This window comes from Mastacembelus armatus, chromosome 10, assembly GCF_900324485.2.
Source record: "Mastacembelus armatus chromosome 10, fMasArm1.2, whole genome shotgun sequence".
Classification (NCBI taxonomy): Eukaryota; Metazoa; Chordata; class Actinopteri; order Synbranchiformes; family Mastacembelidae; genus Mastacembelus; species Mastacembelus armatus.
In genome coordinates this window covers 13,295,214-13,439,392 of record NC_046642.1, presented here as the reverse complement: position 1 = coordinate 13,439,392, position 144,179 = coordinate 13,295,214, and the positions used below count along the sequence as shown (strand labels likewise).

The following is a 144,179-nucleotide window of genomic DNA, read 5'->3' as shown; positions in this document are numbered from 1 at the left end:
TCGCGCTTTCCTTTTTCTCCATTCTGTATGTGTTGTCAGGAGGTGACTCGTTGCAAACGTTAAAAAAAAAAAAGCTTGTCATCTGATCTGAACTTTCCAATCCTCTCTCTTGCAGCTGTTTGCCTTGTGAGCTGCTCAACATCGGAGCAGATGCTTGCAACACATATTGCAAGACATTTCGTGCATAAGTTAAAAAAAAAAAATCACAATTTACAACAGAATTATTATTACCCCATTTTGCATCATGATATATTTACTTCTTCTCTAGTCACTTCTTGCCTGTCTGATCTAATTAGCTCAGTCATTTATTATGAAAGTGTTGCTTTACTGTGTGTGTGTCGTTCACTGGCTGCCATACACTTTGCTGGTGTTGGCTGTAATTCACTGTGCAGCAATCAGGGTTTATTTGATGTACAGAGTACTTAAAGCCCCTTTAACAGGTTTCTCGGTCCGTAGTCAGACTCACTGAAAACGATGCTTGCCGATTTTGGCTGCAATGACACACAGGTACACACGTGTATGCAGATGCGTGCCTGGGGAAGTTGTGTGCTGAGAGCGTCACAGTGGTGCCGCATGGCAGAGAGAAATGAGGAGGATGAGGGTGAAGCCTGAGAGAGGAAGCTCCACGGAGAAGCAGTGGGTGGGAGATGAAAAAGGACCACATGTGGGAGATACTACACACACATACACACACGCCCGAGATGAAAGATAGAGACATCTCCTCCTCATTAAGAGGTGAGACAAGCTGTACAACGAACAGGTAGGAGGATGTGTTTCCAGCCAGGGCAGAAATGTAAACAGACAATGCAGAATGAAAGAGGAGGAGTGGGGACATGCAGAGAAGCCAACTGGACGACGGTGTCGCCAGATGCAGCTGAACATGCACACAGACACACATGTACACATACTCGTACAGCGCACGCTCCAGAATAACCATGGACACGAACACACAAATATGGCAAACACAACTGGCATTTATCACAGTGGGCTCTTTGTGTTTATGAGTCCATTATCCGGCCTGTCTCCTCTGCTTAATTGTGTGCTCACACACACTTTGGGTCGATAATGCTCCCCGCCTGTGGCCAGGAAGGAAAGTATGATGGGATGTGTGTGTGTGTGTGTGTGTGTGTGTGTGTTGTGTGTATGTGTCCAGTACACTTTATTCAGGGACATTTGAGGAGTGTGTCACCAAAGCAGCATGAGTGGCCTTGCCGCGAATACTACAAATGGTTCTTTTATGACTTCTGCACCCTCTCTGGAGGATCCAAACACTATAAAACAGCATGCAACTCTTAATAGCAAATAGCCTGTGGCCAGTCTGGCTCACTAATGATTTAACACCAGTGATTTAGACCTTCAGTGGATGCTGCTGCACTCCTGTAGATTGCAACAGTGACTCTGAGCAATGCAAAGCCTCTGATTTGATGCCTGAAGTGACAGATGTGTTTGCACGAGAGGGTTGGAAGCACAATCACACCATGAAGAGCTGTTACCTTTCTCTGGATCCCAGGAAGCAGAGGGAGGAACGAGGGCAGAGCAGAAAAAAATGTGGTTGGTGGAGTGATTAAAGAAAAAGCAAGGAAAGAATAATTGAGGTTGAAAAAAAAAGGAAAAAAAAGGATGTGAAATTAAGAGGCAGGGAAAAAAAAAACAGAAGAACAAGAAAATTGAAAGATGAAAAGAGAAAAGGAAACAGGAGCAGAAGGTGGAGGGGGGGAAAAAAGCCAAGAAAAAGTTAATACACACAACCTACTGAGTCAGAATCAGACACTATGCTCTTTCACCCCAATCACTGACTTGCAATGAGAAGTGTGTGTGTGTGTGTGTGTGTGCGTGCGCACTGAAGCTCAGCTCTGTGTACTTATCATTTCAGTGGTTTAGCGTTCCACTACATTATGGAACAGCACACCTTTCCTGTTAGATGGGCCAACATACTCCCCTCTACTTTTTCCTCCTCCCAGTCTTTCATCCCCGTTTTTTTATTTTTTTTTTGCTCTTTAATCTTCCTTTCACTTCACACTTCTCTCGTTCTCTCACTCTTCTACTCACACACTCTCTCTGATGAGAAATTCCCTAAAATAGAAAAAAATAAGCAAACCAGAATAATTTATCTCACCAGTTCAAGTCATCTCAGCCGCACTTTTCCCACATAGTGTGTGATGCTGTGTTATCAGGAACATTACAAAGGAGTAGCGGGCTGGAAAAACAACAGAAGACTATTGACTGCCTTTGATTCTTTGATGATCCACTTAGCAAGAAGCAGGGCAGGTATGTGTGCGGTACCAGCTGGCAGCTTATTTCAAACAGGCAATCTTCAGAGTCACAACATCAGAACCGCTGCTCCGACGAGCTCTGCAAACAGCCGGTGGTCGCCCACATGCACACATATTAACACACACTTACATAGACATATGGGGATTAAATCAACACATGAATAAACTGCCTAAAAGCTCTTTCTCACCACATGTAAATCCGTCTGCACATGCCGTATTAAAATGTATATCGTTCTGTTTCTCCATGTTTGAATTTCAATTCTTTTTCTTCTTTTTTTGCACTGAGCCCATTTACTCGCCATTCTACTTCTTTCTGCTCCATTTCAAATTCATTGAGGCCCTTTTCATTGTCAGTCAATTTGATGGAATTGGATTTTGGTGCCAAAATCCTGAATGGCCCAAAAGCCACCCTCCATTTACCTTAACACGGCACCGCATTCTTCTCTCTCTACTACGCATTTCCATGTCAGACTGAAAGTGTTGCAAGCTCTTTTTTTTACCAATGGAAGAACCACATTACACCTGACTCAAACCTGGAACAGACTCCTACCTCAAAAAAGAAAAACAAAAACCACCCCCTGGGAAGAGGCAGGGTGGAAAAGGATAGTTGCCTTACTTTGGCACTGAGGAACAGCCATTCTTGACCTCAGTTAATGGAGGAGATGACATATGGCAGAGAGAGACAGGCAGCGAATCAAGCAAACAGCTGAGGATGAATGACACACACCTCAGAGGTATAGGATGGATTTTTGGCAGGAAAGTGAGAAGAGAGGATAGGCAGATAAAGTGTCGAGCAATGGGAGTTACAAAGGCAGGAGGACAGAGCGCCAAACTGAAAAGGTGGGAGTGTGTAAGAGAGGAATGCGAACGAAGTCTTGAGACCCACTGGGGGATGGATGGTGGAGGAAGAGGTGGAAAGAAAAAAAGAGAGGTAAAAAGAAGTATGAGATGAAAGGTATGAAAGCACCAAAGCAGAGAGATGAGTCTCTCCCACCACTCGTGTGTTCTCTCTCTCTCTCTCTCTTTTTTTCCTCTCTTGTGCTCCACATATTTCCAGAGCTGAATAAAGGATGACTGACTCACTACTACCAATCTGGCTTTGATCCTGACGGCTGTGAGGCAGGCTCAGCTGGAGTGGATGTATGCAACTCACAGATTAAATGAGGTCACGACTGTAGATGTATGGTGAACTGGTTTTGAGAAAGGCACATAGAACCAGTCAGTGTCTGCAGCTCTGAGATCAGTCACCCGTCATCATTAGCACTATCTGTGAGTAGTAGTAACGTTAGCACATGTAAAGTTAAAGGAAAATCCCATCCTTGTATATTTAAACGTGGTTTCAGTTTACGACATTAAATTCTTGATCTATTCCCGCTTTTGAACTTTGGTTATATAATTAAAACCCCATCTAGATCTGCAATAATTTCCACATTTATTAGATTAAAAATAAAAATAAGTATCCTATGTGGCTGACAAATACTGATGCCAAATGTGAAGACAAAGCCCATAACACATAGGCCTCTGACGCTGAGGCTGCTCATGTCTTTGCCTCCTTTATGCTGGTTTTCTGCATGAAATATGGGCATTGACTGTTAGAATAATATAAGTAAGCTGCAACCACAATGACTTATATTTGAGATATGGTTCCTAAGACTTGATGCAGAAACAGTAAACAAGTGTGGCCCGTTGTTTGATTTTGATTTGGGTTTCATTTGGTCTCAGTCTCACCCTTTTTTTCAAAGGTGGGACTCAGATACAAATCATGCTTTATTATATGAAATATGATTTGAGGAGTATAAATGGCTGTAGAAAACAGGCTAAACAGAAAATGAGGCAATTACTCCTGCTGAAAATTCAAAAACAAAGGCATAATTTTTGTGAAATGACCTGTCACAGCAGCTATGTTGATATTAACTTCACCTCTCCTCCAAATAATCCTGCCCTGTTTATATTTGATCAGTTATCCACACAAATAAGAAAATTATGGTAAACCACTAAATTGGCCCAAGAATGGAGTTACATCAGCAATAAAAAAAAAAGTGGTTTTCCCTGTTCATTTTTTGCCATAAGCATAATAATTTGCAAACCTAACACTCAATATTTTAGATGAAATCTCTGCTTTCACTGATTATATAAAATCAAGCTGTTTATAGCTGAGAAAATATAACTATTCATCTTAAGATGCTCAAATTGTGCAATAAAACTAAAGTGTCCTGCAAAATCCTGCAGCAAAAGAGGCTTTTAAAGAGGCAGTGAAAACAACACAAATGTAACCGGTCCCCAGGACGCTCTGCTGTACGTTCTTCTGCACTGTAGCTTCCAGTATCACTCAACAGAGATTCACGTTGCCTCCAAACCATCTGTCACACACACACACACACACACACACACACACACACACACACATACACAAACATACAGCACACCGTAGGGCCACACATACTTCACACAGACTTCAATTATCAAACAGTTTTACAGAGTAGTGCCGGCTGCTACGCTAATGAATGTGCATATGCTAATTACACAGCCAAATGCTGATTAGAGATGTCTTGAGGAGGAAGTTCTTATGAGGCTCCTGTCAGCAGAAAGGAGATGAGGAGGCAGTGAGGTCCAGCTGTATGTACAGTGTGTGTGTGTGTGTGTATGTGTGTGTGTGTGTGTGTGTGTGTGCGTGCGTGTGTGTGCGTGCGCTGCGAAAGATGTTAGGCTTATTGATTGCAAGTGAACTGGTGACTCTACCACAGCTGACGGTGTCGTGACTTTGGCTTCAGTCCAAAGTGGATGTGGATCTGCTCCAGTTTCCTACTGCGAATCAATGCTGAACTGTGACAGGTGAGAGCAACACCAGGGTGGAGACAGCAGCTGGATGAGGGTTTAAAGGAAAGCCCTTTCAACCACACTGTAAAGAGAATAGCAAAACAGCTGGCAGATATTGTTATATTTAGCAGTTGTCATCCTCCAATTATTCAGCTTTGTTGCAGCAGCTGTGTGAGATAGGACGTCCTCAGTGAAGCAAAGCACCCTGCTGTTGCTATGACTTGAACTATAAACTAAATCTCCATGAGCCTTAACATTATTTATGGCAATTATAAGAAGCACTGATGCTAATTGTTAAAACACTGTTTGCAAGCACAGAAAATAAAGTGAGCAAACATTTCTGCTGTCACAGCTCACAAATACATTTGTATATAATTCAGATTCTTTCCATAGACTATATAATCTGCATGTACAAACCCTCTATTTCCATTAGTCCAGACTCAACAAACATACACACTGCTGCTGAAAAACTGTTTTTTTTTTTTTTATTTCAATTGGACCCCTGAGTGCTGATAATTGTGTTTGCAGCAGAAACAGAAAATGTTGCTCATGACTGAAGTTAATTGTAGTTTATTGTAATGGAATGGAGAACATGGTGATAAAAAGGTAATAAAACTCAAAGATAAAACCAGACAGAAGAGATGCAAAGTACACACTTTACAGAGCCATTAATAGCACTGTATAGAGCTGCTGACAGAAATTGACTTAGTTTTATTGCATTATTGATGCTATGTTAGTATCCATGCTCTTCCAGTTGTGTCTATAACAACTGAATGCTTAGATATCCAATATTTTAATTGTAGCTGGACCAATACTGGATTCTTCAGACCAAATACAATAAAGACAATTGAACCTCTAAAAAAAAATGTATAAACTGCTTTGTAACATAAGCATTTTTGAAGAATCCCTTACATTCAGTTATTAAACAGATATATACTAACATTTTACAACTAAACTCACCTGACTCTTCATAGACAAACTAAACTGATGCCCAGAGCTTAAACCTAAGCTACTATAACTGAAAATAGTATCAGTCTTTTCATCCAACTCTCGGTCAAAAATGAAATAAACTTGCTTCCCAAAAACCTGAACTATTCCTTTAATGTGCCACACTGACAAATAGGTATCTGAGGAGCAGGATTTTAGAGCTAATTTGTAACTAACGAAAAGCAGCATCAGTAAAACTTCTTCCATCCACAGTGGCACTGGCATACTTAAAGCCTGTGTGACAACAAAACAGGGTAAACCCCTGTGCGACCTGGTGAATTAGTCATGGCCCACAGCCATTATGCCTAATGTAGACTGTCTGTGCGTAATTACCTCTCTACACCGTAAACTTGTTTACAGCACCAAGATGAGCAGCAAAATGAGCACCTGGGGCCAGAGGGCGCAGTGAAGGAGGAGGAGGAGGCCCTCTCTGCATCATTGGTATCCCAGAAAAACGAACTGGTTGTTTGACGTTCACATGAAGACAGACAGAAACACACACACACACACACACACACCCTCACACACACACACACGATCACCGATATTGCCTGAGGCAGCAAAGAACTAGGACAAATTCAAGTCAAAAATAAAAATAATACTGTTGTCTGTAGTGCATTAATGGAGCAGACGCAGCACACAGCACTGTCTGCGTGATTTCAGCAGACAGTTGAGGTTGTTTACAGCAGCAGCGATGCTTCATGATTCATCCTAGGTTCCTCTGAATCATCTCTAAGAAAACAAACAGATTCGCAAAGCTGATGGTGAAATTGGTGTTTTACTATGAAATGGGGAAAGCACACAGTTTATCTTCATGCAGCTCTGTGACCCAATTCCAATGAAAGAAGGAGGGGCAACGAGTCGAGGAGGTGCACACAGTAGGCATGTGTCAACAGTCATCGTCTTTCATGAAACATTTAAGAGCAGAGATAGGTGGGCGGGCAAGATGGAAAGACGGAGAGTGTGTGCGAGGAACAAAGGATGAGGGAGAGAAAGGGGGATTCTGGTTGGGCGAGAGAGAAAGATGTCCTGCTGTTCGATCTGCTCTTGATCATTTATAGATCATACTGCTCTGAAGAAGGCGTGTTTGTGTGTGTGTTTTCGTACACAACCACTGATACAGTCTATGGAGAGAAAGCTTCAGTGAGATGTCACTTCAGTAAAACACCCCCAGTTGTGTGTCTCACTAATGGGCGTGTGTGTGTGTGTGTGTGTGTGTTAATGGGAGAGAGAGACAGAGAGATAAAGAGAGTGAGTGGGAGAGTGCAGGGATTTGGTCTCGAGTTAGTGTAGAGTTATTCGAAGCTCGATTCATGATGTAGTCTGGATCATACTGCATGCATGTAACCTAATTAGCTGCATGTACCATAAATCACTATGTTGCATGTACATATGGCACAGCAGTTTGGAGTCTCTCTTGCTGCTGAGTTACAGTGGATGTGCACTCATTTCCTTAAGGGTTGCTTCTCCAAATTACAGAAGCAGTATGTTGTAACTATAGGTGACATGATTGGTCAATTAATTGATTAGGGTACAACCTGTGCTACGTTCACAGCCAGCCATAGATCTCCACCTTTAGGATTTAAGCTATAAACAGTTTTTAATGGATATGTTTTGGTATCTTTTAGTTCCTAAGAACACAGAGTGGTGTATTGATTATTCAGTGTAACTAGGACAGGTTTTAATGCCACGAGCATCACAAACAACATTCAGCTGGCTGGTTAACTGGGGTTTTCAAATATATGAACAAATGAAGCTTGAGCCAAAGTTTAATAAGGGATATCTCTCCCCACACATTCTGCTTATTCCTCAGTGGGAATTTCTCTCCACTTCCAATCCTGATGCCACCATATCTGACCAGTGAGCCCTCAAACTTTTGTCTTTTAGACCTGTGATTGTGCAACCCAGCTCCTCCCACAACCTCCATGATGACCAAGGTGTCCGTCAACCACGTGCTGGCTCTTCTCCACTGCGTCAATCATCTAGACCCCGGGGTGATCTTTCTTATCTCTTTCCTATCTTCATATGGGCTTGTGTCTACTTCACTTCCCAGATTCAAAATCCCTTATTATGCTTAACTCACTGAACTTTTGTTATTTACTTCCATTTGATCTGTCCTGACTGCAATAAGTTCCTTGGGCTCCTTTGCTGGTTAGTTGCTAAAATCCTTCTAAACAAAATCACTAAACAGAGAAAAAAAGCCTTTGAATTAGAAGCTGAGATATTTTAATGGAGCAATATTTATAAAAAAAAAAAAACGCCCTGTCAACATAAATTATTCAAATAAAATGTGATTCTGAAATAAATATGAGATTAATTTACCACCTCATACATTTATTCTGTTCACATCACCCACTAAAAAACATAAACAAAAGGCTACATCAAGTGCTTCCAAACATGTTGTGTATTCAAATGTATTCAGCTTAAACAGTTGGTGGCCACTTCTGCTGTCTGTAGTCTGCAGTGATAGACGAGCTACAGGCGGACACTGACCGTGTTTGTGTCCTGTTGTGTTCAGCCCTCTATGATCAGCATCACCTCACGTCTCTGCCCGCCACAGCCAGGACCAGAGAAGGTTTTATCGGGTAAAGATTTATTGGCTGGGGAGGGGCTATATAGGCGGAACAGGAGGAGTAATCCGTCAGGAAGACAGGGATTACAGCAGGTGTGCCTAACAATGCTAATGTGAGAGAGTGGGCAGGGGAAAGAGAGAAGGTGGGAGAGTAAATGCAAAAGAGAAGGAAGTGTGTGTTTTGCAAAACGTAAGTGTCTTGGTGCCTGTTTTTGTGTGTCTGACATATGGCTCCGGGCTCGAGAGTAAGTGGGGACACTGTCATAATGTCCATTTAAAGAATGAGGGTTTCTTGCAGGCTAGGTGGACATATCCTGACAAGGTGTGTGCGTATTATGTGTGTGTGGAGTTGGGGTGGGAGTGATGTATTGTGGGTAGGTGGAAGGAGATGACGTGGAGAAGCGATGACTTGCAGGGACAGAGAGAGGTCGGTATGGGTCTCAAATTGGAGCAGGAGTGGGGAGGAAAGGCCATCAATCACTGTGGCGTCTATCGAGTAGGTCTAGGTGTCGAGTCCCTGTGGACTGACAAAGGTGCCTTGCATGTTAATTAAGGCTACAGGGGCCTTGACATCAGCAAATAACCTGCAGTTTAACTGGGACGCCTGAAATGACCGGAAGGCAGCCAAAAATACATATAAACTCACTTCACTGACATAAACAGAGGTGATCGCTAGAGTGTGTTCAGCATTAAAATATTAATGATGCTTTAGGCTTGCGTATTCTCTCTCTTCTCTTCTCGCCCTCCTTTTCAACATGCCACGGCCGTCCGGATAAGGTCAGCTGTAGGGGGAAATAAGTGAGACCTGGCGGGAATAAGCAAGCGGATCACCGTTGCAGCCCACTAATGAATATGAATGAAATTTGAAATGGGTGTGCATTTGTAGGAGTGTGTTATTATGTTCTTATATGTCTGTGTCTCTGTGTGTGAGCCTACGTTCGCTGATTAGCCACTGTTGAAGAAAGATAATGGTACTTTACTTCGATAGCAGGAAAGGCACACAGGCATCAGCACTATACAAAGACACTATTAGAGGTGTACATCAGCTTCTCAACAGTGTTGTCTCAATCCTAATAAGTGTCACACTCCAAGGACAAGTAAACAAGCGGAAACTGCCCTCCTGATGCCTTAAATCATTTCGCTCTGCCTTTGTGCCCTTTGCTTATTGTTTCCCAGCTCATCCCTCCTCCTCCTCTGCTTGTTATTGTAGAAACTGAAACAGACCGAGAGAAGGAAACTCCACATATGCATACAGTGAGGACATTCATCATCTACACACACACACACACACACACACACACACACAGACGCATATACGTGAAAACACACTTGCATACTTTCACTTAGGTATAACCCCTCACTGAAACAAATTCAGGAGGCAATGCAAGCAGAACTGTATATGTCAAAAATAGTAATATTTAGCCTCTGCAGAATGCACACACATGCACAAAGCACCGTACCAAACAGCTCTAAGCAGCCGTAACACACAAAAATCCCTGCAGCACATCCAGACTCTTTAATCCTCTCTTTCTTAACCCTCCTTTCCTTAATTCAGCTCTCTTTTTAATTTCATTCTTTATTTTTTGGCTCCCTGAACATCCTATTCATCTCTCAGTGACTCCAGCTACAGACCTGCTGCCCACAGCCTGTGCCCCTACACCTGATGGTTAGTCACAGAAAGAGAGAGAGAGAGAGAGAGGGAGGGAGAGGGAAAGAGACAAAGTACACAGCTTAAAGTAAAAACACACAGCAGGAGCCTGACAAGTAAATGAGTGAAAAAAAAAAACAAAACAAAGGCTAATGGATGAAAGTAGGGCTTGGAGCTGTGCATTGTGTCCTCTACAGAAACAGAGCAATTCCAAATCAACAGAGGAGGTGAAAGAGAAAGGGGTGATGTCGGGATAGAAGGACATGTAATAACGGATGGCTATAAGTGGAGGGATGAATGGATGATGAGAACTTGAATAGTGGCAGAAAAAGCGACGGGTACTCACACAGGCAGACATCCTCGCCCGGACAACTATTTCCCTGCCTTGTTAGCTCCTCTGCAACAGTGACATTGCTACAGCCCCTTCCACAGGCAGCACCCAGGGGTAAATGTCTTCCTGTCTGCCTGCTCTCTTTTCTTCTTCTTCTTCTTCTTCTTTTCGCCTTTTCCCTTTCACCTCACCTTGTATCCTTCCCCTCCCCCCCAACTTCTCCCTCTCCTCCTCTTTCCCCTCCTTACACTCTCTCCCAACCTTCCTCTACGGTCAGCTCCCTTTGCTTTGCTTGGCCGGTCTGAAGAGTCTCCTGCAATATCCTGCTGTATCCTGCTCAGAGCAAGGAAACGTTCTCCTCCTCTCTCCTCTGCTCTCCTCCCTCACTGCTTCCCCATAGCTCAGTTTATGCCCCACACTCTTTTTCAAAAATCACCATCGCTCCCTCCCCCCAACCCCCCTCACGCTCTCTATGTTTGTCTTGATTAGCTTCTCCTCTTTTTGCAGTTGCTGCTGTCTCACTGAAGCTGAAAAGAGGAGGCTTTAACACCCTGCGAAAGTGTAACGGCGGGACAAACAAAAGAGCGGCAGAAAGGAGAAGAGGCAAAGCTGTGCAGCTAGTGGCACAAGAGGGAGGCAGAAAGAGCGCTGGGGAGAAAAGAGTAGAAACAGCGCAAGAGCATTACAGACAGAAAAGAGAGGATGGGGATGTGGGGGTGGGAGGGATCACATGCACACGCATTCATTCACTCATTCAGAGTGCTCCAGATATAGATTCATTATCAATTCAAACACATGTGCATGCACACACACACACACACACACACACACACACACACACACATAAACAGACATATATACGTGCACAACCACAGGCGTGCACGTAGTCAGACTTGCTGAGTGCTCCAGATATAGCTTTATGACTTCATCGAGGAGCTAACCCCTCCTCCCCTGCTTGTCCCGCCCTCCTTAAGAGACAGGGGGACTCATTCATATTGAATCATGCTGAGAGAGAGAGAGAGAGAGAGACAGAGAGAGAGAGAGAGAGAGAGACAGAGAGAGAGAGACAGAGAGAGAGACAGAGAGAGAGAGAGACAGAGACAGAAAGATAGATGGATGGAGAATGCAAAGGGAATTTCTCTACATGGTTCTCTCTTTGCATGCATTCAGTAACATCGCTGTTGTTCACCTCAGCCTGTGAGCTTTTTTTTTCTTCCTTTCTTTCTGTGCTTCTGACTTTCTAAACATAATTAACAAAGACATCCCTCTTCTCTACCAGCTTCATTCAATTAGCCAACAACATTGCCTGCCTGACTTTAAATGCATTCACGTACACACTGTGTTCAGGCAAACATATGTCGCTCCCACATGTGACTGTTGAACATTCAATGAAAATTCATGAGTGTTATTAATGTGATGCTACAACAGCCTCACCTGCACCTTTAGGAAAGGTTTTGTTTCCAAAAGTCAAGTAAAGGCTGTTGCCAGATCAGTCAGGATCTTCCATGCCAGGATCTTTTCATATTTCATTCTGTGACATATAATGAACCTGGTAGTTGAAAGAAAGCTGAAGCCTCTCTACACATCCCCAAGTGCAGTCTGGCCAGCTCCACCACATTAACATTATCTATGCTGTACACTGAGGTCGAAAACTATTTTTTTGGTGCGCCCGGCTTAGTGCACAGGGAAAAACCTCAAACTGTTGCCACAAAGCACTAAGGTATCTTTGCATGCCGCAGATCCCTTAATGCGCTCAGAGCGAAATGTAGCCCAAAAGTACACAAAAGTGTGTGGATGCCACCACTGTCCTGTACTCAGATGTTCTACAGTATATCAGCTTCTCTAGTGACTTTGATTATAGTGCACTCTAGTGGGAGGACTAAGTTATTCCAACGCCCTGCAAAATATACCTTGATCAGATATACAGTCTTTTCTGATGTAAGATACTATAAAACAATTAGATGCATACAGTGCATGTACATTTTAGTCTCAAACAGCATTTCAATTACACACACTCCAGCCAGATTGTATTATAGTACAGTCATGAGTCAAGAAACTGCAACCAAATAGAAGAGATCAGACTGTGGACCACTGATTTTAAAGTGGTGGTGGTGGGAGGAGAGGATGAAGAGGATGGAATGTCCTGTAATGCTGTAAGGGAGAGAGAGAGAAGGAAATTGAGGGAGTGAAAAAAGGAAAAGAGGGAGAGCTATCCTGAGCCGACCCGCCTCTCTTCTTTCCACTACACGCTTTATCCATTACTGTTGAGAGAGACAGCCACTGAAAGTTTCTCAGTCCTCTGAGACAGTAGAGAGTGGAGGGACTCCCTTTCTTTCTTTCCCTCGCTTTATCTATCTCTCTCACACACACACACACACACACACACACACACACACACACACACACACACACACACACACACACACACACACACACGCACACAGCTAATGTAGTATTGCTGCTGTTGAGAGAAGGAAAAAGGGAGAAAGACAGTAGGGGGAGAGGATCACTGTGAGAAAGAGAGAGACCACAGCAGCATTTAAAAGACAAAGGAAACAAAAGATTAGAAACAGAAAAACAGGAACAGAGAGATAGGGGTACAAAAAACAAAAAAAGAGACATGGGGATAAAAACATGGGCAAGTAAAGTGAGATCAAGCCTTTTACACAGATGCTATTTTAAACTCCATTTTCACCCAATCCCATCACAGCTGATTACACATGTCAGGAGCTTCTCGGACTGCAAACCTCCAGAACCCTACTCATTTGTAGGGTCTACACTGGTGTAAGGCTGTTGTGTTGTGTTAAGTTTCTATGGGCATATGCAGACATGCAAAAAAAAGCATACATTTCATACTCATTAAAACCATGTATATACTCTAAGCAGCAGCAAATGTTTCCAAATGTGTATGTGCTTTGAGTAGATGTGTGAGTATTTGAAGTGGCAGGTCATTGAGTTAATGGAAACCCTGAGGAGCACATGTCCATGAGGGTTTAGCAGCTGCGCTAGAATCAGCACACTGTCAGCTCACTAGTGAAAGGTTAAGTCCATGGGACACTGCCAAATGACTCAGGCTCCCATATGTCCTCAGTGTAGAACAGAAACACGGAGCAATGAGCATAATTATGGTGTTTTGAATGCAGTTTTTGAATAATAATGAGGTCGAGTCTATTCTGTGATAATTAGCCAAAACTCCTGAATCAGCTTCTAACAACAAGAACGTTCCACACATGCATTTTACTGTGTGTGTTTTTTTGGATATGCTGCGTGTTTGCACATTAATGTATATGGTTCATGTATTTGTGTGTGTGTGTGTTTGCGTTTGTTGCATTGACACACAAGAAGAAATTTCTAAAAGTTTAGATAAAGCTTTAGAAAGATTCTACTCGTGTCTGCCTACCTGTCGTGGTCCCGCCCCACACCCCAGACGCGGATGCTGCTGATTGGCTGAGAGTGGAGCAGGCTACGATCATCTGGGTCAACCAGGGTCAACATGCGGCCTTGAAGCACCAGGAGCATCCCTTTACCCTGCACAACCACAAGAAAGGGTATGCTACAGTAACAGTTCACAACCTGGAAAGATGGGACCCCATAAGAGGTGGCAAGATAAAAATTCATAGAAATTCAAACTGTGACAAGGTGTTTGCAAGATACTTCACTCATGAGCCAAAGTCAGACACTACTGCAGCACAGCATATATACAATGCATTTAATGCAGCTATTGACACTCACTGACCTCTCCCCAGACACCAGCTGAGTCTCGGATGTCCCTCCTGCAGTAAGACAGCTGTCTGATACAGTGGTGGACTGCCACGCTGCTACGCCCCTCACACAGGTCCTGCTCTGCCATCTCCACCCAGCCCAGAGACCGCACGGGAAATGACTGTGAGGAACACACATGTGTTTTATGATAGCAGGGGAGATTCATTATTTTTGTTTGGCCTCATTCCTTAAACTCTATCCTTAAAAGCATAATTTCAACCTATTGTATGTCTTCTTTTAATATTCATTTTATCAGTCATAATAATGTCAAGATTTCAGAACAGCATAACCTGCATAAGATGAGGTTGTGCTGAGTCAAAAAACAAGACTGGGAAAATGATTAATCCAATATTGAGGAATTTTAGCCTACATGGAGTCTACATGGATTGTCTGAAACTACAGATAATAATTCATCACAACCATGTGACCCCAAATTTTGGACTGGTTGTCCCGGAAAACTGCATATCTACACAATTATAAATTATGAAAATTGTGGTGGATAATGACAAATAATCAGCTTGGTAATAATTTGTTTTCTTTATTCTCTTCCAAATTTTTAAATGTTATTCTTACCTTAGAAAGCAACAATGAAAAAGTATAAGACCTGACATTTTCTTACATACTGACACAAAATTTCCTCTCAAATTGTTACAGATGCAGTGCAGAATGCAGTGATAGCCAGCCATCAAAGCACTAACTGAGAGAGATTTGACTGGTGAAGACAGCATATGAAATATAAAAGACCTGTGCATGAGTGCGTGTCTATACTGTGTGTAGACCGCCTCAGGCCGGCAGCTATTACTATCTCGTCTCTCTACCACAAAGAGGAGGAAAACCTCAGGATACATTTCTCAAACTCGATAACAGTGCCAAGCTCACATGCACTTCATACTCCATCAGACATCTCTCTCCCAATGATCACACTATTCTTCGTTTCTTCCCTCATTAAACTTTCACATATGTTCAGATCATATCTGAATTCTCTCCCCTGTGTTTCTGGGTTCCTCTGAGATATCTGAATATATCAAGCTTTTCTTTTGCTTGAATTTCAATTACCCAGAGTAAAGCACTTCTACGACTCATTTTGACATGTTGTTCGTCGGAAAAGTAAAAAATACGTTCCAAACTAGGAAGCATTTATGTTGTGCTTTTGGTTTTGGAACCAAAACATGGTTCAATATTTGGCTTTTCTACTTATCTACTATTAAATTCACACATCTAAGTATGCAACATTTAACTGTTTCAATGAGTAATTAACAAAGTATATCCATTGAAAAATGTCTCAATCTTTGTCATATTTTCATGACAAATAGAACAAAAAAAGAGACTCCTTCCTTTTTCCAGAGCTAATCGATACTGTTTTCTCTTTCTGCTCCTCAGCTCGTACCTTTCTACACTCTGTGCTTTCAAATTGAGCATTTCTATATGCTGTCCTTCCACATGGGGGCAGTAAACATGATTTGACTGTAAACTCTTGGACTTTGTGTCTTTTCACAAAGTAACCACAGAGTGGCACTACAACAAACCAAGAGAGAGAGGACAGCACGCCTGTGAGCAGGTTCATTACGTCATAGTAAATAAGGCCAGTTCTCAAATGAATATTTATCTAGTAGATAGGAATTTGTGCCATCAAATGTTGCCAGACTCTTATTTCTAGGTTGTATGATCTATTACAGAGCACTAATACCATCTGAATATTATTTGAACACCACACAAATGATGTTGAAAGTCTGTAGAAGCTAAACAAAATCAGCCGATTAGTAAAGTTATAATTATTGGAATTAGAATTCATTACAATTAAATTTTTGTTATTAATATACCAATAACTTGGTCCTGAGTGGTCATCACTGCCGTATGAAGGGGCGCCTGCCTGGTTATCAATCTGCATACTGTAACGTATTTGTAGTTTTGTCCAATAAAAAAATCCCAGGTGTTATTTTTGGTCACCAAATCATTTCACATACAAAAGTTAAGTATCTCCCTGTATGTTGTTGTTATGATCTTACCATCGCCTCTGGATCAGAGAAGGTATTGTTGAGATCCACTGTCTCTAGCTGGGCAGGAGGGCTGCAGAGAAACATGAAACATAACAAAAGAGTCTCAGTCCCATTAGATTTCACACAATACTCCAGGGAAAAAAAAACCCATCATGATCAAGGCCTGGGTCTGCAAATCTACTGGAAAAAACTAAAAGTGGAATATGTATTACTTGAGCTTAAGTGAAGCATAACGAAGGGTAGCCCCTTCAAATGCCTTCAGACTGGGATCTGGGTAGACCGGATAGTCCTTCAGCTCCTGGAGCCAAACAGATAAACAAACAGACAAACATTCAGAAAGAGAGACTAATATTATGGTAGATGATAAACTGACTCTGATACTGATTTTACCATTGTACTTCTTTTATAATAACTGAAGAAGAGACTACTCATTCTAACTTAATGTGAGAGATACTCATCTTTTGCGTCAAGCTGGCCTGGACAAAGATTACTATGTGCTCATTTCCATTCAAATTCAAGTACAGCCGTGAGAGCAGGAGGGAAAATGCAGACTAAAGACTGGTGTGATGTGTGAGTCAGACACAAAAGCTTAACTAGGAAGATTTTGTAGCTACTGTGATTGTAGATATATTAATTTAAGTCCTATGTCACCCTTAGCTATGACACTATGATTATTTGTGTTTAAAATTGCAACTGGATGACCTAAGGAAACAATTGTTGGGTTTTGGTTTGTTAAAATAAAATAAAGCAATTTCCATAAAGATAAAAAATTAACAACAAAAACATTTATATAAATCTCAAAAATGTTTCTGACCTTTTAAAAGAGAATAACTAGTTTGCCAAGTAAAGATAAATAAGTATTAAATAATAAGTAAACAAGTAATAAATAATAAATGTAGCTCTGTGTGTCACCCTGGTGGTGCAGGTGGCGGTGTTGAGATTTGGTCCAGAAGAGGTGACATCATTAGAGGGGGTGGAAGAGGAGGAGGAGGAGGAGGAAGAGGAGGAGGGGGACGAGCCAGAGGGAGAGGGGACCGGCTCCACCGAGCTGTCAGATATCAGACTGCTGGGGCGCTGTGGGAGAGAAACAGGGATGAAATAGAAACAGAGAGAGATGCAGCAGAAGACAGACAGACAACTACACAGAGAGCTGCTCAATCTAGTGGTTAATTTAACATTTTAAATTAAGGTTTTTTGAAACCTAATTTTGGGAATGTTTAACAAAGCAATCTTAACTCATGGTCTGTTTACTAGCTTTTGTACAGCACTGAATCCACATCTCAACAGAGTCTGCTATGTTTATATGAAAATGGTTTAGTGATGTGGTTAAAACTTGGAAAAAAAGCTTTGCTTAAGACCGACGCTTAATTTTTTATTAATGTTTGAATGAATGAATTTTTATTAGTTTCAAATAATCCTGACATATCACTGCCATCCATTATCCGTTCATCCAAAGCGGGAGATATAAGCACCTGATTCAAAATATTTGACTAGTAATGTGTATGCTTTGCCATTTTTTGTTGCTTGCGTTAATGAAAAAAATGTCTTCTCTCTGAGGATTGAAAATGTTGACAAAAAATTTTGCTTTAATAAAAAAATACTTGGATTTACTACAAGTGGTTGATCGTATCACATAAAGTTAAATATAAATATGTGTGAATTATCCTTGGTCAGTGGGCCTTCTCACCTCATTGGGTGGCTGGAGGGAGTCCTTTGTTTCCTGCTCAGGCTCAGGCTCAGTGTCTGGCTTGTTGTTGGTGGAGTTGTGCAGGCTGTCGGAGGCAACAGGTCGGTGGTACTGTGTGGTGCCGGTGGGGATGTGCCAGAAATAGACCTCTGATGAGTCCGAGATCTCCCGCCAGCCTGGGGGCAGGTCCCCCTCACCCCACACATCTGCTGATGAATGACAGTGATATATGAAGAAAATAGTGAATTTTCTGAGCATATCACAAAAACAGTGTAAACACATACATTTGAATTAGGTGCGCTCCGGAAAAACACATGTGATCGTGACATATGCACGTACAAAAGGATGCACATACACACATACTTGCTTGTGTTTCTATAGCTGTGAGGACACTCAATGACATTTTGCGTTCCCCAGCTCCTTGCCCTAACCCGAACCATCACAACTGAATGCCACTGAAAGGCATGCGTATACACATACAGGGGTGGAGAGGGTAAATTTCATACTGTCCCTATTTAGTTTCTGTTGTCATAACAACTCCGGGGCTCATCCCACTGGGCACCAGCCTCTCTCCCTTCCTCTCTCTGTCTCTGTCTCTCTCTCTGTATTTATTTATTTCTTTTTTCTGTCTTCTTATATTTCTTTCCATACCTTAGTACAACCTGCTCGTCATACATCCTTGGCAACCATCACTTACTAAGCTCTGCCTTTTTTCCTTCCTTTCTCATACCCTGCTGTCTGCAGTACCCTATCCATCCCTCCTTATCACTCTCTGCACTATAAGGTGGCTCACAGGGGCCTTAAAGGTTCCAGCACTATTGCTGGAGTGACTTGCTTGCTTAAGAAGAGGCTTTTTGGTACATTTCCAGATCAGACAGTCTGTAGGAGGCAGAAAGAGGGAGAGAGAAAGAGAGGGAATGAAAGCAGGGTGTGAATGTGGCACGATTAAAGGTCGCCAGAAATATACTAATTTTCTTTTTGCGAAAGATCAGATGAAAAGACAAAAAAAAAACAATTATCAAACCTGTCTCTTGTGGAGTTTGAGGAGAAGGTGTCTCCTGGGACAGAGTGGTCCAGCTGGAGTCTTCATCCTCCGACGGAGTGTCGGGAGTCAGATCCATCCTTAAGCCGACTTTAGGGAGCCCAGTGTCTGGCTTAGAATCTGGCAGGGTAGGGGGTTCCTGGTTCCTGGTAGGAGTGTTTCTCTCTGAAGCACGGGCCTGTTTGGGGGAAGAAGATGGGTACTGTTGCAGAAACTGGTTCTCATTGTTGGGGTGCAGCTCCACCTTGATCACCCGGGGCTGGGAGCTGCGAGGCGGCTTTGCAGGACTGCGTGGACTAGCCTGAACCTGGACACACAGATCTTCTCTGACCTGTGCTGGAACCTGGTTCTGGAGGTGGTTGTGGCTTTCTGGGACCCACTCTGGGCTGTTGGTGGATGAAGAGGAGGTGGAGGAAAGTGGGGCTTCCACCACCACTGGTAGCAGGGGCTGTCTTGGTGTTGGTGTGGGTTCATCCTCCTCTTCCTCATCCTCCTCCACCACTGGTTCCACCTCTTCTTTCTCTTCCTGACAAGTCTGCTTGCTACTGGGCTTCTCCTCCTTCTGGCTCTCCCTCTCTTTGGCAGGGCTGGCCTGCTCTTTCTCTGGAGAAGGCTGCTGCTTCTTCTCCTCTTTCTCCTCCTTGTTTCCCCAGTTGAAGTCCAGATCGCAGCCCTTTCCATGGTACTCCAAGAAGCTCTTGGTTCTTCTACGAAACGGGTGCTGCTGAGAGTTGTCTTTCCCAAACTCTAACCAGTCAGATGCTGGGTTATTTCTGATATCGTTGTGAATTTTGCTCTCTGTGTTGGCTCTGCTCAGCTCCAGCTGCTGACTCTCAGCTCGTCTCTGCATGTTGGCCCCATTCTTGGCCAGTTTGGGATTGGTCGCATTAAACAGCGAGGACGAGGAAGACGATGAGTAGAGGGCTGAACTGGAGGAGGACTTAGTGGGGAGGCCTCTCCCTCTGGTCACAGGTTGGTTTTTAGAGGACAAAGCCAAATTGTCACTTATCCCCATGGCACTCCGCACACTGGTCATCGCGTACCTCTGACGACTCTTTGGCAAAGTGGCTGAACTTCCGGTTTCCATGGACTCCTTGATGACGTCACGTCCAAGTAGCTGGTTGTATGAGGAACGAAGGCTGAGAGAGGTGGGTGGGGCGGCTGAGGGGCCGCTGCGATTGGACAAACCAACATTTGAAGGAGAAGATCCAGAACGAGAGAGAGGAGGAGTTTGTACTGACATCATGACTGACTGAAAATACACTGATGTGATAGATCTGATGGGAGAAGAAGAGACACGCTGTCAAAAACCATGTAACAGCGCACAAGCTGATGTGTTACAGTTTATACATTAATAACACATAACATAAACTAACATTTATGATAAGCATCATTTTAATTTATTCAGAAGACTGTCCTGAGTTGCCTGGAAAATGTATTGGTGACGTTCCTCACTCTATTTTCCAAGAGTCAGAGTACAATAATACTTCTTGTGGTTGCAAGCTTCTTTTATAGTTACTTATCTCTAAGGCTGGATGATAGTTGGTCAGTGGGTAACGATATTTTTAAAAGCTTTGTTTCCCTTGAGGGGGGGTAGTGCGGTGATGCAGTGGTTAGGACTGCCGCCAAAGCAAGAAGGTTCCGGGCTTGAACCACATTCAGACAACTTTAAACCTGGTGCCTTTCTGTGTGGAGTTTGCATGTTCTCCCCGTGTTTGTATGGGGTTTCTCCAAGTACTCCCACGTACTCCCTCGACCCAAAGGGTTAGGGTAATTGACACTAAATCACCAGTAGGTGTAAATGTGTTTGTCTGACTCTATGTGTCAGACTTGTGACAGACTGGCGGTCTGTCTAGCATAGTAATTATCATGGACAGTTTGCTACATAATATAATATAATGCTGTTTGGAAATAAAACAATATCTCTCTGACTTCATCGAGTTAAGATCTTTAGTAGTGTTACTTATTTGCATTTCTCTGATGTCACAACTAAACATCAAACATCTTGCTCTTTGCTTTTTTTCTAGCTGCAGCTCAGCCAGAGGCTTTCACCCTACGGTGCAGATTCTTTCCCAGCCTCACTCCCCTTTTACACATAAGGTGTCACTGTTGAAGTGTTTCAAAAACACTGCATCAGACTCATGAAGCTGTATTGCATTTGCATGATACTGGGAGTGACTCAGACCCTGGATGTATTCATCCAAAGCTGGGGCTGAGCAGGGAGCTGGTCTGTGGGGAGGAGAAGTGGCAGCTAGCTCCTGTTATCTAGCAAGCCGTATCTCTTTTATCTCGAGATCGGCTCCGTGATGCTGAATATAGACAGATGGATGGCAACAAAGACAGTGGCAGATAATCATTATGAATTTAAGACTGCACATATAATGGGGGGTGGGCTGTGTGTGTGTGTGTGTGTGTGTGGGGGGGGGGGGGGGGGGTATGAGTCACTGTCACTTCTGTTCTGCTTTTAAATGATTTCATTAGGTTAAAAACCCCGTGGAGAGCTTGTAAACAACACATATGGTAAAAAAAACAAGCCCAGGCACGCAAGCATAATGTATAAACATACACACCTCAAACAATGCTGCAGTCATCATAGACACCTTTACATAGAAACATGGAAAATGCAAACACAGCAGATTATAAAGCACAACAAGATCTTAGGAAAATGACTGAGGCAGGATTTTGCAGAGAGCAGAATCTCCGGGCACAGCACAGTGTTCATGCGGGCCCCCTATCTGCTCTCCTGTCCCTGGCTGCTTGTCGTATTGTCCCTCTGTCACTGAGCCAAACAACCACAACAACCTGTTTGTGCCGAGTCTGTGCTCACACTCCAGGCCTGTGACTCAAAAAACAAACCAAAAAAAACAAAAAACAAACACGATGTCAACAGGTACAAACTACCTGCAACCCCGTCACGTTTACAGCATCGCTATTGTCTGGCAAAAAACCTTGTAACTCCAGTTTTTAAGATTTTCCACTTAACTGTCTATACCTTCCTCTACAGGCTCAGGTACATTTTCACTTTAAAAAGTCAAAAATGCAATAAAACTACGCTAAACACTGAGATACTGGAGATACAAGCTTTTAACAGATAGCTAACAAACTGTGTTTAGAGCCTCTGAAGCTGAAAAATCACAGCAAATATGCTGCATGAGTCAGAGGACGAATTACACATCCTGACACAACCCCAAAAGCTGTCCAGTACTAAACAAACACCATTTCGTCTCCCTATTGTCCCTTTATTCTATTTTCTCAATTATTCTGTATGAGCTGCAAACAAAGTGGATCATCCAGAGAGAGATAGCACTCTTTTCTTAACCCCCCCCAAACACACACACACACACACACACACACACACACACACACACACAACAGTGCAGTCAGACCTCCTTTAGTTTAACAAAGTGGGGCAAAGAGAGGATGTGAGGAGGGCAGGGATGGGAATGGAGAAAAAGGAGAATGACACAGCAGTTTGCAGGACAGTGGAGTACAATCAGCACACAGGCGCTGTTTAAACTGTTTGTCTTCACATCTGTTTGTGCCCTGTAACTCCAGAGTAACACCAGAGGTCATTCAGAAGATTTCAGCAGCCGCACAAAGGGCAAAGCAGCAACACTGGAAAACAATGATGTTTGATTACACTTTGTGGTTTTTGCTTTGTGTTGCTGATCTGCCCTGGATGTGTGTTTCCTTGCATCTTCCAACAAATACAGAAAACTAGAAATGGTTTTATATAGATTTAAGAATTAAACTTTGACAGGCAAAACAGTTCTCTGTCTCTATTGTTTTACAGCACGGTGTCAAAACAGGATCTATACCTGCACAGTAGTTGATTATACTGTCTATACACAGGGTTTCCAGGCAAGTGCTTTCACCTGAAGGTCACCTAAAAAGAAAAATCTAATTCTAAGAACATTTTTTTAATATATATATGTTCAGATAATTTCCAGATATTAACAGGAATCTTAACATGTCTGAGGAAATCATCAGTTATACTGGCAGGCCCCCTTTCCTCAACTCTGACCCGCACCCACTGCTTTAGGAGCGAAACGCAACAGATGAAAGCAGGAGCAGGGGGAGAAAATGAACTTGAAAAAGTCGATGATGTCATGGGTGGAGTATCCTAGACCCTCGCTTCTTGCAGTCTCCTCAGGAAACTCCCTCACTGACATGTCAGAAACAGCATCAGATCATCTTTAAATCTACCATGACGCCAAGGATGCAAAGATGGAGTTGCCCATACTGCGGAAGCAAAGCTGTCGATATGTGGATAGACGCAGTAAATCTTCAGCATCCTGTCCCTCTCTCTCTCCAGCCCCCCTCCACCAGCACTACCACTGCCGCCGCCGCCGCCGCCGCCGCACTGGGAGGGGAGCGCATCCCATCGAGGCATCTATTTACATCCACTCACCGCTTCGTTCAGCCTCCGGGCTTCTGCGCCTCCGCTCCCACGACGACACACACACGCACAAGCAGAGTAGTGAGCAGCGCCGAGGTCGAAAGCCACTTTTAAGTGCCAGTCCACCCGTAGCTGCAGCCGGCCGCCCGTATTGGATCACATCCCATCATCTGCCCTCCCAACCCAGCTCGGTGCTCGCTGGCTGGATCAGCTGCGTTTTCTCTCTGCGCCAGAGGATCCCGGGGCGGCGCGGCGCTGTGGAGCTCACAGCCATCCGGCCAATCAGAGCCGCGGACGCAGGACGCTCGGTGCAAGGAAGCGACGCAACCATAATAAATCTACCGGTGTTATTGTGCAACTCAGGTAATGAAATCACTCTCCAGCAGAGTCTTACGTCATGCCTGAAGAAATATGAATGGTCTACCATGGGACCATCACCCTGGCCCCTGAAACAAACAGGCACTTTTACTTCTCCAGGTAATTATCGAGGACTGATAAAAGCATAGGTAAAACTACTGCTGTTACCAGCTCTAAAGGTCTTTCCATACAGGGGACAAACCCAGACTATGCTTAAATTCAGTGCTACTTAAAAGTTTTATCTTAAAATGTTTGGAAATACAGATTCTTCCCCCTGAAATCATATTTGTACTCATCAGTGAATTCAGTAATTAGTTATGAAAATACTCAGACTGCTCTATAAAGTCTTTTGGTATTATGTTTTAATTATTTTATGTTACATGTGCGTTTAACAGTAGAACATCCTCTTCACATTGCATCACAGTTTGGCATGTGTAGCAGCAGGTCCACTACATCAGTAAACAACACAAATTGACCTTTTTTATCTGAAGCTGTTCCTTGATAGCTCTTTGTTTCATCAGTGTAAGGCCAGCGATGCAATTTCAAGGAGACAAAATATTGTATTGATAAAGCTTTTTATGTGTTTACTCACACAGAAGCATAGAAAGGAACCACATGATGTGCTGTATAGAAGTTTAACAGAAAAGCTCATTCTGCACATAATAAAGAAATTGTTTGTAGTCACAATCTCTTTCAGATTTACAAAAGTATTAAAAATATATTAACACGTCAGATGTTTGACAATGTAGAAAATTCATTCACTCTAATCCAGACTTCACACTATACACACACCTAAAACAACTTTACCTTTCTTCTCTGGTGAAAGTACATTCACATTATGAAATACATGACTCAGGCTGGTAACTAGCCTATTCCAACAGTCCACTGGCATGTTCCTCCCTCTGTGCTGTGGGGCTGGAGGTGGAGAGGGATGGAGGAGAGTGATGAGGGGGCACACAGGTTCCCAGTGCTCCAGGAGTGAGGCAGGAAGGGAAGGGTGTGGGTGTGACTGGTGGAGGGAGGGACACGACTGACCACAGAGGAGAGCGGCAGCTGCAGCTGACGGTCAGCTACAGGGAAACACGGAGCCGAGCGGATGGAGCGCAACACTGCATCTTCTGCTAAAGAGAGGAGGGAGACAGAAGGAAAATGAATTGCTTGTTCTCAAAGATATTATTGCTGCTGTCTCGGGTCATTGAAAGCTTATTCTACACAGTGTCTTCAGAAACAAATACACAAAACACAGTGCATGTTTTTCCCCAAATGGTACATTTGTGCTTACCCCTGTTGTCTGTGTCATTAGGAGGCGTCAGTAATCTCGTGGCCTGCTTACTGCCTGCCTGAGCCGCTTTTCTGAACAATTCAATCGCTGTTGTCAGATTCTGCTGCACCCCAAAGCCGCTCTCATAACACTGACCAAGGAACAGCAGGGCGGTGTCATCCTGAACAAAGATAAACAAAGGACTTGATGGCATTTGTGTAGAGGCAGACTGAAGCTGTACAAACTGACAACAAACACATTAACACAGATAGTAGTATGGCCAGAGAACACACTCACAATATACAGTATCTGTGACTCATCTAACAGACAGTACAAGCAGCAGATAGTATTACATCAAAACAATGGCATCAGAAAGTTGGAAAACTCCTCAGGAGAAATGTTCTACTGACAAGCTGTAAATACTCACACAAAGAAAAGGCTAGGACACCCTGCTTGCTAATGTAGACTGACTGATACACTACACCAGGAGGGAGGTGAAATCTCACAAATAAAGCCATTGATAAAACTCTAGAATCATCTAGAAGGGCACTCACTCCGCTCTCTGCTGCCATCTTGAGGTACTGGACAGACTTGTTCCCGTCCCTCACCAGCTCTTGAGAGTAAACCGAAGCCAGGCAGAGCTGAGCCTTAAGGGGGACACAAATGCAGAGTTGGTTTTATTAAATAAGAGCACACAACCAGGACATACCAGTGGATTCCATACTTACACCTATAGAAACCTAGCATCTCTAATCTCTACTTGTTCATCAGCATAATTACAATTTCATCTGAGTCGTTTCCATTTTTCTCACATTTTTAGTTCTGTTATAAATTTTCTCATGATTTCTACCTTGGTGAGCCCAGCTGCAGCAGCCTGTTCCAGCAGGTCGATGGCTGTGTTTAGCTCCTCTAAACTCTGGTGCCCCCTGCTGGTCAGGAGCAGCTTTGCATAGCGGTACTGAGCTTGTCTGTGACCTCCAGCTGCCGCCTGCCTGTAGTAATACAGAGCCTAGAGAGGAAAACACAAACAACCCTCTCAAGACTAATTTCTGAAATAGGATGAGAGTAAGTATGATGATTTTCAGATGGAATAAGCATCTCACCTTGTCTTTGTCCTTGCTGACTCCTCTGCCTCTCTCATAGCACACACCGGTGTTAAACTGAGCCTTGTTATAACCCTGCTGAGCTGCAGCTAGAAAACATGTGAAAGCTTCCACGTACTTCTCACGTTTGGCACTTTCTAGACCTGCCACAGAGAAACAAGTGAGGACATATGAAATTTGGTTTGGTTAAAATATATTTCCTTGAGCAGGGACGAATGTGTGAAAATGATTTAGTGTATAACTGTGTTAATGAATCATTACCAATGATGTTGAGAATAACAGGAACACTAGTGTTTCCCACATGACTGAGGTTCAGCGCTGCCCCGGCCAGCCTCTCATTAGTCGAATCCTGGATATACAGAAGGCGATAACACAAAAAACAGTCGAGATCAGATGACATGTCTATCAGTCCTTTGCAACGATAAAGATAAAATACTGGTTTCTTTAAAAATAAACTTTATGCAAACTAAAGGAAGTAGACTCTGACCTTGGCGGCATCTTTTGTCTCTGTTTTGGCTTGGCTGGTATCATTCTGCAGAGGGCTTGATGCTGACACAAATATTTCTTCTGTGAGTCCAGAAAGACAAATGCATTATTTTCCTAGACTAACATTTATTTTGAAAACACAGTTTTAAAATTTTCTTCAAAATATGAGAAGTGCAGAACAAACCCAGTACAGGTGAATCCTGGTTAAGATGCGCCCATGGGTGGTCAGGGCTGGAGCAGTCAGCAGTCAGATGGTCCCGCTCACTGCTGCCATCAGGACTGTCGTCACTTGTACTGTTGCTACCGCTGCTGTTACTTTGAACCGAGGACTGATCTTGGTTCTGTCTCTCAGGCACTGCCTGCAGACACAACACACTCCTTCCTCTGGGCAGGACATCACGGCTGGATACTGCAGAAACCAATAAAAAAAAAAAACGTCAGGATTCTGATCACAACATTAAAAAAGGGGTTTGGGTGAGAGTTAAATGTCTTTTTTGGCAATAGATTCTATCAGCTGAGATGAAAAACCTGGTGCATCAGTGGGTCTTATAGTTTGGCTGCCATAAGGACTCACAGGCCTCGAGGAGGATGCGGTAGCCACACTTGTGTAGTGAAGAGGGGGATGTCAGTATTCCAGATGCCGGATTTGGTTCGGTGGTAGAAGAGAACTGGGAGTGGATCCTCTTGCAGATCTGCATGAACAGAACCGCTGCTGCACCCTGTGGAGAAACGGCAGCATCACTGTCATTGTCTTCTTGTCCATAAAGATGTGTTCTACTGTATATACCACAGAGCCAACACTCCTCAGCTTTTAAGTTTACATGTGGACAAAAAGCACGTTAAATGGAGAATTCAGGTTCAGATGGGACGGTAAACGCATTAAGTCACTGGGTTATACATTAACATTTGAAGACGTAACAACAGAGGACATACCAATCCCACAGCATCAAGTGCAGTGTAACGTGGGAGTTCAGCACAGCCAAACTGAAAGGTCCTCTGTTTCTTCCTTCTTTCTCCATCCTCCTCTCTCTGAGAGCTAAGAGAAATAAAAGCACAAACAAAATTGGACAATTATATGTCTGTTTTTTACTGTTGTATTGTATTCAGGCATCACAGAAATACTGTATCAGACTGAAGGCTTTGCCCGTTCCCTTGACTAACCCTGTTCATACACACACAGCAGATGGTGCTGGATGATGCAACTAACTGAAAGTGTGGCTGTGCCGATGCCAGAAGGAGAGAAGGGGTTCAAATAAAGGGTAAAGGGATAGAGATGAGTGTTGTCTCTAGGGTGTGACCTTCATTCAAAAGTTCTGTTTTCATCAACTGATAAGATGACCAGTGGCTGGAGGTCAAAAAAGTCTGCCATGAAAGACGGATGCTTTCAGCCTCTTATTTTTTGTTGCTTTCTTTATAGGGTTTCACTGTCAGACCTCGACAAAGTGTGAAGAGTGAACAACAAAGAAGGGGGGTGTGGGAGTTACCTGCTGTCAGAGGAGTGCCGAGAGGATGAGAGGACAGCTGAGTTGCTGATGACCTCGTCCTCCACATGGTGACTCTGGGGCAGCCGCAGAGGGTTGCTGCCATGGCATCGCTGCAGAACTGAGAAGCAGCGGGAAGACAAAAGAAAAAAAACAAAAAAAAGCAGAACATGTAATATTCATGTCCACTTTTCAGATTTCTTGGAAAGACAAGAGTTTGGGCTTATTCAGAAATAACTGACTTATGCTAATACATTTTCCTGAAAAGAATAATGTAATCTGGCACTAAAACAAGACTCATCACATGAGACAAGTTATTTTAGTTTTGTTTCTTAGTCTTCATTGTCTGTTTATTTTGAATTCTATAGTTGACTGTAGACAATTTTCCCTTTTTTGCATGTGTTGCTGACCTAACTAAAAGACACTACAACTAATTAATTAACTAGAAGTTAAGCCAGTGAATCCGCTTGTAACAGGTACCTAATTCCAAAGGCCTTTTCAGGAGTTGCAGCTACTAATCAGTTAATTTCTTTAACAAAAACTATTGGAAATGTAAAGTGGTCAAGATGGAAAGAACCTAAATAATATAACAAGATTGGTTAATTTGTGTACATTGCCTGACACAAAAAGTGTCAGGATGCTGACAAAGAAATGGGTGAGGATTTGAATACAACACACAATGTAATACCTTCTTCATAATACCAGCCCCTGTATGAAAGTATGAATATATAATCTTATCATTTTTATTTGAGCTGCCAATGATCTCTGAAGATATATGAATTAATCACTGGCATTGGTTGCTTTAATTAAATGTGACCTGGACCTGAATAATGAACAGAATAGTTGGAAGGATTAAACAGATGTACATAAATTAAAATAAATGAACTGTTTTTAGTTCTGAAACATTTAAGTCACTTATTAGAGCAACTTTCCAGCAAAAGAGCCAAAACATTTGCTGCTTTCAGCCATAAAATATGAACTGTTTTTTGGCCTAAATTAAATATTGCCATGTTTTGCACTGATGGACAGACACCATAGTAAACAAAGCATAAAATGAAATTATTTTTTAACAGCTACCTTATAAGACATGTTCTGAGGAAACTGACCTGCAGATAGATATACATTTATAACTATATATGTATGTATAAAACAAGCAGGTGTTTAATGAAGGTCACGTGCATTTTCCATGACCTCACATGCAACAAAAAACAACAACAATAACAATAACAATACATTACCTCAGCCTATCAGAAGCCTTAAGCCCAACATTAGTTAAAACATTAACATCAACATGGTAAAGACTATTAATGGGACATGACACTGTAGTGCTTAAGTTACACAGCTGCCCTGTTACAACAGAATTAGCTACAGCTCAGCCTTGAACAGTCTCTGGGAACGTTTAGTTTCATCGAAAGGTCCAGAAACCGTCAGTGTCATGAGGCGGGTTCACTACCTTGAAACCAAAAGAGCCAAAAGAAGAAAAGCTGGGAGTGTCTGTTGCAATGACAGAGTTTATTTACACTTTTTTTAATGAATGGACGCTTCACTAGCTGTTAGCTAAACGCCATAGCTAGCTAACGTTACGCTACTGGGGCGTCACAACAAACAGGGTTTATTACTTTTCTTGGCAATAATTCATCTGCGTGTAGAAACACCATGCACTGCGATACAGCGTTTGTCAGGGACATTTCTCTCACCTCTGCCAACAAGACCTTGGACTCTCCACATGGTTCGTCTTTTACAGCAGCTGCAATTGGCGCGTTATGTCCGAGGAGACATGTTTCGATTTACCCGGGGGTCGTCCGGGCCCATTAATACCCTCTACAGCCGCTGTTATACAACAACTCCTATCCGGCAGGTTTGCTGCTGGTAAATAAAATCGGTCACGAGTTGTTGGGAGAGGACCGCAGTCGGAAGTGGCTCAGGTGACGCAACCGAGGAAATTGGAGGTGGTTAAACTTTTCGTAGCGCCATCGTGCGGTGGGTGGGTGAACTACAGACAGACACAGGCAGCCCAGAGTGATGTGATAATAATAACTTACATAATACTTTTCTTATATTTGATATAGGTCGTATTGACTATAATGTTATATTGTTTTCAGATGTTGCATGTACGATTTTCTGTGTCGCTGTAATCTCAGTCTGTGTGAGTGTATTATTTTATACAAAGTTCCACTGTTTGGATATCTCCTAGAATAATAAACTGTATGTAGGTTGTTCATATTTGCATCTCAACAGCATATTGTCCTCTTAGTCTGCATACATGTTGAAGTTTATGGTTTATGTGTGAATAATTCTTTCATTTCATTTATTCATCACCTAGTGGGGGCAATGTAGGCTTATGTGAGTATTGTTGGACTAGATATTTTTAATTTGGACTATTTTTAGGTTGATCAGAAAAAATAAATTGATCACCAAAAAAATGCTGTGCTTCCACATTTACATTTAAAACATATGGAACAGGATGCAGGGCTGAAAAGTGTATTTGAGAGTATAGCTAAAAACTGTTAAGTGAATATATAAAGATAAATTAAAATTAATAATTTTAGATATATTGTGTTTGGCTGGTAAACAAGAAAATAATAATTTTAAATAGGTCAAGATGGTGATGGAAAGGCTATCTTTGCAGTTTTACAAGACAAAAATAGTAAATGTAGTAACATTCCCCATGAATTTTAATTATAGGTTATGGGAGGTACAGGTTATAAAAAAGGAATCAGTATTTTTAAAAATGCCATTTCAACCTTCCTGAAATATCCTAAAAAGAATAAAAGAATATTCACTGTCTCCTATCTTTCCCCAAAGCAATTATTTGTAGAAATTCAGATCACTGAAAGATAGAAATATTTTATTTTGAAATGAAGTTTCTGCAGGGTCATGAATAAGGCATAGAGACCACTAGGTTTTATGATGGTGTCTAATTAAAAATTAACCATCTTTCTCCCGTTAATTCTGAGGCTTCTTGCATCTATAGCACTTCTTGCTCATGTACACTTTCTCTGAGGACACATAAATGTTTGTAAGAGCTAGTTAAGGTTTTCAGGTTTAGAGTGTCAGCTCAGGTTTTGGTGTAAATTTGTAATGGGCAGTGAGGTGGTGCAGTGAATAAGGAGACTTCACTTTAATGAGGAAAGCAGGTGCTGGTAAAGTGACTGTAAAATGTTTGCTTGTGATGTGATATGTGATGTCTATTTGTGTTGTTTTTTTTTTGTCTACCTACTTTTATAAAGGATTTACTCATAGGTCCAAGGGTTGATTTAGTAAACTATCCAGAGCTCATCAGTCACTCTGCAGGACATTCTGGCTTTTGTCTGCTCTGCCCGTAGGTCAAACAGTGACGCTTGCCCAGGCACTTACTGGAAACTTACCCTCTTAAAGTCAGATGGGTCTGAATGGTGCTGGAGGGAGAAGATCTGCAGTTGTGACGCCTGATTACACTTAGAGTAATTCACTTCTTGACTAGTTTCCATGGTGACACAGTCATCATGCCTTTCACTTACCATCCTCCTCGGGCAAATAAGTCTAGCCTGGAGGAGTCTGTAATGTTAGCAAGATCTCTGCGCTGCCAAATAATGTTTGCTGATTTGCCTGGGGCCAAATTTGTCTCAGCAATATGGAAAACACTGGGTTGAGCTGCGAACAGGGTCCCACTAGATTTGCCTAATTGAGCAGTTTGTTTTTACCCATTTGTTAGTCTGTACTAAACTTCTCAAGTCTGAAAATTTAAAGCAAGAAGGGGACCTAATAATTCCTAAGTAATTTCAAAAATCTCATTTGGCTTTTTTTTTTTAGGGTATTTTAAACTTCTATGTTGTTGAAGTTCATTACTTTCTGATAGTGTGGTTGTTCACACACAAGTGGGTTTCTAGTCAGGGCGGACAAACAAATCACTGTTATTGGATGTAGTGTTGGAAAGCAACAAGTTCACTGACTCAAGTACTCAGTATAGTCATTAGATAAATGCCTTACTTTCTACTCCAGTAAATTTAAGGAAAATTACTGTGCTCTTTACCCCACTATACAATTATCCGAAGGCTGTAGTTAATAGTAACTTTACAGAATAAGATTTTGCCTTCAAATATACGATAGACATAAATAAAACACATCGTTGAAGGTAAAACCAGCAGTTCTCAACATTTATTGGATTGTGGATTCCATATGAAAAGTCAATGTGTTGCTGGCATGTTTAAAAACTTTCTCCTCTAAGATTATCAGATGATTTCATTTAATTAATTGTTCCAAGTTTATCAAGAATTTCACAATTAAGCTAAGATTACAGAAGAGACTTAAAAATGAATATATTTTGGTGTTGCAGAATGTGTTTTCCCTCATACCCATAATAATATAACAAACTCCCTTAAAAGCCTGAGGAAGGGGTACGACTTCACGGTTGAAAAGCACTGCAGTAAACTACATAACCCATCTAGCTCCACTTTGATTGGATACAACAGTAAACTTTTATTTGCGCATTTATTCTTTGGTACCAAATATAATAATGCCACTTATAATAATTCAGTCACAAAGTTTTTCCTGTAGAATAATTACTTTTACTACTTTAATAAAAATACTTCTGTATTTTTACTTAGGTGAAGGATCATGGGTACTTCTTCCATCACTGTTTGAAGTGCTCCTTTTTCATCCCAAGCAATTTTGCAAGTTCCCTCTCCACATAAACACCACACACTCCATCCCTACACTCCCTTCACCCGAACCTCTGGAATCTCAAACTCTCATAGGTCTCATTCAGACAAAGGGGAGGGAGGGCAGACATGGACAGACGTGCAGTGGAACCCAACTGGAAGATTGGTTTGTTTTGTTAGCTGTGGATGGTTTGGAAGATGTGTGTGTGTGTGTGTTTCTGTGTGAGTGAGTTGTGCATTGTGTCTTATCATTTCTATACACATAATCTGTGTAAGTTGAACTGAAGATTACAGAGGATTTGTTCAGAGCAGAGTGAGCTGCAGATTTGGTTTGTGTTGGTAGGGAAGACATGACCTGTGTTGCACTAAAGAAGCGACTCTCCTTATGCATCTCTGCAATGTGAGGCCACAGCAGTAAATCCTTCAAGCCTCAAACAGCTTGGAAGGAGAGAGAATGAGTTAGATTTGTGTACTAAGTTAAGTGAAGGGGGCGGGGGGTTGAAAGAAAAGGCAAGGGGGGAGTGTTTCTTGCCCCTCTCTCCCCTTTTTTCTCTTCCAGCCGGTCTCCTTGGTCACACACATGCACACATCCTCACACGCACACAAACACTGACGAGGGCTCAGTCCTGCTATGGCCACCACCACCACCACCACCACCACTGAGGAGAACTCTCCAGTCCCGGCCACCGTAGCACCCCAGCAGCCTGACTTGGAAACTAGTGTAGAACCCGGCTCAGCGGCAAAATCTGAGCCCAGCGCGATCCAACATGACAAAGAAGAAAAAGATGGTGAAGAAGAGGAGGAAGGAGGGGGAAAGGAGAATGCAGGGCAGAGTTTGGACCCGGAGTGGGTGGAGGAGAGGTTCAGGATTGACAGGAAGAAGCTGGAGAGCATGTTGTTTGGTAAGTAAGCTGATATATTCATATATTACAGTCAATACTAAGCACCTGGGCTTTCGCCAGCAATGTTAGTAACTCTCATATTCTCCTCTATCAGCTGCTTTTTCTGAAAGTTATTTTGTTGCTGATGCCTATCACGGCCTCCCTGTGTGCTCCTCCTCACAGATCTTGTTAGCTACCTGACCCTGTGTGTCTGTCAAGGCCTCCAGCTGGCTGCGCCCTTGTTGTCCCCATCAGTATAACTGCCATCCATTAAACTCCTGTTGCTGTATCATCATGATTTATGACCTGCAGCGGGTTATGCATTCACAAGTCTTTTTTTTTTTTTTTTTTCTATTATCATTCCTGTCTGGGAAGCAGAAGTAACTGCCTCTGTTAGTTATCGCTGCTTGGCAGGTTTAAGACAAATGCCTCCCCAGTGTTACTGGAGAAACTCTTTCTGCGTGTTACTGCAGCAGGATCTTGATAGGAAAGTGCTGGAGCGAGCTCGGCTCTGATAACTATGGGTTGTTGTAATGTGTGTGCAGCTGGGACTGTGCTTTTGCATCTGTTTGAGCACCCTCAGTCAGGCAGTAAATATTGTATCTCATCCCTTAAGGTGATAATCTGTCACACAGCACTTGAGACTTTGCTCTGATAGGCTGAGGCAAAGTCTGTTTTTTTTTTTCTTCTTTTTTTAGACATTCCTCCTTGACTCTCAGTTGTTATTACATTTTTTTTGGTCATGTGGGAGGTCTTTGCGTCAGCGAGAGTCACTGATGTGATTAGGTGTCTCTAGGCTAATTTGTGGTCGCTTCCCCACCCCAACTGCCACCTTCCCTCTCCACCCCATACTGTTCCTTTCCCATTCCTCCGCCTTGGCCAGCGTAACCCATAGTGACTAGGGGGGTTGTTGGTGATGAAGGCGTTCCTGGGTCCCTTCTGTACCCTGTAAATGTTGCCGTGGAGCGATGGCCTTTTAAAATTGTTTATGTTCCCGGCAACCTCTTGTTCCAGTTGCTTGGTAAATTTCAGTCAAGTCAATATTTAAATATTGACTTTGCACCCATGTCTAATATTGAGCCATATTTTTGCTGTAAATAGGAGAATATTGTGCTGCTGGCCAACACAATGTGACCATTCACACTGCAGGAATGCTTTTTTTTTTTATTCTTATGTGTGTCTCTTCTTTCAGCTCCGAAGCATGGGGATGGGGAGACAGGCAAGGAGTTTTTTGAGAGAGTAAGTAAAACTTTACAAATGAAAGAATTTTATTCATAAAGCCAACTGTGGAATAGGGAAAATTCAGATGCTTTCCTTTATGTTTTCCCTCTATTATTATTAGTTCATTCAGCCCCCTGGTTAAATGTAGTGCACTGATGAGTGAAGACATCCCTGCTACCACTTCAACATTTAGTCCAAACCCTGCATTTAGTGATTAGTGGTTTTATGGTGGTGATAACTGTAGCCTTTGAAATGCAAATAGGGCTTTGTATTCTTAGATCGAGGAGATCTGCTGTTTCTGGATGTGTGTGTTGCTTCTTGCATGTGCTGGGATTTACGTGTGCATTGTGTTTATGGTATACAATGACAGCTCCTCCTTTGTTTCGCTCACTCTCTCTTATTGTTTGTGCTCCCACAGGTGATGAGAGAAACCGGCACTCAGGTGAAATGGCCGTCCAAGCTGAAGATTGGAGCCAAGTCAAAGAAAGGTGACAAACCTCTGATAGTGCAGTCACACCACATCACTGATCTGGTTTCTGTTCCTTCTAGTCACTGTTTTTTTCAGTGTTTCCACAGACTGATTTATCTTTCACCATTTTACTGTACTAAATCAATTGTATAGCATTAAAACTCTTTTCCAATTTCCACCTAGATCCACATGTGAAGGTGGAAGGGAAGAGAGCCAATGTTTTGGAAGCCAAAAAGAAAATATTAGAAGTGCTTGAAACCAGGGTAAGAGCTCTGGTGCATGATTTTCATAATTTGTCTGAGCAATAATATCAAGGATATACAAGTGAAGACACTATTTTACATGTTTACTATACTGCTACTGCCCAACAGAATATTTCTTTGTTCCAACAGAAAAGGAGATTGACCTTTTTATGTTGTATTTGCTCCCGTGAACATTCAAAGGCAACAAAGTACTGGAAAGTGACAAATGACATGACTTTCTATATAAAACCCAGGTGAACAAGGTAACTCTGAAGATGGACGTGGCCTATACAGAACATTCCCATGTGATCGGGAAAGGTGGTGGAAACATCAAGAAGGTGATGGAGGTCACATCTTGTCACATCCATTTCCCAGATTCCAACCGCCACAATGCTACAGGAGAGAAAAGCAATCAGGTAACAGTCTCAGACACAATGAGCCATGAACTGCTGCCTTAAAAAAAAATTGAAATAAATTTTTTTTAAAAACCTTTACCAGGTTTCCATTGCTGGGCCAGTAGAAGGGGTGGAGGAAGCCAGGAGGAGGATAAGAGTGAGTGGTCAATGGATGATCCTGAACTACCCAGGATAGATTTTTATTTGTGTAAAAACTCAATTTCTTCACTCCTGTCAGGCACAGAAATCAATAGAGTGATTAATAGAATAGCTGGCACGAAGAAGACAGGTGTATTTGTCAAACAGCCTGTCTGTTGTCTTTGTCTCCCGTCTCTTCATTTCCCCCTCCCCTCCACGAATCCTCTTCATCTCACTCACTTTCTCTTCCTGTTCTAGGATCTGCAGCCATTGTCCTTGACCTTTGATCTCCCAGTCAGTCTGGTACCCCAGGCTTTGCCAGACGCAGGCTCCCCGCTCATTCAGCAGGTAGTGCAGACTCTGGGGGTCAGTGTGAGCTTCAGGGCCGTGTCCCCCCAAACTCAGACACAGCCTCCCTTTTACGGAAGCAACTGCACCGTGTGGGGCCTGCAGGGCAACACAGCTGCTGTCAAGGTCAGCATTAAACATTTTAATTCAGCTTCCAGCCATTGTGCATTAGAATAAGGCTTAATAAGGATATATCATATATCATCATGTCATGCATATAGAGTATATTGTCACCTGACAGAAGGCGACCTGCATCCTGATGGACCTGCTGCTGGGATCAGAGGTCACAGGCGGCATAGTGAGCAGCCAGCTGGATGTCACCTCCCAGCAGCATCTTTTCCTGTTGGGTCAGAATGGAGCTCACTTCCTGAGTGTTATGCACCAGACCCAGACCCAGATCATCTTACCGGACCTCAGCGCCCCACAAAGCTCTTCTTCACTGCTCATCCAGGGCAGCCCTGATGGAGTGTGCCTAGCGCGGCAGCAGCTCATGGTACTGTGGGACATTTTGTTTTTGATGTTTGAGTGTGAATGAAAGACCATTCCTGAGAGCTAACAGGTACATGTGTTTTTTGTTTGCTTGCATATGCCAAAATATATGACATATTCATTCTTTACTCTTGTGTTTGGTATGAGCTATGTGTTTCTTTCTTGCTGCCATAACAAAATTCTCCACACATTTCTGTTGTTATTTTGCATTCTGTGTGGTATATGCGTCCTTGTGCGCACATCTAGGACTGTCTGCCTGTGTGTTTGATGTTTGACATGCGTGAAGATGGGGAGGCAGATCCTTGTAAGTTGGCTCAGATGATGCAAAACCTGGGTGTCTTCATTAGTGTCAAGCCCAAAGTAAAGCAGACCAACAAGGTACAGTTTTATCCATGTACCTTTTCTGCTTTCTCATTGTTTAAGTCACCATCTAAAAGGAAACAGTAATTTTGTTGTTTATTACCAGTCTTATTTTTTCACTTTCAGTCTATGGCTACACTTCAGAATTTGTGGTTGCTTATTCCATACACAGTGGATTAAATGAGAAATGTCTATTGAAATATTCCTTGAATGTTCACTTTGGTTTTGGATGCAAAACTACTTTCCCCTGCAGTCTCATAAGCAGTGGTGAGTTGAATACTGATGTGTAGCTCTGTATTGGTGTATATTTATCAGTCAGTGGTGGTGAAAGGTCTGGAAAGGAACATCTCCTCTCTCTATGAGGCCCGTCGGCTGCTCTTGGGGCTGGATTCCTGTGAGATTGCCAAGGTAACTGAGATGACCTCTGACCCCGTGCTGGCCAGCAGCGGGCTGACCAACTATTGGCTCAACATCTTGCTGCAGCAGCTTCGTCTCTCTGAGCAGGGTGAGGATTAATACACGTGCATGTATTTATCTAGGTGTTTTTCCATCCGAATATTATGGACATGTCCAATTCTGGGCAACAAAGATACTGCAGCAGCAACCCTGCCTCTCCTACCCCACCACCACAACCTGAGGACACTGAGATAAATGGACTGAAATCAGCACAGAGACTGCATTGGTTTGTGTTGATGAATAGTCCCACTTTTTCATCAGCAAAATCAGCATAACTTTAAAAAAAGTTTATATTCATTTTAAAATATGACACATATTAGTTTTAGGCAAAAGAAGAAAAGCAAACAACATTTGTGATGTGAGCGTTCTGAAACAGTGAGATAACAAAACCAAAATAATCTGATAAATCTGATTACATAATCAAAATATGAACAATAGCTCTTCTAAATGCAAAATCATGGCATCTTACTTCAGGTATTGATCCAGTGCCATTTTTGGATGCTGGGGGTTTCTGATGAAAGAGACATGGAAACTTGGGCTTCAGACATTCTCTGATAAAGTGTCAATAATGACAGTAATAAAGTAAAGATAAGAAGTAGAATGAGGTTGTCAACCTAATCTAGCATTCCAAAGTTTAGTTTTTGCCATTGTTTTGTGTACACTCTGTTTATCAATGTGGCTGCAATCATTCCACATTTTTGACATATTGTTTTTTTCTAATTTCTGGCATTTCTTTTCACACATTCAAATATGCTGAAAAACCAAAACATCATATTGTCACTCTGTGATTTTCTGTGTCTAGTTGTATATATTTCCATACAGACTGTGAGCTTACCTTTTTTTTAATCATCATGTACCCTCCATTTGATCAGATCTTACATCAGCTGCCAACCCAGAGGTGCTGACTGGTACTAAGCCCCGGCCCTCCCCTCCACCGGGCCTCACCCCTCCCACAGATGAGGGAAGGACTGGGATGAAGGGATCAGACAGCTGGACACTGGAGAAGGTTTGCCAGAGTTTGTATAGTCAAACAGCTAAATCCATCCTGATACATAAATCTCAACAGACGACAAAACTCAAGCACAGAACACACTCATTTTCCTCAGATCCTAGAAAATGAGGACCAGTCTGGCCAATCAGAGGATGAGAGCTCTAAGATCCTGATAATGTCATCAGTGGAGGTGTGTGACAACAGCATCAGTAGGGTAGGGCTGATGGGTCGGAGAGGGAGTCTCCAGGGTCCTGAAATCACCAAGGTCTTTGGCCAAGGAAGACGCCACTCGACAGGGCAGGCGCTAACATACAGGTGAACATTCACATACTCATACCTTTGTTTTTCTCAGTTTTGAGGGGATTGTGTTGCCTTACATTAATACCCTGAGGGTTTGCACTAGCTCCGGTATAATTTTAATGTACTTCAAAGAGCACATTACAACCTAAAAATAATTGGCTGACCTTTCTGTCCTCGAAGCTCACAATGCCTTTGAATAGATTTTCATCCCTGAACCTGATTAACAGACTTCTAAATGTACCAGATCTGCCGAGAATCTAAACATATTTCTTAAAAAGAAAGCTGAATCACACAAAGAAGCTTGTTATCCTCACTTATATTCTGTTTTCCCAGCTTTTATGGTTCTGGATAATTTAGAAAAGCATTGTAGTGCTGTGCAGTTTTAATGGAACAGCTCTCCCTTAATACAATACATAATTATATAGTATTTTGACATTGAAATTCTCCTTTAGTACTACTGCGTTTGCTCTGTGGAAAGAAAGATGTAATAGGCTCCCAAAGGTTGCAAACAGTCATTACAAATTAACCCATAATTCTCTTCCTGTGTGTGTGTGTGTGTGTATGTGTGTGTGTCAGATTGTTGAATGCAGAAACCGAGGGAGGAAGGAACGACTGGAGGAACAGCCTGAGAAGAGACGTGGCACTGGCTCAGGATGTTCACTCCAACTCATCCAAGGCTGAGGTGTGGAGATAAGTAGAGATCAGAGTAACATCTGTTCATCTTATGCCAGCTGTGAATGACAAGTTAGATTGAAAACAGCAGGAACATTTAATTGTGCTTTTATAAAACCTGCTGATTTCCACATCCCCGACCCCAGTAAAAATTTCCTTTCAAAGATAGAGTTTTGTGTTTGTTTGCCACCATAGCAGTGGGAAGTTTTGTTTCATGTGAGTGTCGTTCCTACTGTAAATTAGGTCCCCTCGTCTTTCATCAGTAACCAGAAAAAAAAAATGTATTCATTTCTTTCATGCATTATTTACCTACTCTATTTCCTGTTTACGCTTTGTAGGATTATGACTATGAAAAGAAAAAACTGCTGGCAACCAGAGGTTAGTCTTCCTAAATGCTTAATATTTCACTGCTAAGCAAACATTTCTTTTTATATTGGTCTATAATTGCTGTATATTACAGATAAGTATATTAAAACATATTTTGCTGAGATTTTAGTGCACAGTACTTATGGTGTATTGTTGTTAGTTTGTCAAACATCCACATTTTGAAGAGCACAGATTGGAACTACTTTAACTTAGATTTAACTTTATCTCCCCAAACAACATTAAAAGGAAGGGAATTTATTTGCTCGCTATAAAAGTGCACACATTTGGTTATAATATTATTAAATAATTTAATATCGTATGATTAGGGGGGATGAAGTTAGCTTCTTAGATTATTCAAGTATGTTGTTGAAGCAACACATTAATATCTTGGGCAGAGCCAGAGATTTGATAGAGGGGGCCATTTCAGTGCTGCTCACTGCCAACACAACTGATGAAGGGGACCTGTTTATGGGCTGCACTGTGCCAAAGTTATAACAGAGTAGTACTGGCACTCCCACTTAATTCACATGGCAGAAACACAATGCAGATGACACACACATATATCGAAACACGATGCTGTGTGCACCCTTATACACACATACACACAAATGCACACCCGTACACACACATAGCAAACAGTACTTCATCACGCAGAATGAGAGATACTGGGAAGCTCTACAGCCAAATGGTACTATATTCCCTCAGTGTTGCTTTATGGGATTATGAATTAGCAGTTTGAATGGGCCATCTGCCTCACAGTCATTTAGACACTCATATGCCAGTATATGAATGGGACATTTACTCACACAAACACACACACATACTCACAGAAACGACAGCCGACCAGTTATAATCCTGTCGATACTGCACTCTTTGTGGAGTGGTGTTACACTTTTTTTTTTATATCACGCATTCACACATGAATCCTGTTCTAGTGCCAAAAGAGGCCCAGGGTCACTTGTTTGTCATTTTAGTGTGTATATCTGTCTCAGTCTCAGCAATTTGAGTTTTATTAAGCGTGCCACATGCTGACAAGGAAAGGCAGTGTTTGTGATTCATTATTTAACACCTGAACCCAGCTTGTCCAATTCAGAATATCAGAGGAGACATGTAAAACTTGCACTGCATTGTCATGATGGACAGACCGGATATGAGTGTTGTCGCACGCTACTGATAGTATTACAGTGAATTTAAGTGCATATTTCTATACAGCTCTACATCTTTCTGTCTGCACATTAAAATCTTTCTCCTTAAAGCTGTTACATTCAATATTTTATGTATGTTTATGTGAAAGGCATCATTTGTGATGATGATACCACAGATGGTATCACAGCATCTGCAGTTCCATGGAGCTTTTTTAGCATTTTTAGCTTATTGTTTGGTTTTATGACATGCAACTTTACTGTTTTGGTTCACTCTTACTGCTCCCATTAGCATACAGCTCATTTTAGCAAAAGGTTCTAAAAACCCACATTGCACTAGCTGGCCAGTACCAAACAGGAGGCAGATAATGTTAGTGACTAGCTGGTGAGCATAGTGGAATATTTAGCAGCTAAAAAACAAATATTATTCCTCAGTGGTTAGTGGACAGAAAAACAGAATTAAAAAGTGAGCAGATATTGGATTTCTATCTATTGCACATGTAAACAAGCAACCCTTGGCTAACAAGTTTACCATTTTCACTATTTAAGGTTGTCCATATTTTATTTACAGCTTCCTTTCACTTTTACTGAAGTCAGTGGAATCAGGTCTAAATCTGTGTTTTTTTTTTCTGTCTGTGTGTGTGTGTCCGTGTGTTATGCCAGCCATGCAGAGGAAGCCTGTGGTCAGTGAGGTCCGGACACCCACAGACACCTGGAGTGGTCTCGGCTTCTCCAAGTCCATGCCAGCCGAGGCTGTGAAAGAGCTCCGCAACATCAGCCGCCGCAGCTACAAACCATACTTGAGCACCAGCCAGCAACAGGTACAAGTGAATGTAATGCTAATACAACAATAAAAAAAAATATCATTTGACTTATTTGGACTTATTATTTAAGCTTCAGTTGCCTGATTTAACATACATACAGTATGTTTGCCAGAAATGGCTAAATTCTTACAGCTGCTGAAGCCATTTTTTTCTCTTTTTTTTTGGATACAATGCAGTGAAGCGAGCGCCCCCATAGTGACTCAAAACCCAGGTGGTACTTATTGGTATTGCACTCTAACAGCTTGAACCATTTATCTCACTGTGTGGTAAGCACTGGCATTTTGTATGCTCAATTACCTGGGGTCTGATACCATCGCGTTGGTCAACACGGCCACTCTTCAGTAATCTGTTTACCCGAGCTCATCTCCCTGACTCCTTAAAAGGCCCCTGAACTGCTGCTGTCTTCTCGGTATCCATTGATGGAGACGCATACTCGCGTAGGTTAATAAGAAGCAAGAGGCATTTCTCAGTTCAGCTTTCTTCTGAGACCCAGGCAGCTCTGAGGAAGCATTTACAAAGCACACTGCGTTGCTAATTTCCAGTAATAGATTGATAATAGGACAACCAATGGGGTCAAATGAGCTAGTTTAGATGCATGATTAATAGCTGTTATTATTAAATCTTTGGATCTATGAATATTAAGTCCAGTGCAACCTTAAGCACATAAAAGAATTTGTAAATACGTGTAAATGCTTGTTTGGTGACCTATAGTACAGACACAGAAAGGACAAAAAAAGGGCTGTGGTGACAGGAGCAGGGGGTGTATGTCTGTCTGGTGTATGAAATGTTTGCAGATGAAAGAACGACAAGGTAACATTTAAAGCTGTCACAATTTCTCTGTCTCCTTCTAGTCCTGGGCTGCTCAGACAGGGAAGATGTGTAACGGGAGTGACTCTGAGAACTGGAGGGAGAGATGTGGATCCACACCTTCATCCTTGCCTGTCTCTTCCTCATCTTCCTCCTCCTCTTCCTCCTCCTCTCCGTCCTCACCCCCCTCTTCTTTATCCTCATCTACCTCCTCCTTCCCGGCATTTGCACCGTCAGTGAATAGAGGCAGAAATGACAAGCCCTGTAAGTTTTTCACCTGTGTGTTTTTGGTTTTCTGGCTCCAAGGTAGCCATTTTGCCCTTGCCGTCTGAACCTTTGACTTACCGCACTGAACCCTTTCTAGCTGAGAGCTTCTCGAGCAGCAGCAGCTACTTTGAAGGAGTGTGTTCCTTGAGGAGGGCATCGACCTGCAGTCAGAGGAGCCTCTCTCCCCAGAGAACAGACGACCTCCCTGAGCTGCTCAGCCAACTTGGCCTAATCAAATACATCGATGTGTTTGAACAGCAAGAGGTACGCACATGGAGAGACTTGTAAGATCTAATTTCCTGTATGAAAACCTATTTAAGTTCTTCTACGTTTTGACAGCTACATAGGAGAACATGCTGCAGAGATTAACGCACACACATAACTGTACACACAAACAAAGACACACTCTTGTCCTCTAGACAAAATGACTAATGCAATATGAATGCCCAACATGATGCAATTCTTACCTGTACTCATCTAGATTGACTACCAGACATTCCTCACTCTGTCCGATGAAGATCTGAAGGAAGTTGGTGTCTCCACCTTTGGAGCCAGGCGCAAGATGCTACTGGCAATCTCAGGTGAGAAGCTGATGTCCTAGCTTCAGATCTGTTAAGTTGGTAGATGGCTCTTTCCTCCTTTCATGGATGCGATTAACTTGGTTATCTTTCAATTCAGACCTGAACAAAAGCAAGAGGAGGCTTTCGGAAACACCGGCTGTGAAGCCTGGCTACCTGGAGGGCGGTGCTAGTGGTCGACTCCCAAGAATCATGGATCTAGATGTTGCTGCTCAGAGTAACCGGTGGTGAGAGGAGGCACCAGTCAGCTTTGGGGTCCATCTAACCTGCAAGGAGCGATCTTATGTCATAATGTATACACGTTTCCAGTCCATATGTTTTATTCACTTATTATTTACCATATATTTTGCCGGAGAGGAGCATACATTGAAATCCAGTGCCTTTTATCTACAGCCATACCCCAAAGCTCTTTATAAAAAAAAAAAGTCAAGACAAGGAGGTCTTCCCTTCCAAACCTCTGATTCTACAAGAAACAAACTATACGAGCCACAGATAAGCCAGAAGACATGTTGATTATAGTTTTCTTTTGTGGTATCTTTGACTTTTTCTGTGCTCTGACTGTTAACCACTACAATTATGCAACAAAATTCTTACTTACAAAAAACAATGACATTGTAATAGGATAATGACAAATAAAACGTTACTGTTAAGGTTTATTCATCAACACTGCATTTTTTTGGAATTTATATTTTATGATATTTGATATAAGTGAAAAGAAAATGAAATGGTGAATGATTTACAAATAATGGTCAATGACCACACAATGCAACTATACGGTCAGTGCCATAAACCACTTAGCCTCCAGGGTCTCCTCTATAAAAGAGAGCCACATGTAACCAACTGTAGTTCGAATTTACCGGTTCAAGGGTTGGATTAGACCACCAGAGGGCACTGGTGTCACACACTGTGTTTACAAATTCAAGTCACATTTTTTTTGCATGAAATATAATGCATTTCCTTCAGGAGAAAACAGTGACAGTAATATTTGCTCCTGGTGGGTATAAGTGGAATTGGCTTTGAAATATACAGTAGCAACAATCGGATAAAAAAAAAAAAAAACGAATTAGAAAAACTAAATAGGTGAATACATTTATTGGTGTGAGTGTAATGTGACACTCTTTTTTAATGTGTTTTGGTCTCATGTGACTGCTCACCTGAAAGCAATTTAATTTATCACTGTTGCCTGGAGTGAAGCCACTGGAACCGCTCATGACTTGTTTCCTGTTTAATTTATTTAGCAGAGGGTTTCACCCATCAATTTAGTGCTATCAGGGAGACCCAACTGGCAGAGTGTTAATGAGAATGGTATGATTTCTCTAAATTTGTGAATTTAGGATAGTGTTGTTGGTTACTGTGTTGAAGTGACTGCTCCAAAAAAAAAAAAAAAAAAAAGTATCCTCTGAGGGGCATGAGGGGGACTCTGATCTTTTCAGAGCTTCCACAAGCTGGTTGTTGCAGTAGCCAAGCATGGAAAAGAGTGCAAGTGCAAGTGGTGGGTTGTGACAGATTAGGGAGAGATGATCCCTACTTATTACAATGTCTCTGCCAATTACATAGGCAGGCTTTAGACCAGTGATCCTCAAATCTGGTCCTCACACCCTGGAGTGCTGCTGGATTTTTATTCTGACAGGTATTTAATTGCAACTCCCTAAGGTCACAGGTCTAAACCGCTCCCTGATCACACAGCGAGAACGAAAAGTGCCTAGAAAAACCAGCAGTGCTCTGTACCCTAAGGACTCCTGGAACCACTTGAAGATCTCGCCTGCTAAAGTGGCATATTACTCAGGTACATGGTGGAATGAGTCTAAGAGCACTATCCATTTGCAGCCTGCTCTTTTGATTAAGTGACCTAAACCTCTCAGTATAACATATTGCACATGTAGTTAAAGCTTTTCACTATAGGATGTGAACTTGAGAGAAAGCATTGATGATTTAAGGTTCAGTGTTTTGATCATGGTGTTTATGATGTTGCTTCTTGTTTGCACAGTCCATCAGTCAGCTGTGTGATTTAAAATGAATATAAATAGATATATGGAATGAACCATTATTTTTTTTAGATTTTTTTAAATACAAGATTTCCTCTTTATGGAACAATTTAACTATTTTGTGATACACGTATGTACATTCTTACCAAGAATTAAATAAGAAGGTCAACCTGTGTTTATGGTAAATATAGTAAAGCTAACTCCAGTTAGCTTAGCTTAGCACAAAGACTTGAAACAGTGAGGAGAAGCCAGGTTGGCTCTGGCCAAAATGACAAAGTATGCCTGTCAGTATCTCTAAATTTCACAAATACACGTTTATACACAAAAAAAGTAAAGGGCAAAAACTGCAGTCAAGAAACAATCTGGCACATAAACCCCTATAAAACCACAACTTCTTCATAATCTGCACAAAAACAAAAATAATGTGAAATATTAAGAGAAATCACTACCCAAAGATCAAAGTAGGTAGAAAACTAATAACTAAGACCAAAAATATCTACTGCTTTTAAAAAAACACATCACCAATCCACTTCCTTTTATCCCCCAAAAAAGTCCCCTGCTCATCTCAGTCACTGGTCTCCTTGAAACCCAGACAGGCAAACCATCTGTGGACAAGAAAAAAAGTAGCCAGTTGGTAAATAAAGCAGAGGACCGGAGGACGATGAGAATGAAACACAACCACGCGTTTCCCTTACTGAGATGAAGATGGAACTCTCTCCAGGAGACTGAGTGGGAGAATAGAGGGAAATAGAAACAATAATGAGGTTGCGTGTGTGTGTATCTGTATGTGTGGGCTAAGAGGGTTGACAGTGAGATGTGTGATCGGTCATGTGGTTAGGAGGCAAAACGAACGAGGCTACTGTTTGATGAAAAATGTGAACGCCTAGGGACTGTGATAATTTTAACATATCCACTATATTCTTCAGCCAGTGATGCTTTACATAAAGTATGAATGTGGGTTTGGTTTCTCCTTTCAATGAACTGGTGTCTGTGAGTGCTGCTGTAACAGCACGCTACAGGTGTCTTCCCTTTTCTTCAACAGGTTTGGGGGGAAATAAATAATTTAGGCACACAGCCTGAAAATTCAGCTGTATAGTATCAGAAATATAAGTGATTCCGCTGCTTCAAAGAAATTAACAACCTGCAAAGCTCAGAGGCCTATTAACACCTCCGTAACCATTATTATCAAATGTCACTATGACAGGTAGCTAATGCTAAGCTAAGGCTCATTCTTCCTTAGTGCAAGGCAGCAGCATGATGACATTATGCATTTAAAAATAAAGACAAAAAGACATTTTAAAAAGGGCTATTTGCTTTTCTGCAGAGCATTAGGTGAGTAGATACTAGTAGTATTGTATACTTTAAACGCTACTGCCAGCAGTCAGTGTACTTAGCTTAGCATAAAACAACTGGAAACACTAGGAAACAGACTGTTTAAATTAAGGATATAACATGTCTTTATTAGTGGGCCTCAGATGGTCTAATAGGTTAATTTTGGTACTGCTTCACAAAACATGGCTAGAGGTTTCCCAGCTTCCCATCTGTGTTAAGCTCACACTGGCTGCTGGAAGTGATTTCCAATTCACCACACAACGACCAGTGTTGATTCTCTCATCTAACTCTAGATAGAAAGAGAATATGTGTATTTCCCAAAATGTTGAACTCTTCCCTTAAGGTGTAATAGACTTCTGTTCTCACATCTCCTATTTCCACAAAAAAAAAAAAGAAAGAAGAAAAAAGAAAAGGGTAAACGTGTAGCATACCTCTACATTTTGCAGATTGTCATTCAGTGAAGTAAAGAACCAATAATCCACAGAAGGTTTTGTATGCTGTTAGGAAGAAAGGGGGCAGAAAATAATAATTAAAACAAAAAAAACAGCAGACACTGCATGTGAGAAAAGATGAACCAATGAAGCATTTTCTTTCCACTGTTTGTCATGTACCCTGAGAACAGTAGATGATCCCACACAGCTGCTGAATAGGCTGTTTCAAGCCAGAAGATTTGGTTGTCCTTTTAGCCTCCGATTGTTGGTACAATGTGTTTTCAAAGTGCTGAGTGGGCTGTTTCAACCCAATGGGGTCAGCTGTCCCATTAGCCAGTGATATTACAAAAACACTCATTAAGCTTTTATGTTCTGTTGGGCACTGCTCACTTTGTGATTCTCCTCCTCTCAAAGGCAAGTGATAAGAGTATTTTCTGCTGTCGGCTTCTAACAGCGTAGGCTGCTTTCTCAAGGTTGGAAAAGGTCATAATTGAAGGAGGGCTTTGATTGTTCTACTGTAGAGAAATCTGGGCTGCAGGAAAAAAAAACCTTATAAAAAGTCAACTCATATAAACATATTTATGATTTCAAAGTGATGAAGCAGATGTGTTTTTATTTTATTTGGTGAAATAATCTGAAAATAGTACGCTAGGAAAACAACAGACACATGAACACAGAGCTGTAAGGTTCAAAAGACACCCAAAGTGCCACTTTACTTAAATTTTCAAAGTTACAAATAAAAGTTCACTTAGTTGACATGGTGAAGATTTCAATTTTAAATCACTGAACATATCCGATGTTGCAAGGCAGAACAGAGCCTCTTCTCTGATTGCCTGACTTCATATGTCCTCCCAGCTCAGGAGCAGCTTCTTCCTCTAGTGTCCATGCAGTCAGCAGCCCTACTGACCAATTAATAAAAGAATAGCTGGCTGAGACACTGCAGATTTAAACTGTAGGCCTTGCAGGTTCACTTTCCTACACTTCTACCGCTCTGAAATGCAACTTCCTACCTCCTGAGATTGGGAGAAGAACCAAAAAGACACTAGACAGCATCAACATAGCAACAAAGTATAGTAGCAGCCAAATAGGCATCACTTGCTGTTTGAGATGCATAGAGCTAGACCTGGCCAGGTGAATCTCTCTTTTACAGAAACACGATGAGAAACATGCAACAACAACAACGATACATCATTAATCTCATTGCTTCCTGGGCTTTCTGGGACATTCAAGATTAACAAATAAATAATTTACAATCCTCCATGAAATAACAGAGAGAGGGGGGGGGGGGGGGGGGGGGGGTGTTAGCATCTCAGAGCCTGGGTGTGGCGGTGACTTGTGGAAACATTGCTGAACACTGGAAGGAGCCCAACAGTGGCACACAAAACATGAGAATGAACCACTGATGGAAGAACTTCGAAGGTAATCCACAATTTGGCTTTCCTGGAGGGAACATATTTACAGCCAATACATCAGCTTGTGTATCTGGGCTTACAGACTGACCAGAGGCTCTGAAATGGACATACAGGGAGAGGAGAGGGACATAATAAGTGAAAGGAGATAAAGAGGGTCCTAGAGAAAACAGAGTGTGTCCATGGTAGGAGAGATTAAAGATCGCTGGTTTGGGAAAGGTAGAAGCAAAAAGTGGAACAGCTTGAGCAGAATTCTAACACGGGCGCGAGAGTGATTGTTGAAATCTAATAGACTCTCTGTTTTCTTTCAGAGGAAAGAGTGAAACACTTGAAAAGAAAGAGGTCAGATGAAATTCACAGAAGAGAGACATTTGGATAAGGGACAAGGATTACAAGAGTAAGTTTGGAAGTTGAAAGATGGACTGCTGCCAAGGTAACTGGAGGAGTAGGAGACATTGGAATGGCTTCAGATCTGTGCTGAGTTAACGGAGTTTCCTGGTCGGCTGATGGCAAAGTAAAATGGAGCAAAGCTACCAAATGTAGCCAATCTCGTCATCCTTATCATCTTCCTCGTCCTCGTCGTCCTCGATGGCTCCTCTGGGGTGGATCCGGCCCCGTCTCTTCTTCTGCCGGCTCCGGCCGTTCTGTGATGGCTCCTCCTCCTGATCATCGAGGAGTATGACTGCGCCACCGCTGCCAAAATCCCCCGAAGTCTCCTGGTCCTCATCTGTGCAGAAACAAAAACATAGACAAGCTAGATTGTAAAACAGTGCACTTGCAAGCAAGCCAGCGAGCCTGTGCTTTTTAGCCACGGTAAAAGCTCTAGGGATGTCAGTCTCTCTGTCGGCCCATCTGTCAGTTCAACGCTTCAGTCCAGACTGAACAACCATTGGCTGGATTCAATTAAATTCCTATAACTCTGGTGATTCTCTCACTCTTGCTGTTGTGTTGCTTGCAGGCCAATCCTTTATTTCCAGTAACATGGTTAGTCTAATAGAGCTCCAACATGGCTGTAGACTCCTATTATAAGGTGCTGAGTCACAGTGGACAATGCAACACACAGTTCAGGGGTTGCTTAACCAGCAGGTTTCAGTGGTGACCTAAGTTACATCAAGTTCAATCTACAAACTTTCAGGTGTTTACCAAATGTTTTTGGCAGCTGATACTAACACTGGATCCTGTAAAGCAACAGCGCAAACAATAGTTATTATCCCTGCTGTTGCTTCAGCAATTGTGTTAAATTTTGGACCTAAAAATCCTCCTGATCTCAGGCCAAACCAACCTGTACTTAGGTTTAAGTGTACTCTGGTTACATTGTTAAAGTCTGTTTGGTGTTGTTGTGGTCATACAAGAGCTGCTGCAATGCTACCTGTTTGTCTTTGCGGGGTTGAATGTGAGATGTCCATCCTGCTCCAGCCTGAGGCCACTCAGCCAGAGTTACATGAGCTTGTTAGACCAGAGACAAAGAACTGCTGCTGTCAGTGTGTGTGTGTGTGTGTGCTTACCGCAGAGTCTTCATCAATGTTGGAAGTTGCAATTACTGGCATTGGACTACACTGGCATTCGAGTGAGCTGAAATCTGTGTCTGTGACTTGGCTGTTTGATTGATAATCAGTATGTCTGCCTGATTTTCTTTCTTGCTAATTATATTTTTTTTCTCTCAATGAAAATCCCTCAGCCATTGATTTGCTGCAAAGTGCTTCTATTGGCTTTTTGGACCATTCCCTTTGAATTTTCACTGCTGGATTGTTAACTATGACTAACATATCAAAGCACTTCATTATATACTGAACAGTATATTCATTGTCTCAATGCAGCCAGCAGTTTAAGTGCGTCTCCTCTTCCACAAGGCGTGACCTGGCCACTGCTACAATGTCATGTTTTTAACAAATCTTTTGATGTTGCACTCTGCTGACAAGAGTGACAGATTTTCCTACTTGACTTGCTGGTGTTTCATCAAAGCGACATGAGCAGAATATCAGATGCAGACTGAATCAGACAACCAGTATGACTGATGGTCAACCAGCTAGACTTGCTCCAGAGGCATGCCTAATACTATCTATTTCCTAAATTATCACTGATGCATAGAAACCAGTAAAGCTGAAGAGAGACACGGTGAGGTTATTGAGGAAAGAAAAAAAGAGAAAGTTGTGCTGCCATCCGTGTTTCAGTGGTTTGCTTTAAAGAGAAGCTCTGCGGTTTGCGTGCAGCAGATCACAAAGGGAGAGAGAAGACAGATGTACAGCAACCCACCTGGATCAAAGCACTAACTCTGAAAGACAGCTAGACAAACGGGGGCCAATAAGGGCAAACGCAACACAACCAAACCCCTTGTTTTGCTATACTGAACCTCTCAGTGTGCAGATGTGTTGGTGTGTTGTGGTCATACCACAGTTGGGGTTGCCTTGTTTCCGGGATCCAGCAATCTCATTGCCGTATTTGTCCACGCACCAACACTGTCCGCTGCCATGACACTGGGTTGGTTTGAAGTAGCCCTCTTCAGTACAGCGAGGAATATAGGAGCCTAAAGAGGGCAGGGACGGGGAAATGGAGAATTTGAGAAGACATTTGTTAATAACAAAAGAGTTTAGGGAAAGAAAATGTAAATGGTAACAAGGAAAGATGGAAAGCACTGAGAACATTAAATTGACAAAAGTAGAGAGTAGAATCTCATCTCTGCTCAGCAGCAGTTGCATGTGCGGGTCCTGTAGTTGCAACTAAAGGTCTTGCGTATACGCAGAGGGAGATCAACAATCAATTACTGCTGTGAAGGTTGCAGGACAACCACCATACATCCTGCTTAAGGTGAAGCAGTCACTTTCAATAACACACACAAACCCATATACACCCACAAACACCTGCCTATTTTCTGTTACCTTCATTTGACCCAGTACAAGCTCATTTTTCAAGTTTTTTTTTTCTCTTCTTTTTGCCGTGAGCTGCAACACTGAATGATCTGCACAGTGGGGGTAGATGACGTGCGGAAAATGTCAAGTAAGTAAGTAAACACAATATCCCTTTTGCATGATAGAAAGAAATAAAAAGGATAGATTTTGTCATTGTTATGTCTGTGTTTGTTAGCATAAAAGGTGGGCGTGGTGATTTCTAGATCAGGAGTGAATCTGCTAATCGTCTGGACTGACCTATGAGGCTCTTCCTTCGACTCTGATTCTGGATCCTGCTCTTCTCCATTTGGCAAGGCAGTCCTACAATCAGAGAACATGCACAATAGTTCGGTTGTTTTGTCTTACGACCAACACAATTAAACTGAAATAGCTACTTTTTTGCCTTGTAATCTATTTTACTTTATAGTTACCCCAACTTCATTCCATCCTTTAATATAGTATTGATTTTTTATATTAGTCACCCACTTGCGTTTCCATTCCCTCTATAAACATCCTCCCATGTTGGTTCACCTCTACAGATTTTCAGTAGTTATTTGAATCTTTTCTTTACACCCCACACTCCAAAACACAGCTTGCAAACTTAACATCACTGCCAACAATTCTGATTATTTTACAACTTACTGTGTTGACGTGATATCTAGCGTTATTGACAGTAGGTTGACTATATGAGATGAGCGGATTGATACACCAGAGCCCAATAGAACAAGGAACATCACCGGGCAGATGGCCAAGCAGGCTGTTAACAACCCCCAGGTTTACCATATTATCTATACCACTTAATTAGAGGGAAAATTGAAAATGAGCTCACCAAAAATAACTGTAATAATCCCTGATTGCCCAAGATAACTGGCTATGTTAGTTACAATAGTGCAGCAACCATAAGCCATCTGCCAAACCTATTAGGACTAGTTTTAATGGTTTCTTTTGCCTTTTCTTCCGAATAAGTATAGTAAGTATGATTGGTGGTTTGTTTCTGATCAGCCTGCTCTGTTTACTGCCTGTTTCCTGTCAGCAGTACAGTGTCATCATAGCAGAAATGAGTAATGACCCCAAACTATGAGAAGAAGGCCTATGTTATAGCAAAACTATAGTCTTTTAAGAAAGAGCCTTTTAAACCTTCATATGGAGCGGGTCTTCTTTCACAGAGGCAGCCATGTTGCACCACCATGTTTCTACAGTAGTCCAGAATGGACAAATCAAATACCGGGGGTTGAGGGAAGTGTTCAGAAGGTTGCAATCTCACCACTAGATGTTTCTAAATCTTTCACATTTTAAGGATTGCACCTTTAAGTCATTTCAATGCTCCTATTTCCACCAATCACTGTTTAACTTTCATTGCTTCCCCAGCCTCACCTTCAGGCTTCTGGAAACAATAGCACCACTCGTTGTTCGACAGTTTGCCATCCTTAAAGGAGTCACAGGAGTTGAAGAGAGGCTTCATGCACAGCTCATACTTGTCCAGGTAGATAGCACTCAGCTCTGATTGGTCCAGCAGGAGGTCAAAGTTCATGTCTAACTTGTTGAACATCCAGCCCAGTGAGTCCTTACAGATGGGCAAGATGCTAGTGTCAAAGTCTGATGGAGAGAAGACATCAAGAGGCAAAAAATAGAGAAAAAAATCACTGAAGTGAACATTTTTTGAAAGTCCAGTACATGTCTAGGTCACTTACTTTCTTATTTTTATCAAGTAGCTCACAGAGACATGAGTGTCTGCGAGCATGTGTGATGGCAGTGCTGAGATGTGTTCAGACATGTTGACATTACAGAAAACAGAACAGGGTCGCTGTCAGCAACACCACCAGTCCTCCTGAGGCCTGAACAGTGTGGCTGCTCAACAGGAAAGGGCTGCACGTGCACACACCCACACACAAACACACAAACACACACACACACTGATTAATATTGTGGGGGGGGGGGTGTACTCACGTCCAATAGTGGAGTCAAAGCTGTCAGAGGACTTGAGGTCTCTGTTGGCATCAAGGTGGAGAACTCCAAACCAGTCCTTCAGTCTGGCAGCCAGGCTGTGAAGCTCTGTATCAGTGCAGGCTACACACACACATACACACATAGATACACAAGTTAATGAGGAGAGAGAAAAGTGTCAATCTACTGCTGTCATCAAAGGAAAAAAAGACGCTCCTTATGAAACTTTCATTTTTATCTGCTGTTTATTTTTGCTCTGTGTGTTCTTTCTTTCTTTTCTTTCTCTTTTTCTCATCAACTTTACTCCTGAGTAAACACAGTGAAGTGAGGACACATACTAAACTGCTGCTATCTTTTGACAGTTGCCATAGGAACCCAGTCTGACACACACACACACATGCACGCACACACACACGCACACACACACACACACACACACACACACACACACACACACACACGCATACTAATTCAGTATACAGTGTGGAGTCTCGTCATTTGCTGTCAGCATTTACCATTTAGTCTTCTCTGTGACAAACACGCATGCAACCAGTGGACAAAGGTCTTTTTTTAAATCCCAAAATGTGATTGTGCCCTCAAAGGAAAAACAAAGTGTAGTGTTGCAACTGGAAGCCACTTGAACATTCCCTTTAATCCACGGAGGAGATAAATCTGTGTTGGAGTTTTTAATGCATGATCACACTCCACTGTACAACTAAATCCAAAGCCAAAATCCAAGACTGTCAAGCAAGTTGATAAAGCTCAACATGCAAGCATTGAAAGAGAGCACATAACGGAACATATTTGACTATATTTAACGATACTCTTAATTAAAGTATAAGCTGTTGATGCCTAACAAATCCCTTGCTCCTTCCAGCCCTGTGGGACTGACAGGGTCTGTCTGCAATTCAATAAGACCTCTGCCTCTGCCTGTCTCCCTCATTTCTGTCCGTCAATCTCCGTTTTCCTTTCTTTTTCTCTCTAGTCTGTGACTGACATATTTTTTTCTATTGTGTCTCGTTTGAGAGCTTGATAATGTGCATGAAGGACAAGAGCCATTCTCCATCGCATACCGACCCTGCCAATCCAAATGCCACAGGTGGAGATACAATGCAGGAGGAGGTTAATGCTCCCGCTTCAGAACTGAGGTGAAGCAACAAAGGTTTTGAACATTTGATCATCACAAGCATTTTAGCATGTGGATATTTTTTAGTTATGCATTTGAGTGTTTGAAATCACTAAATAATAATAAAAATTAAACACTTTTGCTTACATGCAAATAAATGAAATCCACACAGCAGGCAGAAAGAAATGTCATCAGTCATCAGTTTTTCTCTCTCCTCTCTCCGCTCCCTCAGAAGCATGCACGCACACATGCACACGTACATGCGCGCGTGCACACACATACAAATATCCCCACAAAACCTGTAGGTGTTTTCAAGTAGTTATTTCGATGCAGGGCCGTGAGATATTTCCATATCTCACATTAGAAGAGTTTTCATTTTTGCCAAATCACATTCCCAGTCCTGTTGTTAAATCATATCCTGCAAGGATGTATGCACACACGCAAACACACACACATACACACACTGTATCTTATGGTTATACTTTGGGATTTTACCATTATTGCAGTTGTTATGAAGCAGTGGATGCCCCAGGTAACAGACTAGAGCTGAGCAAAGGACAAGTAACATTTATCTGGTTGGCTATCAGCGTGACATTACCTCTGAAATCCCAAGGTGGGGTGTGTGTGTGTGTGTGTGTGTGTGTGTGTGTGTGTGTGTGTGTGTAATAAAACCCTTTAGCACCAGACAGATAACATTTCACTGTGCTCTTCATTTCTACACTCTGGAGCAGAGAAAGTAAGAGAAAATGCCAACAGCTAAACATTATCTTCACCTTCTAAATAAAATTCTCCTGCAGGCAGAAGTAGAGTCTGTAGCATGTTGGACACAAACCACAAGACACGTTATCCCTTTGTTCATTTATATTACCAGTCTTAATCCCAAATGTAAGTTTTCCTTCATTGTTATCCTTTCTGTTCCCATTCATTGCTGCTTCAAACACTCCCTGCTTTTCTGATTCTTTTGTTGCTTTTCAGCACCACTTGCTTATTTCCCTTCATTGCCTGTTCATTTCCAATCTCTCCCTATCCTCCAACTCTGTCAGTTTTCTAAGATTCAATAGAAGCCACTTATCATACCTGGCTGTACCTAACTCACTTTCTCTCTTAAACGTAGAAGGCCACTTTGATATGCCCCGCTCCCCTATTTCTTTCTCTCACCTAAATTGCTTTGAGTGCTTCATTTCCCATCTTTCTCTCTCACACACTTCCAGATTCCAAAGATTTAAGCTTTCTTTTTTTTTTCTCTCTCTGATATCCTCTCTCTCTGTCCACCTCCCCATTCCTTTACTTTTTCTACTTTTGACTCCACTGCTCTCTCCAGCTTCTCCTGTCAAGACTCTCGGACTACGCGCTGTGGCACACAATGAGTCTCAATGGACACATCTTATCTCTTTTTCTCAGAGTGACCTAAATTGTTTTGGACAAGCCCGACACCGCCGCCTGAGTTTAGAGTCCCTTTGTTGGGAAATGAGTCAGAAAGTTGGAGCTTTTTGAAGGGCACAACACAGATACAACAGTTTGTTAACCATTTCTCTCTCTCTCTCTCTCTCTCTCTCTCTCTCTCACTTTCTTTCTGAGCCACATCAGGGTCAGGCAGCTTAAAGATGTCGAATACCCAACCAAGATAAAAAGCTTTCTAAGGGGTGGTTACAAACGTTACACTGTTATGGCCGAGCTGGATCTGATGTGGGACTCAACAAGTAATGTCGCTGCTGTCAGCAGGAAAGACCGACCAAACTCGGACAAAGATTGCTTGTACAGTCATGCAGCGTGGCTTGTTAGGATGACTAGTACAATGTGTGTTGCTTACATATGGAAAATAACTCAAATTCCCTTCCAGGCTTTTTCGTTCAGTGTACAGCTCCACAAGTTGCAAGTCAGCTTAGTTTGCAAGTTCCTCTAGAGAAACAATTTTATGCTTGTGTTCCTCCAACAGCTTTTTTTTCCTATGAGATAGTTTTGCTTCATCAGACCTCTAAAAGAATTGCTTTATATCTAGGGGTCATGTGGCCAAAGGTTGGGAACCAGTACAGTAAATGAGCTATTTGTCTGGCTGATTACACCAGCCTTTGTCTTTATTCATTTTACAAAGTCTGCTTCCATTGGTAGTTAAGGTTTGATAGTAGCGTAGCAGTGCAGCAGATGTGCATTCATTATTTTTTATGTGACACTGCAAAGCAGACTATGACCAAGCAGTGCTCTGAAACAGTCTCTGTGGAATCTTAACTGATAAAACTTGTGTATAAGTGTAAACACTGACCAGTTCAGTCTGGTCTGATAAAAACTGGTAATGGAGACCCTTGTATTACAGAGAATAACAAAATCTGCTGATATCCTCTCTCCTTCTAAATTGAATACTGGTGGTATATTCAAGCCAAACAGATCCCTTTTAATTTTTTCTACGGGATGTGCACAGAGACAGAGATACTCTAGTGCCAGACTTACCAAGGCTGATATTCTACTGGCTTCACTTCCAACCCATCACAAATTGTTTGACAGTGAACGTCTTTTACTCAAAATGAAGTGATAGTAGACAGCCAGACACACACAGGCTGCTTTCACACAGGAGAAGTTATCGATCAGAGCTATGGGTCAGATATCAAACATTGAGTCATGGTTGGGGATTACCTTCTCATCCTTCTTCCTTCCTCCCTCCTGCCCTCGCACCCCAACACTTCCTCGCCTCTGCTGCCTTTTATGTCAGCAAACTGAGATCAGTAAAATATGGCAGCCAAAAAGAAAAAAAAAATGCAACCACAAGCCTTCTTATTTTCTGTTCCATTAACAGATACAAACAGGACAAATAAGAGAGGCTCAAGGAGGTCTTCTTTTATTAAGTTAAGAACAACAATGACAACAAGCCAATTAAGGAGAAGGTGTAATGTTGCCATGGATAAATAGGCACTTTCAGACCAAACAGTTCCAGGGAAACAGCTCTAGGAACTACAGACATTGAAGGGCTTTTTTCTATTCATATTCACACTGTCAGTATGAATGCTGAAATAACATAAGCTGGCTGATGATTGGCATGGAGATTTCACTTCTGCAACATTACCACTACTAAAATTAACTTTGCAAAATGCTGGTTGCCAGTCCTGCACTGGCTTTAAATAGTGTACTGTAAACACACGTCAGTCGTGCTTCTTATTGTACTGAAAAGTACTTACTCTGAAGTAGGAGCTTAAAAAAGTCCTGTGGTTTGTAAACACAAAAAAAAAGGTGAATTTCTTGTAAGGGTTCTAAGAAATATGAAAAGTTCCCCCTAGTCTGAAAGCTCCTGATGTTGATAAGTGGCTTCAGTATAAGAAATAAGCTATTTGCAGTTCCTGTTTCCATGTACAGAAGGCGGTCACAGTATTTTCATACTGAAGAAAACTTTGAAATGTGATGATCCTCAATCAAACAAGCATCAATCAATCAAAGTATTTCAGTGTTTGTCAGAATTGTCATTTTAATCAACACCTTTTGACCATCTTATACCACTAGAGGTTTCTCTTATTCATTTCCCTAGTTTGGCACAAATATGCAATAGTCTAGCACCATCATCAGATCCTGACTGCCATTAGGAGGTAATTGAGTGCAGCTTTCCCAAATTGCAATCCCTCCAGGTCGATTTACATCATGAGATAAATGTGCCCCCGAGGCTTTGAATCCTTTCACGGGTCTCATTTATAATTTATGAATGATTAACAAAGTTTGCCATATAAAAGGGAAGGAGTGGCTCTAAATCCAGACAGTGGAAAGGTGGGTGGTGATCACCTTGAGACATCAGGAGCATGGTCTGATCAGATCAAGATGAAAGGCACGGGGGGGGATGCAGTGCAGCAAGGTGACACTTCTTAGCAAGGTAACAGCAAAAGAAAGAAATGGGCTGAGACATTCAGGTAGGAGATATGAGGAAGATAGAAGGTCAGATTCATTAAAAAGATACAAGCGTATGTTTGATTTTCTTTGCCCCAAGCTATCAGCTCTCCAGGAACAATCTCACTGGCACTGAGTTAAGGTTAGCCCAGATAATGATCAGTAATACACTGTCTGCACCGACACAGAGACAGGTAGAGACAGAAGTGAGGCCACTACAAAGACAAAGTCAGAAAGAACCAGTTCGAAGTTTTGGCCCTTAAGAATGACACTATTTTTGCAAAGTGAGCTCATTTTTAAACATTTGCTTCATCAGCCATTTACTGATACAGGGGGACTTGGATTATACCTGGACTTTGAACGTTTGCTTTGAGGTTAAAATGAAAGTTAAGCTTAGCAGGCTTTGATGGCCAACAACAGATCATCTTAAAATAAAAACAAAAGGCATTTGTGATTGTCTTCCATAATGTAAATGAAAGAGTTTTCACCTGACACATATAGTTAAATACCCTGCAGAGCCACAAGGGTATTCACATATTATGGATATTTAGACTTGTGCAATGAAGGGAATAAGATTCTTTCACAGCTGATGTGTTGACTTGTCAAAAACAGAACATGTGTGACTAATAACTATGGCTTTGTCCTATTCACATGTCCCAGTACACCATGACAGTGTGACTGTGAGCCAGCATGAACACTGAAGCTAAAGCAGTTAGTAGAATTCAACCATCATTCATTTCACAAATTACTCCTGCTTTTTTCCCCACTGTGACATGTCAATAAAAGCCTTTCCCATGAGGTCACCAACGTCCATGATGGCTCTGGCTTCTCTGAGTAAAGGCTGTGTGTGTGTGTGTGCGTCTGTGTGTGTGTGTGTGTGTGTGTGCAGTGCTTTAAAGTTTGGATCGGATAATGCGGCATTCATGTAACATCGACAGAATGGGATGGAAAATCCCTTATTAGTCTGACATGGGGTTATTTCATGATGGTTAGTTCCATTTCTCTCCTTGTAGCCACACCAGATATATAGCCTAAATAAGATACTTCTGTTGTGCTACATATTTAGAAGTGTGTAGCTGTTTTTTATTCAGCTTAGCTGGTCTTGAAGCCATTTTAGCCCACGAGCGAAGTACCAAAGCCATCACAAGTTCCAGATATCTCAGACTTGGATCGATTTAGATGCTCAGCCATAAACATGCCTTAAGTGAAAAACACTGACTGTTGGTAGGAGAAGAGATGGAAATGTTGTATACCCAACCATCCACCTGTCATCTTCCCTATGAGGTTTTGCATCATCATAACAACCTCCTGGCCACACAAGGATAGCTTGTCAATAAACCATAAACATTGTTTGTATTTATAGTTTGTAAGTATTCGAACTAACGGCCTGTGCTGCTCAGTATGGCTCAATAGGACATACTAAAAATGCTTTAGAGGCACTCTTCAAACTGGTCAGCACTCTGGGGAAAAAAAAAAATCCCTAAGCAACTGGCATGTGTTAGGAGAGGATAGGAAGTGTGCAGGCGGTGTAGAGGCGAACACAGTCTGTCCTCCTGTGGGTTCTCTGTGGAGCCGTGAGGCAAAATTGCCAGGAAAAATTTAATTTAGCGAGGGGATTTAGCCCATTCAGTCTCTAATGGTTCTCTTTGTTTTGTCAGTGTTTTTGTTCAACTGTAGCCAAGAGAAAATTCACCATTATTGTTAAAAAAAAAAAAAAAGATCCCATTGACTATAACCAGTACTGACTCTCAGCTTTTACACATGATCACCAACAGGATCGCTTTGTATCAGGTCGAGCTGTTGTTTATATGAGCGTGATGATGTTTGGTGTCACGGACGAGCTGCCTCAGAGGCAGATGACAGATCAAATTAGATCTCAGTGCATCTGAGTCAGTTTTAACCTTTGCTGACAAACAAAGATGGCGGTGGATCAGGTTTATCATTCATTTAAGAAATGTCATTAAATTAAAGATTACAGAAAAAAAAAACAACGAGCAATCAACATGTACAATTAACTTGTAATTACTGTCTAATCTTTAATTTTCTTCTAATTTCTCATCTCCAGACAGTCTGGACATCTGTCTTTGCAGGGTAGGATACTGTAGTGACTTTGCAGAATCCATTTGTGTGACACTGCAACAAGTTTGACCCAGTGTCAAAAGCTAAGGAAAGGGTTTTATCCAAAAATGCATCTGTTTCACAGTCACAATGAATAAAAGAGCAGAGAATACAAACAGTTAGAGATGGAACTTTAACTCAACCCTGTGCACAGTGATGGATTGCAGACTTGAGCCAGAAAATAAATGAGTAAGAGATATGGGATGGGACAGATGAGACTGACAAACACAGAGTGGCATGTTCCCCACACGCCTACCAGTGCTCAGCGAAAAGAAAAGGTTGTTAGTGTGGTTGAAGGTAGAAGTATGATTTTTGCAACCTTCCAATCTGCCTTGTCAAATAAAAGACAATGCATGTCAAATAAACAGTCTTACTGCAGCACACACGTCTCATCTACAACTGTGAAGCAAAATCGATGGAATGAGAAGAAGGAAAGAGAGATGAGAGGCACTAAATTTACACACCATATACTCTTCTTAAATGTAGTTTCTCACATTTAATAAAACCTCTCCCATTAGTTCCTTTGTGGTTTTTAAACATGTTGTACAGTTGCTACTATATAGTCACTAGTTTTTAGCCTAAATGTGAATTTTAACTTCAGTATAATGCCCTCAGACATTACAACATGACAAAAAGTAACACATTAATTTTGTGAATTTGTTGTAATTCTGCTAACAACCCCATGATGCAATGCTTCACATTTTGTTGACGTGAAGGCCACAGCTGTCAATAGAGTGTCTGAAATGTAAACAGCCACTTGCTATTGAGTAAACTGTTGAAAAAGGAGTAGTGAATGAATGAATGGGTGAGTGATTTTGTTTAACAGATCTGGCAACACCATAATCAATAAAAAAAAACGTTTTCTGTCAATTGACTGTGATTAGGGTGTAGCAGAAGTGCAAAACTGTAGTTTTATCAGGGAAGGGCATTTTTTTGTGCCATGAATGATTTAGTGTTGTTTTAACCGTAATGATTCACATTTTCATCTCTTGTACATTAATTAGTGTAGTATCTTGTAGTATGATGCTACCATTAAAATGGGCTTAATTAACCTCACCTAAACATACTGCTGTCGAACTGTACTGCATTATAGAGAGAATTGTTTCTGTTATTTATCCCAGTCTCAATTATATAAATGGGGTGGATAAAATAATAAAAGCATCTGTCAGTATAAACCAAACTGCCATCTTCCAAAATGATCATACAGTTGAATCATCACCTCTCTTAAACATTTTTACCTTCATGGACGTAGGATTTATTGCAGGACTATTAGACCGCACGAGTTTTAGCTTGTGTACCTAACACACTGTCGGCTGGGAGAATATTTATGTCTGACAAGACCTCCTCACACTCTGGCTTTAAACAGTCCAGCTCCACTGCCACTTTAATTAGCTTAGTTCTGCCTGTCCAGCTCATTTCTCTTGATGTCAACTTATCGTGACACTCACCTCATCTGCCCTCCGCACAAATGAGCTTCTACACACACACACATACACAAACACACACAAACACATGCACGCACGCACACACGCTCTCTCACGCACACACACACACACACACACACACACAAACACACAAACACTTTTTGCTAAATGTTTCCACTTCTTGCGCTTTATTAAATTCATCTCTCCTGTTTCATGTGCCTTTCGCAAAATAATTAAATTTAAAAAATCAAGCATGACCAAGGTGACATTTCATGAGGTGACTGAGAAAGTCTAAAAAAAAAAAAAGCAAGATGTTTTCAAATATGTCAGAGTGTGCTTTAAACTTTGAAATTGCGGATACATGAAGACATGAGGGAATCATTTGGAACATTAAATTTAATGCTTTTTTTTTCTTTTTATTTCCTGTAATTTCAGCCATTAAAAATGTATCTACAAATATATTTGCTAGTATTTATAAAGTCTAATATTTTAAATCCTGGCACATGTGGCAACAATGCATGGGAGTTATTTACCAGTATTCCCAGTAAAGACATAGTGTGCATTTCCAGTTAGTACATACAGTTAAATTTGCTGTTGCCACAGAACATCTTCAGTGTAAAATGAAGCACTATTCTACCAAACTGTTGTATAACAACACAACAAGCCTGTTTACTGTACAAGTGATGTTTATGGAGCTCCAGTTGGAGACACAGGTGTTGTGTGAACTGTGATATTTGCCAGTTTGGTATTAATGTTAAAACCCAGTTTGAACCTGTGGATATTGGTAAACACAGAGGAGTGATCGCACATACCGAACTGCTGCGATCTTTTAACAGTTACCATAGGAACACAATCTGACACACGGTATTTTCCTCACCTAGTGCCATCTCCATCTGTTTACCATTTTTTGTTGCAGATTTAATGAGAGATTTTATCAGGTTGGGAGACGACAAACACACGTTTCATTCATCCCTGCTACCTCTGAATGCACAAACATTTGGGCTTGCTATCTCGCTGATGGTCTGGGGACAGGCTGTACTGAAAAAGTGCAGTGACTTTCGTGTCAATTAGAAGCCAATAAGAAGCTCAATCAGAATTATATGTGGGAGGGAAAGACTAAGTTTAAACTGAAAATGTACTGAGCCTCAAAGAAAAAAGTAAATGTATTGCTGCATGTTGACACTGTCCAAGATGTCTCTTCATTCAAACTCAACAACTGTTCGTTCCCAGAGCCAAGATCTCAGCAGACCAAACACACATTTATAGTTTCTACTGAGCAAAGCTGGAGGGGAATTAATTAGGCAGTAGTCAAGTTGGTAAAACACTTCTCTCTTACAACATCACTCTCTGTTCTCCCCATCATTCAGCCTTAAACTAATGAAGGAGAGTGTAAGATAAAGAGAGAGCCATCATTAATTAGCAGGCACTTTCCTTTTGAATTAAATGTGCCTGATGAACCTCGAGATCCTAATAAATGCTTCCTAATCAGTGAGTGATTAGTGAGGGAAGAATATGTGTATGTTGTACAGTATGTGTGTATGAAGGATATCAGCATGGTCAATATTCAACATCCCATCATAGATAAATAGATAGATAGACTACTATCACAAACACGCATGCACGCAATCTCGTTTCCAATGTGGACACCACATCTCAATGCTTTGAATTGATTTCCTGAAGAGTTACAATAACCTTAACCCTAACCACAATATGCCTTACTCTAACCTTAGTCTAACCTTGAACCAGACTGTCACATTAAAATTTGATCACACACACACACACGCACACGCACACGCACACACACACACACACACACACACACACACACACACACACACACACACACAAAACTACAACCATCCCACTACCCTGCATTTGGGAGAGAGGAAACCTGTAACAATAACAATCCATCCTTTTCTGTGCTGCTTTCCTTTAGATTGCATTTCTCTCCAGAATCTCTCCATCCATCTGCTGAAATCCCATTTTCATGACAAACAATAAGACACACACACTCACTCCATCACTGTACCCTGTACCTGTCAGAGAAGTGTCAGAGGAGTGTGTGTGTGTGTGGTGTAGCCATGTGTTTATCTAACTGAACTCAAAAATGATAGAAGCAGAGAACAGAACCATTTTTCTGCACATTCATCCTTTCATCCTTTTATCTACACTTTTCATTTTCATTCATATACTCACACATACTGTAAATCCCTACAACACATACTGTACGGTCAGAAAAATACTAAAAAGAGGTTTGACTTTAGCTCGTATTGTATATTTAGTGATAACAGGGAAGATAAACAAGAAGCAGCCTCATTGAGAAGTAATTTGATCTAAATTCAAAGATGTAGCTGTGTTTGCAGTGTGAATAATTAATAATTAATGCATCAGAGAGTTTTAGTGTTGTACTCACCAGCCATGTCAGTCTTATGTGGTGGTTTTCTAAGCTCCTGACCGGGCAAACAAGGACACAGCCCATCACATTTTACTGAAATTGTCTTCCCAGACAGGCAGCTCTGAAACTCCAACTTACACTGTAAAAAACACAAAAAATATGGGTAATTTAACAGACTCGCTTGAGATCACCTCTGGAAGTGTTCTCTAAAGCCTTAAAAAACAACCCAAATAATATTATTAGGGATATTTGGGTTCTTGGGCTCAGAGACCACAAATGAATGACAAAAACAGACTTTCTAGTTGAATCACATATCCCAGAATCTGGTGAAACTAGTGGAAATGGCAACATTTTGACCCCATAGGATAAACTACAGTATTACCTTCTTTCTTCCATTTATCTCACACCCGACCTGACTGGAAGATGGGATATGTCAACACAGCTACCTTTCATGCAGACTACAAATATATGTGGCATTTGGAAAACATGGGCAATGACTGGATGTGGCACATCTAATGAAGAGAGACATCAAGGAAAGTTTATGTTCCAGTGTTTTTGGATGCTGACCTTACCACAGGTGAGATGCCAAGGTATTTTAATCTGTTTTATTTATAGATGTGAAATACTAATACATTCAGATTCCCTTTTAAATAAATGGCAGCACTATTAGAGAAGAATCAACAATTGTAGACACAATAGTTAATCACAACCAGGCAAAAACTGAACATTAAATGGTGTTAAGTTAAGGAACAGATTTGCTGAGACAGGATTGCTCATTTGTCTTTGATGAAAACGAGTCCAGCAGCCATGTAGACAAACCATTAGACGTAGAGATGCTCAGTGACATTCTATTATTCACTAAAGTACAAACCTAATGCAACGCAAAAAGCAAGATGGACTACTTCAGAATGTAATTTAACAGTATAAATCTAATTCCAGGTAAGTGAGGAGTAAGAAATTGTTTGGACTAGTTGGGGGAAAATCCAATTACAATATCCTTCCAAGAGGAATAATGAAAACTGAAATGAGTTATGTAAATTTTGTTTGTGAGATGATGACAACAGGTTTTGTCAGAGTGAGACCATGACTGTGCATAAACATCTCTACATATATCATGCCCTGCACAGGCTTCGTCTTATCCTGCCAGCACTTTCACTTCCCACGTTCAAATTCAAATCCATCATTTCCTCTGTCACCTCTTTGATAGCGCTGCTAATGTTGCCTAATGAAATTTGTTGACAAAGGAACAGCATGCTGTCCTGTTCCCAACATATCGAATTAGAGAGACCAGGGGAGAGAAAACGAGAGACAGAGAGAGTGAGAGAGAGAGAGAGAGACAGAGAGAGTGAGAGTGAGAGAGAGAGAGAGAGAGAGTGAGAGTGAGAGAGAGAGAAGTGAGAGAGAGAGTGAGATTGAGAGTGAGAGAGAGAGAGAGAGAGAACAAGCTTAGGAAATGAATGACCTCCCGCAGTCACTGTCAGCACACTGAGAGGCCCCATGAATCTTTACATTTGTCTCTCTCCAGGGGTTAATGTGGTTTTGATGAAACAGTGCTTTAACACCTGACTTGGTGGAGTAAAAATAGAGGAGATGAGCAGAGAAGAGTGGAAAAGAAAGGAGAAGAGAGGAAGTATGATTTAAGATGAGGGAAGTAATGGACTTAACTTAGTGGGCTGAAACCTCTCTGGAGATAAGAGCACTGTCCTCTTAATGGGATCGTGAGTGTGTGTGTGAGGGTGTGTGTGGTTACGATGAGGGAGGCATGTAATGTAATAATAAAACATGAATAAGCTTCAGACCGAGCAGCTCACTGGTGAGCAGAGTTTAAGTTGGGCCACAGGGACCCATCACTCCACCAGCTAACAGAACCCCTCCAACTAAATTACCGCAGAGAGCAGAGGGACTCACCAGCCCTCTGTCTCCTTTTGTTCTTCCTCCATCCTATTGTTTCTCCTTTAATGCTTCTCTCCTCAGCACAGCCCAACTCTCCAACAGGTATGTTATTAGGAAGGACCCCACTTCCTCTTTCACAATGAGATGTAACTCCACATCTCGAGGTTGCTTCATGCTTCCAGGTTGGAGGCTTAACTCTGCTCACCAACACCAACATCACACTCACCAAATACCAGGGGATCCTTTCATTTTCTGCAGAGCCGAGCTAACAGCCAGGGCTGATGTGTGAAAGAACAAGCTTCCCAGCAAAGAAAACATGGCAGCATTTGGACTCCTTTTGTAAGTAAGCTTGCTTTGATTGACCATCTCCCCTCAGACACTATTACACATCTGTGATTGAAACACTGCAACAAATAAAGGCACAACAGTCTGCAGGTGTCCTGCTCATAGCCAGGGTTACTTTGCCATTACTCCTTCCACAAAGACTTTGATTCAGCAGAGCAAGACACTTGGGGTGTCTTCTATTGTCCATTTATATCAGGTCTCTGTGTATTAGATTGCACTTCACCCCTGAAACCAAAAGACTGAACTCAGGAGCAATAAGATAATATGAATGTGGATGTCAATAAGAATCCAGAGTCTGTTATCTCAAGGAGAGACACAATATACTTCACTTTTTTTATGTGTTTTTCTGCTACCTTCCCAGTCTGGTCTTCCTCTGCTTATTTCCTTCTTGACTAATCACTAACATTAATTGTAAATCCACCACTATGGCACTGGCGCACTATGGTGAGCTATGTGTAATGTAATGTAGCTGAGCTGTAGCTGCAAATGGGGCTATAGAGTCAAATGAGATGATGAAGTTCCGAGAGCTCTTCCAAGTGATCCAGGTATTATTTTTCACTGGTACAAGGACCTTCGGCAGCTGGCCCTCTCCTCAGTCATCTGCTCAACAGCTACCAGAAAAGTACTGCTAAAATCTACACATGGAGGAGGACAGCAGTCAACACATACTGTATGTGGGAAAATGAGACAGCTTAGGAGGGAAAGAGGAGGAGGAAAGAAGGTAGATAAGGCATGAGAAAGATTGGGAAGTAGAGAAGTGACAAACGAGGAAGAGAAATACAATATCATTTATCAAGATAAAAAAAAAAAAAAAAAAAAAAAAAAAAGAGTGGAACATCATCTCAAATGTTTACACCATAAATTATAGATTCCAAAAACTCTGCAAGTGCTGTTGTATGTCTTGAAGCAATTCTGCGCTTGCTCTTTTGGCTGAAAACAAACTGAATTATTGAAAAATGATGTTCAACTGATAAAAAGAAAATGAAAAGATAGGAGAGAGGGAGGACAAAGAGTGTGACTATCTCACCTTGGAGGAGTAAGTGTGTCCATCAGATCCACAAACAGGAGTTGATTGGAAGGCTGAGCAGAGCCTACATTTCCCATGAGCACCAGCTTCAAGTCTATGCTTGTGTCCTACGCTGCCTTTCCTGGGTTTCACACTGAGAGAGAGGGAAACGCTTCTTAATTTCATAAAGTCATGACTTTGAATTTTCACAGTGAAGTGAGGTCTTCACATATATGAAAACAGAAAACAATCAATAACTGCAGCGCTAGAAGTCAAAACCTTTCTCATGCATTTTCACACAAAAATACTTTTCTTAAATCTACAAGGGGAAATTGCAAATGCAGCGATAGCTCTCCAAACTAACAGAATCAGTTCTCTACTGAGGAGAAAGTTTGTAAAGTATTTCTGCTTGTCAGGGTCAACTGAAGTAGAGCGAATCCTGATTGGTCCACAGAGGCCTTTTCAATAACCAGTGTAATTACATTTGATCCAAATCTTGCAGCAATTTTCTGTCTAAGTGCTTTCACTGAACACCCTGCTGCCTCCTGATCTGCCGGGCAGAGATAGAATTAGAGCCAGACAGACTCTTTACAGAGAAACGAATGTGACGACAAGTGATGCAAAGTGAACATCAGAAGTGAACAGGTGGAGATTTCACAGTCACACAACCCCTGCTGCATCAACAAAATCTGTGCACATGTAACTGGCACTTCAGAGGAAAAGCACAACATGAGCATAAACTGTCTTATTTACTGCTGAGATATTAATTTGTTTACGACATTATGGTCTGCTTGAATTTCAGACAAAGGTCAGATACCGTACGCTGTAACATATGTAAGAGTCCATCAGTCAGTCCCTTGGGATACGTCTAAGCTGTGTAAAACTACAATATTAAAATCCCAAGCAGCGTGTCAACCATTTTGTTAGTTCTTAAGAAGTGTCACCCTCACCGACTGAGCTGCAGCCATTGCCACAGAAGATTAGACATGCACACTGCACCAATGAATAAAACATTGCTGGCAGATCTGGCAAGATACAGCTAAGACGGAATTTAGAAGTTGATAAACACTGTGCGAGATGCTTCCCCTCATCTATGTCCCAATCAAACCCAAAGCTTCTCATCGTCTTAGATCGAGCAGCCTCATAAACGCGGTGAAGCACAAGTAGCATTCAAGTTATTAGTATCATCTGCAGGTCAGCTGAATTGGTTTATTCATGACAAATATTCACACAGAGGTAGGGAGTTACAGGGTCTCCAGAGAGTGTAAAGACCCGTAGACACATTAAACCTTAAACAGGAATAAGAGATCGCTCTTTCTTTTTCTCTCTCACACACCGCTGTACTTCAGCCCCCTGCTGACAGCGCCCATGTTGCTCTAATCTGAAAAGACTCTGATTTGACGGCACAATAGGCTCCTCACAGCAGGACGGAGGTGCACGCAGATCAACACTGTGAGCCGCAATAATTGATTCTAAATTATAGCTTACTACAACTGTAACTGTCCAAGCCTGCAGCCAGGCATTATCAATTTAGAAGGGAACGCAAGACTGTGCAGAACCACATCAATCTGAAGAAGAAACTCTGTTTAGGATTTGCGCATTCACAGCTCCTTAGTAGAAAAAAAAAAAAAAATTTGTTGAGACAAGAATAATCAACTAGACACGTAGTACAAGCTGCACCGTGGTGTACATTAACTGCCTTCCACAGTATCCTTCTGCAAATAACAACAAATTATTGCAATTATTGCAACAAAATTTGGATTTGCCCTCTGAGAGGACACTGATTCTGTGTTATACTAATTACTGCAACCAAATCAACTCATGTAGATAAAACAATATCATGGTCTAGAGCGTCGATGAGCAAGGCTTTTGGGGACACATTCATTTCAGGTGAATCATTTTATATATTAAACAGCAAACAGGACTTGTAATTAATGCAGTACAAAAAAGAAAACATTAAAAAAAACCAAACATCTTAGGAGCTAATGACTTGAGGAAATCAATTAAACCAAAGACAGAGGAAACACATTCGGGTATCTTTTGGGGGTAATGCTTCTTGAACTGAAAAATTGAAAAACCTTAAAATTGCCAACATGACAAGGTTGAAAACACAAACAAATTGTGAGCTGACAGAGTCCAAAGAGCAAACAGATAGTCTTATGAAAATTAATTGGTGGTGAGAATATGTGTCTGTGTGTCTGTCACTGAAGCAGACTGGATTCTTATGCACAGCTAACACGCAAAACACAAAATGCTACTTTATTTCATGCTTCTGCTGGGTGTAATTTGTCTAACCTGCCCTGAGGGTCTTTAGCATAATAAAGTTCAACTTTGCATAGTCATTCTGAGACGTTTAGTTCAATTTAATAACAGTTCCATATGTATAAAGGCAGCACATCTTGCATTATAAGCAAGCACAACTCCACTGTTCTGTTGTTTTGACACTGGGTTAACCCTGATGACTCTGATTAACCCCTCAAATTACATACTGTGCTGTGTTATCATCTTGACACTTCATGACTTTTACATAATTTTACGTAAATTGTTCATAAATGTGACATTGATATGGTGAGATGTCCACAGATAATGTTAGATGAGTTCTATTCAATCTATTAGGTTTCGTCAAGAGAATAGAAAAAGTTAGAAAACTGGTTGATTTTGCAATTGTTGATATTCTTTATGGCCCCAGACAATGAAGAAATAAATGCAATGTTAACAAAACTAAGGATTTAAAAAAAAAAAAAAAAAAAAAAAGACATAACTGGTTGTTACCTGTGAACTGGCTGCTTGTGATTGGTGCAGATGGCTGTCTGGTAGTCATGGCTGATGCACACTTTGTGAGGAGGGCAGCGCACCTTCACACAGGGATCCTTTGTGGCGTCTGGACAAACAGGAAGAGAGCAAGAGACAAACTCTAAAATCCCTGAACTGCAAAACTAAGATGAGCTGGAGTATTAGCACAATGTAGTGCTGAAGTTGAAAGTTGATGCAGCAAAAAACTATAAAACTACTCTTTTGGTTTTCCGGCTGGCAAATTCTGAAATGGAGCAGGCAGAAAAACAGCTGGGATTGGAGAAAAATACAGTAAAGAAAAAATGGTAAAAGGTGCGAAATGAACGTTGACTTTTCCGCAGTGCGAGCTGCTTAATGAGGACTATTCACTCTGAGCGTCAACCCCATCCTCTTCCAAATCAATCTCCACATTGACATTATAGCTGTGGCAGCCAGGCACAGCTGGCTGGTGTCCAAGGTGACAAAAGATCAAAGCAGCTCATTGACTCTGAGCATTGTGTCATTTCACACTAGGCTAACAGCACAAACCCACTTTCACTTGACAGACAGAAGAGACGGAGAAAAACGGAGGAGGAGGAGGTGAAACAGACACAGCAGAGATGAAAGGTTTTAGTACAAATGAAGTGAGAGACAAGCCAGCATCCAGCAGTACACTGGTCTGATGGTCATAGTGGCCCTGACAAAAACACAGGTTGTAACCAGTATTAAAGAAACATAAAAGCCTTCTGATAATATTTTTTAAAAAATCAACTAAAATGACAAAGCTAATAAAATGAGATCAAAGTCAAGGCAGCCCTCATACGGGACGCACATGCTGTTCATCATAGACTAAAAATGGGTTAAAATCCCAAATCCTGCTTTGTGCTCTACTCATTACAATGTGGCTTCGTACTTTATAACACACAATTGGCCCTTCTCCCATCAGGGGCTGTTAATGGGTTGTGCTGGAGCCACAGCTGGTGTCTAATGCAAACATCAACTAGTTTCTGACCTGATCACACACTGTGCTGCTGTTTACATGCTGGTTTATCAGCATTAAATCAGCCAGAGACCCAGACATGAGGCTGGTTCTTCTTCTCTCTGCTCATGGTAATACTGGAATTTTTACAACCATCTATATACGAATGAATGAACAGTCACACATATCAACCTTAAAAATGTGCAACTGCAAACGTAACTGGAGCTGTCAGAGATATAGCTATAGATATAGAGTTTTCTTTGCCCTTTGGGTTTAAGAACAAACACATGCAATAAAGATAGTGAAGCTTAGATAGTCTCAGGGGATGCGATTTGTAGTACACTACACACATCTGTCATAACCGAGCAACATATCTGTTTCCTTACAATCTGTGAAGCACATACACAAATGCAAAAAAGCATTTACAAGCCGGTGTGCCTTCACATATTCTCCAGAATGCAGAGTGATGATGTGTCAGCCTCTCTCCTGATAGCTGTCTACTCTGCAGTGTTTCTATCGCCTTCTTATTTGGGCCTGCCCTCACCTCCATCTATCAGTGCTGCAGGAAACCTATCTTACTTCACTTCGCTTCAAATGACTTTATCACCACAAGGAAATGAGAGATGAAGGGAAAACGAGTGGAGAGGGAGAGAGGAAGGATGGGGAGGGGTTGGGGGGGAGGGGGATCGTATCTGGCTAACAAAGGATTGGAGGACAATTTAGGATTAGTGTGTGACCTCTGCGCTCTGACAAATTGGAAATCAGACACACACAAATACAGATGAGCAAGTCAGTTTATCCAGCTACAGACAAATAAACAGGGCATCACATGTAGATGATTACACAGATAAAACTTTCTCATAAACTGCAAAAGAGAGAAGGTGACGCTCTGAATGTGAAATCATTTGTAGATTATGCGATTTGAATATTTATGGTATACAAAAAAGGCAGCACAGTGGATTGGTGGTTAGCACTGTTGCCTCACAGCAAGAAGATTCCTGGTTTGAAACCCATCAGGGACCTTTCTGTGTGGAGTTTGCATGTTCTCCCTGTGCTTGTGTGGGTTTTCTCCAGGTACTCTGGTTTCCTCCCACAGTCCAAAAACATGTATGTCAGGTTGACTGGTGACTCTAAATTGCCCATAGGAGTGAGTGTGAGTGTGTGTGAGGTTGTTTGTCTCTATGTGGCCCTGAGATGGACTGGGGACCTGTCCAGGGTGGACCCCTGCTTTTCACCCAAAGAGAGCTAGGATAGGCTCCAGCAGATCCCTGTGACCCTGGTTAGGAATAAGTGAGTATAGATAATGGATGGAATACAAAAATATGAAGGGAAAAAAGAAGAGAAGAGGCAAGGGAAGGAAAAGAAAGGATGAAAGGAGAGCAGAAGAGAGGTGAGATGACAAAACAAGAGGGAGAGGAGAGGAAACATGAGAAAAAGAAAACGGGAGAAAAGAAGAAAAGGAAGAGTGAAGAAAAGAAAAGAAGTGGAGAGGAAAAATTGAGAGATGAGGAAAGGGAAGGTGAAGAGAAAAGAACAGAAAGGAGGAGAGCAGAGGAAAAGACAAAGGAAGAGGAAAAACGAGATGATCAGAGACGATAGGAAAGGAGAAGGAAACAGCAAAATGAAAGAAAGAAGAAAGGAAAGAGGAAAGGAAAGGAGAAAATGACAGGATGAAAAAGAGGAGGAGGGTTGGGAAGATAAGAAAGTAGAAGTGTGTTGGGTAAAAGAGAGTTTTATCCATCTATTTAAAGCTTGAGTGAGCAGCATTGGCGGTTAAACCAGCCAATCAATTGTAATGCAGAAGCACTGCAGCACACCCTTGCCACCTCTCCCACACTTCGCTCATCTCTTTTTATCCCCCTCTTCTTTCTAATCTTTAGTATGACTTTATACTTACCCTGGCGTTTGTGAACAAGTCAATATGCATGAGCAATGTAACTTGACATGCCTTATTACATATCCATTCAATCCAAAGTGCCAAGTAAAACTCCTTTTCACACTCTAAACCACGTCTTTACCTTGAGAATGTTATTGATTTATGTAAATGAACACAGTTGCCTGCTGCTGATAAGACGGCACCAAATTAACAAATGTGAAGGATTCGTGCCTGTGAAATAAATATTCTAATTCTCCATCAGACACTGCTTAATGGAGAAACTGTGAATATGCAGTGCATCGAAGCCAGTACAGTAGCTGATAAGTGAGGAAGGAACAGGGAAAAGTTCAGTTGTGTGTATTCTCTGCAGCGTTAGAGTAACAAGTTGTGAGCAACTTTACAGTTTTACGCTCAGAGGCCATGATGAATTTGTTTAGAGAGCTGCCTTGGCCTGTTCTCTTGGCCATATATAATGTTGACTCGTGACCCCTGACTGCTGGTTTGCTATTATTGTGCAGGGGTGGGACAGATGGAAGATTTGGCAGATGGACACATGTGTCCTCTGAATTTAAATCGAGCTCATTTACACTTCTCCTGACGGTGAAACTTATATTGATGCCACGTAGTGAAGCATGCCATGACACTGGCACTTTCATGAATTTAAAACTTAAGAGGGTGACGATGAATTTCTTAGCAGAAGGATTACACTAGCTGGACAGTATGGTGCATAATTTTACATTATATAACCACACTGAGGGTGTGCTCTATTTTTCGCACTGTCGGAATTTTGATGCCGAGTCTTGGTCCTTAGTTTGGCTGCAGACTCTTCACAGTGGGCTCTACTGTACAGTATGAACACCGTTTTTGACTGACAAAGTCAATGTAACCACGTTCCTCGCACGATCGTCAATCTACAGGGTAATGAAGCCTTTATGAGGAATTTGAGATGCTGCTAGAAAAACAGCACTGGCATGAGTGTTATCAGCTGTGTCACAGGTGAGTGCATGAATATGATTGGACATTACCAAACAGACGCAAGATGTAAGAAAAATTCAACTCAAGCCAATTCAAGAAAGACATTATTCTTCAATTGTAAATATAATTCACAGATTATGTGAATTCTAAATGAATGAATACAAAAGTGCAGTGATCCCATAGGTTTTGTGTTATATACAGCAATTATACTTGTATGTATGCATGAATGTTTTTTTAATCATATCTTACTGGTATCTGATGGTTGTATTTTTGGATTGGAATACTCCTACATATGGTATGTGAGTTGTACAACCTTTATAATCTGACTTTAAAAATCTGTTGACGTGGACACCATGTGGTTTGTTGTACATTTCACTGCTGTGTTGCTTGCATGCTTCAAGAAAATCTGCTGTTGCTGCAAATACAGTAACAGCCCAGCTACCATCTGGTCAGATCTACCTTCATATACTTGAGAGGGGGTAATCAATATATTCTTTGGTTGAGAGCTCATGAACAGAAAAGCCAGCAAGTACATAAAAGAAAATAAATTCCCTGCTGAAATCAAAAGTTCTGCTGCAAAACTGACAAAAAAGGTATTACCTAACTGAACATGAAGAAAAATCATTTATATTTAGCTATTCTCATACTCAGGTGGCTAAACCATATGTGTGTGTTTTGTGTTATGGGATCCATAAGCACTACAGTATGTGTAAATGCCAAGTATTCAGTGCTAGGAGAGGTTTTGTTTTTTTTAAAGTTTCTTTTGAGATCTGACCAGATGGTAGCTGGTAGCTGTCTGTCTGTCTGTCCACATGGTGGTTTTGACAAATGACTCAAGTCATTTTTCGAGAGCTCTCCTCATCGTACTCGTGTCCACTTTCCTAACTTCATTCCTTTGTGTGTGTGTTTTGTGTTGGCTAGGGAGTATTATAGTACCATCTCTCTGCCCTTGCACCGCATTCCTGTCATTACTACAGTTACACCTGTGCACATTGTGTCTATTTCCTCAAGTGTGGATGGTGTAGATTCATATATCAACTTCCATCAGCTCCCACCCTCCAAGTCCACAGCTCAGAGTCCTTAGGGTGCCATAAGACAAACACAGCCAGGCAGAGGAGAACCAGAAAAATACTGTTAGCCCAGGAAAAATTGAGTGACCAGTTCTTATACAGCTTAGCTGTTCAGTACAAGTTAAAGTTAATTGAGAAGCTGTTTTATGATAATAGGACATTAATGTCACACGTGTACTTTTATTTAACATGTACAGTATGTTTTACTGCACATATCCAACAATATAGTTATTTTCTAATCCCCAACTACTGAGGTAATTCCTACTGAAGACTGAAAGACATACTGCAGACACAAGTATCTACTAAAAGTCAGTGTTTAGAGTAATTGCAGTCAGAATACACAGTCATTAAACAGCAACGAGTGCTTCCCAACAAACATTGTTTAAATGGATATTTCCAATGGGATACTGTAGTGGAGGTTCAATGTGCAAGACTTTGCAATACACAAGATCATGATTTTGATCCATACCTTCACAGGGAAACTGTAGAATCAGGCTGCAGTCACTGAATCACTGCTAACTGCATTAGGGTGACAGCGTTGCTGTATCATTGCACTGTATTTCATTAAGGCAAGCTGCAAATATGGCAGTTTATAGTCCACAGTGTGCTAAAATCCTTTTTTAAAAAAAGTTCCTGGATGAGCCAACCCTGAACATATCTTGTAGCTATTTAATTGCTGCAACACTTCCGAGTGGGTCCTGGGCAGGAAAGCACATTAGACTTGAAGCTGTAAAATTTTATTACAATTAAAGTTGACAGTTAATTGCCCTAACCTTCCACCTTTGTCTCCTCAAGTTCTTTCCTCCCTTTTTTACCCTTAATGTTCTTGAAGTGATAAGAAAAAGTGGCTCGAGAGGAGAAAGGTAAGATAAAACACTCTTGCAGGATTCTCTAATACTGGACGGCAGCCAGAATGGAGTGCAGTGATTGGATAATAAAGACAGTCAGACTCCAATAGAAGAGGCCACACTACCAACAAGCCCTGTCACAGAGTAGAGGGTGACCTCAGATTAATTGCTGCCGAGCTGGACATGGGTCAATGGGGTGCTTTTGTAATCTGTGTGTACGGGCGTGTGTGTGTGTGCGCTCCTTTATCGACGTTGTGCTCCGTTGCTCTCCACAGCGACTGTTTCTTCAAATAAACAAATTATTAAATAAACAAGAGTTTCAGCAATCATCCCCAAAGGACACATTTCTGACAGTTATTAGAAAAATGAGCATCAACTTTTAGGCTTTGATAAACTAATTAAAAAGGTGTTTCTTCTCTTTTACCTTGGGGGCTACAGAGAAGAACAAGAGACAGAGAAAGAGAAAACAGAAAGACAAACAGGTCAGGAGGAGATGAAATCTTCTCTCTCTTTGTGAGCGTTCCTCGGGGTCTGACTATTTGGCCTGTTAGAGGCACTGGAGCGAGGGATAACAGAGAGGAGTGATGGAAGGATGAAAGCACAGTGAAAGCCTCTGGGAGGACGCAGTGATAGAACAGATTCACCATCCAGAAAATTAATTATTGAAACATGGTCAAATCATATTATTGTGGATGTAACTGAGGAATGGAGATAAACAGGCTGTTTCAGTTTGAATGTCACGGAAAAAAACATAGCGGCTTACTGGGGGGAAAATAGAGGCTATTTACTATCACTTACAAACTGAATATTCATCACTGCCACATGACCATTATGCACAGATTCACACTCGCACATTATTGTGAAAAGCTCTGAAAGGAGCTGTTTTGTGGCGCTCTTGCTGGCAGCAAAGCATTTTTAAAAGGACATTATGAAAGCAAATCAAGTCTTTGAAGACAGCTTCAAAGCAGAAGAGCAAAGATGTTATTAAAGGACAACATGTACTTACAAGAGGACATTCATTTCAGGTGGAAGTTGCTAATTGTCACGGTCTAAATAAGGTAACACCTAACCTTTTTTGGCTGAAGCATAATTACAGTTTCATTCAGAGAATATATTATTGATTTGGATTTAGGGAACACACATAATATTACATACAGGAGTTTCTAGCTATGTTCACTCAGAGAACATGCAGGAAGCGCCTGAGAACAGCCAATGCAACCATGATAACATGGTAGCAGTTTCCAATAAGCACTAAACACAACACAGGTTACAATCGAGGATGGGAAGTGTCAGTAATTCGTTCATTTTTGGTCATGATGGGAAGTCAGGTGACATTTATTCAAGCTGCGGCTATGAATGTCTTTACCAAATGTCATAATCTATGTTTTTAACTAACTCGTCCAAACAAGAGCACATAATCACCTGTTCTGTCACCTTTACATTGAATCCCAGTCCTTTTTAGGATTATTTTTTCGACTTATAAAAGGCTTTGCCACTGCCTATTTATTTTTATACAAATATACAGTGCTGTGCAAAAGTTTAAGGCCCTAAAAAGGGGATGCTTTTAATATAAATGACATAAATTGGGTTTTCATTTATAAATTAAATTCATACCAAGTACAGTAAATGGAACAAAACCTAAGTCAGATCAGTATTTGCAGCTCTCCCCTTTGCCCTCAAACCAGCAGCAGTTCTCTCTGGTTTGACCTACACACAGTCTCTCCTGGTACTTTGCAGCACCTTGGAGAAGCTGCTGTAGTTCTTCTGTAGATTCAGGCTGTCCCAGTGTTTCTGTCTCTTCATATGATCCCAGACACATTGCTCAGATCTGGGCTCTTTGGGAGTCTGACCATCTGCTACAAGACTCCTGGTTCTTCTTGCCTCTGAAAATAGTTCTTAATGAACTGTAATGGACACTTTATGGGCTTGTTGTCCTGCACAGTGGGATCAATCAGACACCTGATGGTGTTATGCACAGTACTGTATATACAAATGAAGACTGATTATTCGACTGATTGATTGATACTAATCAAGCCAGTAGTTGTTGAAGCATTTCATTCAAAACCATAAATATCAACCTCAGAATATGCTGAATAAAAATCTTGATCTGCATTAGAACCAAACATAGACCCATAAACACTCCTGCAGTTTTGGCCAGCTGACTGTGGTAGGGTTAGAAGCCAAATGTTCGGGAAGGAAGCTTTTACTTTTCTTCACTAGACGTTTAACTGGCCATGTGTTTCTACCAGACAAGGAGTTCGTGTCAGTTTTGACCTTTAGTGAATTTCAGGAGAGGTCACATTGAAAGATCACACGCTTGACTTACAACCTGACTTTTTTTTTTTTTTTAGCTCATTGATGCTCTGTGATCTCTTCCTCTTTTTCCTCTGTCCTCACATCCACTGACACACCCACTCATACAAGTGGATGACAGATCTGGCCTCTTGCCTCACCTTCAGTGTCAGAGATAATTAAATGTTTTTGCACTGTCCTAGACTGAAGCATTCATTAATCCGAAGCTGATATGTGTGTTTGTGCATGTGTTTGTGTGCACTGGTAAGAGAGAGAGAGGGAGAGAGAGAGAGAGAGAAAGAGAAAGTAGATCAAATCCTTCCATATTCTCTGTCAATTTATATTTCTTCCTCTATGGCCCACTCATATTCACTAATGTTGCTCAAAACACACACCATATATAGGACATAGGAAAACCCTGTAAGTTAATTAGATCATCCTTTTACCTAACCGTGTAGTAAAGTGACAAATGGGAACAAAACCAGGCTCTATTCACTTCATCGAGGTTTTGAAACCCTTTTCAGTGGCATCATTCTTCACATTTTATCTAAAAGCCAAAGCATGTGTGCTGTGCTGAACACAATCAGCCCCGAGCCAGACCTACACCAAACACACCACACAGCAGACAAAGGAAGAAGAATGGAGAGTCAGATGATATGATACGTAATTCAGCTTCTCATATTTTGCTCCATTTAAAGGGAAATTGAGTAAGATTTGTTTGCCCGTAAAGCACAAGGGGTCAACTTTCGCTTAAAGTTCGACATTTCTGTCTTTCACAGCTCGCTCTTCAAAACAAACACTCTCCCATTCAAAAGCATGTGCTTGAATTTAAATCTTGGGATTGCAGCTTACTTTGAGATAATTAGATTCCCTGAAAACTAAAGGCTATATAGTGTTACAGCGATGTAACATAAATTTCATCAGAGCGGATCAAGGTGACATGAAAAACAAGAATATCTGTAAATGCCTAAAAATATCCAGACCTTCACAGATCTCAACATCTGTGTCTGAACTCATTCAAATACGTGCAGACGCACTGAAAACGCAGTGTTATTTATTCACATTGGTTCACACAGAAGTAGCACAAGATGGCTGTCACTTTTTTTTTTTGTAGATTTAACTAGGCTTTTAATACCATGGATTACTGTATGTCACCATGCAGCTTATCTCACACTGAACTAGATCAAAATGTGCATAATTGGGTTTGTAATTGCCTACCAAACAGAACACAGTGTGTGGCTGCTGACAACATCAGTCACATTTCAATTTGCATTTTGATTGACCAATTGGTTCCTTGTTTAGTTTTCCATTTGCCAACTCTGTTATCATTTTAGCAGCACTCTGCAGTCGTGCTGTGGCAAAACTAATCTGCCCTATAGTGTAATGAGTACTCTCATTGGGTGTTACTTCAGTCTGCATGTGCACCCTACATTTTTGACCTATTTAAGTTGCCCTGTGGAGTTTCCTTGTAATAAACAAAGGTTTACATCCTAACCGATGGATACATTTTATCTCATAAAATATGTGATTGTTATTAAATGTATGAAAGCTGAATAGTTTCAATCTATCTGTCTACCTGTCATACTTTAAATGCATTGGATGTTATCTTTGGTAATCTAAAACAAACAACATTAGACAGGATTTTAATCCACTACACCCACATTAGCTTGTTAAACTCTGCTAAGCTACAAGCACAAACACAAGAACTGACAGGTGTGCCACTGTCTACCGATGAGGAGAATCCTTACACCAGTATATTATAGCTCAGTTGCTAAATCTCAAATGACAATGCTAGCGTGCACAGAGGATAGTGTTAGCAGTGAAATAGGAAATAGCTCATGGCAGGCTTTGATCATCCTGTGTGAATTAGCTATGCTCTGTATGGCTGAGACGGTGAGCTGTGGAGCTTGCTTATCTCTTGCCTCCATACTGAGATCTCTGCACACAACCTGAGAGAGGGTGAAGATCTAATTGCGCTAAACACTGTGGTATACCCACTGTTTTGTGGGAACTGCAACTGAGACAGCAGAGCAGAACAATTAAAGCTCAGTGAAAAGTAATGCCGCTGACTGTTATGGACACTGACTTGCTATCAAAGCGTTTATTTCTCATTGAGCCCGATAATCTTGAATCATCAGTCTCACTATTATATACAAATCTCATTATTATAAGACAAGTAGATCAGCACTGAGAGCATTACTGTACACTTTAGCTCAACCACATGTACAGTATATTAACTAAATTACATGTAACTAGAACTGGTTATGGTATCAACCAACTTTTGTTTGTGTGTTTGTCACTTTCAGTCAGTGATTTAAAAAATAAGAAATATAATTCTGGTGCTCACCATCCTGCACTGTCTTCTTGGCTGCTCCAGAGTGGATATTAGTTCCTGGGTCTTCATATCTGCCAGGTTTACCCTCCCGCTCTAAAAAAAAGCAATAACAAAAAAAAAAACAAAAAAAAACAAACACAAAAATTAAATATATTTTGCTCTTTCAGTTCCCAAATTTCACAGTCCAAAACATTTTGTGACATTATAGTTCATCATTTAGTTTCTAATCATCATACCACCATTACTGACCACGAATACAAGCAAACACAGGCGAAGGACAACAAAGTATTGCACTTATCAATCCAGGCAGAAAAACACCCATCCATCCTCCCCCTCACTCTCATGCTGCAGCACAGCCTCCCAACATGGAAACAGGCCAACAGGGAGGGAGCGGAGCAGCCAAACACTGAGGTACAGGAGGTTTGTCATGTCTGTTTGTAGGTTTTGACATTAACACCAGAAATGATTAACTAGCAAACCTGCCCATCTCCTGTTTTCCATAAGTGAGTGAGGCATTTGAGCTATTGGGCTCAGCATGGACTGTAATGACCAGGAAAAAAAGTAAGGAGATGTGTGTATACATGAGATTAAAGTTTGTCTAACTATTTTTTGTAAGTATGCCCTCTATTCATTATTCCTCCACTCATCCCCTCTCTCCACTTTGCCAGACCTCTCTTTCCTCATTATGAGATGCCCTTCTTATCTCTGACTTATCCTCTCTACAGTCAATCTCTGTCAAGTTGTCTCAGCAGGCCTTGTGCCTGTATGTCTTTGAATCTCCCTCTACCTCCCTCCCTCAAGACTCTCTGATGCCACTGTCACTTTCCCATGCCGCCTGGCATTTAGCCTGAGGGCTGCTGCTGTGATCACTACTGACGGCTGTTTGCGTTTATCCTCCGAAGTTTAGTTCTCCTAATTTCCGATGATCATTGGAGGATCTATTGGCTTTAAGGCACAAAGGGCAAGAATGAAAACATACAAACAAACACATGCAGTCTTCCCACTATGTGATTTACTGTTGTGTGCATCTCTCCTGGAAAATAGCCTGTTCGGCAGGGTTCACATACTGCGGCCCATTGATTCACAGCTTCACTTCACTGAGTTCGTTGTTGGTTTTGGCTCTGCCTTTGTAAACTGGAAGTGTGCAACAATTCACCCAACTCACTGTGGCTCCATCTGCCAACAGTTACCCTTTCTTAATCGCTATTTCGCCTAGCCACTAGCTGTGCAGTACCTCTTCTCTCTTCTCTACTGTCCCTGTCCCTTATTTCTGTCCTAAACACAAATGAAACTGCTTTGCTGATGTGATTGGATTAATCTGCTCATTAAATGAACAATACCCTTGGTGTGACTGCATGTATTTCTTTTCTCTAAGTCTCAGCCCATGTGTATGTGTGTGTGTGTGTGTGTGACTAGCTAATTTACTGCACCTGAAATCACTATAGTATGCAGGTGGAGGTTTCAGCTGATAGTACCATTTATGTATTAAGACTCAACACTGTGAGTGCTCACCCTTCTGAAAGCGTGCGATAAGAGCTGAGCCGAGGGTCGTGGATATTGAGTCACTTTTTATGATGTGGCCAACAAGCCATTAAAATCAGAGCAGTAAACAATGTTTAAAGAACGCCTGGAGAGCGAGCTACAAACCCTTAGCACATTACACTGAAATGAGATATTTGTTCTTGCTCCAGCTCACACTCCATTTAATACACAGACCTGGGGTGCTCACTGTTGTTTGTTGTGCTATCTGTCTCTTTTCTTATCAGTTTCTCTCTAATTCTTTTAACTCCTTCCAGGCGCAGGTCAAAGATGGTTATCTGAGAATGTATTAAAAAGCACTGACAGAGTTAAGGCGAGATTAAAGATGTACCAGTGAGAAATGGGAGCAGACATACAGCATATCTTCAGAGAGACAGAGGCCTAGTGAGCTGGAGAAATAGATGATGAAATATATGACAATGACAAACACTCTGCTGGGAAAACACAATGCCACGTCTAATCAGACTGACTAGCAATTTGAAAGCACCAGATTCATGAAGCTTTGTTTTCTGGCTTCTACTGCCAAACCTGAGTGCTTCACAAATGACTTTCTTTCTGCTACCAAAATGGTTTCCATAGCAACCACTTATTCATGATGTAATGGAATTAGGCGAACAAGAGTGGTGAACACCTGAAAAATTGTGAACTTTGAAATCCAGTCGTCTCTCTTTCTTTGTTTGTATTGTGTGAACCGTTTGTCTCTCGGTGCCAGTTTGACTCTCCTGTGCTCCTCTGGACCTGCTGTGATAATGGGACGCTGTCTGCCATTTGTAGTTCCCCCTTTGACTCTTCTCTCTAGATAATGCATTGCAATCTCAGCCTCACAAATCCGTTGGGCACGTCCATATACAAGAAGCCAGAATGAAATAGCCAGAATACTGATTCCAACACTAGTCTTGCTGACAGTATTATTTGCTGCCAAGGACTCTCTAAAGGCCTTTTCAGGGCAACGTTTGGATCTTTACAGATGGGACTGTGCAGAAAACAACACTGATGCAGAAAACCAACACTAAATAAATATTCTGTTTAACCTTGGAAGAAGGATTTAAGTTTCAGATGAATGTTGAAATTCAGAGAGCAGCAGCAGAGAGGATCCATAAAAAAAAGGTAATAGTGGTACACAACACTGAGTGTGTTAACATGGCTGGAGATATCAGAGTTGAGTTCAAGAAGTAAAAAAAAACAAAAAAAAAAACATTCTTTTAAATTTGTGCTAATGGCAGAATGTGTGACCTGATCTCCATTATAGCTGTAGTCAAAAAACAGATTTCTGTGCTCCAGATTTTTTGATTGCCTCCTTGTAAATGGAAAAAGTAGAAGTAAATGTCAGGCCATAACTGAAATTTTAATGACTACAAGGTAACCTCTCTCACTCCAGATTGCTTCAGTCAGTCACAGGTGGGTGGAGAGCGAAAGCAACAACCAAAGTGTGGGCCTGTGTTTCATATAAACCAATTCCAAATATGAACAAAAAAAAAAAAAAAAAAAAAAGACAAAATGCAGGTGTGTCTGCTCAAATTCCTCTGCACAGGTACAATAGACCCAAAAAATGAAATAAATAAATAAATAAATCCAAGATATTGGATTTGCTTCGACAAACAAACAAACTTTAAGGTTTAGAATAAGCATCAAAACAGATACCAAAATGACAGTTCCCACAAGCTCTTTATAGAGATGCCAAAGACTGTGGAGAAGCATGTCACTTATAGTTCATCCTCTTTGTGAGGCCTAAATCCTTTTAAAAACCCTCCACTAGTCTTTCTTCTGTTGAGCAATATAGACCGTGGATATATCTGGTTGACAAAGTAATCCTAACACAAGATCCTTTTTTAGTTTTTTGGGAGCTTTCAGCAGAATCTCACGTTTTTTTTGTTTTTTGTTTTAATCCAGCAGATGGAGTGTGCTCAGCTGATGTGTGAATGTGAGATTTAGTTGCATAAGTAATCAGAACTACCACTGTGATTATCTACTGTACCCTGATAATTTATGTTCCTTTCAAATGTGAGGCACATTCCTTTTCATACATTGTAGAAAACTGAACATCTTTGGGTCTTGAACTGTGGGTCAAATAAATGAATAAATAAAAACACATCATTTTTCATGTGACATTTTAGAGTCTAACATCAATCTGATATCTTTTAGAACAAAATTGAAAGAGTAATGAAAACCTAAAATTAAAAAAAAAATTATCAGTTGCAGCTTTAGTTGAAAGCTTTCAGCAAAAGCTTGTGTAAGACATCCTTGTGATAACATTAATTCTACATCAGCTTCATCTGCATCTTTTATCCATCCATCCATTATCTATATTATCTTATTCCTATTTAGGGCCACAGGAATTTGCTGGAGCTGATCCTACCTCTCTGGAGGTCACCAGAGGCCCACATAGAGACAAACGACCACACCCGCTCACATTCAATCCTATGGGCAATTTAGAATCACCAATTGGACAAACTCCACACAGAAAGGCCCCTGCTAGGTTTCAAACCAGGAACCGTCTTGCTGTGAGGCAGCAGTACTAACCACTAAACCACTGTGCTGCCCCTGTGTCTGTTATCATGTACCAAATGACAGTTACGATGCCATAAAGCATAGAACTGAGTACAGCAAATGTCAGCATAATCCACCCACAGGGCAAGCTGGGCTGTCTGGGACACAGGCCAGTGTCACCCACACACACCCATACACACACTTGCCTCTGTACACAGCTCTTCAGCATTAAACATAACATGTACAGGTTCACCATCTATGACTGACGAATAGATGGGTCAAAGAGCTGTCACCATGGAAACAATCATGTGCCATTGCAAAAACCCCTTAAAGGTCTCGGTCTTGGCTTAAATGGTCTTGACAACAACACTAACATTTATCCAAATTAACCCGCAGGAGCAACATTTACATATCTGCAAATGTATATCTGCATTTGTCAGTAAAATTGATACAGACATTAATAATCCAATTAAAATTAGTCTACAAAATGTAATGCCTTCAGAAATCTGTTTCCTAATCCAGACAAATGTAGTACAAAATACCTTAATGAAATATTTATTCCACACAAAAAACCTCCCATTTTAGTCTCAGGGATCTGACTGTGGCCTGAATAAAAGCAACCATACAAACTGTCAGCTTTACGTCTGAATGATGCAAGTTGCAGTATATAGAGTAAGTCAGGGAACCATGTTATTGAGTGTTTCTACTAAATACTTTCTGCAGGGCAAAAGATGCTGATGAAAGAAAAAGAAGAGTCATGACTACAATCACACAGATGAAATCTGATAAAAAAATAAAAAACCCCCTCTTAAAATATTAATCACATATATATGAAAACTTCTAACAACTAATTATTCCAGACGCTTGTCCGCGTGTGTGTGTGTGTGTGTCACTGTGGTGTGTTGATTCACCCACAGTTGATTATGTAATTTCCCAGAGATGAACTCAATATGTCAAAAACAATAGAACATTCTGGAGAAACAATGAACAGAAACGCAGCCATATGACGTTAAGAAGTGATGAGAAATAGATTGTCTGAAAGTATAAAGAGCTACTAAGACACTGATGAGAGCATGTGGGGGGGGGGGGGGGGGTGTTTAAAGAAAAGGCAAAAGACAGAGAAAGACAGTGATTCAGGTTTCAGGACACACTGTTGCATGAATATATTTTGTAGGGAGCAGCACTTTTATGAGACTCTGCCGGCTTAGTAAATTGGCTGCCAGAGAAAAATGACAGAAACTTCAGCTCCACAGAATGTTAAATTTGTGATGTCAGTCTTCCGAAAAATTGCATGCAAGGTTTTTCATGACAGTAAATGTGATGTTAGGCCGCTGCTTCCATATAATTTAAACCATGCACAAATGGGGACAACAAAGAGAATTGGTTCGCGCCATAAATGGCAGATAAATGAAACAAAACAAAACATATCCACATGTGTTCCGGTGAAAGACAAGCATTATTCTGTTTTAAAGTCTTAGCACACCACTATACTGTAAATCATAATGAGTATCTGATTCAGGCAGTTATTGGTCTGCAACCTGCACTTCTGGTATCTTAAATGCACCTATAGTATCATCAGCACTCAGGATGGTAGTTTAGTGATGCAGTCTATAACAGTTCTGCAATAAACCCTCCCATCATGAAGGTGATAATGTTCAATTTTTGTTCAAAACTGATTTAGAGATGTGTTGATTCAACTGTGTGATCATTCCGGAGGCTGTAGTTTGTGTTACTGTTGAGACTGAGATCTGTTGTTTAGCCTAGCCTCACTGATATAAACAGGGTGGACAAAATTATATTAAAATTATATATATATAATATCTTATCAGGCTTGCTGTAGTACCCTGATGAGCCGGACCATGTGCTCATTACAGTGAGGCAAAGCTGCCAACTGGCTGTATAGTGTATAGCTGATGCTGATGTATTCTGAAATTCCCTAGGATTACTTTGAACTCGAATACATGCTTACCACAGCTCCACAATAAGCTCCAAATCAACTGCCTGACCTCGTTAAGCCGCAAGTAGTCTGGAAAACAGATTTACCACTGGTGGATTTGATCTCTCACTGTTCAGTATCTCCAATAATCCATTTGTGATCACACTGCTTTCATTCATTAGATGCTACTGAGAGGAGCTGAGTGATTCATCAAGGGACTGGATTCCCCCCCCCCATCAACCTTCCTGCTGCTGCTCTGAGGGTGACCAGTGATTCATTAGTCGAGCTGAGATCAGCAGGTGGTGATTGATGCTGCCTATCCTTTCTTCTGTTCTCACCCCTGATCAAGTGTCCTGAGCACACTTGTCATTTCAATATGATTTTTGTAATCTGACCACACACATCAGGTTATTGATATCACATCACGCCATACATCAACTTCATTACACAATTTCCTCAAATTCATTGTTTTTTTTTTATTACATTTTCTCTAGAATCTCCAGAAATTCTCATCCACTAAAGCTCTAAAGGCGCTCTTCAGACTGAACAGTGTTCATGTAGCTGCCTATTCATTTACACACCGTGAATTCTGCCTTTTAAAGAGAGCCATTTGAAAAAAATGTCCCTCAACACTATTTGAGGTATTGATTTTAAAGATAAAGCCATAAGAAGTACTCAGCCAGTCCATATTATAGTTTTAAGGATGACTCAGCCTGTCATGCTGAGTCAAAAGGTGACGTTATCAGTTTTAGCAGGAGCATGACACCACATGAAACCAGCTAATCTTTCCAAAAGAGGCTAGTCTGTCTGATTCACATGATTTATTCGCTGTCTAGTTATTTTTCTCATGTTTGTTGCTTCTGTGGGAGTGACTGCTGTATGCATAGTGAACAGAGCAGGAGTGGAGCGTTTAGAGCTCTGCAGCAGGGGAGCAGTCGTGCTGTAGCTGTAGTGCAACGCTGCAGCAGAAAGGGCAGAAAGATGCTTTTAGGCTCTCCCATAAATAGTCTAATTGGCACAAAGCTCTTCAACATGCAGTGTTTCTCTGGAGAAATGGGCCGATGTCACACTGTCAAGCACACACAATCACCTCACTGTGACCTGTCAAACTGTTGTAGTGACTCACATGCAAGGGGTAACCGGTAGGGTGAGGAGAGTCTGGAAGCTGAAAACTTTCAGTTTCACCTCCAAATAAAAGATTATAAATAGACTCCTGTGTTTGTTGCTCAGTTGGCCCAGTTTTTACTGTTGATGCTGCATTCAGCAACAGTTTTTGTTGGTTAAACAGTTATTTTGTTACCGTTCATACCTTTAGTCCCTTATTTATCATCATATCTCCTTCCTCTCTATAATAGCTGGCTTTTCCCTCTGCCTTTGAATTGGCTGTCCACAACAAATGTGCCTTCCATGTGGTCGAACAACACGCCCTACAAATGAGTTTTTTCCGAGCGTAACCTGAACTTTACTTTGGTGAGTACAACTTTATCCTAGCTATTGGAACAGATGGCTAGAGCAACAATAATAAACTGTAAATTATATAATGAAATTTTACTTTGAGGACAATACAGCACTACAGTGAAACATAAAACTAGGAGGTGAACGGTGCTTGAGTGTGAGTGTGTGTGTGTGTGGACAACAAAATATTAAATATTAATTGCACCTCTACCAGGGCAGTGAGTGTCCTTTCTGTAGGGTTATTTATTTTCTGTAGCTGCCAATGACATCAACAGTGAAGCCCTCTTGGTTTGGTCTCTGACCTGAATGAAATATTAGTAAAGTAACAAATATACTGTAAATGTTATAAAAAAAGTTTGGGCTTAGTGGGAATCAAAGCAGAGCCACAATCCTTAGTGTTCCCTGAAGGTTTTTTTTTTTACAGTACAGCATCTACATCACAAGTTTCACTACATGCAAGTCCCCTGGATTTTTGCTCAGAGGATTCCTCCATAGAATTTTATGTATTTAGTCCCTTGCTAAGAGAATGAAGCTCTGTTTACTTTTTGCTTTTAGGCGTCTCTACAGAAAATACAGTGTAGCTTCAGAATCTCATGAACTGAGGCGAAGCTGCTCTCATTAGACTCAGTATCCACAAGGAGCTGGCCCAGATAAACCTGCCCAGCAAGGCTTTCCCTGAAGAGCTATAGTTACTGTGCTAGATACAGTATGCAAAATCAAGCTAGCAGAGAGCAGAACAAACTTGATGGTATAAAGATTTAAAGTCCGGTGTGCTGTTCAGAGAGCTGCAGCCGAATCAACAAACAGTGTGTGTGTGTGTGTGTGTGTGTGTGTGTGTGTGTGTGTGTGTGTGTGTGTGTGTGTGAGAGAGAGAGAGAGAGAGAGAGACATTGAGATGAAGAGTGAGCAAGCATTTGTAATAAATGAATTTAGGCAAGAGTTACTCTGGATCTAAGGGCATTACACACTTAAGCATGATTGATAAACTTGACTTGGCATTGTTGGCATAGTAAGTTCATAGGCAGTATGTAAGTGTGAATAGCTGCACTGGAAAAAGAAACACACACAGAAACACACGCCGACGTGTTTGTTTGGATTCCTCGTGGGGACTTTACATTCACTTACATTAATCTCATGGAGACTAATCTAAAATTTAACAAAATTCTAGGCCCAGTCTACACAATATTAATGTATAAACAGATTTCAGTCCACACTATGTGAGTAGTAAAAGGTGCATACATACGCGCGCGCGCTCACACACACACACACACACACACACACACGCATACGCACACACATAAAGAGATGATTGGTTGTTGGCAGCAGCTCACTGAGCAGCACAGTTAATTTATTTGGAGTCCTTCGAATGTACATGCTATAAACTGCAAAATACTGAGTGAAGGATATATGATGTGAAGTAAGCATAAATTAGGTATACAAAACCCCAGTCAAGCTTCAGTAGTATAGCAGTATAATCATAGCATTGTAGTATATTGACACTGGTGCCGTCTGGTAGAAGCTGCAGTTTCAACATGTAAGTGTGTAAAATCCATTCTCCATTCTTTCTTGTGACTGACATGACAGTGTTTGACATTATACTGCAGAGGATTGAGAGTTGTTTTTAAAAATGTAATGGTAAATCTGTCTTGAAATTAAACAAAACAATCTTTAATGTTGTCTAAACTGACCGATACCATTGACACATTTTAATTGGTACTCAAAAAGTAGAGTCTTGTTATCCTTCCAATATAAAGATTACACACAAACAGCAGGACTCACCTTGGTCTAGAGACTTGGCAGGAGCCCAGCTTTTGAAGTAGTCATCCTGTGTGGAAACACAACACAAGAAACTGTTATGAAAAAATAACACCATGCTGAGAATAATATTGAATTATTTCGTAGACCAAAGAGAGGAAGAGCCCAAATACTAAATCAAACTATTGCGAATCCTGTCCTCATTCCTCTCTGCGTTTGTTCTTTCATAGTCAGTTTTTCGGGTTTTGTAAAGATGAATGATTGCAGAAGAAAAGGAAAATACATTGAAAGGTAAAAGCTTCTTTGGGCTGTCAAAAAAAGGATATGAATAAAACAGAGAAACCTGATGGACAAAAGCATTTGATGTCAAGGTCAACGTGGACTTCTACACAAAAAAAAATTCAAGAAGCGACGCTATGGTTGTTGTAGGAAAAAGATAAACATTCCCTCATTTCTCACATACAGTAACATCTACAGTCATGGAGAAAGATTAATCAACTAAAAACACTGACAGTCAAAATAATTGGCTTTATTCAGAGGTTTTGATCATTTAGTGCACAATTACTGACTGAAAGGCTCCATTCAAAGCAGATACCCTGCTGAATTAAGAGACATCTAGGTTGCAGAGCAGTTAAAATGTTTGGGGGGGAAAAAAAAAAAAAAAAAGCAGAGGCTTAAGCACTGTGTAGTGTTGTATAGTATATTATGTATGGGCATATCATGTATATAAGTGAAACAATTTGGTAGTCCTAAATATATAGATGAACACAGCAGTGGTATAGTTGGAGAGTTTTCAGCTTTCAGCACAGCATATAAGAAAGTATTTGTTAGCAACTATAATTGCTCCCTTGAAAGCCTATTTATTCCCACTGCATTTTACTATAATGTCATTCATCATCTGGTTAAATACCAGCCTCCACTTATAAGTGCCCACGCCGCTGTTAAAAATACATTAACAAAGACTTACATCTGCTTATAACCACATTCATGTGAATTTTAAATGAAATACTTATAGAGTGTTTATAAATGCCAAATACCAGGTTAAAGGGTAAGAAAATGTGGTTTACACTGGAAGAAGTTGCAGGTTTTTTTTTTTTATGATGTGAGTTATAACCATTCACACACACAGACACACACACACACACAACATTCACAATGGTCATGTCTGCATCTAAAATAGGTCCCAGAGTGAGTCGTATGTGTATCAGCAGGGAGTCAGGCTGTGTCAGTGACAATATGTGAGCCAGGCAGAGAAAACCTGCTGCAAGAGACAAGGATCTCCACTTTCCTTTATTACTGGAAGAAAATACAGAAAGAAAGAAGGAAAGATAGATAGATAGACAGGTATAGACAGATAGATATAGACAGACAGATAGATAGATGATTTACTAGTTCTAGTTCTATATATGACAAGTGCCGACATTTGAGACAGCACTAAAGTTTGAGCTGAAACCTAATTAGCATCTCCCTCAGGTCCTTACTTCACTCATCCTCCTTCTTTTCTTCTTTTATTTTATGTCCATCTCCCCTCCTCTGTGTCTATTATAAAATGATCCTTTATGGCTGTGAAAGTGCAAAGTAGGATGTTACTGTAGCAAATGTAATTTCTGCAGAGTTCCCACAAAAGCCTATAGCATTTAGAGTGAGATGAGAGACCATTCTGTGCTAATACAATGACTTGTGCTTTAAACACTACATTCACTACGGGTTTATTATTATGCTGAACTATACCAAGTTATGGCTGACCAGCCAACCAACCTGCTATGCATTTAAATCAGCAAAACCTCTCCAGCCTTGCAATACATACTAGGAAGGTACAGTACTGCAGTATGTTTCAAAGTACTATTACTAAGTTACAAACATAATGGATTTACTTACCTCTGCTTCCTTTAAATGTTGGCAGACATGAGGCAGAGGAATAAAGGGAAGAAAGAAAGGAAGGAAAGAAAGGTCAGTGATAATGACACAATATGCTGTGTCTATCAGCTCCATTATAATCCTGTGTTCGTCTGAATTCTGAGCTCAACTCTAGAGATTCATTTAATAGGAATCTGATTCTGAAGGTGGCAGAATACCAAAAGGCTCCCACATGCACAAGCTTGTACTCACACTCACAGCACTCGTGCTCACGGCCTCAGAGATAGCCTTATTTGATGTGGCATGTAATTTAAAACACATCGAGGGCAAATTGCACAGGCTTCGAGCAGAGGCACAGCATAAAGACAGAGGGGGAAAGGAAAGAGGGAGAGGCAGGGAAGTTGTGCAAAAGTAGAGGAATGGGGAACAGGCGTAGGATTTAAGCATCTTTTTTTGTGCTAAGACATGATGGAGAGGACGAGAGATGAGAGAAGCTTTTCGTGGAGGGTAGGTATTGTATGTTTTGTCCTAGAAAACTAAAATGCAGTAACGATTTGGTCAAAAAGGAGTTACAAAAGGAGTAACTTTAAAACTTAGAAAAACTTATTCTTCATAATAGCTCATAGAAATGGAAAAGTTATGCTATAATTATAATAGCAAAGGCAGAAAAGTAAATTGTGTGAAATTAATGTTAGCTGGTTATCCTTAGTTAAAGCTACAATTAAATTTATTTATAGATTTCCCTTGCTGAGATCTGTAATTGAAAAATACTCACTTTGATTAAGAAACATCTTGATCTTTCGATTTGTTAGTCTATCTACTTAAATGAGGCCACAGTTAAAAGCAGTCAACGCTAAACTTCTGCTGAAGGTGGCTTAGAAGAGCTGCAGTAGATCCTATCATCTTTCCTGTCATGTATTTAATACTTTAATGTATTAAATACTAGATGAGTTTGTTGTTGATTATCAATATACTGTAAATGATAGTACTAGAAAGACAGACACAGAGTAATCCCTTAGGAACCATGAATAGAATTTGTCAGAGCTCATTTGAGGTGCTATTTGAAACAGTGGATAACCTTGTCTGCGTGGATGTATCTGAACCAGAGTCTGTGCCATAAATTTGTTTGTTGTCTTGTTGATTTCTCTACCATCTGGACAATTTGCAACCTGTTGGTATTTGCAGCTGAGTTCATTTTGACCTGCAGATACAAACTTGTTGTGTGTAGAAGATAAATCGTTTCATCTGTTCTCATCAGATAACAGCATTTGCTGCGTCCAGCGGAGGACTGCAGGCGAGGCGCTGCTGCATGACACACTCTATTGTTCCGGGTTTTTTTTTTTTTTTTTTTTTTTTTTTAAAACAGCTGGTGTTGCTTAAGGTCCACAGCAGTTGCTAGCTCTCTTATTATTCAGTCTAAGTCTCAGAGATGACCTTTCCTTGCCCAGGACCCCCATTAATATTTTAGTGCGCTCATCTCAAAAGCATTAACTGGCTGTTTAGCTCACTGCGACACTGCCCCAATGTCATTCATACCCTTCAAAGTGATTACAAGGAGATAAAACTGTGTCGTTATTATCATATCGTCTTTGGGATTTTCGTTGTGGAGCGTCACGGTGAAGTCAACTGTGTTATTTTAAAGTAGCTAACATTGTGCAGAGCTTGCTTATAGACAAAAATTGGAACTGTTTAATTAAGTCTTTTTTTTTTTGGTGGGGGGAGTTTAATTAAAATCTGTTTAAAATTTAGCACAACAGCTGTCAGTGAAAATTAGATTCCTTTATTAAAAAACTGTGCATGATGCAAGTTATTTAGCAGTGCTTCTATTTTAATTATGGTTAATTGACTACATGTCTGTGTTTAAATACCTTCATGTCACAGTGAGTAGTTCCATTAGATGTTGCTGTTTAGCAATTTGATGATCCAGCTAAACTAGGCTACAGTATTCAGGCAGGTTCCCCAGAGGTGGGAAAAGGGGCAGACGTATCAACAAGAGGTGCAGAGGGAAAAAAAGAGAAGCCAACGACACATCGCCGTGTCCTCGGCATTATGGTTACTTGGCTGAGTTGTTGCTCATTGTGAATGCCAGTCTCTAGTGTTTCTGATTTTTTTTTTGCTGTGGTAAACAATAAAAGTTAATCATCTCTTTCTGGCTACCCAATATAAACTTTGGATGTTTTATGAGTCAGTGGGTAAAGCTCAGTTTTTCTGGAGGACAGTCGTTGTGTTTTGTGTTAGCTCATGAAACATCATATCCTAGTTTCAGAAACCCGAAGAAGGTCTTACCCCAGTTTTGAGAAACCTGGAAATGCTGACCATGGTACTTTGAAACATATTCAGGTTTCCAGTCATTATTTGTCATGTTTGCAGGCAGCAGTACATCAGAAACAAAAAATGATGAATGGAAAAATCTGTCAGGGCCAATTTAACTTCAAGACATCAATTTGGTATCAGATAATCAGTAGCCATAAGAAATAGAGTTTCTTTTGTCAGTATCTTAATGAAATTCACTTGCCATCAGTTGCTGTACATTTATTCAGACACAGTAGGCCCCTGAACTCTGAACAGTTATTAGTTTCATCATGTTTATATAAATATATTGAATGAAGTCTGGAGCTTTTTTAAAACAGAAGAATAGATATCAGATTGGTATTCTGTATCAGCAAATATATGTTCCTGTTGATGTTGCTAATTACTGGTGGGGGGTTGACAAATTTGACAAAAAAAAAAAAAAAAAAGGAAAACAAAAACCTGCATAATAATGCATTCAATAAGAAGGCTGGATAATTTACTAATAATGTATACAAGGACATTATTGATCTACCTCATCATGAATATGTTCCAAACCATGATAGGTCTCAAAAAATCCAGATGCTGGTGTGCATGTAACTTATTATTTATACCTATTTGCAGAGCAGCAAGAGATTACTTACTAATAATCAATGCTTTTATTTTTTACTTGTGAGGTCGGTCTCAAAATGTCTTTAATTTCTCTGATGACCTCTTCGAAGTCTCCACAGGATGAGTTCAAACTTTTTCTCTGGTTTAAAGTGACGATGGAGATTTCATCTAAAGGCCCGGAGGAAGTCTTTAATATGAAGTGGCAGTGAAGAAACACAATTGATTCCCAGGGGAACCAAATGCTTTAGCCGGATTAGCTTCTCTGAGCAGACATAACTTCTACTGAATGTGTGTGTGTGTGTGTGTGTGTGTGTGCACAATTATACTGTTTGTGAATTTGCACAAACACTTTCATTAACATTAAAATAGGCAATGCCATACCTGGAGTGACTGTAGATGTGATAATCAGGGGGATGACGATGCAAATCTGGCCTCTCGGTGGAAACTAAACTGCAGTAAAAATTTACCGTGTACTTTATGCTTTTTTTTTTTTTTCATGGTTCTGGATCCTCGCCAAATTCTACCTCTTCCTCATCTTTATCCTCCATAGTCTCTAATTCATTCCCCTCTCCTCCTCCTCCTCTTCTCTCTCCACTACATCTCTGCTCTCCTCCTTAGGCTACGTCTTTTAAACAAGCACTGGTCTGGGATCTGATTAGCACTCTGTGAAGCTGATATATGAGCTCTGTGAGCAAACAGTAAAACAGAGCAGAGACTGGATTTCAGAGATACACTTCATCAGATCTCCTGAAACAGTCCACCTGTTTGTGCTGACAGGTTATTGGGAACAACAGTGTGTTATTGTCAGATGACCTCTAGTGACTGTAGCAATTATGACACATGCAAAAGATGAAGTCAGGTGATGTAGCATGTAGAGCGACAAAATCCACATTAGGGGAATGTGGACTTTGGAGGCTGGGATTTGTGTTTGTTTCCATGACGACAAAGGACAGATATTCTAAGATGACGTATATTATCATGCAGGTTGAGGGTCCTGTTGGATTACTTTACTGTTAGGCCTCTGCAGACTTTACTGAGTGCTGAGTAGAACAAGTGGACACAGTTTTGTTTCAAAACCGATTAAAAAAAAAAAAAAAAAGCAACACACACATTCAAAGACAGAAATAGTGCAACTGATGATCATGTTACAAGAAATGTTTTCCTCATTAGCTGGAAAATTGCAGTTTGTGTGAAATCAGCCAAGCTGCTTATGTGAAGCATAACCATAATCAAAACCTTAGTATAACTTAATATGTCCTAATCTAACAAAGCTAAGAGAACTCAGGCTAGTCAATTCACATATAGAAAATAAAAAAAATGTGCCTTTTTTTAAAAGCTGCCCCATGAACATCTATTAGCAATTTATATGGCCTTTAATAGAGCAGCTAAAGCTATTATATAAATGAAGGTTTACAGGATTACTGGTTCATGCAGACTTCCTGGGCATTCTCGTAATAGAGAGAGTTTAATATGGAAACTCATTAACTGTCACACACTTAACAAATTATTTGGATCAGTAGTTTTCTAAGTGACTTTGGAGGCTTTACATGTTAATAAACGATATGACCAGCGCTCAAACCCACACCCACGTGATGTTATGCAGGTTCAACTCAACTGACTGAGCACTAACGGTATAAAACTGAGCCGCTAGCTGAGTTAAACGCCGCGCTCTCTAGCAACACAGCCATCGCTGCAGTGGCCGAGTCGAGCAGAACACAATCCAACTGACAGGAAAAAAATAAATGGGAAACATACACAGCCACAGCAACATTTGTTTACAAATAATATGTCACTTCCTCAACGGTGTCTTATTTATATATGCATTCAATACAGATTTGTCAGTAGTGAAACTGAAGTCCACAGGAGAATGGAGCGAGCAAGAGAATGGAGCTCTCTACCAAAACAGACAGAAAAGGAAAAAAATGTACTTGACACACTGAAGTGGGTGAGGGAAGAGAAAAGAAGAGGTGAATGAAGGAACGTCTTGCTGGACTGGATCGAAGAGAAAACATGAGAGAGGATGATGACTCTTAAAGAGAAAAAAAAACAGGTACGGAGAAGGAGAAAAGGGAGTGAGGAGCAGAGGCGACACAATGAGAAGAACAGTGATGGGAGTTTGCTTCCCTGTAGCACCGCTCCACTGGAGTCTGTTGGGTATTCGTGTCTACGTCCTGGAGGCTGACAGGCAGCGTCTCAGTCATATAAACAGACATGTAATACTGAATATTGCATGTGCTGCTGAGAAGATGGAGCACTATGGCACTCATGCATATGGTGCACATGCCCAAACACACACACACACACACACACGCACACACACACACACGCGCGCACACACACACACACGCGCACACACACACACGCACACACGCACACACACACAAAGGATTTCACCTGCTTTTGAGGATAGATGAACAAACTCAAACGAATAACTTATTGGAAGCTACTGTAATTTTCTCACTTGCTTTCACTCTCTCTGTAACACACACTTAGGCTCATACGAGAGTGATTTCTCTCCAGACTGTGAATTTACATAAGGATCAGGCTAACCAATGAGAACATTGGCATTCCCAGCCAATCCAAGCTCTCTATAGTAAGACAAAAAAGTTTGTTTTTTTTCTGCTTACTTCCCCCCTTCTTCACTTGGCTTTCTATTTTTATAGTCTTCCTCATTTATCAAATCTCTTCCTCTCTACTCCTTTTTTCACCACTGCAAACATCCCACAACTGATCCAGAAACTGAACAATGTGGCTCAAAGCCCAACTTCAAAAAATCTGCTTCCTCTTCATTCTGTCCTTTCTTTTCACGTTAACGAGGGGGGAAACTTTCTCTCCCGAGCATCAGTTATTCAAAATATCATGACAACTTCACACTTCTTCTTTCTTACTCTTGTTAAATACCATCTTCAGACTGGCTTCCTTTCCTTTTTTGTGCGTTTCTTCTCAGTTTCAGCATATTGAACATGAAAATCAATCGATTACACGAAGACTGGTGCAAAGAGGCGATTGAGTTAGTTTGAAGAAAAAAAGTGTCGTGAGAAGAGCAGAGAAAGTAGGAGGAAAACCAGAGGCTCAAGAAACAAAGGGAAAAGAAAAGACGAAGGGGGAGACTGATGATCGAGAGCTGAGCAACAGGAAACTTTGCGCTTCCCCAGTGAGAGAATAGAGGGTCTAAGTCGGAAGGAAGACAAAAACAGATAGAGTATAGACGACAGAAGACAGAAGAGAATGGAGCTGGTGTAGAAGAATGGCACTTAGGACATATCAAAATGATTACTTGTCAGGGCATCCACAGCTATTTTATCATCTAAATACTGAGTGATTTTATACTAAACTTGAAATAATGTAAGTCAGAAGCTACAATAATGATTTTTTTTTTTTTAAAGCACACATTTTCTCTTTGGGAAATATCAAAAATGTGAAAGTCATTTGTACAGCTGAAAAGAGAAAGCCTGAGAAAAAAGTGAAACTGCCCACACTCCAGTGGTAATGTTGTAGGGGGAGGGAATATCAGATACACATCGATTATCAGTACTTCAATTGTAGTGTACTGGCATCTTTACTTTCCCTATTCATCTGAGATTCATCAAATTTGTATAGAGTGATACCATAATTACTTTAAGTCTGATATAAGAACTCATTTAACATGAAATTAAAGAGAACAAACCAAAAACCTTCTTCTTCTCTCTTTCATATAGAGAATGAATGAATATGAATGAATATTTCATCTTTGAATTCATTTTTATATTCATCAGATAATAGTTTAGTCTTTGAAACAATGGAAACTGATGACAAATGCCACAATTTGCCAGCTGATCTATATTCTATATTATCATTTCTGTTGGAACAGCATCATATTCTCACATTTAAGAAACTGGACCCAGAACGTAGTTGATATTTCCACATAACAAATAAAATAACATAATTTACATTCTTTATCTGCTAATCACTCCGGCACTAGTTAAAATATTATTACAATTACTATCATACTATCACAGTCATGGCAGTTACTCTGTGTGGCAGTGCTTAAAGGGATGTCACGAACACATATCTGCAGTGAGAAACGTGGCTGCTGGTGCATCCCCATCAATGAGTTAGTGAATGAATGAACAACTGACTGACTACCTGAAAAAGTGACCGAGTCAGGAAGCGACAAGGATAAAGAATGGGGTGGGATGGGTGGGTGGGGGGGATAGCTGAAGAAAATCTCAGGCACATGTTCGAGTTAAACACTGTGATGGAGAAAGAACTGAGAAGAATGAGATCAAAGTGGAGGCAGCGGGAAACTGACAGGGAAAAAAATATATATATATAAAGTCTGAAACACTTGGCTTGTGATTCAGACATTTTCTCAACACACCTAACTTGGTCTCGTGTTTGTAACTGTTCCCAGGTGACATTTAGCTGTCAGATCAGCGTTGCTTCACTATGTATGCCTAACAGCAGCCGACAGCCGTGTCGAGGTCAACCTAGATCTAAGGCTGCGGAGGACACAGCCTGTTGGACACAGTCTAATAAATAATAGATAACACAGCGTATCACCAGATTAGTTTGACAAGGCTACAGGTTTGTCGCCTGCCGCCTCTGGCTGTTTGATTGGCTGAGGAAACAGGTACCAAACAAGCAGAACAGGAATGTTGTCTCTTGTCTTCCTGTCGACTTGACTACAGGTCTGTCAGAAAGTCAAACTAGTGTTGAGAGTGTGGGTGCTTCATGTTCTTATCTGCGAGGTAAACCTCAGCAGCGAGCGTGCAGCCTTATTCTGGATGATGATGAATAGACTCTGCTGCTGGCTGGCTGCTAACAGTCTCAGCTTTCACACAGTGCGTTTCCAGTGGCTGCCATGCATCCATAACCTCTCGCTGGTGTGAAAAACAAAGCCACAGTTGTCTTTTTCCTCTGCACCTGGGAATTTAAAAAAAAAAAAACAAAAACAAAAAAAAAAAAAACTCTGCAGCTTGCTCTGAACATTTCAGCATCCTTTCCACTCTCTCCACTCTAGCTGACAGATGCTGCTACGCCATCACTGTTGAGCAGGATATAGATCTTTAGAGGGAAAATTGTAAACTGTTAATAGCCCACCTGTTTCTGCTGGATTCTGCAAGTCTAAATACCCAAAGTGGAATAATTTATAGTGCAGGAAGTGATGTTTGGAAAGAAACTGCAGAAATCACTGTTGCATTAGAGGGGACCTATGCTGATAAAAAGACACACTGGCTGTAATTGAATCAATGTTTTTGCATTGATGAACTATGAGGAAGCTCCAGAATGGAGATGAATAAAAACACAGATTAGTTAAGCACATAAAAAAAGGGGCACAGGATGCAAGAAATCACAACAAAGTGCATGTTGCAACTTATGCTTTTCTGTTTGTGTTTGTGTGTGTGTGTGTGTGTGTGTGTGTTCCTCTGCAAGAGATTTAGCACTCTAAATGGAGGTCTATTGAGTCTCACTGTGAAAATGCATAAGAAGTAGAGGAAATTATGCAAAAAGAGTGTGAAAGGGACCCTGATAGTAGGCTTACAGCTGTGTATTTTCGGGCAGTACTTGTTCTTGTCCAAGCTCACACTCTGAATTCAAACACACTGATTTAAATTCAGTCAGCTAACTTCCCGTACAAAACTATCCTATCTTTTTTTAATACCAACCTATCTGACAGAATCCCTCAGCTCCTGTCGGTATCCTGTGGTGATAGAGCAGCTGTGGCAATGGGCCAAGTGTTAAGCCAATCATCTCTCTTATCTGTCTGCTCCACTGGGGAAACAAGGAAAGAGCTCAGGAGGACGGAGAGATAAATGTCCTTTCTTTACTCCAAGTGCATTATTCTGCTCTGTTTAATCATTCTCTCCTCCTCTTCCTCCTCTCTTTCCTCCACCTCAGTTCCCCTTGGTACGTTTACAGAGTTTCCTCGTCCCTTGGCAGGTTTGAGCCGTCCTGAAACAGTCAGAGCAGTCCTGCGCTCAGCTTCCCATCACTTCCCCTTTCCCCAACTCTTCCCTTCACCTTCATTCTGCTCTGACACATTCTGTCTTTTTCTCTTGTTTGCCTGTCTGTTCACGGCGTAAATGCCAGTAGTGAGTTCAAAGGGAGCCTGTGGGAAGAAGCTTTCACATCTCACTGTTTGGGTGTGTTTATGTGTGCGTTCTTTGCGCTGTACCTGTCTCTAAGGTTTTTCTCAAACTAAACGCAAGTCAAATGAATGCAGAGAAAACATCCATGCCAGGCCCCAGACGAGCTCTCGCACTAAACTTTTCACAAAGTGTTTTTATGTTTGCCCTATTTGGATGCAAAGTAAACAGTTGACGTTTTGATTTTTCTTTTCCACTTTGTTATGGAAAAATTATAGTCTGCCTTTTTTTTTGTGGGTTTTCTGGAGGTCATCCAATATAAAAAATTCCAGAAGGAATAAAATTACGCAGATCAGTAAAAAAAAAGCCAGTTTACAAAGATGTTTTAGCTGACTTTTAAGAGTAAGGAACCATCTCATCAATGGTACTACGCACGTATTTATGCTCAAGCATTACTGTTTTGCTTATGTCTTTAAAGCTTACAGGATATAATAAAAACAAAAACTATAAAAGAGGTTTTTTTGTGTGTTTACAAAAGGGGCATCAGCAATATGTATTAACTTTCAGTCATAAAATGGGGAAAAACTACCACGAGATCTCCTTTATTTAAATATTTATAACCTAAGGTTGTATCGTGCACAAGTACAGGGGCAAAAGTCACAATATGAGCCATACTAAGACACTGCGGTCATGACAACAGATCCCGCACAAACCCACATGCATACACACAAAGACAAATGGTTGACAAATTTGGATATTTTTAGATAAACACAAAGTACTGCTGCTGTTTGAGGAAAGGAAAGAGGAAGTTTAAGGAGGACAGCATTCTGAACAAGTATCGCTCTCCTTCACTGTCGTATAAAATAACAGGGACACAGCAGCCTGCATCATGTCTGGCAGTAAAAGGCACAAAAACTGCTCACTGACATCACCAGCACACACGCACACACACACCAAGTCATCACCCTCAAACAGCCCCCTGAAGTTATGAGGACCAGCCAAAAATGTCCTGAGAACAATTGTACTGAACTAAAATTTGCCAACCCAATCACACAAAAAGACACACACACGTACACGTACGCGCGCACACACACACACACACACACACACACACACACACACACACACACACACACACACACACACACACAGCTCTACCGACCACAGAAGCCAGGAGCTAATTTCACACAGTCTCAAGGGAGTTTAAAAGGCTTACTCAGGAAGAGAGTCAGTGAGGGAAACAAAGAGAAAAGGAAGAAAGGTGCTGATGCTGTAAAATAAGAAAGAGAATGAATTGGAAAGGCGGATACAGAATTAAAAAAAATAATAATGAGGAGGAGAAATGGAGAAGAGACACTGAGGAGTGAGATGAAGCAGAGATGGGAGCTTTAAGACATATCAGAGACATGCAACTTTGGTTTAGCTAGTGTAGCTGTATTCATCTAAATAAGCACACTGTCAAAAACTAAAGCCTGCACAAACAATGCATTAGATGCTTTTCATACTTGAAGATGAATAGAACTGATACTGTTCTGTCAACATTGTTGAAGGATCAAGGATTTTATTGTGTTTGGTTTGGGTGTTTTATGCTATGTTGGCGTGATTTATGCTGCACGAGTGTAATTTTTACTGACACATTTTAAAATTCCATGACTTTCAGAGCATATTCATGTTTTCTAAATGATTGGGAATTTATATAGTAAACAATTCGCTACTAATTAACTGCAGTCAAGATACAGCACGATTTGTGAATGATTCATCATAATGATCTTGAGAGAACCAAACAACAAGGGAATAACGCTCTTTTAGGGGCAGTTAGACACATGAACCCAGATGGTCTTAGACCTTCTTCAGTCTGGTTAATTCATTATTTGTATAGCAGCATATCACAGAGCAAAAAAAAAAAGTATCTCAAGGCACTTTACATATAAACTCAATAAATCCCTCATGAACAGACACAGACAGTGAAGGTGGAGAGAGAAAATTCCTTTAAAGCAGAGCTGGGCTCAGTTTGGGTAGCCATCACCAGGTGGGGTGTGTGGAGAGTGGAGAAGGACACAAAGCAGAATTCTCAGCTCTTTGCTTTCCTACTCATTACACTTGACCAACAATAGAGATGTAACCACACGTGTACTGTACTGTTAGTACACACACCCAAATATCCTGTAAACTGTAGCAACCCCATAGGTACAGCTGGGTGTCCAACCTACGTAGTGGTGTTGACTAAATGTTTCTGCTGCACTAAGTTTTGAAAACCGTCAACTTTTAAATCTGGCAATAAAAGTCTGGTCAAATGCATAATCGTATGTACTAACTCAGGGGTCATACATTTACTATAACAGCTCCTAATGTAGATTGAGATATTGTATAAACTACTTTTGTTAAACGAATAAAGGCTGTTTGGTGAAAAAACAAAAAATAAAAAACACATTCACTGTATTGAAAAAACAGCAATTTGGTATTTGCAGAAACTTGGGTATCAAACAATAGCCAAAGACAGGTACTTCCTGGACACATTTGGACAACTTTGCAGTTTCTTCTTCTACTGTCACAAAACCTTTTCCTACATTAAGTCACAGCAACGGCAAACCAAACCCAATATCTTTTTACAGCACTGAGAGGACACACACACACACACACACACACACACACACACACGTTCCCTCCTGTGACCAAACAAACAAGACAAAGTCCCTAACAAGCCCACATGGGGATTGGCCCTTTTGACTCGGTGATCTGTGTACTGATTGGCTAAAGGATGTGCTTTCACTCCGTTGGGGTGATACGATGATCTAGTACAGTTATTATATACTACTAGAAGTTTAATGCTGCAACCTCATTGTAGTAACGATACAGTGTTACTATTACGCTAATCAGAGTCATGTCTAAAATGACATGGAGAATGGTCTATTTCTTTATTCTGCTAAAAAAATAATAATAAAATAAATAAAATTTAATTAGCCCTCCTGGGAAAAGTGAGGTCCCACTGCTTTCATTGATCGACTGAAGCCAGATTTGACCCTTTAGAGGTGAGAAGAGGATTTGCAACAGTTTCTGGTTATATTCAAACCTTTCGTTCACTAGCTTATGATGATGTATAGTACAGTCAGAAAACATTAAGAAAGGCATATGCCTTTTTATTAGTTTTGTTTCCACTCAAACAGTCACTAGGAGGTTACACAGTGATGACTTAAGGTTTAATCTGAGGGTGTTGACTTCAATTTGGGTGAGCAGTACAGAACTCAATTCTTTTTTTTTTTAATACATATTCCCTCAGTTTTAGGACATTACAAAAGCAGAATGATCCTGAACACACTGACAAAGCAACTCAAACCATCAACAGTTTTATGGTCCTGACTGACCAGATGACCAGACTTCAACAGTTGCTGACCAAAGTGAAAGCAGAAAGTTCTCTGGTCAAGCAGGATGTAAAGCTGGATTTTGCCTCCAAGGTTTGGTTTCAGTTATAACATCGAACAAAGCAATGAAGAAATTAAGATGGCTGTGTTTTTGTTAACTTAAGATCTCAAACATACAGACCATACTTGGGCACATTTGACTGGCATTTTTCAAATCATGTCAGAAAATTCAGATTTCTCTCACTGGAAACTGGGTGATAAATCAGTGGTCCTCATACCTAGTCTTACCTTGAACTGCCACTCCTCACCATCCATCCATGCGTCAGCCCCTGACTGCTGCTAATAAATTATTGCAGTGGCTTTGTTGGATCCTGTGTTTAAATGCGCACCCTATAACCTGGCACCTTCACTGAAGTCTATAGTTTTCACTGGGTCTGTTCTTGATTTGCTACTAAAATATCAGTATTGTGTTAAGCAAGTTATAAGTCCCACAATGGGGAAATTGCATTACCCAGCCAAAGTGCACACACACCCAGAGGGGTGGGCAGCCTTGCCTTGCTCAAGGGTCTCACCTAAATCGTTGTATTGAAGGTGGAGAGAGTGCTGCCGGTCCTAAGACTCGAATCCGTAGTTTTCGGGTTACAAGTCCGACTCTCAATCCACTAGGCCATGACTGCCCCATGTGTTGTAGGCCAAGTCACAAGTGATACTTGTAAACACACAGTATTATCACTTTGTTGTGTTTTGTGTGTTCAACTAGGCACCAAAAAACAGAGCAAAAAGAGTGAATAGATTCAGCAGGTAATCATAAACATATCTTCAAATATATGATAGTGTTTCTTTGTAAGTGCTGGATGACTAAATAAGGAAATAGTTCTTAAATTTATCAGATTAACATTTTAATTACTGCAGGTTTAAGGGCTGGATTGTGTTTGAGCTCCTGCACGCTGTAGGACAAGTGTATCATGCAAATCGAAGTTTGACTGACGAGTGCAGTGATCGATTCATTAGCACATGTGATCGGCTCCTTCCACATGTGGTTAATGTGGTTTCTTTTCATAGTCCGAGAGGGTTAATTAAGATAAAGGTGTGAGTCAGCACTTAGCAAATCCAGTAGAACCAACAAGTTGGATTCCAGAATACTGGTATTGGATTCTAGAACGCTGTCTTAACTGTGATGTCACAGATAAATTCCAAACACAAGAGTTGCCTTTGCATTTTCTCCAGCAGGCACTTTAACAGCCGAACCACGTGCTGTGATCTGAAATCCTCGGAAACTGTGATGTGAAGTCATATTTTGAGTTTTACATGCACTTATTAAGGTAAGTAAAAGCTCTTATTGCACGTTTTATTCCTGAACCTTGTTTTTCTCCCTATTTCTGAACCACAATATCAGCCCAGTCATTCATCTTTCAGCCATGCTCCAGAGGAGGTGCTTTTACACGCGCCATCAACTTGAGTCTCTCCAGCTGCTCACTGGCAAACCTTGTATTTCTACACTCTGCAGCAACAGAGTTCAGTGGCTTATTCACCATTTTATATCCACTTAGATCACTCAAGTCCGCCTTAATGCTTCTATTAAAATCCTTCCTTCTTGCTGTGTAATTACGAGATCAGTATAATTAGACGTAAAACATGAAAGTGAAGCTAAAGATACTGCATGGATAGTGAGGCTTGAAGCAATCCACTTTTAACACAACAGTGAGTCCTCAAAGGAGCACTCAGTGGGTCTTTACAGTCATCTGTGCTTAAAGCTTTTATAGAAGGTTGTCCGTGGAGAACCCTGTAAAGATCTCCCACGCCCCTAATACACTCTTCCTGTCATGCTGTTGATACAGTGATTCAGACAGGGCGACGGAGGATCTTAATAACATTTTCACAAGCCCTGATGTAAATGCGTATGTGTTGTGACTGATGCCCTTTGAGTCGGGAGTCACTCTGTGAGGGCTTGGGTGTTCAGACAGCTGCAGCAAATACCCGACGTTCTGTGTGCAGAAGTCACACAAGCTGATGTTTTTTTCTCTTTTTCTTCTGTTGTGCTCTTCTTTTCCTCCACAAATTTTGGTTGTGATTACAGGTCTTAGCCTCTGTGTTTTTTTCTGTGTGTATACAGCCTATTATTGGAGGACTACACTCAGAGGTATTCACAACCACTTCATGTGTGCAACAAAAGGAACATTATATGTAGAGGAGTTGTTGTATTCTGATTATTGCTCTGTCCGTTTACTTCTCTCCCTTTGCTCTCCAATCATCCCCCAGGTGCCCTGTCTTTAACTTTCTCCATTTCTGAATTGCTCTGTCTGCATAGGCTTGACAATAAATGCGCACTGTCAATTTAAAAGCAGCACAGAGCAAGAGAATGCTACTTTCAGAAAAGGTAATAATACATTCTTCATCGTAAAAATGAAATGTTAAATTCATAAGTAATTAATTCCATCTTTGCTTACTTCAATACACAGATGGGTTTTGTTGCAATAGCCTTTCTTGGTCTGATATTAGCAATAGCTCACGCTGGCAAATGTTTACTCATTTTTAGCAAAGTTCAGAGAGCTCATTCTGCATAACCAACATTACTCACTGCCTTTACTTGGGCTGTTATGCTAGAATTTACCTTTAAGATCTTTCTCCCTGTAATTGTCCTTTGTGGTGTAAGTTGCTGCTGCTCAGCTAAAGTTTCATGAATCCATCCATTATCTATACCCACTTATTCCTATTTAAGGTCCCAGGGATCAGCTGGAGCCTATCCCAGCTCTCTTTGGGTGAAAGGCAGGGGTACACCCTGGACAGGTCACCAGTCCATCACAGGGCCACATAGAGACAAACAATCTCACACACTCACACTCACTCCTATGGACAATTTAGAGTCACCAATCAACCTGACATACATGTTTTTGGACTGTGGGAGGAAACCAGAGTACCTGGAGAAAACCCACACAAGCACAGGGAGAACATGCAAACTCCACACAGAAAGGCCCCTGCTGGGTTTGGAATCAGGAACCTTCTGTCTGTGAGACAACAGTGCTAAACACCAATCCAGCATGCTGCAAAAGTTTCATACTTGTGCAATATATGCAAAGATTTTTACAAGAGTAACAATATCAAAACTCTGTCAATGTTCAAAATACTGTTATATAAGAAAAGACCTACTGAAAATCCACATAGAGAGAGAGAGAGAGAGAGAGAGAGAGAGAAGTGTACATGGTGGGACTCGTGGGCATGGGGCCTTTGAACAACAATATAAAAAAATACAAATCCCCAAGTCCCCTCAGCCATATCTTGCATACTCTGACTCAATGCACCAGATACTTGTTCTGGAAATTAAGGACAAACAGTGATGACGTTGAGCGTGAGTGGGTAAGTATATTCTAAGACACTAAATATGTATAATAATTTTGCTGCTCTCATATCTTTCCATTTTCTTATACAGTTAATATATTCATCTTTTTCCTGTAATCCCCATGGGATGTCTAATTTCCTCAGCCATTTTATCTCCCCCACACTCCCATACATCTGAGAGTTTCTGTTAAATTTATATTTTATGATTTTAAAAGAATATTTTATGCCACATTTCAACTCCTCCACTTCTATCCACCTACTAAATTGAAATAGTTTTTGGTTTTACATCTCCCACAGAAACAATATCCTCTCTCTCAGAATAGGTCTGGACACGTTAAAGCTCCTCCTCCTCTCCGGCAAACTAAGAGCGAGGTGAGTGGATGAAAGATTGCGACATGGCCAGAGTAAACGAGAAGAGCAATCACAAACACAATCATCATCACCATCATAACAATGGTTATGATCACCATAATTGGCATCATCATCACAGAGCTGACAGGAAATATAATCAAAATGCTTATAAGAGAATGGAAAAAGCAATTGAAATAAATGTAAAGCTATTTATCTCAATTTTGAAGCTGGAAGATTTTTTTTACTCAAATTCAATACTTAAAAATGTGACTGAGGCAAGGAAGCTTGTTTTACATTTTATCCGTTTGTGAGACTTCCCACTGCTGCGTTTGTAACGCTGCATCTGACCATGAGCGTGAATGTGCAGGGAAAGAGATGTAGTCAATATTGAGAGAGGATATTTATGATAGCTGTAATTACTGAAAGGTTCCAGAGGAGGTAAAATAAAGGAGACACATAATATATGCACATAAAGGGAGGAGATGTTAATTACTGCATGATCTATGGATGCGGGGGTGAGGAGCTGGAGGTTAAAGATCGGAAGTGGGAGAAGAGCTGTTGCTATGTTAATTAGATCTGTGAGTGTGGCAGTTGTGGAGCTGTTATGATAATTAGAGATATAAGTGTTGTCATACAGATGTTCTGATAGGTGGGGGGTGGAAAAGAAATATTCACAACTAGTCAGAATTTGATTATGACGCTAAAAACAGATTAGCATCATTATTAATTTTCTTTATTAATATATTGTGTGATCTGTAGAATGTAGGTGTTGGGAAATACCCATGATATCACCGTGACTTTTTCTATTTTGATTATTTATTTTTTACACCTGGCATATTTCCTGTAAACTCTATGTAGTGCTATAAAATAACAACAACAACATCTTGGGGCAAACAACACTGCAGTTTTCCCTTAAAGAAGGGTTGGTGTGTGTTGGCTTTCATAGATGCAGAAAAAAAAAAACACTGTAAAACCGCACTTTGTAGAGTAACTCTAATAATAAGCCTTGAATTATTCCAATCTATCTATCTTTAGTCATGTTGCAACAACTACTAAATAATTTTATCATGACCCAGTTCCAGTAGGTGACTATGGTCACACTTTCACAAAATGTTATGGGCAATTTCCAGAAACAGCCTCTCATGTATTAAAGCCATTTATCTATTGTTACTTTGGCATTAATAGCCTATATAAGCGCTGTGTTTGTACTTGTGGATTTGAAAATACAATTTTATGATAGCACAGAGAGCTAAAGGCTTGTCCACACAGGAGGCATATCAGCCACATTTTTAGTCAGTAGAGATGTCTACACCCGCTGCTGAAAGTATCAGGGTTTTCCTTCTACGCTGATTCTATGTCTCTGAGAGCTGTCAAAACTGTGAATGCATCCTGAATACTGTAGACACTGATGGCACACTTTCACTGTGTAGACTGTGAGTTCCAGTAACATCACAGGGTTTGTTATTTCTATTGGCTGCCCATCATCAGGAAGCCTGATATGAGCCAATCGCAGGGTAGATGCTAAGATGCTAAGCCACTGCTGACAAACCATGTTCCTTAAGGGCCACAGTCCTGCTTGAGTTCTCAGATGAGGGTGGAATGGGAAAAGACATAGTAAACTGGTATTTATCTGCTTCTGATTGACTGAACACACCTGATCTAGGTAATCAGCAGTGGGAAGAGCAGGGGTAGCTGAAAAACAAGCAGGGCAGTGACCCTTGAGGAACATGTGTTGCCCACCCCTGCCCTTGACCTAACAACAAGTAATTGTATTATTGTCTGTGGTAGGAAAACCACACCATTAAATTGTCAAAACAGAAGCAAATGAAGAAAAGAAACTCATCAAATAAACATTTTACAAAGAAACACTATAACTAAATAAATTACAAGTATATTTAAAAACAAATTCACCAATTTGAGAAACACGGGCAGCACTGAAAGCCCAACCAATTCTCAATTCTCTCTCTAATTCAGTATGTTCTTTTAGCACAGCACTAGTCAAATTCATCTTTACATGTGCCTACACCTGTTTTGGGTGCACTAACCTAACGTTTCCTCTCCTTTCAAATCTAATAGAATGGATGTGTGGCACAGCCTCAGTATCCCATGTCAAAGAAGACAGCGGCACAGATGAGCACTAAACAAATCAAGGTGAGGCTCATGGCAAGTGTGACACAAGGTCACAGATCAAGGCAACATTTAAAAAAAAAAAAAAAAAAAAAACGCCACCACTGAAATAGCTCAGGAACAATGCCTGTGGGGACTGGGGGGGATTTGCTGTGTAATCCTGTAATTTCAAGGTTCCCTTATTCACAGTGAGATTGTTTTTTCGTTTTTTATTCAGCCACTTCCATTTTTTAGAATTTATGAATGAAGCACTACCCATTTCATTTCAAAATGAAGGACAGCGAAGGACAGAAAGACTCTCTCTCTCTCACACACACACACACACACACACACACACACACACACACACACACACACGTTGAAAGAGCACGATTAAATCATTTTTTCCATCAGGATCTTAAGCTCCCCAGTGACACACAGTCCAGTCTGGGAACATCACAGCAAGCAAGCGAACATACAGATGACAGAGAGGTGCTAAATGGAAAACAGTTAGAACATCTGTCTAATAAATATAGAGTAGAATAAAAAAAAATACAACAGACAGAAACAATGCTGCTTTACAGTGCATTTAAAGAGAAGCAGCTCCAGATGGAGACAACAGTGGTGCAAACCCTATTTTCACCAGATGCATGTGTATTTGTTTGTGTTTGGTTAAATTGTGGTTCAAAATGAACCAGAGCGCTTGACTGAAGTGGATAGAAGCTGTGTTTATGAAGATCAGGTGGCAATTTCTAGTGCAATTTCAGCACTCCTTTTGGTGTGACAAGTGCGGTTGTGTTTCTTGGCCACTGAGGACACCTCATAGCGCAAACACATTCAGAAAGAGCAATTTTTTGCTGTTTTTATAGACTTCAACACATAAAGCTCTTAAATGTGTGTGATATGATCTCTCACTTTGATTTATACTTTTCACCCAGTTAATTTCAAGAAAACATATTTATAAAAATTCCCCAAACACCATTTTTAATGTGCCTGCGGCCTTCACTGGGTTAGATTTGTGCGGGATTGTGTTATCCACAAGTTTTTCTTTTTCTTTAAATTGCCTGAACACCGTAGCTTTCAGTGTGCTGTAATTTCAATACACGTGTTAAAAATTAAAAATGTACAATCAAAATTCATTACACTGCACCCAACAGACTGGTAGGTACTTCCATGCAGATTCAAGATTTAAAGGGAACAGCATGAAGTGTTAATCTGATACATATTTGCTGAAGTGGCTTTTTTGGCCACATGTGAAAGTAATGAAACAAGAGTAACTGAAGGCGATGCCTATCTGCTAATTCAGTTAATGATCTAATTGAACAAAACATACAGAAAGAAATAATGAAAGTTACTGTAATTGTGGTTTCATTGCCTTGTGGAGAAATTTCCTAATAAGAGCCTGACCTGGACTGACCTCCTGGCTCATTAGAAAACTGTCTGCTGCAATTAAAGGGGGTGAGAGAAGTTGATGTGATTGGTCATTATATTGAAGCTCTTCCCAACTGTATTGCTTCAGTTAATGTGCTCAGGACTGCACCTGCTGAAACCAAACAAAAAATAGAACAAAATATAAATTTTAGTTACAGTTTAACAGCTGACTGATGTGTGTTGAAACTATTGGTTCCATACACTCATGAATTGTGTTTCATTTTGCTTATGTGTAAAATTATGTATTTATATTTTATTATTTCTTGTTTATTGATTTATTTATATTTTACTTCTCTGGTTAAATCCTATCCAACCTTAGGTAAGATTCAATTTCCCCATAAGGCTCAATAAAGTTTTATATCATTCATTACTATAGTAAATGTACATGCCAGTAGACAACTTAACTTCCAATTAAGTATGCAGGTGTTGCTTATATAGTCAGTAACACATAAATAGTTAATTTAAACCTGCTTCTCACTTTACTGTCTGCATGCATGTAGGCTAGACAGGTTAGATTTTTTTACCCATAAGGAAAATGTGCTCCAAAAAAAAAAAAAAAAAAAAAAAAATCAAGAACCATTGTACGATTCTCTTTTTGTGTGCAAGAGGCAGTAATTGGAAAATTATATAAAAAATTATAATATAATAAATACTCAGACACAGGTGAATGATTGGAAAAAAAATGAGGATGAGGAGAAAAAAAAAAACAGAAACACAAGTGAAAGAAAGGTTAGGTTAGTAGATAGAGAAGGTCAAGGTGAGAGAAGAAACAGGCTTTTCTTCTTGAATTGTGTAATGATGCTCCAAGAAGACACGTAGGACAGATCGCACTTTCGCACTCTCTTTCTGTCGTTCTCGCAGTTTTCATTACCTTTCATCACAAATACACATGCCTGTTGATTGGCATTCTGTCTGAGGATCGACTGCAAGCCTGTGTTTGTTTGTCTCTGTGCTACAGGAGTCATTTCTAGCATTAATGACTTAGCTGGCTCTTCATAGATGATGGAAGTAATGGGGCTGTCATTGTCCAAAGTTAAAGAAAGGCCCCTCATTCTCTCCATTTCATCATTACCCCATTTTGATATCTTCCAGATCAATTTTCATTCATCATATCTACCAAATAGGCCTTGCCTGTCAGCTTTTCATTTGTCTGTCACAATCTCTTTTCGATCATAGTCTTCTCAGTCTCTTTCGCTCTTTTCACTCCATCCTGACCTCTCTGCTCACTTTCCATTCTCCTCATTTATGCCGGGTTATTGACACCCCGCTTGAGAACAGAGATTAGCATTGTGTTTGTTTGTCTCTGCGAGCGTCTGGATTCATTTCTCACACTAATGACCTGGCTGGTTATTAATGGGTGATAGCAGTAATGGAGTTGTCATTTTCTAAGCTCATGCTCCTAACTCCTTTCCTCCATTCCTTTCCTACTTTACTATTCCCTTCACTTCTATAACTGAAATTTCTTTGCACACGAATGTAGTCTGTATGGTTACAAAGGTTAATTATGTTTATATCAATGTCCCAAGACTATGCATTTATGTTATGTTATATGCACTTTTTTCCCTGTGCAATACATTTTGTGAGATATGTACATATGTATATACATGCCTAAAGCTTTTTAATGTGCTGTTACTAATACAATATGACCAACATTAACAGAACATCATTTCCCGCTATGCACAAGCAAAGTTTTACTGATTTGTTTCTGGTTTAAAAAGCACCATCAACCCTTGAAAGTTAAGGTACTGAAAACCTGCAGCTAGTAAAAATAACAGTATGAGGTTGCATGTACATCAGCCATGAGCTATGGATATAATTCTTTTCTCTAAGCAGTCAGGTAAAAAAAAAAAAAAGACAGTTTAAATTGAAACCATTTTGAGCATAGAGCATATGCAGAATAAAACACTGGGGTTAATATTATCATAAAAATAAGAAAAATCATTCAAATTATCTCATTCATGGCTACTGACACATGACACCTTTGTTCAAAACAACATACAATACATTATTTTCCATAGCCGTACATCTGGGAGCAATTTGACATGTGAGTAATGGGAACTCTACCTCAACTATCATATTAAATTACTTTACTGGCTAAACTAAAGCCCTTATCTGTTAAAACAAATTAAGTGAGAAATGTGCTCTAGGTTATTATATTTCTGTGCCCTGAATGCAGCAGGAGATTCCAGCTATTATACAGCAGAGCTGCATGAAAAGTGTAATTTTATGCACCATCAGTAACCCACAGCCTCGATAGCAGCTTTCTGTTAAGGTAAGCATCTATCCACAATATGAAGACAATGTTTTATACAGAGGCAAAATAAAGAGGCTTGACTTAATGAATACACTTTACAGTCTGCTGGTTTAGATTGTGTTTCAGAAGTAAATGTTGCTGAGAAATGGTTATAATACACACTCAAATATAAAAACATTTCGAAACACCATAGTTACTTCCTGCTCAAAACCCTAAAACTAAGTGGTAAAGTTTAATGACTACAGTGACATTACCAAGTTTTAAAGTGTTGTATTAAATAACAAATGATACTAAAATAGTTTTAGAAATGATTGTAACAATTTATTGTAATGCAGCTGTGTAGTGATTTTCCTTGATCTATGATATAGAATCATAGTTGATATTGTACAGTACTAGGTTCATGATATTTTTCTAATTATTGTTTTATTTTCAGTACCATATAAAGAATGTTTGAATGTTTTTATACTAGTGTATCCTGTTGGCTTTCACGTGTGTGTCATCTCCAGAGGTTCTATGAATAATGTTGAGGAAACCTTGTTGCCACTGTCCTACATTTCTGCTCATGCTTTTATTTTGGTGGTTTATTTTCTGTTTTCTCACATATATGTGTTTCCTCTTTACATCCAGATATTGCCACACCTCCCTTTGTTCAGTTTCCCACCAAGTGTTACGTCTCCACTCTCCTAACCTGCACCACCCCTGTAATTATATTCCTCTGTGGTTAAGCCACGGCTTCACCTGTACTCAGAGTGTCTCAATCTGCGTAGCTACTTGACCTCTATGCCCCCACTACTTCAATGCTTAAGCCCATCTTGCCTTATTGAAGTGTTTGAGCTTGGCAGAGATTTGCTGGCTTGATTTTTTTTTTTTTGTTTGGTATTTCTCCTCTTTTGTGTTTCAGTAGCTGCTGGGCACCTTTTGTTGCCTGGACTCTGCTTTGTACAATACATGTTTTTCAGTTTTTCTAGACTTCACTTTCCTTTGTGGTGCTTTCGGTCCTCATACTAAAACTAGCATACACGTCTGAGCTGAGGACTATCAGTGAAATATTCATAACACTCAAATCAGGACTGCCACACTCAGTGCAGTGGTAATGTATGCATGGATGGATCAGGAGACAGTGCAGTTCTGGACAGAGACATGTATAAGTCCCCCACCCATCCCACACAACAAAAATCACAGATTGAGCAACCTCATGATTTGTAGTCAGTTTGTGCTTTTTTTTTGGTTGTTTTGTGTCTGTTTTATGTAAACTTTTATTTAATTTACATATCTTTGTAGTAATTTTCTGCTTGTTTAACTTGTTTTGTTTCATTTGGTCATTTTGCATATTTCAGCAGTCATTTTTTTCTGTCTTTGGTGATGTTTTCTGTTTCTTTTAAGTTATTTTGTATATATTTGCATATTTCTTTTTTCTCATTTAGGGTTTTTTGCAGTCCTTTTGTAGTCACTGTTTGACTTTTCAACAGAAAGGTTAACCATCCCTCTATGGGTCTCTGATCTTGGGGCCCCCCTGACTCCTTGGGCCCCTGGCCCTGTGCCCAGAAGGTCCATTCAGTAATCCACCTATGAATGTATGATGCTAGCACGAGATTGAATCATTGCCTATCTCCGAAACAATGTAGCATCATTACTGACAGATGTGCAGTGAGTTAAGCAGTCATAATAGAAGCCACAGAGTTTTCACTTAGTGTAGTGAAATCAAACTGTACTGTGTGTGGAGACTCAAGGGAAAACAGAGCAACTGAGCCACAAATCTCAGCTGCCACACTCAAGCCTGGAGGCCAGTAGTGTAGTAACCAAGGCTGTACCTGCTAAGACACATACAAACACTCTTACACGCTCAAAGTCGACAAGCCATCTTGCCAGCGGCACAAATCTGTGTGTGTGTGTGTGTGTCACTATATGTGGATGTGTTTGTGCATGTAACCCAAGCTCAAATGTAGAGCACTAATCCCTACAGTCTCAATTACACACCAACCAAGCAACATACATAACAGCACATAAACACAGACTCATGAAAATGCAAGCACTGTGTTTTGTGTTCCCCACCTGTGCTGTAATTTATCTTTTTACAACTATCAGAGACATTTTTAGATGACTTCATGATGAGAGTGGAGCAAAAATGTGTCTGTTAATCCCCTTAAACACACTAAAGCCAACAACAACATCACCAAGTCAAAACAGACACTTACCTGTTGTTCCATCAAGTGAAATAAAGGATGAGGCAAGACATGAAAAGGAAAGCAAACAAAATAATACGTTAGGTAAGAAAGCGACACCATCGTTCGTCTAACATACACACACACACATACACACACAAAAGGATGTGGGCATGCTTTATGCATAAGCGCATACTCACAAAATCACTCAAAAAAGACTAAAACATGTTTTTCCATCAAATCTGGCACATGGACATCAAGAATTTCATCGCATTTATTTAGTGATTCTAACAACAGATAGTTAAATTACAGTGTTATATCTGTTTGATCTGTTTTTGGACTTCCGGTTTATGGACTTTTATTTTGTGTATGGTTCCGTTTTTCACCTATGTTGATCTAGGTAGCTTTGTGCTTGTTAGTATGATTTCTTTCACCTGTGTTACTTAGTTTTTTGTTCTGAGGGTATTTATGCCTCTTGAGTTTCTTTGTTCTTTGTTGGAGCAGTACGTTATGAACATATGCTCAAGGAGAGTGTTTAGTTTTATGTCAGACACGCTGAGTGGCGGAGATGTATGTTGCCTGTGCTTGGTAAATCCAGGCGAAATAAAGAACTTGTCCTGCATTTGGGTCCTACGCTTCCTCTCCTTCATCACCACACCACCCAACACGTAACACAGAGAGATATAACACCCTCAATATTTCCAATATGTATTGAGAGCATTGTGTGTGTGTGTGTGTGTGTGTGTGTGTGTGTGTTCATGGGTCAGGGCTAGCTTTACACTAATTAGCAAACACCCTAGTCTATCCATGCAGAGCATTCTGTGTTGGAAATGTCAGCAGTCACGGGGAAGGATATTCCCCACACACATATACAACTACAGTAAACCGATATATATATAGACATCTTCCGAAAATGTTGCCTTTACTTTGACCTTCCCTGCAAAAGTGTGAAACTAGGCCAGCTTTAAAAACTGAGTCAGGAATATCACAGTCTGGAAACTCTGACCCTTTCTCACTCTCTTGCTGAGTGTCCTTGTTAAACCAGGATGGAGGAGGAAGTGTAAGAAATGTGAATAAGGCACACAAACATACACACACACACACACACACACACGTACAATGCTGTCAGCTAAGCCAGTGACTTATGAACCTTTGACACACAAATATCGATTTGAACAAAGTATCCTGACAAGTGTGCCAAGCTATCCATTTCAGCTCCATTACTTTTCGCTTTATTTACACTATACTTTGTGTTGAGTGGAAATTGTTGCTAGTGAAAACAACATGAAGCAGGTTTGAAGAAAGGCATACTTCTGTCGTTCTTTTCAGTAAAACAGATCAAACGAAACCATCTGTGCTCCAAAATATCTGCTCCATTCAATGACTGCTCTCTATCATAACAAAGGAAAAAGGGTAATCACAGAGACTACGTAGAATAGTTTCATATTTAGCAATGAAATGAGGTGGACCTCACACGCTAAATGAAAGAATTTAAATATTAGCCTGTCCTCCTAAGCATGACCTTACCTCATCCCCGTGGTTATTGTTGTAACCATGACAAAGCTCTTCTAACTGTAATAAAGTAGTAATTTAAACCAAAACCATGATGGTTCCTTAATCTTAAGAAACTGGATGTTGGGTCCAATCCTAAACACACCTCTACCTTTTTTTTTGGTTTTATTTAGGAGGGTCTGCTGTAAAGAGAATTAAATCAAGGAGAGAAAACCAACATCAAAAACACACAAACTTTCACTATAGGTATCTATGGCTGGACTGCCAAAAACCCTTGAAGTTGGCCGTGAATCCAACTTTCACAATGATCAAATACCAGACTGTGTCAACATTTTTGATTTCGCCATATCTGTGTTAAGATGGCAAGCTTTGATCAGGACAGCTCACAGCCTCATGACACTAGTCTCCCCAGGGTTCCTACAGTCATCATGATAATGCAATTCCTGTAGGGCCAGGAAGTGAGACAACTAAAGCTTGCCTGACAGAATTTCAGCTCTGGCAAATACCATGCTGGGTGCCATACGGGCACACACACACACACACACACACGCACACACACACACACACACACACACACACACACACACACAAATAAAGGCGCACGTACTGACAAAAAGTACTTTCAGTGGAAGTGAGCTGCAGAAGCTCACCCACTCTCTCTTTCTGAGAAGCCAGACAGAGAAAGAGTGGGTCGGTATTGCCTGTTTCCATCTAAATGTCAGAGCTCTCACCATGAAAAGTTGCAGTAATAAAAGTAAGAACACATACAAGTAAGGGGGTGATGAACTTCAATTGAGTGTGTGTGTCTGTGTGCGCCCATTTGTGTGCACGTGGATTAATGCCAGTGCAAATTCAAGAAGTTTATAGTGTTGTTGATTACTTAAAATGCAATCAACTGAAGATCATTAAACAGACCAATTAAACTATATGAAATGCCAGCCTGATTATATCGTATATAAGGTTTCTTAATGCATTTGCGTGTGTGTGTGTGTGTGTGTGTGTGGTATTACTCACACTATAGGGATGACACACATATTGTGGGGACTTCTATCTACCATTTAAATACCTTCATTTTAGGCTGATGATTGGTTTAAGGTCACAGTTTGGCATGTAGTGGTTATGGTTAAGGAGATGAATGCATCTGTGTGCATGTGTGTGCATCCCCAATTACAATCAAATTAAGACCACAGCAGGGCATCTGCATACATGTGTACATCACATATAGTACAAGAGTAAACAATATCCATTTTGACATGATCACAAAACATAACCAACCACCAAATGTATTTTACAACCAAACAGTTAATTTCATTTTATCTTCAGTGTTTTCTTACCTCTAAAAGATCAACACAAACTAAACACAAACAGACACATGGAAACTTTTCAAATCCTACCCAACCAAAAATAAATGACTGAGAGCAGCCTATTAAAGCTAATAACAGCACTAGTACCAGCAGTGATGAGCTTGTTAACATTATATTAACAAAGAAACAACAGCTATATCCACAGCAATGACCTATGATGTTATATATATATATATATCGTCCGTCAGATGCATCCATCAAGATAAAGCTCATCTGATGCATTATACATCATGAAGCATCGTTCTCCCCAGCAAACTCCTTTCATGTTGGCACACTTTTATTTAACAACATAAATTCATGTTGTGAACATCAGCGAAGTCCCATGGTGGTATGTTGTGTTCACTGCAGACCATAAAAATGTAAATGTGATGATTTGCTGATACCAGTCCATAATGGGAGAGAGCCTTTCTCTTAACAAATAAGCTGATTACAATATATGTGATAATCCAACACCGCCCGACATCACTGACTCACCAATGTATCAGTCAGCCTCTACAGCAGATCACATTAAAGGTTGAGTAAATCCCATAATGGCACCAGTTAAAATGGTGCCATCCACAGGGAAAGCCATGTCTGCCAGTATTGGCAGGGACACACCGGTTTTATCTGTCAGTTCCAGAAAGAAGCTCCCAGTATTGATCAGCAGCATCCCTGCTTACCTCATTATCCACCTCAAAATCCATGAGAAAGTCAGTGGGAATATGCCAAAGACTGTGTACAAACACAGCAATGCAAACACATGCAGAATCAAATCAGAGGTAGACAGCGAGAGAAGAGGGGCGGTTTAAAGAGATGGGCTTTATTCAGTATGGGCTGTTAGGTGTGTGGCTCATTAAAATGTGACTGAAGCTGCAGCTCAGAGGCTGACTCAGCTGACTTTAATTAAAGCTGTCAAACAATTCTTGTGTCACCATCCAACATGCTTATGCACAAATACATTCATGTTCACACACCTATGTCAGTCTCTCAGTCTCACTCAGCCTCTCTTGCCCTCCTCCTCCCCCATCAACTGAAGTGTGACATTCACTTAATCAATATCCCTTTTATTCATCTCTTAGACATGACTGGTCATTTGGCTTCATTATTCTTCCCATCGCTTTCTTCCCAACCCCCCCATGTGTACCTACATGTACAGTACATGCAGATTAAGGACATTGTATCGTATTATGTCAACATGCATCCCTCTGTGGTCTAAAAGAAACAAGTGTTTGTTCACCTTATGGTGGCTAAGCAATGCTCTTGGTTTGATAGCTTTCTGCTGAAGCATAACCTGTGAACATAATTCAAACCTGTGCCGTTAGTGCAATTTTGTTCTGGAAGAAAGAACACAAAGATTGAACTGGCAAGACTCCTTTGGGACCCTAATTGAATAAAACAACACATAGTTCTGTATACTAAGTACAGGAAACATTTTCGCCCTTTTACAAAACGTTAAGACTGGACGGAAAACTGAACAAACTCGTACCACTTTAATTTGTAACAGGGCGCATGTAAAGCAGAAATGTATGTAGAATGCATCATTTTACAGTCAGCCTCTTTTAATCACATGTCAGCATCATTCATGAACCACAATGTTCCACGTACCCTGAAGGTCACAAATTAGAAATTCAAGTACAGGAGGCATCTTGTGGGAAAAGCCATAAAGAGTTGTCTAATTGCTTTACATATGAATTTAATTTACATATTCATAGACCAATAAACAGCACTGCAATTTTGAATTGCTTCTCTTTACATTTTTATAACTTTGTAGTTGTTTTACATCAGCTAAGGATTCACATGGGTAAGTGTTCTTCATTTGATCTGATCAAAAAAAAAAATATTGTTCATTTAATTTGCTCAAAAAGTGCTATTTCTGTTTAAGCTTGGATGAGCTACAGTGACATAAATGTGTCATAAATAAGTGACATAAAACCTCACTTGGTGTCAATTATTAGGATGTATTATAATATATTCAGATTTCATTTAGGTAATCTTTTAAACTGTTGTATTTATAAATGTCTATCATTTACCTGTGTAAACACAGTGTGTAATTTAATTTATCTGCATTATGATACTGAATAAAAAAACCCAATCAGATTCCAAATCCCTTAAGATTTGTGCATGTTTGCTTTGCAGACTGTTATGAGAGCATCTTAAGCTAAATACTGAGACAAAGATACATGTTTATCAGTAGTGGATGATCAAGTACATGGTATTGGCTGACAGTTGACATGTTTAAGTACTGATTATATTGCTATATGTGAAAAAAAAAAAAGTCTTAAATTGTGTCTATGTCTTTGTATTAATTGCACCCCATATATTAAACTATGGCAATAAATTGTTGTATAATGCATAATTGTTTTTCAGACAATTGTCACTATGGCACCTCATATTCAAAACAAAAAAATGAAAATTTATTTTGAAATGGGAGTTTCCTCTTCAAAGCTACCATATATCTATGGGATCAACATCAAAATGTTTAAATAGGATATGTGTGATAAAAAAACACCATCTGGCTTAATCTTGTTACTCATGTCTCTCCGTGTTTGAAAGTCATCCTGAAACAGGACGTCCAGCCAGCTGTTACTCTAACACTGTGGCATCTGATTGGAGAGCAGTTGTGCAGTGCCAGAGAGAGAGAAAAAAAAAAAAGGGGTGTAAAGTTGAAAGTGAAGGGCTACAACTAACACCAACACCACCATCACTGCACTCCAGATCAGTACAGGTCCATCCATTCTGAGGGGTTAAAGCAGAACACCCTGTTCAGCACAGTTTTCAGCCACTTGAACGTTCCATTTCTGACCGACAACACAAAGCAGAAATTACTCTCTCAGCAGTGCTCTGACAGCAGAAACACACCAACACAAAGCCCAACAATAAACCGCATTTGTCTCCATTAAAAGTAGACAGCAGCAACGCGGTATCACCCATGGTGCTAAAATGTAATCCCTGGATTACAGTTGGAGGACTCATGTACTGAGGAGTACAGATATTCATGGTCCATAGAGGATAAATACTGCTCACTTTACTGTTTCAGTTACTTTTCCTCTATCACAAGCAACAGGTTGACATTTATGCCTTGACTAGATGATTTGGCAAGAAATACAGTGCAGTAGCTCACAGGGATGTGTTCCAATATCTGGTTCCCCTTTGCATCCAGCTTGAATTGGTAAAATATCCAGGTTTGGCAGCAAATTCAATATTTGTAGGAGGGTACTCATGATATCTAGTACGTTAAGGAATCTGTGGCATTTTTGAAGGAGTGATTGACCCATTGCTGTTTCACTGCCACAGATTCTGAGACCTGCAGCAGTGCGACAGTACGTGTTCCTTCAGGTAATCTTAAGCGCACTGTGCATGATATTCACTGAACGATAAAGCAGAAGTAATTTTCACTGTGTTGTTTTTACTCGAGCTTTCGAAGCTTGTGCAGCTGCAGCACAGCTCCCCGGCGAGAAGCAAATGCAGTGAAAGGAAAAATGAGTGAGGACAGGGTTAATGAATGTCACGGAGCAGTGATAAAATTTATGGTTAGTCCTACACCCCTTCAGCACAGCAGAATCTTCGTGGTTTAGGTTTGATAGTTAATTACTGAAGTTTCTGTCACTGCCTCATGCTTGCGTGATGTTGATCTGAAAACAAATTAAACTTACCATTTGTGTTACTATAAAAAGATGCTTCAATATAAAAGGTATCTCTTTGTTTTGCTCACTATGCTGAGTGAATGTTTTTTAAAAAGCACACTTTTTAACTAACAAACAAACTGTTTCTAGACATTTACATTCTCTCTCAGGAAAACTTTGTGATCCCTTAACTTTTCATGTTCTGGCCTCAGTTCAAAAATATACTTTGCAATAACAAGAAATGCATCTTGAACCATTAGAGGAACGAGAAACCCCAAAATAAACAGTTTCATAGACAAAATCTTTAAAAGAGCAGTATTCTTTTGGTAGTATTGCCAGAAACTAACACTGTCTTACTACATTACCCTAGGGCTACTGGCTTAACTGTCCACAAAATACATATAGTGAGCCCAAGACTTTACATGCAGTATTCATCCAGCCCCTCGGGCCCAACCATTTCTTGCCATTACCTACAATTCCCAAGAGTTTGACTGTCATAAACAAGAGGGCAGCAGGGAGTTGCATAGCTGCAGAAAACTACAAAATGATGCAGTAAGGAATATGGAAAGGCACTAAAAGCTACAAGGAACAGATCTGCCACATTTTTGTGTAAATCTTTCCCTCGCTATTCTCCCTCTCTCACCCTCTCGATCTTCCCTCTCCCAGGAGATCACATGAGCTGCGGTAACAAAAAAAAAAAAAAAAAAAACCTGCTGAATTATTGAAGCTGACAAGACATCTCTCATATCCACACACACACACACACACACACACACACACACACACCCACACACACACACACACACACACACACACACACACACACACACACACACACACACACACAGACATACACACACAAACAGTAACCATATCCCTACCCTCAGGGGAAAAAATGAGATAATGACCAATTCAATCTGACATGGTTTTAGAGACCATAAACATCAGACTGAGAGAAGGGGTGAGAAAGAGAGGGAGCGAGAGCAGAGATGCTGACAGTGATCGAAAGGAGGACTGGGGAGGTGTGAAAAAGAGAAACAGGCTACCAATGATTTATTTCACCGTGACACTCAAAGACTTTGAACGTGTTCCGAGTAAGACGGGCCCACTTGTAAGTAAGATCTGCTGCATTACATAATTGATTAGACTGCCTCACACAATACAGGGCCACGTAATTTATTCCACTATGTGTACCGGTAATTTGAAGGCTGTTCACATGATCGTCCGCAAAGCAATCACTGTGTCCATCACCTCAATAACAGCTATTGTGATTACATGGAACAAGCAGAGGCAGAGATATACAATCAATAAAAATGTGAGACTGCTCTATAGATTGCAAGATATAACCTCATCATATAATAGCGAAAAAAAAAACGAAAAATGACGGTCCGGGGTCATATATTGCAAGAAACGAGAGATGAACATTATGACTCAAACAAAACTGAGCAAACCCAATAAATACCCCTTTTCCATTTTATGTTTACATTGCAATTGACTTAACTCTGACTCATAATCCCCAGAGAATAAAGCTACAGAGTTCGGTGATCCCGACTGCATCTCCAGTACTACCATCCGATCAGTATTTTGAAAGAGAATCAAAAAAATAAAAATAAATAAATAAAAATCACCCTTTACAATCCAAGATAATGAGTAAAATGTACAGATTTTCTGATCTGTGCAAAAATAAACATTTTTCCGATGTGGAAAGTGAAATTTAAAACTATATATATATTTCGTATATTTTACATATGTGTGTATATATATATATATATATATATATATATATATATATATATATATATATATATAAATAGACATATCACTTTTTTGTTTTAAATTTCACTTTCCACGTCAAAAAAAATGTTTTTAAAGGAAGAGAAGCAATGAACAGACAACTGAGAACAGTGACAACCCAAGATGTCACAGTCCCAGCACAACAGCGTCTGTGCCAATAGGGACTTCCTATTTGACAGAGTAACCAGCAGGCAAATAAGGCTGCTATGGCTCATCTCCACTCATAGATTCAACTTATAAAACAGATTACTAGAAGATAAATCAACCACTGGCATCTGAGCATATGCTAGAACCAGCACACGGTGGATGTGACAACTCCTTTAATGACAGTGTTAACAGAAACACACAGAACTGTTTTGACACATACACATCTATAATTTCAATCTGACATGTTATTCATAAGTTTAGCATTCTAGATGTAAAACTATGCAATTACGTGCGTGTCTTTGCCTACTATAAATGTGAGGACACTCATTGACATATCGCACTCCTAATCCTTACTATAACCCTAACTGATCCTTAACCGGAAAATCAGGTTTTAACCCTCAAAGTAACCCTTTGCTATAGTGAGGACTGACCAAAATGTTCTCCCACCGATGTTACTAAACTAAAGCTTATCCAGATAACCATAGACAGATTTGTGCACACACACACACTGACACACAAATTTTCTCTGCCTTTCATAAAAACCAGCTTCTCTGGAGTGAAATTCCTACAGTATTATAGACATATGTTGGCAGAAGGCTGGCTGCCTAATGTACATCTAACAACGGCAACAGACATCCATGAAGATGAAATATGGTAGAAATACAATGAGGACAGCTTGAAGCCATATGTATCAGTACTGCATGCAGGGTAATGGCATTATTAACACTGGGAGTTAAATTGAGAGTGAATATATTTTAGTGCTAAAATGATCAGTCAAATAAACCGTTAATTTTGACTGTTTCTTTCCTCATCTTCTCTTGTTTTCTTTGTTTAACATGATTAAAAACTGAATCAAAGTTGTTAAGACAAAACAGAAAACTCACCTTGGGCTCATTGTCTCATTGGTAGTTTTGTTTTGTAGACTAAATAATAATAATTTTATCAAAAAAAAAAAAAAAAAGAAAAAAGCCAATTTAATAATCATCAATGAAAAAATAAATCATTAGTTGGAGCTGCAGTATGGCTGAATTCAAACATGAATTCTTATATCAAATTTCAAGGCAATCATCCAATAGTTGAGATGTTCTACTAACAACCCAAACCTAAACCCAAAAATATCACACTCATGGTGGTGCAAGAAGAAAAGTCTGAAAAAAGTTAGTGAATCACTCAATGCTATTCATCTTCTGGGGAACACAAATGCCTGGAAAGAGTTGATGACAATCAGGACTGATATTGGACTTATATTGCCAAATGTATCCCATAGTTTATATGATCATATCATCTACCTCTAAATGTAGGTTAATGAGGGTAATAAGACTGGTAGGTAAATATGAATATTAGCTTGGTATGTGCAACATAGGTGGAGTTGGTGCATAACAATGGCATGTTCGAATGTATAAAAAGCCAAATACAGGAATAGTGATGGAGTATTTCAGGTGTTTTCTAGGGGTCCAGTGGTTGTTTTCTCTCTCTTAAATTTTTAGACAAAAACAACAAATCAGACAGAAGCTCTTCAAAGGAATCAGCAGCTTAGCAGGAACACTTCATATCAGTACCAGATAGACTAACAGAAAGACAATCCCCACAGAGTCTGGAGGGGCTGTCATGACAAAGCTGACTGAAACACACACACACACACTGTATTGATGGCGGATGCCACATTTCTCCCATCCTTCTATCCTACATTGTTCCATCTGTTCTGCCTACAGTGTTGATGGGCTTCTCATTAAAGCTCCTTCTCTACCTCTTTTCTCGTACCATCGCTTTTATAGTTTTTTTTTTTTTTTTTTGCATTTCATGTTTCTTATCGTCAGCCAAACTACCCTGGCTCCTGATTTGTGTATCTCTTTTACCCTCCAAACTCTCTCATACACATACACACACACACACACACAAATTCCTCTCAGAACATATTTGTTCTAGTTATAGGGGACAGTGACCTGTCCTCTCTGTGTCCGAAGTGACCTCAAGTGTGTTGGTGTGTGTTTGTGCATATATATATATATATATATATATATATATATATATATATATATATATGTGTGTGTGTGTGTGTGTGTGTGTGAGGGTGTGTGTGTGTGTGTGTGTTCCTGCCTTTTCCCCACTCTTATTGATTATATCAAGGCTCCAATCAGGGTTACCAGGCCCTGTAAATTTACTGATCGATTGCTCCAAGAGCCTCAGGGTGGACGGAAAGCTCTGTGTCTGTGTGTGTGTGTGTGTGTGTGTTTGAGTGAGCATTCACACACATGCAGAGGCTAGAGAGAGGAATGAACATTTTCCACCAGTAAGTTTAAAGAGGTACTACACTGAACATAATAATGCACTTGCAGCTGGAAGTATGCAGTACTTGTCCCCCTCCACATACATACACACACACACAGCCTCAATGCAGAGATTAGATCAGCATTTTCCCCATTTGAAATCAATAGCTCAGTGAGAAATATGCATTGAAAAGGAGAGCAGAGAAAAAGAAAAGGGATGAAAGGAGCAGAAAGCGTATGAGAGAGGTCAATTGTGAAGGGCACTGTTTCATCAGGAGTTAGTTGAGTATAAAACATAAGAATAGAAGAGCCAGGAGAAAGTGGAAATGATAAAGGGTATGAAGAGAAGGTACCGAGGCGTCTTAAGAAGAGAAAGAGAAATGAATGACAGAGCAAGTGAGAGATAAGGAAGAATGACAGCTGTCCAGCCAAGTCTTTGCTTAATTGACAGAAATACTGTACGTGGACTGGGGAGTATTCACTCAGAGGGTTTATGTGTGGGTGTCTGTGTGAGTGAGGGATGGTGAAGGTGACTCCAGGGTTCATCTTGTCTAAGCTGCAATTTGCCGCCCCTCCTCCTCCTCCTCCTCCTCACCCATACAACCACCAATGCAGATGCATCCATAAAAACACATAGTAACTCAAAAATTCATCCCCACACACATTGAAATACTCAGACATGCACACAGGCTCTTCTTGTTTTGATAAAGAGAGACAGCGGGGGTCCGTGACTGGCAGCCCAGAAGAGACTGTTGTCACAGAAAAGAGATTTTTGCTGATAAAAGTTGACAGCATTTAATTCTCACCATGAGACTGAGCTGGGACAGAAAACACACTAACACACACAGTGTTGTTACAATGCAGCCACACAGACATACAGACAGTGGATTGTTCCTTGTTGAAAATTTTCAACCTGCCCAGGTTCACCTGGAACAGACAGTCAGGCGACAGCATGTATTCAGACATAATACATGAGGAAATATGCAGCAGGCATCCCAGTGTCCCTCACAAATAAGATTTAGTGCATTTCTATAAACCTGACAGTGTGCAAGCAAGGTGTGAGATAGGATTTCCATAGGAAAAAAGAGAAAGCAGGAGAAGGCGGACAGGGACAAGAAAAGCCTCTTTTAGAGAAACAAACAATAGGCTCAGAAGTGTGAAAACAACTTTTCCACCTCTTGAGGATTAAAGTGGGACTGCCTGAATGGCAGCTTTTCTGCCACTGTTTGTAGACAAAGATTCTGACAAGAGCCACAGGAGAGCAAAAGAGAGGACAGAAGTTTTGCAAATGTTGGTACAGACACCGCATGTACACTTTTTTTTTTTTTTTTGGAGAGAATACAACATGTTTTTCTACAAAGCCATTTTTCTTTAGACATTTGTGTTAAATTGAATAAATGTTAAATGTTTAAAAACAAGCGGTAGTGCAAGAACAATCTAAAATAGTCAAATTTAAGATTTACGGTATTTTTTGCCTATATCTGACATTTGACTGTGTAGAGACAGGCAGAAAATGTGTACAAACAAAAGTCCTCAACCCAAACTGAAACTGAGATGTTGAGGTTATATAATATGTACCTAAACTATTACCAGGATGCCTCCAATTTAAAAAAAAAAAAAAAAAAAAAAAGACTACTATGAATCTATGAATCGCACCGTGCATTTGATACTAACTTTCTATACTTGTAATAGTTTGCAATACTCGAGACACATTTTACTTGGTACCAATGGAGTACTGAGGTTCTGTGCAGCAGAAAAGATAAAATGACCTGAGTGAGTATACATCAGTGCCAGCATACACACACTGGGCTAACATCTCACAGATATTTAATCAGGCTCCTGACATCTGCAGCAGTCACGATGATCAGTTCACAACACACACTCTGAGCACTGATTAAACCTATGGCATAAACTGACTCGCAGACACTAATGCTTACTGTACATTTACCTTAATACATACTACCCAATAATTTCCTTGCACAACATAAATCCACCAATAATGGGTTCACTCAGGACATAATAACAATACTGGCTTGAACCGGCCAGCTCAGCAATCCACAGACCATTGCTGATTGACTTCACTACTGCATAAAAAGTAATTATACAAGGAGCTTCTCAAGCTGTTGTTGTTATCCAAACTGTAAATACCGCTATTAAATTGTTGCGTGTCTCCAAAGTTTTTTGTTGCAAATTATCACACAGTAGTTCCTCTGGCAGTGTATGAGATTAAGGTCAGCAGTTTTGACATGTACGGTGAACGAGGTGAAGTAATTAGCCATGTCATTTGAAAAGACTATCATTACCCACTAGAACTGTGTCTATTAGGAACGCATTAGGAAAGCATCCTCTGATTCACTCAGCTTCCAAATACACCGACTGTATTTGTGTATGAGTATGTCACTGTTTGTTGTCATCGTTGCTGCTGGTTCCCCTCATATTCACTTTTGTCCTGACCAGAACACTTCAATGAAGCCCGACAACATGAAGCAACATCCGGCTTACAACAAAGCTGAACCTGGCTGAAAGAGAAACAATAGGTGCTGCATACGAAAGTGTGCATATTCACTGCAGATACTGTATACTTTACTTGGCACAAAAGCTTACGAAAATTAAAATGGTGATTGTCACCTGAGGAATATTGGAATACTATTAGTATAAGTAGCAAGTGATTTGGCAAAGGAGCTATAAAGGTGGTTTAGCAAATTTAAGGATTAATATACAGTTTAATTGGCCATAAATAGCCTACTTGGATATCCTCTACAAAGCTGGGTAAACTCAAATCCACACAAATAAAATGAAGGAAAACAAAAGCAATGCATAAGAAAAACAAATAAGACATGTTTGCATGAGATAGCTCAACTATTCAGAATGTTTATACAAGTGGGGGCTAGTGTGTGAAGAATTAATAAAGCACATCTTTTTACACACTTCATATTTGTCTGAAGCCAGTATGGTGTGGCATCGATTCCAGAAATATGTCCAAATCAGCTGACATTCAGATAGTACACTGTACAAGCAAGTGACAAAGACAGGCTAGGTTTAGACAGAAGAAACATGGTTTTAAACTGACAAAATATGAAAGAACAGTTTTCATTATTACTGCATGTCCTTCCACAGCAGCAGTGAACTAGAGTAAAACTGTCTCTGTCTGTAGTACACTTATTTTCCAACACATGACAGTTCAGTGATGAGGAATATGACTAGGCAAAAATAGAAATAAAACCCTGTTTTCCTAATGTTTTCAAGATACACTGGCTGAACTTTGACAGTGAAACTATTGCACTGGCTCCCCAGCCAACAAACGGACACTCATGCATTATGCAGGAGGGAGCAAGTGGCTCATCAACAGGGATGCAGAGTGAAACATGGCAGGCAGACGGGAACAGCAGAGAGGAGGAGTCACAGCGAGGGCAGAGTGAGAGGGAGGAGACAAAAGAGAGGGGCTATGGTTGAGGAAGCACAGGGTCGTTCACTGCTCCACAGACAGAGGAAGAAAACGAGAGAGAGTGAGAAGCATGAAAGAAAAATGTGGAGTTCATGACACATTGAGAATTGGCATGAGGGTGAGGATTGGAATGGATTGAGTGAAAGAGACATGAGGTAGCAGTATACATAGCTACTGAGCTCCACATGATGAGAAAGCAGTAAAATCTGGTTATCAGTTATGACATCAAATCAACACAGTTTCATAGTAAATGGTGATGAAAAGTCTTGAAAAAGTCTTTCAAATGAAGGTCATTGGATAAAAAAAAGAAAACTTTCTAAAAACTTATTTTTGAATACAAACATATTTTTATTTTACCAAAATACCCATACATGTGGCAATTATGAAGCTAAGAAAAAAAAACTACTTTTTTTGAAGGGACTATTCTTACTAGACTTCCTCCACCATTTGCTCAGCTGTGATATACTGTACTAGTTTTCTAAATGACATCCCATGGAGTATAATCAGTTACTTGGAAATCTACATAAAGATGACACATTTTAAACTACTGGTTTTATGCCATATTCTGACTGGTAGGTTTGTAGACATGCACAGTAACAGCAGTGACAGAATTTAGAAACAGCCTGGTCTTGTTGACCAAAGTTGAAAATCATGGACGTGTCACAAAGTACGATTTACTATTTCTGATTGATGACCAATGATTTTACCACAGTTTTCCCAAAATGATCCATTTTCAGCTGGAACAGCCCCAAAAAAAAATCATACAGTATAAAGGGACCTTTGACTGCGCTGCAGAATTTCAGAATTCCCTGCAGACACATGTTTTCCTGATCTGAGGTCTTGACGTCAGGAAGGGAGGAGGAGAGAAATGACTAAGACAGAATAGAGGAGGGAAGAAGACACCGTGGGAGAAAAGACAGCCAATGTTGCAGGAGACTAATTACAACCAGGAGGTTTCCCTGTGTGATGGTGCAGACAATACACACTGCAGTACACAAACACAGACACGATCGTAAACACAACAGCAGCTCCTGCATTTGGTTGGTAACATTGCTTGAAATATTAAACATAAATGTCACAGCCTTTCCCCCTATCCATTTGGCGCCACTCCCCGCTCCCCCTTCACTTCCCCATCTCTGCTACTGTCCTCTGCCCTCCACCGACAGTTCCCGGTTAATGAGTTTCATTTGCACAGGAGACCGCAGAGAGAAATAAAGAGTGGGCAACACACACACACACACACACACACACAAGGCAGGTAGTAGAGCCCCAACTGAGAATAATACAGATATGACTAATACTAGCCTCACATCATAGCAGTACTGTATGGAGAAGGCCAGCTCTAATAAGGCCAAAGTCAGCCCACTGTCTGCTGAAATCTTTGAGGAACATGTTAGCATGCAGAAAAGAACATAATATCATATGTGTGGTTTTCAAATCAAATGGCAGTGGTTACTCTGCTGCTGCCATCAGCCTGATGATGACTGGTTAGACAGGAAAGTGTTAGTTCTGCATTACTTTCCAGTTAAGGCCAGAGTCAGGATTTGGGCTAATATTTGGGTCTTCAAAATACTCTGAGAAAAAGCAAAGCATCTCTGCAACAATCAAGGAATTGTTCTGAAAATGGATGATAATGCAGTGCTTACAATAAAAGATAAACCATCTATTCCAATACCAAGTATGACTACATCACAGGAAAGCTGTTCACATGACATGTTGGCTTTAGTGTAAACACAACACATCCATATAATTTCACTTTACTTCGTTTAAGGCTGTTAAAATCAAATTATTTGGCAGCATCCAATATATTCTGCACCAGCTCTTCATTGCAGCAGTATGATGTTTACAGTGAGCGAAATATTCGAAGCCCAAGACTGCATAGTTTTATTGCTGCACCATTCCATAAAACTGAAATACTCTGGGTGTGTTGTGCATCATTTTGTGCACATTTCCACTAAAATTCACACTCGTAAATTATATTGCATATCTTTGAGAACTTGAGGATCAGCACTAGAATATATACAGTGCTTGTGCAGATTTGAAGATTGTGGCTGTGCAGCAAGTGGCTGATTCCACACTTTTACTGTATAGGCTATAGAGCCTTCAAGACCATCAGTATGTTTTAAAACACAGCAACCAAGATTTCAAGCCCAAATCAAAGGCAATGTAATGTTAACTGTGCTGCTTCACAGTATCATTACAACAGTATCATTACAACTTGTATCTCTGGAGAAACAAGCTTCCATGAGTCTCCATAATGGACTTAGAACGACGTCCACCAGAACAACACACACGCTTCTGCGTGAACGTCTCTCAGATGCAGACTGTAGACTTCACATGCCATAAAAAACAAGCATGCAGTACTTCTGTTTGTTTTGAAATGCTGAAAGACTGATGTTTGCACACAGTGAGCCAGACTCAGTATGTTCTGAATTTGACTGCAACAAACAGTGATAAAAACATATTGTTATCACATGGCTACTTGAGATGGAAGGAAATAAAGGGAGTTTCTTTATGCCAGCGTTGCCAGAAAAACAACTAAACAAGAAATTCTGCTGGAAAAAAAAAAAAAAAAAAAAAAATCATTCAATCAGTAAAATCTTGCAGAGATAAAGACTTTTTCTATCACATGCAGAAGAATGTTGTTCCCTGTCTACGAGTGTTCTTCCCAGCAGGGCTTAAACCTGCTGAGTTCCTACAAGGTGGATTATGGCTGCTGGCAAGTGCTCAAGTACTCACAGGGTGTATCAAGGGCGTAGTGTGCTCCCTCTCCCCACTCACTCCCCCCCCCCCCTGTCTCTCCCCTTATTTCTTACACTACTCTCACTCTCACACAAACACAGGCACACAAAAAGAGACACACACTATGGAGCTAATTATAATGGCCCTTTTGGCTATTTGTTGTGTGTCCCAGTGCAACTCACATCTCTGAATCTGTTCCAGGATCTCTCCTTGTTGTACTGAGCCCCGGTACTCAGCCATTTGTCGCTATTGTTACCGGAGACCACCGTTTCTCTGCTCAGCAAGAGAGCCACGACAGGTAGCAGGAAGAAGAACATCTTCTGAAAGCAAAGACAGAGACAAGAGCACAAAAGCAGAGGGATATGAGACGGAGACCGAGAGAGCAGGTACAGAGCAGAGGAGGATGATGCGAAGTGTCAGAAGAACAGGGTGAAGTGAGACGCAGCACTTTGTCGAACCCAGAACTCTGGTGTTGTGACGCATAACGGGCCAGAACTAAACTTAAAGCACAAAAGCGGAGCGCTGCTTGTGTGCTCATCTGATCAAAACGCTGATCTTTCTTCTAATCGGATTACAAACACTGGAGAGTTGTGGCCGCGGCAGATGGGGCACCGCGTAAACGATTAGCTCCCGAGCTTCCCCTCCGCCAATTTAAAAAACAATTAGCAGCGTCAACACAATTGTCGCCCCCACGGAGCTTTGTCTTGGCTTTCCTCCGCTTTCCCCTCCAACGGGCAGCACCACAACCGATAAAGACGACTTTCATTTAGAATTCTGGATTTGTTTTTACTTGACAAAGCTCGCCAAATGCCAGTAACGGTGCTTTCATACCTACCTGGGATAGTTCGCTGATGTCCAATTCCGATCCCCGGGGGAAAATAAGTCCACGGCCCCGGGCACACCGGCAGCACCCGAACGCTTGTAGGATTGACGGTAAAGGAAGCTGCGAGGACGAGCGGACCCGGAGCTTTCTCCTCCTCCTCCTCGGTCACCAGACACCGCCTCCTCTCTCTCCCCCTCTCTCTCTCCCTCTCTCTCTCCCCCCCCCCCCTCTCTCTCTCTCTCTCTCTCTCTCTCTCTCTCTCTCCCCCCCCCGCTCCGGTGCGCAATAACCGTGTCATTGATTTTCAGCAGGGTTATTTTATGTTCACATCAGAGCGCAGCCACGGTTTGGGAACCGCAGTTAAAAACCGTGTTCCGTGGTGTGCAAACAACAAAATTCATTTTAGTCAAGTGCCTCGATGGTGGATTTGAAGTTCTCATGTCCAGCATAGTCACCTACTTAAGTTGCATAAACCGTAAAAACCAGCGTTGCCAGTTACGCGTCCAGTTTCAGGTCCCACAGCGGATGGGTTGTTGCGCGGGGGGGTAGTGCGTTATAAGGACCGCGGAGACCAGCAGCCGGACACAACTCACAAAATGGGCCACATAACCAGGACGTTCATGTTGGAGGGAGGGTGGGGGGGGTATAACGATGTGTGTTTAAATATTTAATCTGTGACTCTCTGCTTAGACTCTCTCTGGGCTTTTTCTTCGCTTTGGCTACTCTCTCTCTCTTTTTCTTATCTCTTTGCGTAAAGTGCGTCCGCGTGTGTGCCGAATGCAATGAGAGGACACTGTTTACTTTGGTGTATGTGTCTGTGGTGAATAGCAGTATCCGGTAGAAACACTCCAGTCTTCGTGGTTTTGTCCATGTCTCTTTTCTGGTACAGCGCCAGCTCCCTGTTAAAAAAAAAAAGATTTTCCTGGCTGACACAGCAGTTCTCTCTGCGCTCGCACTTTTGGAAAGTATTACTAAAATATAATATAATATACTTTTCTTTTGCAGTGTAATTATCACGATCTGCTATGAGGTCTGGCTTCTTTTGTCACCCAAAAGTTCATGTGTCATCTTTACATAGATTTTCAGTTTTTTTTTTTTTCCTTCAGGACAACTAACCTGTAAATGGCTACTACGATTTTTCTTTTTATTCCTTGTTTTATTGGGAAGAAAATTAATGACCTCCAAAATCACATTTGTCCATATTATTGTTTCAAACATTAAACTGAGTGCAGTATTGGTCGTGACATGAACAGGAAGTAGTCTCCTGATTGGCTACAGGCCTGTAAACACCAGGGGCGCTGTCCATGGTGCTGAAAGACAGTACTGTAAATTACTAATACAGGAGGGAAACTTGGTTATAGTTTTAGTACATCTTGGCTCACTTTACCTGTGCATGTTAGTACTGTCTTGCATTACTTCAGTATGTCTTATGTGATAAAATGTCTTAAGTACAAATTTGTTATGAATATTATGATTCAAATAATTGATTTGTATCTATTGTTTATTTATTTATTTGAGATTTCAGCTGTCTAGTAAATAAAAAAAAAGTCCTTCCCATTTATGAACCCATTAAAATTTCACTAGCTCTTTGTCAGCTGGATAGAACTGCACTCGAATGCTGCTTGACGATGGACACAAAAATGCTAATTAGTGATAATTTAATCATGAAGCAATGGTGCATTCCTAGTTGCAACTCAGCATGATGCTCTTAGATAGTAAGGACAGAATTATGAGCTATTTAGTCATGTGTCATTTACATTAGCAGTTAATCAGACCAATATGTAACCAAACTGGTCTTTATTCAACTTCAGAGATAAATATTTGAATAGACTGTTTTATTCATGTAACGTGTATTGATATTTTTCCTTATATGCAGTCTGTCTGGTCTATCTAAACTTCTCTGAGAGATGCAGAAAGTGACAAAATGAGGTGAATTGCCCAAAGGCCACTCATGGAAAGTATTTACTCTATTGGCACAGATCAAAGATATGTTGATAAAATGTGGAGTTCACAGAGAGGGATTGACTTTTCAGCATTGTGACAGTTGATACACTCAACTGATACTTTACTGTGTGAAATACTATAAATGGATGCACTGATTTTCATATTCCAGAGTCAAGGGAATTTCACAGTATGTTTTAATGTTACAGCCATTTTTTTCTCTTTGTAATGGCAAGAATAAATGTCATTTTTTCTTTTGTTTTTATTTTTTAAGGATTTTAAGGACTATTGCTGACATTTAAGTTTAATATTGAGTCTATTTTTGAATAACTCTGGCAATACACTGGCAGTTTATTAGGTCTGCCTAGCTAGAAACTAATACACTTTAATGTAATGGTCCTGCAATAAAACCTTCTTCAATGTTATATTGTTCAGTTGGATCATGTAGCTGAATCTGCACCAAAAAAACAGTATAAACAAAAACAAATACTTGACAGGTAAAAAATAAAAATCACTCTCATTTTGCCCTGGTATTATAAGACAGTCACACCAACATGAGAAAGTTAAAAAATAGAAGTGAAAGTCTGCATCATGCAGGCTAATAATCAACCTTTCCTGTTAGAAACTGTTTTTCACTGTGCCATCTTGTACTGTGAAGTACTGTGTGACTGGTAGAATTAGTGACTCCAATAAGCAGCTTATGACCTGAATGATTATGAGACACTTGATTTTGACATTTAGAAGCTCTTCCACCACATTTATATGCACTGTATGTTAATATTTATGTAGCTTGTGTTCACTGAGTGCCCTGACATTTACATTAAATCTGGGTAAAGTTGGAACATTTGTCCCTGCCATAGAAGCAAAACTGAGTATTTGTCCTTCAGCTACTGCCAAATGGCTTATTTACACGTACGTTTACATTTTAGTGTTTCGTCTCTGTGCATAACACCAGTTAAAATATATTTTCTTCGCATTTCTCCAAGCAGCAATGGGATGTGACAAGATATAACACAGGCAGTAGATTTTAAGTATTAATAGACTAATAAAACAGCTTCAATTTGAGATTTCAAACATAAGGTGAGTGCCTCCATAACATATGTAAGCTATGTTATTGTGTTGTGATAGAAGATTAGTCGAAGACTCCCCAGTCTGTAGGTTCAAATAAACAATCCAGGCCCACTTCAGTCAGAATTTCTCCTAATTTCCTTTTTCTGTCTTTCACTAAATCCCAGCATCCAATGGGGGATGGGGCTGGCGAGGTTTGAAGAGTTGGGTCAAAGAGAAGCTGTAAGGGAGCCAATTTTAAATAATAAAGCTCAGAATATATGAAACAACGCAAAGGGGAGCAGTGTCCCAGCAGTAAATTGCATACATCTGTACACAGCAAGTACAGTTAATGAGAGAAAAAGAGGGAAGGGGGAGAGAAGGAAAACAAGAATGATGAAATAAACTTAAAACTGTAGTGTTGCATGTGTCTTTGTGTGTTGGTGCATTGGAGACAACTGAGAAAGAAAGGAGGAGCGGTCAACTATATGTGGGCAATGTTTGAAAATGAGCAGATGGGTGTGATACACTGTTTCTTAATGAGCTTTGTGGCTGTAACTTAACTTATGCATGAGAACTTCAGTTCCACTTGAGTGACTCCAGAGACAAGATCCATCAGTCTGCCTAAGAACGAACCATAGTCATAAACCCTATCAGTTAGATATGATATCTGCTTGGGCTCTCTGATTGGGCTGGATGCTGAATGTTGCAAAGTGTAACATTTCCATCACACAACAATTCATATTTCTGGTTCCTGCTCTTGGGGGCATTTGTAAATCCTATCATAGATCTGATGTTCCACATAGGAAGAAAGGAGAAGACTCATAGAGCATGAAACCCACCAGCAAATGGGATAAAGAGTTTAATGTCTATGTGTCTCGCTAGATGTTTTTATATGCCTGAAATATATCATAATCAGTTCCTCATCAGTGACTTCAGTGGCAGTAAACAGAATATGCTGTTGAAATGCCCAATCTAAAAAAGTACTAATTTAGCATCTAAATAATAATGAGATAATGTTCAGCTTGTAAACTCATTAAATTACTACAAATATCTGACTGTTTTAGAAGGAAACCCCAAATCAGCTTTGATGTTTTCTTCTGTTGCACTGGCATCTTTATCAAAGGAGATGAGTGTTTTTGTTTTTTGTTTTTCTGGTGCATCAATATCTATGTGAAAAGCACATTTATCAAGGTTTTAAAGTTATAACCAAAAAAACAAGAAGGGCTAACATATATATATTTATATATATATTTATAAAACAAAACTGAATATGTCATAAATAAACTGACAAGAAGGGAAGGGATTTATATTTAAAAAGTTTGTCAGGTACATTTGATTTTCTCTGCACTGAGACATCACTGGAGGGTGACACTGATAACACCATAACAGCCAATTATAGATAAGAGCACAAATGATTTCAAATGGAATATAAGTATTGTTACAAAAAAAATGGACATAGCGACATGTCAATTCCAGATAAGTGAGCTGTGTTTAGTCCCCAAATACAGGAGTATCTTCCTATAAACTGTACACACTGTATTGACAGCTATGGGGAATGGCCAGAGATGGGATTTGTAATCAAAAACTAGCTGTTCACATGAAAATGCATCATTCTTACCAGGGTTTTGGTGTCTAATAGTGGTTTGAACATACACAATCAACTTTAATGAAGCAACAGGACCTGTCTGCGAGCAAATGTAGAGGTGGCTAAATGTGGTATACTTCCAATTAAAAAAAGGGAGGAAATGGACTGAACCAGATCTCCCAGGCATTAGGCAGTATGCCATAATCTTGGTAATCTTCTGATTTCATTGTGCACAGATTCAATGCATCCTGTACCAGATGTGGCAAGAGAATCCCATAACACACCTGAGCCTCCTACATGTTTCACATTGAGAATGGTGTTATTTTCATTTCTTTTGTTTCCTTTTCTGTTCTTCTGTGAACACAGATCTGATGTGACTTAACAAAAACCTTGAATGTTGCATCATTGATCTAAAGGCCATAAGCCCTGTCACAATGTATTTTAGTAAACTCGTCAGTTAAAATGTGTCTATTTAAAACATGAGGACTTTCTGGGTCTTCTTCCATGGAGTCCAGTTTCATTCAAAAAGACACATACTGTTATATCTTGATCTTGGAGGTCAGCACTTTTCTGTTATGGACATTTTCTTGGTTGTGTTTCTACTATTTGAACAATCCTTCTGTTAAATCTGGGGATGATTTTTCTTTTGGGGCCCTGTCCTGGACCACTAATCTTCTTAATAAATCCAGCAACTGTGGTCACAGGAACAGCAGGCTACTTGCTGCTCATGTTGCCTTTATCTTGATCCAAGCATGGCAAATATTTTTTGTTCTTATCTCTTCAGACAACTGTCTTCTTTTCTATCTCTTGTCCTTGTTCAGTGTGGTGCACACAATAATACCAAACAGCACAATGAGTACTTTTCTCTGTTTAAATAGGCTGAATAACTGGTGTTACGATTTAAGACTCCAAATCTTACAATAATCTACTTGAAACATCACTCTAATCCACTTATTTATTACCACTCCTAAGGGGTAGCAATGATTTTGTCCAGGCCTTTTTTTTTTAGAAGAATAAATAGAAAAGGGCAGGAATACAATTCTTTTCATAGCGCCTTTTTATTCTATGGTGAACCAGGTATGTGTGACAAAAGGGCTTTTGATTTCAATTTGGTTTCACTTTTTCAGGAAGAATGGGGCATTGCATACAATATACCATTTTACCTTTGATGGTACAACATAGGAAACCTACACTAATACAGAACATGGGTTCAGTGTGTTGAACTCTGTCTGATAAAAGAAAAAAAATTGAATCAGGGATAAACCAGTAGAGAGTGAAAAGCATAAGAGAAAGGCCAGTCAAAAGTAATAATGGTTTGCTAAATTGTAATCCACTATGACAACATCTGTTCATCTATCAAGGCAGATAAGATACAGACAGTGAGGCAGACAGCGAGGTTATGACCAAGGACAGGAAAGCTACTGTAGTACTGAATAGGTAAATTTTACCAATAAAAAGAGCTGCTTGATGGTAAAGAGCAGAAATGGAGAAAAAAAGAAAAAAAAAACATCTGAGGGGCTCTAATAGCACTGCACTCTGCTGCTAGTGATATGTTCAGGGTCTAAAGTGTTAGAGCAGAGGACACTGAGAAGGAGAAAAAAGTTTAATATAATAAACCAGCAATGACACAAAGAGGTTATCTTTTTACAGCAGCCCACTGTTCGAGAGGACCTAACAAAAAGAGAGATGCACTGCAATGCAGCATAGCACCAACAACTGCAGGGCCTCCCTCCAGGGTAGCAGCAAAGAGGCAACAGGCAAGGTTACCTAGGTTTCTTGACTTAGGCGGTCAGGAGAGGCTTAATCAGGAGGAGCTTCTCACCTGAGAGCGAGAGCACAAGCAACAGTACCCCAGGGAGGGATGTTTGACAAAGTAGCAGAACGATTATCTGCCATAAAACAGAGCAGCCTACCCTTGTTCACACATAACTTTGAAAGATATTTTTTCCAATCAGAAAAGTCATTTCTGTTAATTATACTACATTATTTGAATTCATTATATCTACCATTATCACGCCCACCCCTGGGTCTTTAAGCTACTGTTTCTCTGAGCGATGTGCACTTCACAGGTAACAAATTCTGGGATTAGATTTTGTTCAGTTGAAAGAATTACAGCTGGAAACCATTCATTCCATAATGTTACAGGGCACCATACAAGCGGCCTGTGTCTGTTATTTATGAAAGAAGAAACCTCATTTCAGCCTTGACTAACAACCACCTTTAAGTAAGTCTTTATTTCTGTGCCAGGAGTACAGGTGTGAATACACGCTTGGTCATTACTGCTTCCCAGCTTCATAAGATACAGGGTCTACTCTATCTGTGACGACAGAGAGGAAATTCTGTACCTCAGCACAGTGGTGGGCTCACATCTGCCTCAGAGTGGAGAAAATAGATTACCCTTATCAAGGTTTTCTCAAAGGAAAGTTGCAGCCATGAAAGCTAATTACACTTTGGATCCACAGAGAATGACTATAAAACCCAATGATGCATTACATTTTATTATCTCTGAACTTTGCTGGAAAGTACTATATATGTGCACATATTGATACTTTCAGGCCTGTTTTGGGTATAATCATATTATGTGTATGTGCCATTGCATGTGTTGCCTGCAAATCCTGCTACAGGTAACAGAAATTGTGACTGCCCAAAAAGAGGTAAAACAAACAAACAACAGAGAGCTGGTTTATTACATCAAATTAATCCTCAAACAATCAACGCCTTCAAAACCTGCCTCGTATTTCTGGATTGTGTCAGGCTGAATCAGTCTCTTTCACCGCCAAACAAATTCATTCATTCCTTCAAACATCTGACACTGACAGGTTCTGACTGCCAATTAAGAAGACTTTTCACTCTCTGTCTATCAATCTATCACCATATGTCCTCCCTTCATTTTCTTTTGTACAGGTAAATTAAAAAAAATCCCTGAAGATCGTTCTTTGCCTCATTCAAAGACAGTCAAACTTAAAGACATATTCTTGGCATGCCTGTTCGAAAATGTATTAATATTCCCCAAGGAGGAGTTTAATATTCAACTGGCAGTTTTTCTAAGTTCAAGAGCAGCCTGACACACTGATCATTTTGAAAAGTTCTGGCAGGAACGTAAAAGTACAACAAACTGGTTTATAGGTCTACAAAACTAGATATTTAAAATTATTATCTCTTTAAATACAAAACAGGGTGACTTAGTAGAAAGAGTTAAAACTGTGAGTTTTTAATGACCAAAAAAGAAAAAATGTCTCTCTTCAAGTATGATATATGAAATACAACATACAATGAATATCCTATATATATTATAGATGAACATATAACAAACTTGCTTAGTTTCCTGGAGGAGGCCAATGCTGCAGTAGAGATGGGATCTTTTGCTTTCTTTTTGCATTTTCCTGCACTAACCAGAAAGGAGTAAACTCAAACTCAGGATTGAGGGAATGGTTAGTGCTGTTGATTCACACCTGAGCCCTGCTGAATAAGGCTGAATTACAGGAAATCAAGCTGCCACCACTGCCTGCCCAGAAGCCTGTTACTGTAGATGATTCTCACACACACCATACAACACACAGTTAAATTTCACTACTGGAATCGTCGGAGAGATATGTAAGGAATTTTTGGGAATAAGCCCTTTTGGTGACGTCATCAATTTACAAAGGTAGTCACACTATAGGTCGTACAGGAATATATGTCCTTGGAAGAAAGGATGGTCTAGTAATATACTATATATCTATATTTATACTCTACATTAGTATACTTTCTGCAGATGGTGTATCAAAATCTTTTTTTTGTCTTTGTCTTTTCCCCCTTCACTGAAGTTGTTTCATTTTTACTCACACACTTTAGCTCTCTCCCACTGCTCATTCAGTCTTGGTTTTATCAGTTTATTCTTAGTTCTTTTAGCAGTCTGATTATCCATCCTGACATCTTCCTTTATGCGCTACTTTTACTTTATTCATCTTCTTTCTGTCTTCATCAGAGTTTCTCATTTTTCCCTGGTCCCACTACCCAAAACTGTTCTGACTGCAAGCTTGCTTTCTCCCTGCAATCTTCACTTCCCCTACAGCTTTAAAATGCTGAAGCACCTCTCTAGTTCATTCCCCTACACTTTTTCATCCTCTGACTTTATATTACTCTTATTGCCCCAGTCGCTATCCCTCAACTCTCTGTAGACTTTGCATCATGGCTGAGGATGGGTCTCAGAGCGCTGCTCTTATCTGTTTCTCTGGGTGGGACCCAAATTGTTTTGGACAGGCATGACATGGCTGCCTGTGCCAGAGGTCCTTTTGTTAGGCTCTGATTCAGAAAGCTGAAAGCTGAAAAGAGTGAGAGACATGCAGATAGAGGGATGCAACACAGAGAGACAACACAGCCTGTCTCTGTTGGTCAGGCTGGTTTATACAGTACATTAGATGACAGGCACAGAAACAGCATCAAGGCCTTGCCAAGGACACTGAAGAGGTTAAATGGGTTGCACACTTACCGCAGAGGACTTGAACTGTGCTGCTGCTGTTCATGTACAATAGAAAACATCCCTGAATAGTAAAAAGCTCAGCTCATTTTCTATCTATTTGGGAAACAGCCGGGTCTCATGGGCACTTGAAAGATGCAATTTATTTGGGAAAAATGTGTTTAACCCTGTTGGTTAGGGTATAAAAGACAAAGTAGTACAGTGCCAAACACAGAAAAAAAATTGTCCATGTGAATTGTGAAATCTAGCAGGATCTATTGTGCATATCCTGTGTTTCAGTCAGATTGAGAGGCAGCGATGAACTCAAGCTGCTGCACTGACTTATCTTCCACATTCTCTTATCACACACTGAGAAATAACTTACACATGTTCCAACACACACACACAGTATGAAATCTAATCCTCACCTTCTGTTACCACTGTAGGCCCCTGTAAAGACTCCTTGCTCTCATCTCTCTCAGCAGAAAAACAAATGAATCACCGCTGAAGGGAGAAGAGCGGAGAGGGGAGAAGAATAGGAAAACAAACGGAACGCACCATGGGTGGCTAGGTTGGCATCTCATCGCCATCTAGTAGGTTCAAACCAACACACAAGGCTGGAAACAGACACAATGCACATATGATAGTAAAGTGTAACAACAAAGATAAAGATGTGAGACTGTATAGCTGGAGAACATTGTAGTAGCCATACAGCATTTTCATAGTGCATTTCCCTGATGTCTGTAGGATGTTTACTTGTAAAAGGCAATTTTACATTATCGTACTCTTATATTTACCCAAGGAATCTGTATACGTTTTTCATCTCTGATATAATTCTGGTCACATTGAAAATAAGTTTGAGTAAATACCACTGTTCCTTTGCAGGAAGGTGGAAACAGCTTGAAACAGACCACGCTGATAAAAATCAACAAATTACTACAAAACCTCAATAGTTACAGTTCAAGTAAAAGGTAGATCTATTACCTTTTTAGATTAAGATTTTATCAGAGACTATAATGGGTGATTCACAGACCAAACTGCAGTAAAACAGCCTATAACTGAAGCAGACCTACACTTTAAATAAAAACTACATTATAGCATGAACTGTTGGGACGTGAAAGGCTGAAGGAGTGAGATTATAACTGGAAGGTCACCATTTCCAATCACTGCTGGATGGCGTTTGAAAAAAAAAAAAAAAAAAAAAAAAACAGCTCCTGCAATCCACAGTGGATATGTTTCCTTAACTTAAATTAAATAATGATTCTACCTATAAAGGCAGGGGCAATAAGAGTCGGTAATAAAACTCAAGTAGCATGAAGGACAAAAAAGCAAGTATCTGACAGTGAGGTTGCTGCTGAGCTCACTAGTATGTAAGTGACATG

General features: G+C 40.4%; 4 protein-coding genes across 6 annotated transcripts in view; 1 reads left to right on the top strand and 3 right to left on the bottom strand.

The window, feature by feature from the left end:
• The window catches only part of apbb2a (amyloid beta (A4) precursor protein-binding, family B, member 2a), a 25,360-nt gene extending 5,001 nt beyond the window's left edge, over positions 1–20,359 (bottom strand). Inside the window, exons 1-9 of the mRNA XM_026330995.1 lie at positions 19,099–20,359; positions 18,075–18,283; positions 17,300–17,461; positions 16,600–16,685; positions 16,397–16,457; positions 14,365–14,511; positions 14,029–14,156; positions 8,621–8,688; positions 5,013–5,172 (exon numbers count right to left, since the gene is read on the bottom strand). Coding sequence (XP_026186780.1) covers positions 5,013–5,172; positions 8,621–8,688; positions 14,029–14,156; positions 14,365–14,511; positions 16,397–16,457; positions 16,600–16,685; positions 17,300–17,461; positions 18,075–18,283; positions 19,099–20,359 — 2,282 coding nt within the window. The remainder of the gene's footprint in view (positions 1–5,012; positions 5,173–8,620; positions 8,689–14,028; positions 14,157–14,364; positions 14,512–16,396; positions 16,458–16,599; positions 16,686–17,299; positions 17,462–18,074; positions 18,284–19,098) is intronic.
• Positions 20,360–24,438: 4,079 nt separating this feature from the next.
• Positions 24,439–30,120, bottom strand: dele1 (DAP3 binding cell death enhancer 1). Of its 2 annotated transcripts, none has more exons than XM_026331315.2 (12): positions 29,901–30,120; positions 28,207–28,324; positions 27,656–27,758; positions 27,297–27,441; positions 26,907–27,131; positions 26,724–26,803; positions 26,498–26,585; positions 26,237–26,379; positions 25,984–26,142; positions 25,688–25,780; positions 25,155–25,314; positions 24,439–24,993 (listed from the first exon to the last, which is right to left on the bottom strand). In XM_026331315.2, exons 1-12 carry the CDS (start codon positions 29,929–29,931, stop codon positions 24,737–24,739), a joined length of 1,602 nt encoding a protein of 533 aa, XP_026187100.1. In that variant the 5' UTR covers positions 29,932–30,120; the 3' UTR covers positions 24,439–24,736. The 2 variants fall into 2 exon arrangements, with proteins under 2 accessions (XP_026187100.1, XP_026187101.1); XM_026331316.2 differs by having other exon boundaries at positions 24,439–24,990.
• A 3,354-nt stretch (positions 30,121–33,474) lies between these two features.
• Positions 33,475–44,020, top strand: bicc2 (bicaudal C homolog 2). The gene is made up of 19 exons (XM_026330994.1): positions 33,475–33,745; positions 34,917–34,963; positions 35,364–35,433; positions 35,598–35,677; positions 35,911–36,072; positions 36,155–36,208; positions 36,448–36,663; positions 36,779–37,030; positions 37,273–37,404; positions 37,702–37,891; positions 38,715–38,848; positions 38,949–39,148; positions 39,710–39,815; positions 40,144–40,183; positions 41,977–42,134; positions 42,989–43,208; positions 43,309–43,475; positions 43,693–43,792; positions 43,890–44,020. Exons 1-19 carry the CDS (start codon positions 33,475–33,477, stop codon positions 44,018–44,020), a joined length of 2,730 nt encoding a protein of 909 aa, XP_026186779.1.
• A 4,814-nt stretch (positions 44,021–48,834) lies between these two features.
• On the bottom strand, positions 48,835–133,893 carry spock1 (SPARC (osteonectin), cwcv and kazal like domains proteoglycan 1). 2 transcript variants are annotated; one of them, XM_026330389.1, is made up of 13 exons: positions 133,796–133,879; positions 133,143–133,277; positions 92,141–92,149; positions 90,287–90,332; positions 81,103–81,183; positions 70,716–70,824; positions 67,965–68,097; positions 64,718–64,838; positions 53,779–53,898; positions 53,206–53,427; positions 52,090–52,152; positions 51,336–51,470; positions 48,835–49,673 (listed from the first exon to the last, which is right to left on the bottom strand). In XM_026330389.1, the coding sequence occupies exons 2-13, from the start codon at positions 133,275–133,277 to the stop codon at positions 49,477–49,479; spliced, it is 1,371 nt and encodes a 456-aa protein (XP_026186174.1). In that variant the 5' UTR covers positions 133,796–133,879; the 3' UTR covers positions 48,835–49,476. The 2 variants fall into 2 exon arrangements, with proteins under 2 accessions (XP_026186174.1, XP_026186175.1); XM_026330390.1 differs by lacking the exon at positions 52,090–52,152 and having other exon boundaries at positions 133,143–133,280; positions 133,796–133,893.
• Between the last annotated feature and the right edge of the window lie 10,286 nt (positions 133,894–144,179).

Coding starts and splice junctions, on each gene's coding strand:
- bicc2 (XM_026330994.1), top strand. CDS start 33,475: ATGGCCACCACCACCACCACCACCACCACTGAGGAGAACTCTCCAGTC. Junction 38,849..38,948: donor ACAGCTGGACACTGGAGAAG/GTTTGCCAGAGT, acceptor CATTTTCCTCAG/ATCCTAGAAAATGAGGACCA. Junction 40,184..41,976: donor AAAACTGCTGGCAACCAGAG/GTTAGTCTTCCT, acceptor GTGTTATGCCAG/CCATGCAGAGGAAGCCTGTG.
- dele1 (XM_026331315.2), bottom strand. CDS start 29,931: ATGTGGAGAGTCCAAGGTCTTGTTGGCAGAG. Junction 27,132..27,296: donor CCGCATCCTCCTCGAGGCCT/GTGAGTCCTTAT, acceptor TGGTTTCTGCAG/TATCCAGCCGTGATGTCCTG. Junction 26,804..26,906: donor CCAGGATTCACCTGTACTGG/GTTTGTTCTGCA, acceptor CTGGACTCACAG/AAGAAATATTTGTGTCAGCA.
- spock1 (XM_026330389.1), bottom strand. CDS start 133,277: ATGTTCTTCTTCCTGCTACCTGTCGTGGCTCTCTTGCTGAGCAGAGAA. Junction 53,428..53,778: donor CTTTGACTCCACTATTGGAC/GTGAGTACACCC, acceptor TCTCTCCATCAG/ACTTTGACACTAGCATCTTG. Junction 52,153..53,205: donor TTGTTTCCAGAAGCCTGAAG/GTGAGGCTGGGG, acceptor CTCTGATTGTAG/GACTGCCTTGCCAAATGGAG.